Here is a 144,179-nt window from a genome sequence, read left to right as displayed (position 1 = left end):
AGGTTCCAGAACTTTAAGTGGACTAATAAAACTGTAATAAAACTTATACTTTTCTTTTGAAATTGTTACGTATTGAATGCCTAGTCTAGATTGTAATCAAAGATCATGCTTTATTAAACTAAAGTGTTATTGCATTTTCTTACCTGTGTGCCTACCATGAGTTTACGTTAGGTGAGCTCGCTAGCGAATACGTCAAAAAATTCTATGAAGATTTTATTTCTTGAAAGTAGCCGCTAGGGGCGCTGCACAATATGTCATACATTTAAATGTCATTTTTTTACGCAGTCGCTAGCGAGCACACCTAACGTAAACTCATGGTAGGCACACTGAACTTAATGGATTCTTTATAAGTCTTCGCACATTCATAATTGTTTTGCCACACACAAAGAGGATTTCACGAAAAAGAATCCATATTTCTGCAATAGACCTTTTACTTATCGGATGCTACGTTTGGCTCTTGCTGGCAGAGATAAAATCAGTTTTTGTACAAATCCTAATAGATTGCTTATCTCAAAAGAGCCTTAAGTGCAAGCTTCAAAAGGACCAGCCTTCAGCCAGCCAGACTTATTCTAAAGAGAGGTGCAAATAATAATAATTTAAAATAAATATAAAAATAGCATTTTACCGTTGATGTCAAATAGCATTGAAAATCGTCACTTGAATTTCCAATATTATTTTTCAGTTCCAAGTAAGCAGCTTACCAATTAATAAGACGGCGTTGAAAAGGAATAACTAGAAATGTTTGTCCTAAAATACTTTTAATGTTCACAAAGTAGTAAGTACTTTGAAAGTACGTACCTTCTTTTGAAGTAATTTACTCTTCTGATAAAAAATATAAATAGCCGCGATTTGATGGTCGTTTGATCGTATTACATTATCCTACCTTACAGCAGCCACTCGGCTTCAGAAGTATATCTACTTATTTTAAGTACTTACTCACAAAGAGAATGCCCGCCAGCAGTCATTGATTGTAGGTTCAGTTTTCTTATATTTTATTGACTTTGTACCTGTAATAAGTCAATTTGTCTTACGAATATATTTTTTTTATGTTTTCCGGTAATGTTAGGCAAAAGCTCTTTACTAAGTACAAAGAATAAACATCCAAAAAGAAGAGAACATATTTTTATTACCTCTTACAGTATGCTTTAGCTTACATAGGGTTGTAAGTTCAATCGTAAGTATCAGACTTAATAAGATAAGTCATCGTAGATGTCTAAGATACAGAATCATGACTATTTTATTCTTGGGACCAATCTGTAACTGTTTCACGAAAATTCAAACTCTGAAAGCTATATAGGTACATTACCTTGTTTCTCAAATCGTTCGTTCGCTCGTTCGTTCGCTTCAGCCGAAAGACGTCCACTGCTGGACAAAGGCCTCCCCCAAGGATTTCCACAAAGACCGGTCCTGCGCCGCTTGCATCCAGGTACTTCCCGCGACCTTCACCAGATCGTCGGTCCACCTAGTGGGAGGCCTGCCCACGCTACGTCTTCCAGCACGTCTCAAATCGTTCATTAAATGTATTTGGTCGAGTAACAACTTCACTTGCGCTGTTGATAAAGCAAATCAAGAACCATTTAGTTAGATTATAGTTTTCTTTTCTCACACGATAGAAACTAAGTCGAAACTTCTCCTGTCAGCTTTGGCAGTCGTCGAAACCGAAAACGGGAAGCAGTGGCTTAAGTTGTCAACGTTTGTCATCCCAAAGACTTAGGTTCGACGGTATTTGGCGAAGAATTGTCTCCAGGGTTTCTTACTACCGTGAATCAGGTCAACAGGAACCCGGCTGCAACTTTTCATTTTCGTTTTCGCTTTTACAGCTGCAATAATATAATGAGTTATTCTGTGAAATATAAATAGAGATGGCAACATTCAATCGCAGAAACTCCCATTAGCTAATGGAGGTAGAGGTACACTAGTATTTTTACAATAAAAAACGTATTTACGCCTTCAAATAAAATAATATTTGACAAACATAAAATATTGGTTTTTACATTTAAGGATCAATTCGTTTGTAAATATTACACAAGCAAAGGTAAACTATGTTTTCATTCCGATTTAAAGACAAACATCATCTTGTTGTATCAACCATAAAAATATTTTAAAACTTTGTAAATTATTTCAGATTAATGCTGTGATTTTAATTATTTACTATTGTGTGTAATTTTACCTTTTACCTTGTTGTTCACTTTCTTCACCAGAAACTTTTGTTCCACAATCTGCGTGTTGTATACTTGTGTCTAATAGGATGGTAATGAATTTCGCAAAAACAATCTTCAGTTCTGTTAAACTTTCTCCCCGTTAAACTGGCAATTGGAGTGAAACTGGGTTAAACTGTCCTACGTAATTCATTATTCTACGTTAATGGATAAGATGCTTATAAATAAGCAGATAAGGTACAGTTTTAACACTTAGATTTGTAAAGACAAGGTAAAATGGGATTATCCTTATTAGTCGCCACCTTAATATTTATACATCATAAAGGTAGCAGGGAAGCGCTGGACGCAGGCCGCTACCAATCGATCAACATGGAAAGCATTGGGGGAGGCCTATGTTCAGCAGTGGACGTCCTATCGCTGAAATCATGATGATGAATAGTGTATAAGGTCAAGTATCTCGAAGACGAAACAAAACTAAAAATTGTTCATATCTTCCGAGTGATCTTTCTACCCTAGTACGTTCCTATGTAATCTTAATGAGTCTCTGTATGATTGAAACGCGGTCGTTCAGTCGCAGCGGCTATGCAAAGTGCACGCGTCGCATTTGCCGGGAATGTGCTGTTATGATCCGGATAAATCTATGCGGGGTGCCTTCGGCTACATTGAACAGTCACATTCACTTTAAGGTCCCTTGCAATTTACAATGTGCAATTGAAAAAATATTTTTATTAGAGCGCAACAAGGTCTGTATGAAAACGATGCTCAAAGTTCAATTCAGCACTACATATTAAAATTACGCTGAAGTCTGTTGTTGGTTAGAACTCAGAATATTGAAAATCTCCCTATCGCAGGTTTCCTAAATTAATGCTCGAGTTTGAAATTAGCTTCCTCCTTCGTTTGTGCTTTACTACGATCACCTCCAATAAAACTAAAAAGTTAACCAAAATATGTAATTTCGTAAGGTTCAAAATAGGCTTCAGAGTGAAACTAAGTACATGCTAAGCTAAGCTGGTGATCAGTATAGGCCACTTGGTTGAAATACGGTCGCTCTGTCGCAGAGCCATGCAGAGTGCATACTGCATACGCCGCGCACATTTGCCGGGAATGTGCAATAACGGCCCAGATAAATCTAAGCGAGTTGCCTTCGGCGTGCGATTGGCATCGGCTCGATACCGCTTGGGCCCGACTTTCGGAAATATTTCATCACTGATGTGGCTGTCATTAAAATTTTAATATACATTCAGTGATTTCTATGGCCCTATGTCCAAAGTGACGATTTTGCTCGTATGGTTTTGTAGTTATTTTACTGATTCTATGATTTCTAAATTCTATGATTAAATCGCAATTTTCTTCGTTAGCTAAATTAAGTATTCTTAGAACGTGGGTAGGCTACGACGCTTTACTTTCAGTACAATTTAAAATAACCTGCTATTTAGTAGATACTTAATTAATCTGACCATTTAAAATAAAAAAAAAAACAGCAATTCATAACTGTTAACGATGGCCACCAGTAGTAGGTATAGTAGCCGATAGATTTACGTAAAATACTTATTTTTACTTGCAATTAAACTAATTTACAGATCTTACCTACTATATTTACTTGTGATTATAATGTGTATCTGATTTTACCTATTTTAAGCTAATTATTATTAAGTTCTAATAGGTACCTACCTACTTCTAGATTCGTTACTTACCTAGACACTTAATATAGATGAAGAATATTAAACTTCCACCTCCTTCATCCTTACAATTCAACAAACGACAGGGAGGAGCGAAGCGAGCAATCGAAACGCGCAAACTTTGAACTAATTTAACTTTAAAATGTCTTTTTACCTCACTCCGACGGAAGTGTATTGACAAATGTCTTTATTTGCGACTCAACGTGTTTGCGTTACGCTAAGTAGCTACAAACAGGTCTCGACGAATTGAAATGTATGTACTTTGTGAATGCGTGTGAATGTTAGCTATACAGGGTGTTACTCGTAGGTAAATGGTATATAAAGTCAATACTAGCCTATAAGACATTTATGCATATAAATATTATACTGAAGTCGGCAATATAGTAAGCATTATCATTTTGAAAAAATATTTTTATACAAATCTCATTCAAAAATATTGTTTTCTAAGTTTAAAAAATTAAATGATGATGTCAAATTTCTGACTTCACCATACTATTGCTAGTGTCGGTTCATACCATTTACTTAACACCCTGTATAGGCAGTAGGCAGCTGTTTTAGCTCAAAGAATCCAGTTCTGAATTAACTCTAAGCCTCACAACAAAGTTCAGTTCGCATTCCTGCCTCAAAAGGCGCAGTATTTTGCCGGGGCTTGCAAATAATCCCGTGCACGTGAATTTTTATATGGCAGACTGTTATATGGTTGCAATAGTAGGTACAAATATAGATCTGTATAAACCTTTATCAAGGTATCGCGGCGTGGGCTGTTGTTCAATGTAGGCAATTGGGCGTATTGTTGTTCGCTAAAGCGTTAATTAATAGTTAATTGGTTGGGAAGTCTATAATTTATGCTATAATAAAAAAGTTTCATTATTAACAATATTATAATTTTGTTATGTAAATCGAGATCAGAGATCGGGCCTATAAAATCATCTTTCTGTATCAATAGGTTAATGATAGAGTATTTATCCAGTGTAGGTATCAGAATGTTATTTAAAACTTCATCCAGAGCCGTCCCTCTGTTAACACATTTCTAAATATAATAAAATAACATTTTATTTAATAGCGATTAAAAATAGCGATTGATTAGTATTCATAAAGGTTGAACAATGGTATTATTGTAATAATAATATTGATATTTATGTTACATCACAGACTTGCTTTGAAATCCACGGTCGAGTTCGCGAGTCAATGTCAAAGTTTTAATAAAGAGCGCCTCGCTCGTTCCGGCCGATGCAGCAGTTGCATGCTGTTTACACGCCGCTCCAGCGCCGCGCCGAAACAATGCGCCGCGTGGACGTAACTAGTATGTACCTACTACTTAACCTTTCAGATGGCTAGATGGCTATGTTTTACGTGTATTCAATTGTCATTCACGCAGTTAAAATTACTTAACAAAACATTATACGCTTTATTTATTCGTAAAATACAAATATTCAATAATTTAAATGCTATCAGGAGTAAGTACCTACTACTTAACCTTCCAGACTGTTGACTGGACTATGTATTCGTATGTTATATCCACAGCTGGACTTAGGCCACTTGTACAACAACCGGTCCTGCGCTATCCACATCCAGGTGCTTCCCGCGACCGTCGATCCTAGTGGGAGGCCTACACGACGTATTCCCGTGCGTGGTCGTCACTCGAGACTATTTTGGAAGGAGGCCGGTGGATAATTTAAAGCTTGCTTAGTACTAGTCTACAAAATAAAAAAATAATAATGAAAAAGTGTGCTGAAATACCTTGTCCACCAGACCAATAACATCTAAATATATAAAAGGAGAAACTGACCGACTTAGTGACATATCAACGCACAGCCTAAACGGCTAAACATAGGCACTTGAAATTTGGAAGGGACGTAGCTTAGGTACCGTAGAGGTGCACTAAGAAAGAAATTCCCGAAATTCCCAAGGTAACGGGAATTAGCGGGAAAATCCTTTTATATGAAAAATCTAAACCGCTTAAGTTAGACGCTTGAAATTTGGCATGCAGGTACCTTAGTAAACTTAAAGCTTAGTTACAACAGGATATTGCAAAATGCCCACGAGAACGGGAGTTAGCGGGAAAAAACATTTGTATGAAAAAATCTAAGCCGCGTAAGATAGACGCTTGAAATTTGGCATGCAGGTACCTTAGTAGACTTAAAGCTCAGTTACAACAGGATATTGCAAAATTCCCACGGGAACGGGAGTTAGCGGGATGAAACATTTGTATGAAAAAATCTAAACCGCGTAAGATAGATGAAGGGGGTAAAACGGGATCTACGCAGTACGCGTACGAAGTCGCGGGCGGCCGCTAGTACAGTATATTCAGATAAACTCCTCAGCTTTCCTGTTCCGTCAGTTGATTAAAACTCATATAAGTAAATTGTTATATTCATTAAGTCCACTTTGTGAATAATTACGTTTTCAAAACTTCTAAACGAACTATTCGCACTGTCCGCTTTTAGCAAACGACATTGGTCACTATTATCAACTGACTAATGTCTGTTTTGTCTCGTAGATTCCAGGAACGTACGTGCTGATCTATAGGTAGTGATAACCAAATTAGAGCTCGAATGCGGCCCTGGAGACCCGGAGTATGGAGTCCGCATAATGGATGGAGTGCAATGACAAATTACACACAACACGACAGATTGTTTCCTAATCATACAAGCCGTTAGAGGGCAATGGTTGAATCATTTATCAAGAGGCAAAATAAATCAATCTTCATGGATTTCTTAATATTTACAAGTTTTGTCTTATTTTATAATAAGTCTCTGATAGCAGAGAGAGGTTGTATATTACAAAGATATTGGAAAGGTTTTTTACAATGTTATTCTATTAACAGAATTCATAAGTTTTTTCTTACTGTCATTTTGTAATTGCTAGATTGATCTATTCTTCTGAAGAAAATAAAAATAAAACTAAAATGTCCTTAAGTAAACAAAATTATATTAATTTAGCAGGCTGGCGTAGTCAGTTCATTCTGAATAAATACTAGGTATTTATACATTATTATTTATGTAAAGATATCAACAGTGAATAGAGATTCAAATGCGGCACTGGCGACATAGAATTCGCATAATGGATGGTGCGCAAGGACAAATTACACACAACCACACATCACCCAACCGCGACAGATTGTTTCCTGATAAAATAATACTGGCTGATATGTGCAATGTGCATTGTTGTGCTTACTGCACCTGTAAAGTTAAGCATTTAATAAGCAGGTTTGGGCTGACACTGTGTAGGTTTGTTGTCGACACGAAAAGAAGACGAACAGTGTGCTTACCATGAGTTTACGTTAGGTGTGCTCGCTAGCGACTGCGTAAAAAAATGACATTAATTGTATGACATATTGTGCAGCGCCCCTAGCGGCTACTTTCAAGAAACAAAATCTTCATAGAGATTTTTGACGTACTCGCTAGCGAGCACACCTAACGTAAACTCATGGTAGGTACACAGGTAACGCTCGGAGCCCAAACAGCTGAAGTTAGAGACACATTTTTGGATGAAAGGTGAGCAATAAGAAAGTGTGTTTAGGAAATATGCGACTCTACATTTTGATTTATTTTAACGGAAAAATAAAAAGCCTTTATTGTTCTAATTGCAGTAATGTGGTACTCGGCGTGCGGTTTTGCTTATAGGAAAATAGATTTTTCTTAGAAAACAATAGCTAGTCTGCCACCCACAGTATACACGATATTAAAAAATACTAAGCATCATGATACAAAAAGTATACGGTCTAATACCAAAGGTCAGGGGTACAGTTATGAAAATTATTTGCTTTTACGTACCAAAATATAATTTCCTGTGGTTATTGTACAAAATACCTACAATAGAGCGAGTTACCTGGCAAATTTAAAGAAAGGCGAAGTCAAGCTAACGGAGTCTTTGTTCGGGTGATTAATAGTTTGCAGGAGACACTTTCAAAACGGTGTTTGTGGCTTCAGCCAGAAACAAAGGTTTGAGGACAAAACATACCTACACATTGCTTAAATTAATAAACGGTAGCTTTTCCCAGAGCGGGTTTTTACCTACTTGTATTGTTGTTGTTGACTGGAAGGGGAGGAGAAGATCAGCCTTAACACTAGGGTTTTAATCAGAAAAATATTTTTTTGGATAATCTATGAATGGTATCGAAATTGTACTGTGCGTGTTTTGGATTATCCATGAATGGTATCGGAATTTTCCGGTAGATATAAAGCGAACCAAAAGTCTTGGGGTTTCCCGAGTACCGAGAAATTGTGTACCGTGAATTGAGGATTCCAATAAACTGGTCTCAATATTGAAATCCAACTAATCGGAGGTCTAAATCTATGTTTGAGAACGCGTGTAACCTCAATTTACTTGATCGGTGACAATGAGGTTTCAGAAGAAACACTCTGTCTCAGGAAATATTTAGCTACAAATTCTTGATTCTAGGTTAAATTCGGGAAAACATGCCTTCGCTGAAAGATAATATTTTACTTCAATTCAGTATACATAATATAGGTCTGACACAGTCCACGTCATATTGACCATAATTGAGAATGAGAGTAAAGGAGAATTTCATGAAAAACATGTAAAAAAGAATTCAAGATAGCTACAAACATTATGTTTACACATTTTGTGGCTTGGCATCGTTGTTAGAACTCGGTAGATGGTGTTTACTCGGCCAAGAATATCAACTTATCCCAACTTCCCAACTAATATTATAAATGCGAAAGTAACTCTGTCTGTCTGTCTGTCTGTCTGTCTGTCTGTCTGTCTGTCTGTCTGTCTGTCTGTCTGTTACGCTTTCCCGCTTAAACCTCGCAACCGATTTGGATGAAATTTGGCATAGAGATAGTTTGAGTCCCGGGAAAGAACATAGGATAGTTTTTATCCCGGTTTTTGAAACAGGGACGCGCGCGATAAAGTTTTTCTGTGACAGACAAAATTCCACGCGGGCGAAGCCGCGGGCGGAAAGCTAGTAAATAAATAAAAATATTACTTACCTGTTTTTCTTCTCTCTGGAGTTCTGATTAGCCACAATACTGTATCCATTTTATTTATCACTAGAGCACGTCTAAGGAAATTACATTGTGTTTCAGTGATCCCATTTCAGTAATTCTTTATATAAATAATAATTTCCTTCCATTATCGCGTTGTCTACATTGTGCCTTGATACATCTAATAGATTTTTATTTTATCGTTTACAATCATCATCCTAATTTCAGCCACAGGACGTCCACTGTTGATCATAGGCCTCCCCCAATGACTTCCACATCGTACGGTTGGTGGCCTTCTGCTACCTTTATCAGGTCGTCGGTCCACTTTGTGGGTCACTTACAATATGTATATTGGTTAAATTCTAATACATGTCAATTGCCTTTAAACCACAACACATTTAATGTACGAGTACGAGCATAAATGAGAACGGGATCAAGTCCATAAAAATGGCGATGGAAATAAAATTATCTACCTTATTTAACCTTCAATGATAAATTACAGTAGATATTCTTTAAAAAAAATCTTATGCGAATGTTTTGTTTAAATAAAACAGGAAAGCAAATGGGGTTTTACGTAAATAGTCACACATAATTTTATTCTAGGGGGATTCCCATAAAACATAGCCAACAGCACTACACCGTTCCCGTTTCGACACATCGTCGTATTTCAATGAAAAATTGCCCAATATTCAGCTGTATTCTATTCTAGTCTGACGCTATTTTTACGCTAACGTTTTTCTATTTCTCTTTTGTCTTCTACTTGGATTTAAATTTTAGATATCATTATTTACCCACTCAAAAAAACTGCTATCAAAATAGTAAATAATGGTTCTGAGTCTAGACTCGTAGACTAAGGGGATAAGGTAAGGTTAATATTATTGTCTCATTTAGAATGAAAAGGTATCAAAATGTATTCATATAACAAACACTTTTATATGCACCTCTAAGTATCATTAACCATTTCACTACTTTCAGAATGATATTATTATGGTTCAAAGTTAAGAAAAAGCAGTGTAAAAACTCAGCCATTTTTAGCCTCTTTTTAAGGAACACCAAGTTACCAATATTTATTTTATATTTATCTTAAATAAAGCATCCACTGCTACAAGTATATTTTAACGTGCTTTACTTGATTTATTTTAATTTTGGTAGATTTATACTAAAAGATTTGTTGAATCGGCGATAAAGGGTAAACCAAATATTTGTTCCTTGTCAGTAAATAAAGTTCAATGTTTATTAATAACCAAGAAACACAACATTTCATTAACAGATCCTGCAAACTACGTAGGTAAGTACCTATACTCCACTTATCAGAAACTTTTGCGCAGTGTTAGGTACAGGTGTTTGGTTTGAGGCACTTTGTATTGCAGGGACTTCAATTTATACACATATTATGTAGCCGATATTCATATTAATCCACCCAAAGACTCATTTACCCTACATTCAGCATTCACAAAGTGTAGGTACTTTATTAACCATTAATAAGCTTGAGATAATATGATTATTAATTATTATTGTTGTTGGCTTATTTAGGCTGGGTTGCACCATCTTACTTTAACTTTGACAAACGTCCAAAATCTGTCAAAATCCATACAAAAAGCACCGGTTATCGTCAAAGTTACGGTCAAAGTTAGGTGGTGCAACTCAGCCTTATTATGTTAAGTGTATATTATTATTGTAATTTAAATACAGGTTCGTTATTACTGTTCAGATAATTCTGCTATAAATTGACGTATTAATAGGAATTGAATGTCAGTGATTGGTTCAATTATTATGAAAGTTGTAGGGAATATACTTCGTTGAATCAGTTTAAATGTAATTAAATGCTGAATTTGCAACGTAATTATCATTGAATACGTCACGAATTACGTTACGGCCTTAACAAAAATATGAACAAAAGAAATTCAGTTCAAATTAGATAAAATTGTCAGGCCAAATTTTGGCAAACAAGAATTGGGACGCAGAAATGTTTACTTTTTGTTTGGGGACTTTGCAGAAAACACGAAACGGCAATCAGCATGGAGGCTCTTCTTCACTCCAGACGCGGGCTGAATAAAGTATCTTCAGTTGAAAAAAACAAAACATTTGAAACAAGCATTTAATGCTCCGATGAAAAGTCGGCGACGCTTCCAAAGACGAATTAAATAGTCGTCTATATGAGAATGCTTCCTTAAGCACCCATTTATTATGTTAATAGGACTAGGAACGGGCAATAAAATGCATAATTTTACATAATATGCAGCAGTAACTACTTAGCTCGTAGTGTCATGGAGTACGTTTTCTGAAAACATTCAGTAAATTACTGAGCAGTTTTCTCAACTCTTTATTCTTTTTTTTATGAAGGTTTTCAATACGCATATAGTACTCTATTTGTTCAATATAATTCTATGAATGAAATTAATACTACAATATGACTTGACTTTTGTTAAAGGCGGCGGTAAAAATGCAAGCATCATTACTGTCTATGCATTTTTAAGGTATAAAAGACAGGAATATCCCTACCATTATTTTATTTGGGGTATGTTTCGTTGAATACGTGACTGTTAGACGAAGCACTTAACATTCCGTTAACATTCCGACTCTTTGCAAAATAAGTACCATCAACAAGCAAAACATTCAAATATCATTCATTTTGATGGAGTTAAAACATACGATCGGTATAAATCCATGCACTCCTAACAGATGGATACAAAGTCCCGACTCGTATTGCGTCCGTGAGTTATTTCAGAACTTTTCAATCCTCAGCCTACTTATAACTTTTCCCATCATGCTTAAGACGATACAAATAAAGAGTCCAACGAAAATCCATACAAACTGGATAGGTACTTTGTAACATAATGGCGACGATGTGATAGGTACTTTTAAAAGTATATAGAAAGTATTTATTAAATTACTGATATCTTTCTCCGTCATCATATGCTCTAGGAACAACAACATTAATATGTATAAAAATGCATGAACCTTTGATTTTCATCAATTCAGAGGCCTATTTTTACTTTACTTTTAGCTGATAGTTCGCTTTATTTGTTTACTACTCATACATAACCAAAGCCTACTCTTACTTTTGTGCTAAACATAGTTACGAGGTGACAGACAATGGATTTATGTTAGGAGCTAACAGTCAGCTGGCAATCTAGCCATTTTAGAAAATATAGTTCTAATACAACAAACTACTTGTTATTTCGTCTGTTGAATGTATCTGTTAAACGATTGTTGTATCTGGCTTTTATTAGTTTGGTCGTTAAATTGTTGACGCCGATAAATAAATACATTATTTCCGATCCTGTTTGTTCGCGAGCTCACGTCTGAGATCGAGCTCAGGCAATTGTAATAAATTAAACAGCTCGAAACTTATTCCGGCCCGATTGTAATTTAGTGAGACCGTTAAAAGTTTTACGGGCAATCTTCGGTTCGCAGTAATCTGCTCTAGCCACCATCAAACGCCGGATTGTTCCCGTAATATCGGAGAATCTAATAGGATCTCATTTGGCTTTGATCTGGACAATTTTTTTAATGGACAGGTATTAAAAAGTTTTTATTTACTTCTTTAGGTTGAATCCAAATCCTACTAAGATACACTTTTTTTAATGGAATTTTGATTGAAATAAAAATTAAGCAAAGAAAAAGAGTTATTAAATAGGTGGGTGATCAGTCAGGCTCTTTACATCAAAAATACTTTTTCAAAGAAGGCGGTCTATATCTTTCTGTCTCTGCGTTCATCACCTTTTGTATAATACTCGTACATAGCTTTTATTTCCATTGTTACGAAAATATTATTATTTCTATAAACAATAGCCAGACTAGGTCTATCTATGAGTACTAAGATGCTGGTTGCAATATTGCCGTGATAATTTATTACGCAATCAAAAATTTAATCAATTAATTTTAAACTGTAATATAAATTCAAAACTAAAGTAGCCACTGTCTAAACTAGGTGTTTAAAATTTGGAAGGGCTTTGAGACTTATGAACGAAATTACTCAACCTACACAGCTTGAATTAAATTACCTTGTGAATTATTCAAAAACTTCGCTTTAACTTGAACGAAGAATTTTGTATAGCCTATGGAACTAGTTAGCTACTGAGGTACGAATCTAAATTAAGCAAGGCCTGCGTTTTATAACCAGTTGTTTTACCATCACACCTGCTAACTATTTAGTACCAATAAATTATCACAACAACAGTCCGTTAATTAGAATTTGTTGTTGTTGTCTGGCGTTAAGAGTTGCATCTCGATCTAAATATTTTTTTAAATTATTTTAAAAACAGTCCGTTAACATTAGAATATAGCCCTCTGGCCACGTCCATCAGGACGTATCAACGAACGTAGAAGGTAATCAACCTTTGTCGTACTAATTGGACCACATTAACTTTTTTCACTTTCTGAAAATGCTGATCACTAATGCGAATGCACATAACTTTTCAAGGCGAGAGTGAATAGGCACTTACAGGGCAGATATATACCACCCTAGACTGCATCTCACTTAACATCAGGTGCAATTGCGGTCAAATACCTGCCTTGTTGTGCATGAAAAAAACTCCAGCTTTCTTAACGCCATTGAATCTAACAAGATAAGTCTAGTTCGTATTACAATCCTGCCCTTTCTGCAAGAACAAATAATGAGATGAGACTAAAAGCAGTTTGGGAACACTTGGACGTTGTAAATAGAAAGGACGAAACCAATTACATTATAGCTCGTTTCGTCTTGTCTAATTATGTTTATGGAAGGACAACATGATTATTTTGTAATTAAATACGGCTCTGGTAGAGCTAGTTGGTAGTAAAGTTCCGAATTATGATCAAATTATGTGATTACTATGCCATGTGGTCGACATGTGGTGTATACGAGTAAATTATAGATATTCTATGGTAGTCTAGTCGTTCATATGGTTTTATTTTTTATCCAAAAGGTCAAGTTATGGATTGGGCTAATAAGTAGGTCCCCCCACACAGAGGATTAACGACTCACCCAAATATGTATAGTTTATTTATGTTGTAATTATATGATCTTAATCATATTAATTATTTCGTATTACAACGACCTAGTTCACATTACTTCGTTATTATAGATACCTACCTAATTTGGCTGTGATAAAAGAAAATAAATTATTATTGTTTCCACAATGTCATGCTGACAGTAAATTGATACAATCAAAACTCAATAATATTTAACCTTACCTCTTTGAATGTAGACACGGCGATTCAATTTGTAGTCGGATGCACTAGTTGATACGGAGAACGGATGTTTGGGCCCCGTTTGTCTGAAAGCCCTTCACAAAAGGATCGCCGACGTATACAACATCTATTGGCGCAATCCTGGGTAAATTCCCGTCGAACAAGGCTACCGATTTAGCCTCTCAATATTCGGTTTCTGCTAGATGAACGGTAGATAATCTGCTCATTAGCAAACCAAGCATCGCTTCCTAGGCCCCTCGCGGTTACGACCCTCATAATCGTCAGGGATTTCTGTAAAATACTGTAAATATTGTAACAAGTGGCTAGACTAAGAGAACAGAAGTGAATTATTCGCGAGCCGGATATTCAGTTCAATTTATGAGGGGTAGTGGGAAATAAAAAGTTACTCGTACGCCCGGCGGGGGAGGGAGGTCCTGTTCCGCGGTCCAAACGGCCTTTTCATGCTAATGGGACTAGTGCTTACAATGGGATTATTCGTATTAAACGTTAGGACTGCCCTATTCGCTTTTAATTTGAATTCAACAAACAGAGATAGCCGGAGCCGAGCGAATACGGCTGTTCATGACTATGTTTACTTATCTGATTCCTAGATATTATTCATTCCGACCTTCTCTTGTTTTGTTAAACAAGATTGAGTTTAAACCTATCCAAACTTTTGTAAATGGTTTCTGTGTGATTGCAGCGAAACGAAGCAATGTCTGGTGAAAAACAAATATTCATCATCATCATCAACAGCCCTTTACAGTCCACTGCTGGACTATGAGCCTCCTCCACTATAGTGGAGGGTTTTGCCATAATCTCCACGCTAGGCAGGCGGGTTGGAGATCGCAGTTTAAAAGATTGATGTTTTTCAGAGAGCGCTGCTGCCCATTCTCTGTTTGAGTGTAGTCCCTAAGTCGCCTCTTACGACACCCGCGGGAAGAGTAGGGGTTGGTGACATATGTATTCTACTCTGCCGTCACCACACGGCGGCACGGAAAAACAAATATTAGCTGCTACATATTAATTAAGGAATCTAAATAACTTGCTGGCGACGTGACACTATCAAAGCTGCGGCGGAAACTTCGGAACTTGCGGCGGCAAAACAGCCGTAGTTTTTAAGAGTCGTTCGTGTTTTGCGGTTCTCCGAAGAAACATAAATATTAACTGGGAAGTGCCATCTAAGAAATGAAGTTACTGCGTCGTTCTAGCTCTCTATTGATATTAATTTCAGTTTTATATCACGACGTCTGTGCTGCGAAAAGATTCCAATTTGTCATACAGCTGCTTTCGTGGAAAATCTATTATTTGTAGAAAGAAGCAAGTATTATTTCAGAAGAGGAATGTGTTTTATTTATGTATGTGGCATGCTTACTGTGATGGTTTGGTGACACAGTAATATAGGTACAATGCAACACTTTTTGTGAAAAATTTGTGTATTCGATGCCCAGTAAACTAGTTATTTCTTTTTCGGTGATTTCACAAATGATACTAGTCGATGTTTAAAAGTTTTACCAGGCCATTACGAAAAGGTGTTTATTTGTTTCTTTCTCTTGCTATATTTTGTAGAACATGGATGATGTTTCATGGTTTGTTTAATATTCGAAGTGAACACTATGACGTCACAAAAACTACCAACTATAAATATGCATAACGACGGATGAGCTACAAAACAAACGGGATACGTTGAATCACACTGAAAATATGTGTCTTTTTCGCTGATCACTAAAAAACGAAAAGAAACCATTGATAATTCTACAGCCAAAGCATAGACGTGCTTGTTTTTTGGCGATCGGTCCGATGATAACGTTAAAGTGAAATATGTTCGTACAATTCAGCTTCTCTGGTAAAGTTAAGCCGGATACAAGGATGTTTCTAAAAATAAGCGTATGCGACCTCTAAGCCTATTAAAGCAAGTGTGCTTTGTCCGAGATTGATACTTACGTTTTTTATTTATTGAAATGGAACGTAAACTATCGGTTAACTCTTTTAAAATAAAAAATGAGGTGAGCGCACAACACACACAAAATACACAATCGAATTGATCCTCTCCTACTGTAATTATTAAATGCGTTCACTTTTAACTATTTTAAAAAAACATTTCATAAAATTCATTGCATGCATGCTGTTTCATAGCCTACATTGTGTGTAATTACACAGAAACCATTTTTCAGATTGATTTTAAAACCTTTTTTTGCTGCTCGTGCGATGATAACGCGAATATAAATTGTGAAAGTTTCTAGTAGAGGTATCAAAAGACCCAACTAGCTCTCTGACCTATTTATTCTAGGGTATGGCAACTTTAAAGTTAACTTTGAAGTTAGGCTGTAAAAAATATTTTAGAACGAAGTACCTAATTGAAATAAAAACAATCTATAAAGAAGTTTATCAAAGCCTAGGCAGCCCTAGCTGAGCCTAATTTATGTGAGAGCGCGTCTGAATAAAAATGTTATAAGACCAAATCGTTTGCGAGACGTAGTAAGCGCAATACTAATGGCTGCCTAGATTACAAAGCGTTGCGCAGCGTGCGTAAAGAGGTTTGCTATAGTATAATATAACTATGCCTTTGTAATAAGAATAATACAACTATAATAATTTGTATGAAATTTAAAGTAGTAGAGTGACAAGACGTAGTGTGATCAGGCCCGACTAGGTAGACCGACGATCTGGTGAAGGTCGCGGGAGGTGCCTGGATGCGGGCGGCGCAGGATCGGTCATTGTGGAAATCCTAGGGGGAGGCCTTTGTCCAGCAGTGGACGTCATTTGGCTGAAACGAACGAATAGTAGTAGGTATAATATGGAGCATTCCACGCGAAGCGGACAGGTAAAAAAAGTCGATGTTTCCGATTTCAGTAATATTTGAGTATGTTCTACCTATACATATTATTGATACGTGTACCAAATATTTTTGTAATATAATGACTAGTTTAAGAGTTATGGGTCTTCGAAGTTTTCGACAACCGGTTGGCATGCAGTACTTCAAAGCCGATTATGGAGTCATAAAATTATATATTAAAATAATTAAACCACGGGATTTATTACTTCATTTACCGTGCTTTTTAACTGTATTTTTGGAAACGAAAAAAAAATTATTTTTTCCTAAAAAAAATGCAAATTAATTTTTTTTCCTTGATTTTCACAAAGTTCGACCCTTTCGATTTTTTTATAATTATGCCACTTTCTACAAAAAGAAGTGAAATCCCACCAAAAACATTCTGTAAAAAACTAGCCAAGTCTCGATAGAGCTGCTTGTTTATCTCTAAAAAGTAATGAAATCTAGACAAAGTCGTGCCAAGTCTATGGTTCCTTACTGCAATTTCTTTATTATTATAGTTAATGTTTTGTGACTTGGCCGTTGAACAATCTTTATAAGATAAGCCTACTTGACTGATTATTGAATCAACGTTTTCCAAGTGGCAATTTTCCATCGTCAATGGGTAGCGGTTCTGGCGACAGATTGGTGCAATGGTGTCATGGAGCACCTGGTTTTGTACCCTTCAACGGCCAAGTCACACAACACTAACTATAATAATAAAGAAATTGCAGTAAGGAACCATAGACTTGGCACGACTTTGTCTAGATTTCATTACTTTTTAGAGATAAACAAGCAGCTCTATCGAGACTTGGCTAGTTTTTTACAGAATGTTTTTGGTGGGATTTCACTTCTTTTTGTAGAAAGTGGCATAATTATAAAAAAATCGAAAGGGTCGAACTTTGTGAAAATCAAGGAAAAAAAATTAATTTGCATTTTTTTTAGGAAAAAATAATTTTTTTTTCATTTCCAAAAATACAGTTAAAAAGCACGGTAAATGAAGTAATAAATCCCGTGGTTTAATTATTTTAATATATAATTTTATGACTCCATAATCGGCTTTGAAGTACTGCATGCCAACCGGTTGTCGAAAACTTCGAAGACCCATAACTCTTAAACTGGTCATTATATTACAAAAATATTTGGTACACGTATCAATAATATGTATAGGTAGAACATACTCAAATATTACTGAAATCGGAAACATCGACTTTTTTTACCTGCCCGCTTCGCGTGGAATGCCCCATATGTAATGCTTAGATAGGTACGAATTACTTTTTCAGAGGTGACAGAGTGCCTGTGCTTTTTTTTTCAATTTTGAGGCAAAGTCGAAATTGATAAAGTAACTATCATCTAAATTATTTTAAATCCTCGCAAAACGTAACTCAATCTTATGTTTACCCTCGTCATTTAATCGATATTTTAAACAATTATAACGTCTAGTCTGCTCAAAAGATGAACTTAATGTCTCACAAATCCATTATGAATCATCGTCTAGTACAATCGAATTTCATGCTCCCAAATCGAACAAAGCTATATTATGACAAATGTATCCAGCACTATTGTTTCGTAAATGTAGCACAATGTTATTCAATAAACAATTCCCAGTACTTTATCTTTGTTAATAAATACAATCATAACCGTGATATTCGTATGAGACAAGTTTCGTAATATCAGCCATGTTTCAATGGAATAACTTCGCTCCGTCGTCTGGATTTTCCTTTGAGCGTTGTGCCAACATAAGCAATAGTTATTTATCACTGAAAGTTTGTTTTAAATTTTATTTTCAGTCTAAGTTAGTTATCGCAAAAAAAATCTTTAGAAGATGGTATGATTTTTATGTTTTAGCTATTTAAACTGTTTCTTGCGATTTAAAATAAATCCGAATTAGAGTGTTAAATTACAAATCAAGTTATAATTTACAAAAAAAAATATCAGACCTTTATATTTCTTTCTATAAGTCTTCATAATCAACACTTTCCAGGCATATTCTCGTTTTTTCTCCAATTACCTAACATCCTTCATAATCTTCATACAACCCTAAAGCCCGGTGTCCACCAAGGAGGGGCAGAGCGGAGAGAAGTGTTTTGAATAAGCAATTACATTTCATTATTTCCACTTCTCTCCGCTCCGCATAGCACCACTTCGCGCCGCTGTGAAATTCTATAGAAAAATCAGTTCGCCCGACATTTCTCCGCTCCGTTCTGCTTTGGTGGAAACTGGGCCTTATACCTCCGCCACGTTTGCCAAGTCATATCACGGTTCCACCGCATTGGTTTTCGGTTCTCCGAAAGCCAACATTGCCAAAGTTCAGTCACCTACTTTCTTCTAATTCACGTAAGTATACTATGAAACACGTAAGTTGCACTGCGCTTTCGGATTTCTCACACAAAGTTAGAGGTTCCATTACACCTCAATTAGACAAACTTTTAACTCCTCTTATCCGTTGGTAGGGTTGAATTTACGTTTGACGAATGACTCTCGTGTAGTTTGCGTTTCGAATCTCGTTAGGGCACATAATGGTAACCATAATATAACTTACCATCCCCATTTTTCTTTAGTTGAGCGTCCCTGAAACAATTTTATTAGAAACATTTAATGACGATACTTCACTAAATCAACTTATCGCTGCCATAAAATATGCTAAGTGCCACTTACAACTTGACTCACTATAATGATAGTAGCTGGTGGGTGTGTCAGAGCAATAAATTGTAGGCCAAGCATATGGTAAATTGATAATCAATAAGAATTTCGACCATATCTACTCCCATTCACCATACACGTGGTAAGCTGCAAGAACAACACCGTTCATTACTTGATAAGCCTTTAATGATGTTGTAAGTGGAAGATATGCTTCAAACCCCTTCGACATTAACCCCCTCACTAATAAAAAGTTACACACTCGTTGAACAGTAGTATAAAGTGACATTTCCTACTAAATGTCACTTTAAACAAGTGTTCAACGAGTGAATAACTTTTAATTAGTAAGGGGGAAGGTAAGTAACAAGGACAGGACAATGAATACAATTTGGCGTCAATATTACTTCATTTCTAAGCAGTTTTTCTGCCTGGGAGTGTATGTAAAAGATCTTATGGATGTTTAATTAGGGAGATAAGTAATTTGATCCCTTCGCAAAGGATAAGTAACGAAATATTTATTGTGTTATGTCTTTCAGATGGAGAGATATTTCTCTGTTCTTTGTCTTTTTTACTGATCAAGGTAATTACTAGTACCTATTTCAGAATAAAAGGCGTTATCTGTGTCCATTCCTCGCAAAGGTAATATAAATAAACGTAGCGCGAGCAGATGCTCCATCTAAAATGACAATAGCAGGTTGTTTCACAAGCAAACAAACAATGGCATAATAAAAAATGTCCTAACATGAAGGGCCCGTATCCGTGGATTACGCAATTTATTGTCGTGCGAATGTCAGGACCGAACAATATCTCTAGCTTTTCAACGCGAGCGATAGGGACGTCAACCTAGAGCGGATATATCTTTCATGGGGAATTATCAAAATGTCCGAGAGATAACAGGCGGTCAACATTTGCCCCTCAATAGGCAGCATGACAAATGACGTCCTGCGTGACTCCGCGAAACTAACGAAATAGATGTTCTTCCCCCAGGGGGACAGACGCGCACGTTGCCTCGTCCTATATCCCACGTATATGTCAACTTCGCGAGAGGAGTGTGTTTGTCAGATAGGCGCCTATTGTTTTGTCTCGCTTTGTTACATCAAAAGAATCGCCTACGTACAAGATATATTGAGTTCCAACAATACTTTATTAATACATTTGGATCATTACATCCATCATTTCCTGGAATAAGAAGGTAAGCTCCTTTGAGAGACGGGAATGGATGATGGATAGAATGAGGTAATTTACAATAATTATTACCGCAAAGGTTTCAGAATTATTATTTAAATTGTAGTTTAATTAATTTAACTGGCATTCAATGGTTAACACGAGTATAATTTTGTGTATTTTAATTTCAAAGTAATACAATGCGAAATTTAAGGTAGAGCCCGTAATAACATAAATATTTAGATTTCAAATAACGGACGCAAGAAGGTTTGTTACGACGTGATATCCGTACTTACGAAAATACCATCCTAAAAGAGTAAATGGTTTTCATTTATATGAAAGCCCGCGATAGATATAAGTGTTTACACAAAAGTTTGCTGTGAATTCAACCCGAAAGATTTTTCCAATTTGGCGAGAAAGGCTCCAATGTCGGGGAGGTCACAAAGCGAATAGTAAAAATACATTCCCAAAACGTGACCGTAACTTTCTCTACCCGAGGGAGAAGAGTGGCCGAACATGACATATAAACGAAAATTCCCGGCTAGAAAAATATACCGCCGACGAGTTTTACGCCAATCGCCAATATAAATTTGTCTTTTTAGCGTTTCAAATTTGGGTTTTGACCATTCGAACGCTCTAACGGGGAGCTATGAATCCATGATGCCCGTTTTACGTTTTCTTTATGAGCAGGTCTATTCATAGGTCGCCAGGCTTTCACTGCGAATAGTTGCTGTGAAATTAAAGCGAACCTCATGAAAATTTTAATTTTCAATGAATTCCATATTAATGAATAGTTCTATTGTTTGCACTAGGCTTGCGTGTTCATATTGTAAGTATAATAATCTGTTTTAAGCTCCAGAAGAGGATATTTTTCAAAAAATCTAGTCTAGCATTATTTTATAATAAAACCACGTACCTACATTAAAATGTTATTACATTTACAATGTTATGCAAATCATACGAGTAATTGCTTGTTTTACGTGTATAGTTTTCCATTATCAAGTTTATTATATTTTAATGAGGCTCGTTGGGTGCTTCGTCTGTGCTACTTTAATTTATTACGCAACGGCTTTCATTTATTTTCTCTCTTAGAACTGAACTCAACTTATAAACCTACCTATACTAGATTATACTTAGTTAATAATCAAAATGCTTAGGAATGCCTAAGGCCCGATTCGACCAAACTTTTATCCGAGAATAACTCCAGGTATAACTGGCACATTGACAGTTTCAGTATGGGAAATATGTCAAAATGTCGAATAACTGACGATTTATTCTGAGATTAATATTTAGTCTTGTTTGGTCGAATCCACCCTAAATATTTTATCTCATCGTACTACAGCTTATAAACTAAATAAAACAGTTCCCTCAACCCTTCACTCGCCGTTTTTACAAAGTTTGCTTTAAGGTAAAAGGGTAACCCACATGTCGATATTACCTAAATAAACGTGGTCTCTTTGCGTGTACCCTGTACACGAGTAAAATATTTACGTTTTCATCAATGGCCATCCTTTATATTTACTCTCGGAAATAAACCAGTGCCTTATTTATTATGTAGAGTTCTATTTAAGTGGTTTGTTTACTTTTGAAGACTGAATAGATGAAATAAGCAATCACGTGGCATTACTTTTTGTAACGAATTATTTTATGACGTGGATTGATCGAGTTGAAGATATTTTTATGTACCTATCTAGCCTAGACTGTAATTTAAAATTCCTTGGTGCTTTTTATTAAACTTAAACTCAATTTCAATTAAAAGTAAATACGTTATCCCTTGAGTTATTTAAGATGAAATAGTTAAATGAAATTAACGCTTTATTTAGATAATGTTACGAGTATTTGTGAGAGCACATTTCGTTAATTCAAGGTTAAATAGAAGCACAATTACGAGAAGATATTAGTAATTTCGTGTGGGTTACAAAATTTGAGCTTAAATTAAATTTAGGCTGAACTTTAAAAGCGAATATTGTGTAACGAACACCGTTAATCACGAGTACCTACTTAATATTATACTCGTAAAACAAATTAGATTACATGATTGAAGTCGTTGTTGAACATTTATTTTCTAAAACATGCCTTTTTCGTTTTATAAATCAGAATAGTATTTTGACAAAGTGACCCGGACGCGTAAAGTTCGCCATACATCAAGTTAAATGAATCCCTCATTCGAACAGGGTCGCTATCTCGCGAGATAGGCAGAAAATACAGTGCTTCCTCTCTTTTTCTTTCATTTTGATACGGTCGGTTGGTACCCTTTATCCGTCCCAATTCGACCTTCCTTTAACTCGTTTCCCAGACCACGTTACTTAACGCTATGCTTTTTCCAACTTTTATGTTCGCTTGACGAGGCCGTTCTCTGAGATTTCACCCCCACAATATTTTGCGACCGATAAGTCAAATGGGTTATGTAAACAATCTCAAGAGGTTAAATCATCCAACAATAAAACTCTCCAGTCCTTTCAATTATTTTATTACTATTCTGTATTCTTATAAATCGTTAAGTAACATACTGTTTAATACATCTACATTCTGATAGTTTATTACACAACCCTTTCGTTAACTACTTGCAAAGTGTAACCGTAGATTTACAAAATCATTACTGATGTTTAAATACATAAAATGTATTTGGCGTCCAAGGTAAACAAAAAATAAATAACTTATTTACATCGAAAAATATTTACACGTCTATTTTAATATTTACAGTAACTAAACTCTTCTTATGCCTACAAATTTTAGTTTGATATTAATTTAAATAACTTACTTATACATAAATATTTAAATATTCTAAAGAAAGAAGATAACATTATACAATTCAATTGTCTTTGACAAGGTCATAAATTTTTCTATAGTCTTTTAAGCGAAATTAAACAACGTTGAAAATATAGATCGTGTTTACGAACACTTCTATGAAACAGCCGACCAATCCTATGTTTACCCTTTTATCTTATATGTTTGCTTAGAAACTCATAAATTTGTTTTTGTGTCCTCACTCAGACATGAACACGGAAACAAGGCCGAATGGGACATAAAAACCAAACTAGCCGAGAGGAACGTTTAGTAATGATCCACCAGATTCCTGCAAATGGACTGGAATGATATTATGCTTAGGCTTCCTTAAATTCTTAAAGTTCAGCGATCATTGTAGGTAAGTCGTAAAAGCGACGTACGGACCAGTTAAATTTTCCAAGTAAATATTCAGGGTTTAGGGTGATGAATTTGCGAGATATAGTCGTTTTATTGCCGCCGGTAAAGCCCGCTCGATCACTAAACCGCACTTTGAAGGACCGTGGCACAACCTTGCCAGAAAATTTGGCTCGCGTGCTCAAACACGACTGACTGCTCGCACGGCCAGGCAGCGAGGCGGCGAGTCGCGGATTATCTCATCAACGCTTATACTCTTTTACTTTCCGCAAGCAAAATTCAACCTTACAACAAATAAATCACATTGACACCGAATAAAAAATAAATAATGTGAGGTCAAACGGAGATGATTTATTAGGCAGATTACGCAGCTCAACTCGACGTCGCAAAACTTTGTAAAGAAACGAGGTTTTTCCTTCCCCTGCGTTTCGCTCTGGGAACTGTGAATTCCATTAGATTGATGCGATGTTAACGTAAAGCAAATAATATATTTAAGTGAAGTACTTACTTATCTGCTTTGCTTCGAGGTTGTGTGCTTTATCACGCAGGTGGTAATGGAGGTGAGATGTTGAAAGATATTCGATTTCCACGCAAGATCCGGAGGTATTGGAACCTCACTCGGACGCCGTTGCACTGCCGCTTGGGGAGCTTGTTTGTACAGCTAGATGGAAAGCAAATAATGCGGTAAAGAGAGCAAGTGTAGGCTTAGACACATTACACAAAGGTAAACCTCTTGCACAGATTGAATATTGCTCCAGTCGTATAGTGTAACACTGACGAAATCGATTCGTCCGTAATCTCGGCACGGGATTAAGACGACGGGCGTAGTTAGCTGGAAAAACAAAGAGAAGTCAGTCACGGATAATCTTATAACAGCTTCTTGTAAACTAAATTCCTTTAAGTCGTTTATACTGACATCATCCTAAGATAAAAGGGTAAACAGATGTATTTTCTAGAACATAAACACCTAAAATTGACTGTACATTAATAATTTTGATCACCTTATTTACCTCACAGGAAACATTAGTATCTATCGTCGTTGTATTAAATACATCCATTAACGTAATCCATCGGATTGTTAAACTCATTCAATTACAAACGCTTCTTTTCAATGTACAATTTTTACAAGGATAAAAATGGCCGATAAATTATTGTGTTGAATTTGGTCATCTTGTAGAGAGGAGTGGTGTGGTGATGGTTTCGCTGATGGTGTTGGCGAAGATGATGATGATGAGTAGTGTTAGTAGGGAGATGTATTGTGCTATGAAGGGTAGGGTGATGAGCAGCCAGGGCTTGGGGCGGTTGATGGTTGAGATGGTGGCGACGGTGGCGAGGATGGCCCGGTCGAGGCGCGGCGGCGTTGATCCTGAGCTCTGCATCGCTGCTGGCCTCTCGCCGCTCAGCACGTGGACTATCACTGACGCTGATTCTGCGAAGGACAAGTTAAAATGTTGGTGGATACAAATAAAGTAGATGTAATTAGAAAGGGACATAGATAAAATAGTTTTGTTCACGCTGAAGCGTAAAGAATGAATTCTTTGGCAGATTTTTGAAAATTTTATTTTCAAAAATCTAAAGCAGCTAAAGTTAGTAGTGTTTGTTTATAATATTTAATGTAAAATTGTGTAAACCTCCGTCATCTTAAACACTTCTTTGTATGTACTTCAATTTAGTCAGTACGATTCATTCACACCACTGCAGCACTGTTTCAAATGAAAATCAATGCAGGTTTATACATATTATTTAAACCCTTGTTCCAAGATATTTGAAATATCATTTTCTATAATGTACTAATCAGTTAATATAGATCAAATAACATATTCGTGTAATTTAGTTCAAAATTAACAAAGTTTGCATTTACGTAAAATCAGAAATGTATTAATTTACGAATGAGCCCAGTAATATGATGGTTGTTTATTTCAGTAAATTTAATTTGTACAAAACGCTCGCTAACCAAGCTGCCAAATTTGTAAATGTAAATCATCCAACGTTTTGCATTTAAACTTATTATTGTGCACATTGAATATAGCAGCGTCAGTGTTTCATACTGTTGGTAATTGCGAATGAGATTTGTTATTGTAGCCGATAGTCGTAACGTTGATATATTTATCATTTGCTGACATTAATCGGCTATTAAATTAACGAGATCGTGCTTATTCTTCCTGACAGATGACTATGGTAACAAAGGATAAAATCAAATATGGTTGGGAGATCAAGTTGCAAAACTACAAATGGATAATTTAATATGATAAGTACTATTGTTTGATAATGGTAGAGTATTTGGGATTTCATAAACAGCTTTACATCTGTGTAAACGTTTAAATCAAAATCAGTAAACTGAAAGTTATTATTTACCTAATTATAATTTACCAAACTCATTCAACTCTTAATTGTTTTTATCAGAAATTGGGTTTCACAATTGGGCGGTACCTAACCTACTCAATAAGGGTGGTTGGTTCAACCCGTTATAAAAACTAAACAGCTGCCTGACTTACTTTATTAACGAAAGGTTAAAGCTGTAACTTTAATAAAATCTTTATTTGACCGTACAGTTTTATTGATTTCCACCCACGAACGGAACTAACATTTCACGTGCCGTAAAAAGTGATTTAGTACGATAGCCAATAATTAACATACAATGTTGCTACCATAATCCCCACGCTTGGCAGGCGGGTTGGAGATCGCAGTTTAAAAGATTGATGTTTTTCAGAGAGCGCTGCTGCCCGTTCTCTGTTTGATGTGTGGACCCTAAGTCGCCTCTTACGACACCCGCGGGAAGAGTAGGCGTTGGTGACAAATGTATTCTACTCTGCCATTATAGTGGAGGAGGCTCATAGTCCAGCAGTGGACTGTAAAGGGCTGTTGATGATGATGATGAATGTTGCTACATTTTAAATTGGGTCAAGGAATACGTAATTATTATATTATTACGTTACATTAAAATCTAGGGAATGGTAAAACAAACTCCTTAATTTCAAAATAATTAAACAAAAAAAAACCTTTTATTTTGTAATTGGTAACGTGTCCTTTTTCTAGCCTTGAATTTATATTGTTTTAAGGCGGCACGTGTCTCATTAGGCATGATTAGAAAAACATGTAGATGATCTAGCTAATTCCATGTACTGGCAAGGAATATTAATTAAATTCCTATGAAACGTATGAAACAGTTTTTAACTACAATAATATTATTTAAAAATACTCTTTTTCTCTCATTTTTTTCTTTCTTTCTTTCATGATTTAAATTGTGGTACCACAAACCATGTGTACTTCAATGTGCTCACCAGTGTGCCTACCATGAGTTTACGTTAGGTGAGCTCGCTAGCGAATACTGCGAATACGTCAAAAAATTATATGAAGATTTTATTTCTTGAAAGTAGCCACTAGGGGCGCTGCACAATATGTCATACATTTAAATGTCATTTTTTTACGCAATCGCTAGCGAGCACACCTAACGTAAACTCATGGTAGGCACACAGAACTACTAGGCGCCCATGCGCGTGCGTTTAGCAGCAGACTGGTTTGCGTCCGCTAGGGCTGATGCCGCCGCGCTGCGCGTGATTCACCACTCGCTCTTCTCGGTACCAGTAGCCACAAGTGTGGTTATAAGTACTTACCAGACCTACTAGGCGCGCACGTGTAGTTTCCTGAATCGTGCGGCGCTGCGCGTGCGATCAGTAATCGACTGGTTCGCATTCGTTGCTCCGTCTCCACGCTAATGCCGCCACGCTGCGCGTAGTTCACCACAGTGGCGGCGTAGCATGGGTTGGCACCCGGGGCGATCACCCCCCCGTCCCCCCGTCATAAGTCCTAAGGCACCCCCCAGGATTTTGGGGTTATCTACCGATTCGAAGACAATCGTACTCACCCGAACTACTAGGCGCGCACGTGTAGTTCCCTGAATCGTGCGGCGCTGCGCGTGCGATCAGTAATCGACTGGTTCGCGTTCGCTGCTCCGTCTCCACGCTGATGCCTCCACGCTGCGCGTAGTTCACCACTTGCTCTCCTCGATACCAGTAGATGAAGCTGCAAAGGAAAAATCATTCTCAGAATGAAATAAATATAAAAATGTATTTATTGTCTTTGAACCTTAACTGCACAGGAAGTGGAATCTTACAAAGTACAGCTTCTACAATGGAAAGCGAAAGTTTAAAATCTATAAAAATGGAAATAATCCTTTTGACAGAAAATATGTTCTGATAATAATGAACGTAACGACAGGAGCCTAGAAATACAAAAATATTGGATTATGAGTAAGGTTACTAGGTCCTACCTTTTTTCAGGCTGAAAAATGAATATCATTATTTAAATTTAAATAGTCACAAGGACAAAGGAATATACATATGTAGATGGTACCTATAAGCATTGTAATTACTCGTTTGTTATTGTAAAAGCTTGACGAACTGTTTAATTATTGACGGTAACTAAGTTAACAACTCAGAATTGGTTTCACGTTACACCATGTCAAGTAACAACCCTGATATGTATTGTACACATGATTGGCAATTGTGGTCCAAACACAACACTAATCCGGAGTATGCTATGCAATCGATACAGCTGCATTAATGTTCCGCGAAGTGCTGATCAACGGTAACAGATGTATCCGAATCCTTGTGTAACCCGCATTAGTATTCTACTGCCGTCCTTGGTAATGGCAAGAATGCTTTTAACACGGGCTGCGGCGCTGTATGAACTCCCGAATAATGCAGTGAAATCGAACACTAACTCTATCGCACGTACATTATGAACCGAATTCCGACGGCGTCTGCATGAACCTGCTAAATTCGGAATAGAACCGCAAGCGATTAAATAGCAAATGCCAACACATGGAATTAAAATGTGTTTGCGTCATAATTGCAAAATTACATGCATTTGTATTTATAATTTAATTAAACCGCACGTTTTAAAACACACTCTTTATGAATAAGCAAAATGCTAATTTAGCGTTTGCTGCTAACATAATTAATAATGAGAAGTCTACAAACCATAAGGAAGAAGCTGAATGGATCAAGCACGAACAACAAAGATTTGCCCATATAGAAGAGATGGAATTTGAATCAGTCTCATTTGACACCTTTAAGAACATTATAGATAAATCGCATAACTGGAAAGCTCCTGGCTCTGATCAGATCCACAATTACTGGTATAAAAAATTTACTCATATACAAAAATACCTACACAACTTTATCAATCAGTTTATTACAAACCCTAATAGCATGCCCGCATATATGACAACTGGAATAACTTACATGATACCAAAAGATAAAAATGATGTATTAAATCCGAGTAAATATAGAATAAGAATAAGAATAAGAATAAGAATAAGAATAAGAATAAGAATAAGAATAAGAATAAGAATAAGAATAAGAATAAGAATAAGAATAAGAATAAGAATAAGAAGATTGACATCACAATTGACATTGAATGAAGAATGAGGTTTCCGACTAATTAATATAGTTATCTGTGAATGACGACCACATGCATTGAAGACCGCGTGCTGCCACGCAATAAAAACGTGATTTCATCTTTGGAGTTGGATTTCACCATTTTGATTCCTGATTTTGATTGAAGAAAGTGATTTATAGCCACACACCACAAAGGTCAAGCCAGAGAACAATAAAGTAAAGTAAAGCAGGCCCAAGACGACGCTAAACGGAGTGCTTGGCGTTTTGATTCCCATCCATTGCCTTGGTTTTTCGGCATGAAGTGCAAATAACTTGGTGAGAAAGTTATCCATTTACTGTTTAGTTCGATACATTATTCAGTTTAATAAAGATAAATACTACTTTACTTTCCCTATAGGATGCACTCATGCGCAGGGAGGGCCCCGAGAATGAAAATGGGGAATTGGAATGGGAATGGTGGCAACTTTGTATGAACCCAGCGCTTCATGATCATGGCCTCCGTCCATCATTTCACTGCGGCATACCGGTGCCAGGACGCCCTGATAGGTCTCCTACGCTTGCCGCGCATGACCCGCTGGTAAGTAACCCATCATTGTCAGTCTTTTGCAATTCTATTAAATATTTTCTTAGGTGATGTTTANTGGACTTCACCACTTTGATTCCTGATTTTGATTTTGAAGAAAGTGATTTATAGCTACACACTACAAAGGTCAAGCCAGAGAACAGAATAAATAAAATAAAGCAGGCCCAAGACGACGCTAAACGGAGTGCCCGGCGTTTTGATTTCCACCCATTGCCTTGGTTCTTTGGCATGAAGTGCGAGTAACTTGGTGAGAAAGCTAACCATTTACATAAAGTTTAGTTCGTTACATCGAATTTAATAAAAATAATACTAATTAACTTTCCCCCATAGGATGCACTCATGCGCAGGGAGGGCCCCGAGAATGAAAATGGGGAATAGGAATGGGAATGGTGCAACCTTGGAAGAACCCAGCGCTCTATGATCATGATCACGGCCTCTGTCCATCATTTTACTGCGGCTTACCGGCGCCAGGACGCCCTGATAGGTCTCCTACGCTTGCCGCGCATGACCCGTTGGTAAGTAACCCATCATTGTCAATCTTTTGCAATTCCATTAAATATTTTCTCAGATGATGTTTAAAAGTGAATTTTGTTTTCAGGGCGCGCAGAGGAGGAGGCAGGTCGTTCCAGCACCGGGACGCCGCAAATCTGAATGATCCGCGAAAAGCTGCTGTGCGATGTTTGGGTGTAGCAAATATGTGAGTGCATAGCCTCTTTGGATATCTACTCTGAGCTTGGGCCCATTCCAGTTTGCTGAACAGATACTTAGGCCTCGCACTATCCAGTATGCCAAACAACATGGTGGCCAGGTGCAATCTTCGCCGAGCAGCCATCCTTAACATGTTTGATGAGTTTAGGAATGGAGTGATGTGTGATCTCGGAGGAACAGTGAAACAAAAGCGGGCGCATGCGTTTTGTACCCTTTGAATGAGACGTGACGATCTACCCAGCAGGCACGGGCCATACACTGTGTCACAGTAGTTAAGTTTGCTCAATACTAGTGACTCACATAAAGACATTCTAAGGCTTTCGCTTAAATAGGGCCTCAAGTTGTATAAAATCTTTAAGCGGTAAAAGCAGTTCTTTGTGCACTCGAGTATATGGCTTTCAAACTTTAGGTTTCCGTCTATGACCACTCCCAGGTTTCTTACCTCTGCCACTCTTTCCAAAGGTTCTCCATTTATTCCAACATTGAGTTGTATGGTTTTAAGAGTCTCCAAGCTTTTACGTGTTCCTGTTAGCATGAACTTTGATTTTCTAGGGTTGAGAACAAGGCAATTGGCAACACACCAGTCAAAAATCTTACCTAGTTGGTTGTTAACCTTTATTATTGCATTTTCATGATTAGATGGGGTGAATGATGTATATAGTTGTAGATCATCGGCATATAGGTGGTATTGACAGTCCGTGATGCAGTTGATTATGTCAGCACTGTACAAAATGTACAGTATTGGACCCAATATGGATCCCTGAGGAACTCCGCGAGTTACTGGTTTTTGTTCTGACAATAATGCCAACCCATCCACCCCTTTCAGCTCTACATACTGCTGTCGTTGAGTAAGATAGCTATGGAACCATCGAATGGAGGAGCTATCTAGACCATAATAACGCAGCTTGGAGAGAAGCAAAGGAATATTAATAGAGTCGAACGCGCGCGAGAAGTCCAGCAGCACAAGCATCGAAACCATCCCTCCATCCTGAGCAGCGAGAAGGTCATCAATAACATCCGAAAGAGCAGNTATAATTGTAGATCATCGGCATATAGGTGGTATTGACAGTCCTTGATACAGTTGATTATGTCAGCACTGTACAAAATGTACAGTATTGGACCCAATATGGATCCCTGAGGAACTCCGCGAGTTACTGGTTTTTGTTCTGACAATAATGCCGACCCATCCACCCCTTTCAGCTCCACGTACTGCTGTCTCAGAGAGAGATAGCTATGAAACCATCGTATGGAGGAATCATCAAGACCATAATAACGCAACTTGGAGAGAAGCAGAGGAATATTAATGGAGTCGAAGGCGCGCGAGAAGTCCAGCAGCACCAGCGTCGAAACCAACCCCCCATCCTGAGCAGCCAGAAGGTCATCAACCACATCCGAAAGAGCTGTAGCCGTCCCAAAACCCTTGCGGAATCCCGATTGACGGCGCGGGAGCAGCCCCTGCTCCTCAAGGTATTTAGTTAATTGATCACAAACTATACGCTCGAGGATTTTGGACAAACATGGTAGGATGCTGATAGGCCTCAAGTCCTGAACTGAAGCAGGATGACCAGTTTTTGGTAGTGGCCTTACGACTGCCACCTTCCAACAGTCTGGAAAGATCCCTTGCAGTATAGAACTGTTCACTATGTCGGTGAGTGCTTTGAGTGAGTAAGGCAATGTGAGCATCAGCATATCCAGTGTGATGCCGTCACTTCCCTGAGCATTCGATTTGAGCGCTGTGATGGTTCTTAAGACAACGTCTGAGCTAACAGTATGGAGTGAGAATGATATAAGGTTCCTATGTCTGTGATATTCGTAATAGGTTNGTCCAGCAGCACAAGCATCGAAACCATCCCTCCATCCTGAGCAGCGAGAAGGTCATCAATAACATCCGAAAGAGCAGTGGCCGTCCCATAGCCTTTGCGGAATCCCGATTGACGTCCCGGGAGCAACCCCTGCTCCTCAAGGTATTTAGTTAGTTGATTACAAACTATACGCTCGAGGATCTTGGACAAGCATGGTAGGATGCTGATAGGCCTTAGGTCCCCAACTGAAGCTGGGTGACTAGTCTTTGGTAGTGGCCTTACAACTGCCACCTTCCAACAGTCAGGNGGTGAGGAGGATGTTTAAATCTACGTGTCTTGATCGGGGCATGCAGATCCATCAACCCTAGAATACACCGTCCCAGATTCTCAACCTTAGAGTTCACATCCACAACTCCCTCGAGATTGGACCAATCGATTGCACTGAGATCAGCTTCAAGTTGTTCTGGTATAATATTTTTTAATGGTCTATAAGTAACCCAGCGTGGCCGAACTTTCTCCTTCCGGACCTTAAATTCAACCATGAGCATGGCATGGCCACCCAGATCCGGTGAGTGCTTTACGGTGACCTGAACAGCCCCCATATCAGTGCATATAATGTCAATGAGAGTACTGCTGTGATCTGTGTAGTGTGTCGGCTCCGATATCACCTGCTTCAGATTAAGACTGTCAATGCATTGCATTAGCTCTCTGCACTTACTGTTACTTTTGTCTAGTAAGTTGATATTAAAGTCGCCGAGAAGCACCAATCCGTCACATTCTGCACAGGAGGCAATCGATTCAGCTATGGCGTCCAGGAATACACTAACGTCCTGCCATGGAGGTCTGTAGGCTGTGCCAACAATTATCTTTTTATTATTTAGATGTAGAGAGATCCACATCTGTTCAAAAATTAAACTTGATATCTATTCGTACCCCCTTACTAATAAAACTTACACGCTCGTTGAACAGTGTTTTAAAGTGACGTTTAGTATGGAAATGTCATTTTAAAACAGTGTTCAACAACTGTGTAACTTTTTATTAGTAAGGGGGTTATATTATAAATGCGAAAGTAACTCTGTCTGTCTGTCTCGCTTTCACGCCTAAACCACTGAACCGATTTTGATGAAATTTGGCATAGATATAGTTTGAGTTCCGGGAAAGGACATAGGATAGTTTTTATCCCGGTTTTTGAAACAGGGAAGCCGCGATAAAGTTTTTCTGTGACAGGCAAAATTCCACGCGGCCGAAGCCCGGAAAGCTAGTAACAAAATAAATCAAACTTGCCGTTAGCAGATGTTGCATAACCCTATCCACATAATGGCGCGGTGTAAAGCCAAAGCCCCGGGGGATTGTTGCATTAGTATCGAATTTGGTTACTGCAGGTCGAACGCTAATGCATCGATGGATCAATTAATAATGATTATATCAATTTTGTTGATCAATTAGTAATAATCCTACTAATATTATAAATGCGAAAGTTTGGATGTCTGGATCTGGTTTGATACTCTTTCACGCAAAAACTATTTTTATGACAAACTAAATCCAGTTTTGCGGGATCCTGCATTACTGAATCCCACGAAACTGGATTTCCTTGGAAACGAGCTCAAAATGTTTTAATTTAAGCTAGATTTTAATATTATAACACTTTATAAAAATATGTTTTAAGTTAGTCTAGTTTGTCGACAAATACTCGTATAATACAGTGTGTCACGATAAAGTGCACATTATGAAATTAGGTGAAACTAAACCTATTTTTGTCGACAAAAAAGAGGTCAAAAATTTTTTGTTTTTTTTTTAAATTTTCTATAGAATTTTTTTTCTTCCAATTCCTTAAAAAAAACCTTAGAAATTTTTGAACCTCTTTTTTGTCTATAAAAATATGTCTAGTTTCACTTAATTGCATATGTACAGTGTACACTAAGTATCGTCCTATTAGCTCTTTTAAAAACTCTATAACACCGCTGCAAAAGCCAGCTAAATAAAAACTAAACCAATCAACTAGGAGCTTCACATGGGTGCATGGCGCGGTCCGCCGAGCAGGACCACGGCCCCGGGCGGTATCAAACCCGCTACCCTGACCTATATCGGAGTTGTTATCGCCCCGCAGTTTAATCTGCGATGGTTAATAGAGCATTCTCCAACTTAGTTACTTGCTCACTTTAAGTTTACTTAACTTATTATTTCAGGTCGGTAGCGATTACATTCTATTAAAAATGTTGTAGGTAGAAGAGTTTGTAATTTTATCTCAGTATTTTTGCCACGGCCCCCTGGTCTAGTCTAGTAGTTTGCTCACTGGACTACTATGCCTGGGGTCACGGATTCGATCTCCGCACAGTAAAAACAATTGTGTCGATGAACATGTTATCTGTTTTTGTTTGCTCTGAATATGTTTGTAATAATAGTATTTTAGTATATTTGTATTTTAGTATATTTTTACATCCGTTTCTGGTAGCCATAGTTACATGTTTTGCTTAGTTTGGGACTGGCGTAGCGGAAAATGTTACGTCATAGACCCATAGTGAAAAATTCTACGTAACATGTTACGCTGTAATCTTTTCTTTGTAATACCTTATAAGAAAATCATAACAAAATGTTGTTGTGCTTATAAGAAAATCATAACAAATGAAGTTATTAAAACCATCTCTCCATGTCAATGATAACTCTTCCAAATAACAAACTCCATGAGTGCCATAAAATATCTCGCTTGTACTGTCATATCTTATAATATCTCCCAAGAAAAAGATAAGTGTATTGTATGTACAGTACCCGAGATCTATAAGTAACACGCGTAAATACAACATTTGGTCGCAAAGCTTCTGAGATTTGGCACGGCCCCACGAAGTCAGCCAGTCATTTAGAAAACAAAGATTATAAAAAATATACAAATAGAGGTAACAAAGAACGAAATATGAAACGTGAATACCTACTTATACTTAATTATTTAGTTTGAACATTTTTATTATTTTAATTTTTAAAATAAATTAAATCTTTTTATTCCTAAATTACTACACATTAAGCAGCATTACCCAATTTCCAATAGATTTCTATCTACTTTCTTTCTATAGAAAAATTGTCAACCGTCATCGTCACGACTATGGCCGTTGGGGCAGAAAAGTTCTCGAGTGGCGACCACGGGCTGGAAGACGTAGCGTGGGCAGGCCTCCTACTAGGTGGACCGACGATCTGGTAAAGGTCGCGGGCAGAACCTGGATGCAGGCAGCGCAGGACCGTTCATTGTGGAAAACCTTGGGGGAGGCTTTTGTCCAGCAGTGGACATAATTTGGCTGAAATGAACGAAACGTCAAAATCCCGCCAGCAGAAACGCTCGCTCTGCTCGCGTTCGTTCTGCGCTCGCGGCAATCGCTCCACTTTCTCATGGCGTGTCTGTTTTGGCCAGGCTTGTTTATAAGAGCGGTGCGTCGGTAAATATTCAATAGAAATGGAAGCAAACACACGGTTTACTCAGCCAGGAGCGTGCGTCACTACAGCGACCTCGGGAACACGAGATTCATCGCCGACGGCTCCCGACTATCTCACGATGTTTTTATTGTTTGGGGAGGTATTGGAGTAAGCTGTGCTCTATAATGGGAAATAGATAGTTGGTAGATAGCGGTAAAGCAGCTTAGATAAGTAGGTTTGTTTACATTTACTTACGTTGTGAAACGCATCAGTAACGTCACCTGCTAGATCTCGAAAATAAACAAAGACCGCGCTTATCCCTTTTGGCGGTTATCACACTGCGCCGCGCTCCGCCGCGGTACGCGGGATGACAGATTTAATCATTGTATGCAAGTACCTCAGTTTGTATAGAAAACACGCGCGGCACAACACACTGACTACGCGTCTGCGCGCGGGATTTTTTATATAAAATGACGCGCTCCGCAGCGGAGCGCGGCGCAGTGTGATAACCGCCATAACCGCCTTTCTCCTAAAATATTTTTAGTTAAGTGCATCATAAAGATCAAGTCTGTCTACCTATCACTGTTGTGATTCATCTAAGATATTTCAGTAACCTTGTTTTCCATGCACAACAAAGAACTAAGAACTAACTTACTCTACAATTTATTCTTACAAATTTATGCCACTCGCGTACTGCACGTTGCATAAATGCAACTTTCTCACTCTCGTTTACTTCGTAAACTCTGTTTACGCCAGGCGTGGATACGAGACGCGGGCGTGGCGTGAACGTGACGCGGACGTGACGCGGGCGTGGCAGCCTGGCTTCTGGAACCGCGCCAGCCTCGCCTCCATTGAGAGCTGGATGGAGCCCGAATAGTGTCAATATCTTATTTGAATAAAGCCATTCTACTGAATAAATAAACTTAAAAATGTCGCCGCGAATCTGGAATAAGCGAATGCTTTCTGCAATCAAGATGTCGGTTAAATCTAGAGTTTAGAGATAGTGAAATAAAATATGTATAAACTAGTTCTTTTTGTTCTATTTGCGTGGCTTTTCCATTATCTAAGATTAGCATTTCTTTGGAACGTATCTTTTTTATCATTGCCTATTTCTTTCTAAGTTTTAACTTTTAAAAGTAATTTAGTTCTTCTCGGAATCGGAGTAATCCTTTTTTACTTAGGTAATTGTATGAGAACCGTAACGAAATTACTTACATAGTACCTACTTAAATTCCAAATTGCTTACTAAATAAATGATCATTCGACCTTTTATTCAGCTAATTAATTGATTAATCTGTCGATATGAAATAATTGTAGCTCGTAAATGTAAAACCTAGTGCATTGTGAAATCGAAAAAGGTAAATTAACTTGAACATTTTGTCAAGCCTAATTTTGCCTTCTAGCTCAGACAAACAACAAAGTGTGATCTAGAAAATTTAACCAGTGACTTTTACATATTTATCGCCTGTTCGCCCAAAGGCCAAGGCATAAAAACGTCAGCAAAGTAGTTCCAAACACGACGTCCGCGCAGAGCGGCGCTGGCGTCGCGCCAGGCGGCCATATTGAGCCCGGTTTATGCGCCCAGACATGCTCAATAGGCTGCTTCAACTTGTAGCAAAATGCGGAGTTAAACTATGTAAGATACATTGAAAAATACCTGTATTTGCCTGACGTTTCGACCGAGTTGCACCGGCCGTGGTCACAAGCGTTGAGTGCGCGATCCGTATGGTGGGTAGAATCATTTAATTCTAACCCCATATTATTATTTCTTCTCCAAGTAATTTCCTGTTTAAATCAATTCAAATATGCAACGCGAAAGTTTAAAATTAATCAAGTAAGTTAGTTCGGGGACGTAACAATGTGCCTGGTTGTAGCGAGATTAAAAAATATTATGACAAGAGAAATTGGTTTAATGAAAGAAAATAGACTCACTACCACTAAGGTTATTTCAACCAAAGGACAACCACTGTTGGACAAAGGCCTCCCCAAGAATTCCACATCGTAACACGTTGTTCTCACTGTTTTGACTTCTTACTCAGCTTTCGTAATGCCTCCTGACTGAGTATTTACAGAGTTGAACTATCGCGACTCGATTCTAGGGTTCGACAGACAGTTTATCAAAAAAAGAAGAATGGTATCGTGAAGCTGTATAAGTACATACGTGTAAACGTTAAAGCAAGGTTTTGATTTCGGCTGTTACAAACCATGCCATAGAATCGACCCGCACAGGGGNGAATTTTTACAAAATCCATCCTACAATTATACAATTTCTACAAAACATTATGCAAACATGGACAACACAGCTTAAAATGAATTCAGATATAGGTACCTTACACTCCGAACCAATACATATCAAACGCGGCATCTTCCAAGGGGACGCGCTGAGCCCACTCTGGTTCTGCCTCGCTCTCAACCCTTTGTCAAATAGCCTAAACTCTACAGATCTCGGATACTCACTAACACAGCAGACACACACAGAGACACTCACTGGCAAACTAAGTCATCTCATGTACATGGATGACATTAAATTGTTTGCGGCATCGGAAAATGATCTCGAAGTGCTTGCAAATATCACGGAGAAGTTTTCCCTTGATATTAATATGGAATTCGGGATAGACAAGTGCAAGATAAACTCCATTAAAAATGGTCAGAGATACCAACATTCCTATCAGCTAGACACAGGTGAGACAATAACGCCCTTAGATGAAACTGACACTTACAAATATTTAGGTTACAATCAATCCAACTTAATAGACTATAAACAAAGTAAAGAACACCTGAAGAAACAATTTAGAATCAGACTTAACGCTATTTTATCTACACAATTAAATGCTAGAAATTTGATCAAAGCTATTAACACATACGCAATACCTATCCTCACATATTCTTTTGGAATCATAAATTGGTCTAAATCCGAATTAAAGGCACTACAACGCACCATACACACAAGTATGACAAAACATCGAAAGCACCACCCGCGGTCATGTGTTCAGCGCCTGACATTGCCACGGATAGATGGAGGTAGGGGCCTTATAGATATAGCTAATTTATACGCAAAACAAATCACTAACCTACGTAGCTATTTCCACAATAAATCAGAAACATCATCGTTACATAGACTTATCTCACACAATGATTGCAAGCTCACACCTTTGAACCTAAAAGACCAAGAAGCACAAAACAGTGAAAAGCAGACCCACAGAGACACTAAACTACAGGAATGGATAAGGAAATCTCTCCATGGGAGGCATCTCCAAGATCTTCTCCACACTAACGTCGACTATAAAGCGTCGAACGAGTGGCTGAAGCGAGGAGAGCTATTTCCAGAGACGGAGGGATTTGCTCTAGCCATACAGGACCAAGTTATAGAAACTCGTAATTACCAAAGATACATCATGAAGGTGCCAAACTGACAAACTGATAGCTGCAGACGATGCAATAGTTCTCCGGAAACGATACAACATATCACAGGTGCATGTAAGGCCATAGTTCAAACAGATTATAAACACCGGCATGATCAGGTTGCAAACATAATTCATCAAGCAATAGCCCAGAAACATAAACTAATAACTTCACCACCCACCCCATATTACAAGTACAACCCTGAAACCGTTTTGGAGAACACTTCTCATAAACTATATTTTGACCGCGCGATTCTTACTGATAAAACAGTACATTTTAACAGGCCAGACATAACCCTCATCGATAAAATCAATAAAACTGCACACTTGATCGACATTGCTATCCCTAATACTCACAACCTACAAAAAACAATAGCGGAAAAAATTTCAAAGTATCCAGACCTTAAGGACGAGATAACTCGTATGTGGAGATTAAATAAAGTAAGTATCGTGCCTATAGTTCTGTCCACAACAGGAGTCATTCCAGTACAGCTTACCCCGTCATTCACTCAGAAGCCTGGACTTACCCGATTATATTTCCACACAACTACAAAAGGCCAGCATTCTAAACACATGCAGAATTGTCCGGAAATTTTTACAGTCAAATAATTAGATGTAATTAGACCTTAATACATTTTTATATTTAAGTTATATTGAATTGGTATTCACTTGGTTCAGGCCCGTGAATATCATTAAAAAACCGATGGCATTAGAAGACTCATCGTGATACACATAAGTAGGTATAAATAATAAATAATAATAATAAATATCTTTGGACAATCTCACACAGCGCCATCTAGCCCCAAAGTAAGCAATTAATATGCTTGTGTTATGGGTGCTAGCTTAACGGATATACTACTTATATACTTTTTTTTTAAATACATACATATTATACATAGTAACACCCAGACCCGTCACAGAAATTAAAATTCATCATTTCAATTTCTGCCCGGCCGGGAATCGAACCCGGGACCTCTCGGCATAGTAGTCCGTTCTGAACCACTACACCAAACGGCCGACTATTAATATATATAATTCCACATCACTAACGATATAGTACTGGTCTATGTAAATCAAAAAGACTAGGGATGATAAAAAATACTATATTAAAATCTTCACAGAAAACGTATTAAGGCTTGTGTTTTTATCACGCTATTCATACTTTCAAAACACCAATAAGTAATAAAATTGGATTTAGAGGCGCTATTGTAGGGACCTGATATAACATTATTTTATAACTTTTATACGCCTGGGGCTCGGTATACATAACTTATGGGTTGACCTGAATAAAAAATGTCATCTCTACACACGAAGCGTATCATCCTATCAATATTCAAATTGAAGGTCCCCAGCCAAGAGATCTCAGACACAGGGTCCCATTAAACGGTGATAGTCAAAGAATGCCTCACTTAGGGACCCCAGCCGACCCTTTTATCTGAAAATGAGCTTATCATGTTTATGGATGCGAAGACTAAATGTATAGGTGCGGGTGTGAAAGGTACGTACACGATAACACACTTCCATTATACAGCCGGAGCTGAAAGACGGGGCCGTCTATTCAAGTTACGATACCGCGTGCACCAGTAGGTATCTATCTATCTATCTATCTAAAATCTTAGATATTGAAAATTATAAATAACTTGAAAAAATCGAACTGCCTAAGGCGGGAATTCAGTTCGATTTTTTCAAGTTATTTATAATTTTCAAATTAGTTTGAGATGCGACTCTTAACGCTAAAAATTAAATAACTATCTTAGATATTATCAAGATCTATTTCGGTTTTGGGGTTTTACATATTAAAAGAAAAAGGTATTGGCTATAGTGAGACCTTTTTTCAAGTTTATGAAATACTCAAGTCTCATAGGTAAGTCATTTATATGTTCTCAGTTCGATGTGCAGTTTCAAGACTTCAGATAATGATTTCACCGTACCACGTTAGATGTCTTTCATCTTAAACTATTAAAATGTTTGGGTAGGACTAGATATGTATAATGTAGGTATTTAATTAGAACCTGTTTTTTTCAAATAGACTATAAAATTTTAAAGCAGAATTAGCGTCTTCAAGTTATTCATAATAATAACTACCAAGGAATTTACATTCAAAGTTCAGAAATAGTTACTTAAGTTTTGTTTAAATTATGAAACCTAAAGTCTACGGCTTTATATTTATTTAAGTAGACTAGACATTTATGTTTAAATATGCCATACAAATTAAGATTAAGTCAAGCTTATTCAAATTACTTATCTAGCAGAGGATTACATCAATTCAAGTTCAAAAAAATAGTGTTTAAAACGCGGCATTAAAGTTAAGAAACCACTCTACTCAGCCCTAGTAAATCAAAAGCGTTTCTTGTAAAGAACGCGAAGTGCTTTAAACAAGTTTACCATTTATAAGGTAGTGGCCACTGGCCAGCCCTAAGAGCGGTTTCAGACTAGCGTTTTGTTGTTTTTGTCGTTTTCAGCATACGCGTTTACACGCGCGCTGTATTTCGCGCTTCGTAAAACCAGACTTGCGTACATGGACCTCAGATCATAGGTACATGGACATTATACGGCGTGTGCTCTCGAACCGCTAGTAGACTAGTGGTGTCTTTACCGGCTCGCGCTTCTAAGAGCTTACTTGACAATTATTAAGCTCGTCAACATTCTTCCAAGTACTGCGTGTGGAAAAAGGTGAGCCTATACGCACCTACATGTGCTCCCAAAGACGAGCTTTTTTACGCTTGTAAAAAACGCTAGTCTGAAACCGCTCTATCAGAATGGTCTCATTACACTCACGTCACGTAGCGTGACCCAAATATGTCGCTAGGTCCACCCAATGTGAACAACCAGAGAAATGTTCTCCTTTATTTATAATCTTTGAAATTACATCGCGAAAACGTCTTGTTAAGTTTCATAATGAGATTTTGGAGTGGCCCATTCTTTTTCTCAAGTGATTGGAGAGCGTTATTTAACGGCGAAACGGGCGAATAAATAACGAGACAACTAGTCATTTGTTTAATTAATTAAATGGTTTCAGCGATTTGTCTTCATACCTCGAATCTTGACACATTTCTCTCATTTCAGCTGTCGTTTGTGTTGTTACGGAAATGTGAAATGTTTTTGGAAACGTATTAAGCATTTGTAATCACGTGTCGGGAATCTTATGATGTTTTAATACGTTTTACTATTAAGTAGGTTGTTATTTTATTTTATACTTACTTGTAAAAAACTCTATGCCGTATAACATCAAATACGGTCAGAATATAATTTATGCATTCACAAACCAAGCGGGGGCTGCTTCACTTTGATAATCATTAAAAGCACAGCCGCCACAAAGCTGTAGGCTGCAATATGGAAAGGAAAACGCTGAATAAGCTCACTATGGTAAAATGAATGTAAAGTAACATGTAGAATTCAAAAATTACATAAAGCGCCAGTTAAATACTCGTATTAACCACGTTAATCGGCTTTTTACCGCAGCCCGGTCCGCACTGACGCTGCAAATAAATGAACCCATCGCAGCATTTTAGTCAGCGGCCCTACTCCGAAAAGCACATCGATATATTCGGCTCTTTCACTCACCTTGGGGTGTCAGCGTGAATGAGAGAGACGGTCACAGAAATAAATAGTTATCGTTTTGCCGAGCAGACCCCGTGGCCACAGAACAAAGAGAAAAACCAGTTCAGCTCTCGAGTGCGGCTCATTAGACCTCAATTACTGAAAGCTCTATGGCGGCATAAAGGCGTCGAGTGTTTGAGCCGGGGTAATCTTGCTTAACAACACATAGCCCATAGAAATAGAATAGCCGTAGTATGGGGACGATAGTATTGCTAAGCTTTGTAACGACTTATCACTGCATTCACATTACCGTGTCTAATTAGTTCAAGACAAAGAGATGTCTTTAGGGCTAGTCTGTGACTTGAATATGGTACAAAGATCCATTTAGAGTTTCCATTAAGAACCACTTACCTACCTCAAAAGCTATTTTTATAAATAATCATAGAGTAAACAAATCCGAGTACCCTTTAGTAGTTTATTCTCTTTTGTCAATTTTGTTGTAGTACATCACGTTATTAAAGTTTAGTAAAATTAACAGGAAGCTCAGATCATTCGTTTTTCGGCCGTTCATTTGTCGGCCGTTTGGTGTAGTGGTTCAGAACGGACTACTATGCCGAGAGGTCCCGGGTTCGATTCCCGGCCGGGCAGAAATTGAAATGATGAATTTTAATTTCTGTGACGGGTCTGGGTGTGACTATGTATAATACTTATGTATTTAAAAAAAATAAAGTATATAAGTAGTATATCCGTTAAGCTAGCACCCATAACACAAGCATTAAGTTGCTTACTTTGGGGCTAGCTGGCGCTGTGTGAAATTGTCCAAAGATTTATTATTTATTTATTTATTTATTCTTCAAAGAATCATGTTCATTAACTGTGGAATCGAAACCAACTGCGTATGCCCTTAAACTAGATCGACCAGCGAATCGCTTCATCTGCTCAAAGCTTTGACGGCAATCCTAATGAACGAATAATCTGAGCTAGCCGTTCTCTTTGATCAGGTGATACTTCCATTTGATCGCATAATATTCTCACCTCGGTGGGTCCGGCGCGTGTTTGGCGACGCAAGTGAGATTGATGTCCGAACCAGCCCGGACGAACAACTCGGGCCCGGACAGGATTTCGGCCTTTGACACTGCGGGCAAAATAATCTGTTACAAAACACTGATAGGTTATCGTTATTGGGTATCGCGTGAATAATGGCGGGTCAACAATTTATTTATGTCGCTCATACGAGTTGGATGTCGAACAATGCAGTTTAACTAAAATTATAACATTGTAATTAGAGACTGAAAATAAACGATCATTCAGTGTTGTGAGTAAAAATGAATTGATATAATTATGTCGCTAAATATGTAGAGCGTTTTCATTATGTAGTAAAACATTACCTATACTTATAATAAATCTGTAGAGAGGTCAATTCTGTACATTAAATATATTTTCAAAATAACTATCAGGGGGTGATTAGTGATCGATACTGATGATAAAAATGCAATCAGTAAAATTTTTGTCTGTCTGTCTGTCTTTCTGTCTGTATGTTCCTTATAGAAACAAAAACTACTCGACGGATTTTAACGAAACTTGGTACAATTATTCTTCATACTCCTGGGCAGGTTACAGTATACTTAGGAATTCCCCCGGGAACGGGAATTAGCGGGAAAATCCTTTTGTATGAAAAATCTAAACCGCTTAAGTTAGACGCTTGAAATTTGGCATGCAGGTACCTTAGTTAACTTAAAGCTTAGTTACAATAGGATATTGCAAAATTCTAACGGGAACGGGAGTAAGCGGGAAAAAACATTTGTATGAAAAATCTAAACCGCTTAAGTTAGACGCTAGAAATTTGGCATGCAGGTCCCTTAGTAAATTTAAAGGTTAGTTACAACAGGATATTGCGAAATTCCCACGGGAACGGGAGTTAGCGGGAAAAAACCTTTGTATGAAAAAATCTAAACCGCTCAAGATAGATGAAGGGAGTAAAACGGGATCCACGCGTACGAAGTCGCGGCCGGCCGCTAGTTTTTCCTATATTTGCATTATATGACAATGCTTCATGCCAAATTTCAAGATTCTGAGTTTACGGGAAGTATCCTGTAGGTTTTGATTCCTTTGCGAGTGTCGAAAATTTGTTGAAAATATCGACATAATCGGCTGTATCTTTTGATTGGCTTGGTATAGAAGTTTGATATTTTCACAGCTTAAAGGGACAATAGATCTGAGTATTTCATGTGAATTTCAGCTTGATACGTCCACGCGTTCTTGAGATAAAGGGTCTTGACAGACAGACAGACGGACAACAAAGTGATCCTATAAGGGTTCCGTTTATTCCTTTTGAAGACGGAACCCTAATAGTCTGATGTGCAGTCGTCTGTACTATAAATCTATCTATATCTACAAAACCGAAAGGTCACTGATTGACTGACTCACTCATCACGAAATCTTGGAAACTGCAAGTGCAAGGAGTCTCAAATTTCGCATGGGGGTTCCTTTTAGAATGTAAGTGCTCACTAAGACGGGGTGCTCACTAAGACTTTGGAAGGGATTTTGCAAAATTCAACCCCTAAGGGGGTAAACGGGCTCCACACGTACGAAGTCGCGGGCGGCCGCTAGTACCTATTATAAATGAACTTCTCTCTACCGTATCGCCTTCAGAGACATACAAAGTAAAGACTGCTAAAATCATGACCCTTCCTTTTGGTTTCCCGCAGTTGGGTAAAAAGAAATATTAACGTGAAAGTTTGACATACGAGTCCATGTTTTGCCTTCAGATTTTAGTTTGAAACGACGACAGGCTGCATGCATCAACAATTTCGGCTCTAGTTGAGATTAAATATTCGGGACCCAAACTTTTACCAGATAGTTTATGCGGGGCGAGTGAGGGTAAGCCTTGTAAACAATATGTAGTTTTTTTGTCATTACACCAGCGACGGCCATTAATATACTGACCTACATAAGTTTTTGTAAGAATTTATTCCGTGTGGAAAGTGGGACATGCCGATCTCGCTCAATGAAATATGGTATAGCAGAGAGAACAATGCCAATCACAAATTAAAACATACTCGACTTCATTGCGGGCAGTTTCGTTTGAGACATGCATAACTTTGTAGTCGGTAGCCTAGTAAAGTTCATTGTGTATTTTAGGGAAACGGTATTCAACAGAAATCTTTGCTAATCGACCTAACCGAGGGCAGTCGCGTTCGTGTTATTACGTAAAGCTAAAATCAACATTTTCTTTTGCGTAAATCAAGTTAAATATTTGGGATAATTCTGCGGTTTTTAGACTTACTGCCGGATAAGCTTTTTAGAATGGCCGAACCATTATAAAGGGAGTGATAGGTTTGTATTATGAAATTAATTCTTTCCCAACCCGTCTGGCCAAAGCGTGGGGAGTGTAGGCCAACAAATCCCCTATTTAAGTCCCCTCCGGTAAGTCGGAGAGGGTTGTACTCCTGAAGTGGAGATTAAATGGTGGATGATGATGATGATGTTGAAATTAAGCTCAACGCTGAATTAATTTGAGCCTTTGATTGGTTGAATATAAATTTATTAGTAGCTAGTAACAGAACAGATAAATGTATTCTTGAATTTAAATTAAAGCTTCACCGTTTTAGGCATATTACGGAGCCAAGGAGCACGAAATTCTATTAGAAAATATAAAATACCGTGTCAATAGCACAGTGTTTGTAAATGGCCCTCAGCGCGTATCTATCATTTCCATATAATTTACTCCCGCTCGAGAGCTAGTTTTCCGAATGGCTATAGTTTTAGAGAGAGCTCTCTAGGGCTTAACTTCAAACAATTTATGAGAATACATTAAAACTCGGTCTTAGACTCAAGTAGGTGCTGTGTTTGCTTGATGGCTCGTGTATTGTTTTAGTATATTGTTTGTAAATACCAAGTTAATAGCATTAGCATATTGGAGTTATTGTTACCGGAGTTTACAATATTAAAATAAAGTTTGTTTGTTTTACGAGCAACGGATCTTAGAGGGTTTCTGAAGAAATGAAACCAATGTGAAGGGTAGGTTAGGGACTGTTGCTTATCTTGGACAAACTTTACCAACGTAAGCAAATTTTTAACAAATTTCGAACAAATTGAGTAAAATGATATCCTTTTTTCAGCAGGCAACCCCCACTATCAAACATTTTTTTATCAAGTCCCAGCTCTTCGAATTTATCAATTTTAAGTAACTTAGCGCACTCACCAACAATGTTAGTCGAAACGACACAACGGAATGATCGTAGGCTCAGTGGGCATATAGTACTCGTACATCTCTATCAAACTTTTCTCTCACACAAATCATATTTCCCACTACTTTGCTAGATTATAATAACTTTAATTGAGTGTACTTAAAACCAACTGTCATCCGAAACGAAAGACTGATCCTTGGCTCAGTAGACACATAGTAAGTACCTACTCTTTTCAAATGGGTACTTGAAGCCTTGAAATTATATTATTTATGATTAAGTAATGCACTTACCAACAACTGTTAGGCGAAAAGACAAGCTGATCTTTGGCTCAGTGGACACCTGGCACTCGTACGCGCCGGAGTCCCTCGGCTGCGCCGGCGCAACCCTCAGCGTCCACTCGTCCGAGCCGTCCGCGTGTAGCGCCGCGAACCGCGCGTCGCTGCTATACGTATGTACACCCACTGTTAGGATGTGCAGATCCCGTTTTCGTATCCAGGATACCTGAAACAAAATAATCTTAAGTCAAATGGTCATTAAATAAAAACATAGTAATATTATAAGTTGTTGGAACAGTTCTTATTTAAATAGTGCTTCAACCACATCAACGCGCGCAGATCGCCATCGCCGGCGCGATCACGGTGCGATCATAGGCCAATGACAGGTCGCGCGACCTGTCATTGGCCTATGATCACGCCAGCGATGGCGATGCGTTGGTGTGGATGAAGCTTAAAAATTAAAGACTGAATGAAGTCATAATAAAGCCTTGAACACTATGGGATGAATGGAGCGACGTTATCTTAAGCTTATGAAATATAATTTCTAACTATAATCTCTCAGCAAATTTAATCTGTGATAACTCCAAGGACAGACGATAACTAATTAACTGTGATTGTAAAAGCGACAGAGCTCTTAGTACTCCTGAAGGAGCCTAGCAACGGATCGCCATTGGCTAATTGATGATTGTTAAATAAGTTGGATAAGAATATTCATAAAACAAATATTTGTAGTCTGGAATGAAAATAATTCTTAGTACTGATGAATATTTCAGCACTATTGGAGCAGACAGAATAATTTTGCAACTTGAAGTGTTTATTGTTTAATCACACTTAAAATGTTTATTTTCTGATGCTTGAATGAATAATTATTGATAAGTTGAAGACTAAATTAGTCTAAAGAACAGTCAAATGCACTAAATACTAAGGCTGGGTTGCACCATCTTACTTTCTTAAACATACGTCAAAAATGTTTCAAACTCCACAGAAAAAACATCGGTTATCATTATAATTACGGTTAAAGTTCGTTGGTGCAATTCAGCATAAGTATCAATAGTACCTATACAGGTATGTTATCAGATTATACAATCTGATATCATCCTACTAATATTATAAATGTGAAAGTTTGGATGTCTGGATGTCTGGATGTTTGTTACTCTTTCACGCAAAAACTGTTGAACGAATTTCAATGAAACTTTACAGTATTATTGTTTATAACCCAGATTAACATATAGGCTATAATTTATGATGATCTGTGACAAACGAAATTTCACGCGGGTGAAGCCGCAGGCAAAAGCTAGTTAATCATAATTCAGCGACTTCCAAAACCACACTACATTTTGTGAGTAGGTATGTTTTCGGATTGTAACTAGTAACACAATGTGTGCAAAGTTGCAAGTTCGGTAGAGTTCCGTATTCGAACACGAACAATCAGGCTCTACCGGGAAGTTAAGCCGCTCCCCCGCTGCTAATGTATCTTCATTGTCGGCTTAAGCATACACACGCCGTGAATCAATATTAGCTTATTCATCAATCAGCATCGGACCTGATTGTGTTGTGCAATACGGCCAAATACAACTGCTTTTGCAATAGAATTATGGAATATCTCAAGATTAGTTTAATGCAATCTTAATGTGAATAAGCCGTTGCAATGGTTTGAGTAATTTCTTACTCAAACCACTGCAATATTGTGACATTATGTAGCCATAATAAAAAGGCATTAAAATCGAGAAGCGAAAATAAATCGCTGTCTGGAACCAACTTTCTAACCCTGTTCATAGATAACAAAAACAACCTTACGTGAATTATGTATAAAGTTCACTAGTCTACTTTAAAGCAGATAATCTTAATTATGGATATTTTAATTATGTAATTGAAAACCTAAAAAATGTTAGTTAAACAAAAGGCAACTTACCTAGACTCTACTACAGACATTATAATCAAAGAAGGACCTCAAAAAAGTACTATGATAGCAAAAAATAATATGAAAAAGATAATGAAAGACAATAGTTAACAAAGATCAAACAAAACCGTAATGCTCTTAGTCAAAGATTAATCTCTACCTGACTAGAGTAGAGCTTACAGATAATTTTGGTATAAAACAATTGAAGTTTCGAATAAAAACGGAATAATTTACTAGCGAATTGTTCAAACAGTACAAAGTGATTACGGAGAATTTCAGTCTTGCATTTAATAGGACCGCATTGGATGAGTTTCATTCGGAATTTGTATTCGGCACGATTCGCCGAGGGTTTAAAAACTTTCTTCGTAGCACGGTTTAAGCGTGGCGGAGACAGAACTAACTGGATATAACTGGATATCCCCCAAACCATTCTTTCTCCCGCCGAAGTTTTTATGGGTCAAACCTAGATCAAGCCGGATTGGACTCATTGCGGCGCAACGGAATGGCATTGACACTACTTACTCTAGATTGCGTTATGTAAATTACTCTACTAAGACTGAGCCATTCTTTGTAAGCACTTGGCTTATTGTTATCGCTTTAGATATTGCTTGACCACATCATAGCATGTTTTTGTTTCTTCTGCTAAAGTAAATATTTTCTTCGCATTTTAGATGAATACGTATTGACGTATTACGAGTTCGTAAGTGGTGTGAATAGATAGAATGTACGTTTTGTAATTAGTAGTAAAAACATAACCCTCCTTCTGGCGCGGGTAAAAACCAAATTTTAACGTTATCAAATTCAATACACTCTATAACTCCAGTTAAGTGAGGTGTCAAACGTTTATTCTACTCAATAAAACGAATAACGTAAATGTTTGCGTTAGTTTTTAAGATTAATAAACTTGAAAGTACACTTTTCTGTTTCGTTAAATATTTTACAAACTGGACCGTGCGCGTAATTATACTGTAAATAATTAAATGTGTTCAGGGTCTGTGGGTTTACCCGAATCAGGAATAATCAACAAATTGGTTAATCGAATAATAAATTAAACATTTTTACCCGTGAACATGCGTCTATGTTGGTGATATAAATAAGTTGTTACGTGAAAAGCTGTGTTTATTGTCAATATTTGTAAATTATTTTAATTAATATTTGGATTAACAGTTTAATCAATAGTTTTAATGTTATTGATCTATCATTCCATTTTTCTAGTGCGCAACATAACAATACGTTAGTTTACTAAGCTGTGGTATCTCCTAAACCAAATAAATAAAACATTTTGATTTATTTCTTTCTTTTTAACCTAAATTAACGCGTACTATTTGCTTAAGTGACAATAAATATATTCAAAGCTTGAGTTGCACCATCTTAATTTAACCGTAACTATAACAAGGTTTATGTATGAAGTATGTCAGACTTTTGACATTTGTTAAAGTTAAAGTAAGATGGTGCAACTCAGTCAAAGAATATAAAAATATTTACACAGACTCAGAATATTATGATATTATAATTATTGTGCCTTTTCAGCAGAACTGAGCCTAACCCCATGAGTTTAATTGTTTTTTCTACGACTAAATATTGCTAAATTCTTTTGAAGATCTGAGTACCTAATAAAAGAGCGCGTGACAATAGGTACCATTTTTGTTCAGTCATTTAGCGAGGCATTGCGTGTCTGTCCTACACCTTTGTACTGTCTATTTGAACTAGACAGTGTCTGGCTACTTATTTTTACTTTTATTAATATAAATATGAATAATAATAAATAAAATAAAAAGTATTTGACGAGAAAGCCAAGCTAAGATATAGAAATTCTTGCTGAAAAGTATATCACATATATCACAACTAGCAACCTGACATGTAGCTTGATGAAATAATTCTAAGTATAGAGGAAAGACAGTTTCATCAAAGAAGCTCTTAAAACCAATTAGAAGAACATCAACTGGTTGCAGAATTCCATTATCAATAAGTAGAATCAACAAAGCGGCCTGTAGGAAAAGTGAAGCTTGATTTGACTAAGCGAAGGCCAGTTATAAAGGCGTGTTTCTGAAGTGGCCTTAGAGTTAAACCGCAACCGCACTAAGTAGGAACTGGTATACGGAATTACAGAAATCGCACTTATTACAATCAACATAAGGTGCAATACATAGAGCCAACTCCCAAGAGTGAAAAAATGGAGCGATAGCATTTTGTGTAAGCTTCTTAATGGTTTGCCACTTTCTTCTTATCAAAATTGTTGGGAAAGATAAAACAGGTTTTCTATAAACGGTTCTCAAAGTTGCACAGCGTGCTATAGTACGAGAACCCACGACCAAAATTTTTGTCTCATAGCAATACGGCCAAAACCGCATCAAATTGATAGATACGATTATCCTGAACTCGAAAATACCAATATCAGACATTTTCCGCGTAGCGTTTGATCTGACCGAATTTTCAAAATTGTCAAAGAATTTTACCGAACTGCATCATAGCAATATGCCTGATTTGCAGACTGTAGTTGAATGATAGTTCTGAGATACCGGAAACATTATTTTCAGACGTTAGTGGTGTAGCGCAAACCCAAAATGTCTCATAGCAATACGTCTGAAAATCTTTTTTATTAGTAAATTTTGGTTATTTGATGCGAACAAAACAATTTTCAGACGGAAATGTGAACGCATTAAATTTTGAGACCGTTTTGAAAATGTTAACAAATTTTACCGATCGGTATCATAGCAATATGTCTGAAAATTGTTGGACATGATAAAATAAGTTGTCCACATGTGCAAAAAATTTATATCAGACAAATTAAGTGTAGCACCTTCTCTATCATACAACTTTTTGATACACTTAAAGTGTCTGAAAACAGGTTTTTGGTAATCATGGCAGCAATACAAAAAGTTGAAAAAAAAAATTATCCGTATTGCTATGATACAGGTCGGCTAAATTTGTTGACATTTTCAAAAATGCGCACAGGCTATATGCTACGCGCAAAATGTCTGAAAACAAACTTTTTCGTAATACAATTATAAAATCTATGTATATTTTCACTATCAGACGTATTGCTATAATACCGACTGTCTTTTTTTTTGACACAGCAGAAATGGCCTCCCACGCAGTTGCTACACTTTCGACCGTTACTACACATCTAGTCGGGTTCAGAATCATACAATCTAACGATTTTATAGGGTTTTTGCCGTATTACTATGAGACATGGTTTTGGTCGTGGGCTCTCGTACTACTATGGAGAGGGCTATGCTTGGTGTTTCTTTGCGAGATCGAATCAGAAATGAGGAAATCCGTAAACGAACTAAAGTCGCTGACATAGCCCGACGGATTAGCAAGCTGAAGTGGCAATGGGCAGGGCACATAGTACGCAGAACTGACGGCCGATGGGGCAGCAAGGTTCTGGAATGGAGGCCGCCTACCGGAAAATGCAGCGTGGGACGTCCACCTACAAGGTGGACCGATGACATCGTAAAGGTAGCAGGGAAGCGCTGGACGCAAGCCGCTACCAATCGATCAACGTGGAAAGCATTAGGGGAGGCCTATGTTCAGCAGTGGATGTCCTATGGCTGAAATGATGATGATGATGATAAACGGTGTCGCATTTAACTAAGAGTTATCATGTAATTATCGCTAAGTTACCTATGGTAATTTTCAGCCACAGACAGCAAGATAAGAATTTGATTATTCTCTGATAGAGTTCCAAAAGTAATAATAATATGTTAAAATCTACTCGTAGATTTATCGTAGACTGCTCTCGTAACCTAAATACAACAATACTACGCCTCATTCTTTACAAAAAAAGGCAACAACATTTATCCATGCTAGTGTAACTTATGAATGTTAATCAGTGATATAGTCAAAATTATATTGTAGCCAGTTAAAGTTAAAAACCAAAACTCATGTCTTCATCGCAACATATTTTGTACAAATAAAAACTGGGTTAACCCGTATTCGCAATATTGCCGCGACACTGTGCATCGTATCGAAATTGCTCAGTAAAACGTAAGTGAACTTACGGCAAGTGAAGTGAATCGGAGCAATCTACGGAATGAGTCAACCCTTCAGTGCAATTTGGGCACTATTCACTCGCGGTCCCATCGGAAACCGCATAAAAGGTCTCCGTGAATAGTGTTCAGCTAAAAGGCCGTAAAGGTTGGCTTTACGGCTTTTTTCGTATCTCAAAATATGCCTATCATGCTTTATATCTTAATCCCATTGTGTTGTGGTAACGAGCTTTGTTAAAACATTTCAATGGATTGAAATTATTCTATGTAATACGAAGCTTCTTTTTGTGGATAAAAGAAACAAATCACCCACGAGTAATTTTGATTGACTTGCTAATAACTACTAGAATTACGTTATAGAAAACATTCTCTTACGTAAAAGATTACAAGACATAAAACTTTATGGATACTCTATTATGTAATTCATTACTTACATTGTTGCTGTATGACTACTTACAGTACTTATCTATGTAATAGCTTCTACTTTCGAAGTATGACTCATTTTAGTCTTTATTACATGTCTTATTAAGTTGAACTGTGGCATTTTAACACAAGTAAAATGACAAAAGTACTATAGGTATTTTTATCAACATTTACAATGACTAATTTAGTAAAACAGTCAAGGTAATTTAATAGAAAAAGTTATAGTTAGTGTTTTATTGATGCTAATAAAATAGTTCATTAGTTTATAGTGTGCTTGTGTAATCATGTTGTTGGCAGTTCATAAATGTCCATTCGTTTGTAAAACGCTCGGCATGTTTTAAGGCGGTTATCACACTGCGCCGCGCTCCGCCGCGGAGCGCGGGGCGACAGATTTAATTATTGTATGCAAGTACCTCAGTTTGTATAGAAAACACGCGCGGCACTTCACACTGACAACGCGTCCGCGCGCGTGATTTTTTATATGAAAATCACGCGCTCCGCGGCGGAGCGCGGCGCAGTGAATATTCAACGTATTTTCGTCGTTTCAGCCAAAATATGACGTCCACTGCTGGACAAAGGCCTCCCCCAAGGTTTTCCACAATGAACGGTCCTGCGCTGCCCGCATCCAGGTTCTTCACGCGACCTTTACCAGATCGTCGGTCCACCTAGTAGGAGGCCTGCCCACGCTACGTCTTCCAGCCCGTGGTCGCCACTCGAGAACTTTCCTGCCCCAACGTATTTTACTTTGAGGTTAAACCTTAAAATCACAAATAATGAAACTTTATTTTACCGATTTTTGCTTTTAAAATGTTGCTCTGCTGCCTTTTACACGACTTTTTTTCAATAACGCTTTTCGTATGAATTTTGTGCTTGAGGCGGGCTATTAACAGTTAATTTGACGGCCCAATGGCGCAGTCGTCCATTGTTTAACTTCAGTCACAATTATTTTCACGTTTATTTTGGTGAACACGCACTCTTTTGTTTTGATTAGTACCGCCACGTGCGGCAAGACATGGAACTAATTTGTTGAATTTTGAATACGCGTTCGAATTTCAAAATAAAAAAATAAACATGAAATCTTGCTGTCTTTAACTCGACACTGGGAAGAGGCATAGCATAGCATACCTAGCCAACCTAGCCATAAAAAAATCTAGCTGTCGGCTTCTTGGCGGGAATCTTAAAGCATCATGTTAGCGGTTTTGTTTTATTTCCTCAAATTCGTGTGTGGGCGACTATTAAGGCGATTAGTGTCCTCAATCCGCGCCAAATGGGCATTTTGTAAAGCCTACTCCTCTTTTACTGCTGGACAGAAATAGTTGAAAAAAATATATGTTATATAACAGTTTGAATCGAAAGACATATTCAATTTTATCAATATCAAAATATTCAAGTTTAATAATAAAATAAATATTATTTACTACCACCTATGAAATGTTCTAAAAATTGCCTGGAGCGCTCCCCCAATCCTGGGTTTTCCCTTTCCAAGCTGAGAGGATATCATTTTGGTTCTATTGATACATTATAAAGGTACTTAATATTTGAAATGTATTACCAATTATTGTTATAAGCATTTTGACCGAATAAAACTTTCAATTCTATTAGAACTTTAGACATTTCTCTCACTTTAAGCGGCATTGGATTTTTCATCGAATTTTGAAACTGTAACAGATATATTAAAGATGATCCCATATTGTTGTCATTGTCTATATCAGTGTTATGATCACACATTAGATAGCTTCTTGTAGTATCGTGCAATATACACTCGCGAGCAAAACTATGGAATCACTTACATGAAGTTGTTTCCACGCGATCTTGTGTACTAACGAATTTGTTAGTAACAAAACAAGTGGCACCATTTTAAAGATTAAACTTTTAACTTTAAATTGATACCAAATTTATTTAAATCACATCAGTATTTAAAAAGATATCCCGGTTAATGTGACGAAGTAAGGAAAAAGACATATGTATCTACTCTTTGATACGTCGCGAGTTGCGGCCTATTTACCCCCTATAAAAGCACGTGTTTTCGGATTTTGCTTTTACACGTTGATCCTTACACATCTCCGCTTCTTTTGACACTTTACCTGGGATTCTACACCTTCAGAGGCAGCACAAATCGTTGCACTATTGCAAGAAGAGCTCAGCCAGCGGGCTGTCGCACGTCAGCTCCACATAAGCCAGTCCTGGGTTTCGAAAGTTTTAAGAGGATTTCGGGAGACTAGTGGCTTTATCCCGAGACCAAGTTCTGAACAGCACCGGTGCACATCGCAGAGGGATGACCGTTTTTTCATGTCAACCTCTCTATAAAATCGTCATTTGACTGGTATCGACGTCCAGCAAGAGCTCAGAAATGTTCGTAGGATAGCTGTTAGCAAGTGGACAGTTCGTCTAAGATATAAGCAATAGAATTTGACTCCGAAAAGGCCTGCCACGGGCTCGAAACTGACGGAGACATGTAGATTTTTGGACGTCAATATCTAAAGAACCGTTTGAGGTATATTTATGAAATTTGAAACTGATGTATATCTTGCAAGTCTCAACACATGAGCCAAATTTGAAGTGTTAATGCACAGTAGTTTTTGAGTGATGAGGAGTCAAAAGTAGCTCAAAGTGGTTCGTCTAAATATACGCACGGTGCAGTCCCCTCCCTGGAACTAGGCTTAACATGCTCCCGCATGTCTAGGATGATTGCTCAATGTTGATTTAGTCGATTTTCTCCTGATGGAAACATGTAAGACAAAAATAAAATTTCCAATATTACAGACCTTCTAGAGCAGATGCCGCGAAAACTATACAATTTATAGAAAAACTTGTCTACCTCACCTGTAGCAAATTGAATAAGCTTTTTTTGGTTCATAGTAGTCATGTCACTAGGACGCATAGTTTCCGAGGATTAAGCGAAAAACCGAAAAGTGGTACCTTTAAACCCCCCTGTCCCCGCCGGCTCAAGGGCTATGGGCGGGGACTTTTGCTATGTTCACCTCCTAACTAGTCTAAATAAAGTCCTGAAGTCAGAAATTGTGTTCTACAGTTTTCCATCTATAATGCTTTATTGACTGGACTATCAGTGCAAAATGCAATGATGACATTGACCAATTGACAATAGTTTTTTTTTTATTTAAAAGAAATAATAATGGCATTTGAACCAACAAGAAGGTTTTAGTTTATCAATCATAATAATCTTCTTGACAAGATAAATCGTCAAACAACTTTGATCTGAATAATTTTGAACTTTACTATCGAACAGTTAAAGATTGTTTTCTCTAACTCGAGATTATTCTGTAACATAGTTTCAAAAGGTAATATGTGCTCGCGATACGTTGAAGGAATCAATTTGAAAACTGACGAACCTTTTCATTCCGTGACTGTACATAGTTGACATTTAGCTTTGTATCGTAAATAAACCTGTCTTAAGATTAAATCACTAAGGTAGTGTGCAATAAGTTATTTTTATAACAACTAAAGCGTTGGTATCCTCCTGGCCTATATTTCAAGTGCCTCTCATGAATAACCAGCTGTAAGCCTATGAACCTTCCAAGATCATTCCTCACATAGGATCAGCTGGCTGTTCCCGGGATTCCCCCAGAATGAAACGCAGTGAAATTATACTGCTCTCACCACCTGTTACGTCTGACGTAGTGCTACTGCTTATTTTTGCTTTCATCTCAAATCACGAATAAAGGTATATCCACATTAGATTATGCTGAGTTCGGGGCGAGGGTCGTGCGAGAGATATGGTCATACCAGAATAGTTGCTGACGTTGTCTTCTTTACGACATTTAGGCTGAGTTGCACCACCTAACTTTAACGGTAATTATGACGATAAGAGTAGGCGCACACCGTTGATTTTTAGTTGGCCGATAGTTGTGCCCGATTTCAAATTGTATGAAGAATCGGCCAAATCGAATCGGCGTAGTGTGCGCACTCCCATACATGCCCATACTGATCAACCGCCCGACTAAACTATCGGCCGACGAAAAATCTACGGTGTGCGCTTACTCTAACCGGTGCTTTTTGTATGGAATTTGACAGATTTTTGACGTTTGTCAAAGTCAAAGTAAGATGGTGCAATCCAGTCTTAGTTATAAGTAGTTACTTTGTGACTTAGGTAAGTATAGTCAGCGTCAAATAGTTCGTGACACCCAAAGTAGCCAAACAGTTCGAAACACTTTTTTTGTTACTTTTAATGGAATTAGGTGGTGTTATAAACTTTTTCACCACTTTGGGTGTCACGAACTATTTGACGTTGACTGTATCCGAGGCTCTACATACCTATTGTTATGTAAATATTCTAAGCGATTAATCGGTTATCACACTGCGCCGCGCTCCGCCGCGGAGGGCGGGGCTACAGCTTTAATCATTGTATGCAAGTACCTCAGTTTGTATAGAAAACACGCGCGGCACTTCACACTGACAACGCGTCCGCGCGCGTGATTTTTTATATGACAATCACGCGCTCCGCGGCGGAGCGCAGCGCAGTGTGATAACCGCCTTAACGTAGCGTCCTATCTGAATATAGGAGAGCGCTATAGAAATAAATAAAATTGGACCACACATTTCGGAACAAGGCTTTCTTGGAATAAGATGAGTAATTACTCCGTTCTTCTTGATAAAATAATATTATTATACATTACAATTTCCCTTTATTTATTATTCCATTATGTAATATCAATTTGGAATTTCACTAATTCTAATTAGAAAGTAAAACAAAGAAGTAAAGCAACTCCGTCCTAAAGGATAACATTACGCGAAACTCGGCAACAATAATCCCGCCTCCGCCGGCTTCGCTCCAACTTTAATCATTCATTATTCCGGCAATCGTACTTCAAGTTCGCGTTCATGCCATCTTTTATCATTGTTTAATATTTGCCAGCGATTGTCTTAACATTAAACATGGAAATATTCATTTGCGCCAAGATTAGAGACGTCCGAAACGAAATACGGGCTAAATCCCGCACTAATGCCTGGTATCTGTTTTTACAATTAAATTATTTATAATTTAAGGGTCTCCTTAATTATTTTATCAGCAATTAGGTAATACATACTATGTAAACATTTCAAGCGTCTACATATTACGGTTCATTCAATTAAGACATAAGGTTTGAGCAGATACCTAAGATTTAGTAATTGGGTCTTTGCTTTGGGCAGGATCTCTAAAATATCAATTTTATGTACACTTATGTAATCATTAATTTAAAGAAATATTATAACAATAGTTACTACGATTCTGTCTATAAATATATTTTTTTTTTAATTTTAAAGGGCATGCTAAGTTGCTGATCAGTGAACAAATGAAAGTTTTTATTAAATCTGAGGAAGTACATAAATTATGCGATCTTATCATTATTTTAGTACCAGCACAGATAATATACCAGTTAGTTACCTTCAGCCAACACAAACGTTGAAAAAGTTTGATTGTCGTTATTTTAGCTCTGTATTCCAATTTCCCTGTTGTTTCGCTGAGTGTGAATTCTAGTTGGCAATCCAAAACAGTGAGGTGCAAAGACAAACATCACCTCAAAACGCCAGGAAAGCAATTTCACACAACTCAGGGGGAACATTTCAGTGCAACTAACTGCACCGACGAACTAACCCGCTGGAGTACAGTTAGATGTATAAATATAATTAACAATTTGAAACTGTGCTTTTAGTGATAATTGAACAAAAACTATGTATTTCTGATGCAACGTTATAACTCTATGGTTTATACATTAGCTTGAAACTTTTGCTATAGTTGTATGAGTAGGTATTAAAATACCACACATCATGGTATCGCAGTAAAATCTTGTAAGATTTCAACAGACTGGCAATGCTTTATATTTTTAACGTTAACTAAATCGCTAAAACTATCAGTAACCTGTTGTATGGATTTACGTAGCTGACTATACTTACTTCATTTGGGGCTTATTGGCCGTTTTTGGCGACAGTTTTGTTCATTTCCTCTTCGCTTTCGTTACAGAGACTGCAAATTGACTAAAAACAGGTGGCTTTGTGGCTCGATATCTCAATAAACAACTTTCTACAGTAAAACAATCTATTTATTTTGGATAATAAATAGAAGACCGGTCGATTTTGAGTCGTTCTTGTGGTTTCATTCACTGGTATATATAAAACAAAAAAAAAAAGAAAAGTAGTAATGTATGTAAACAAATGATACTCACTTACGAGGTGTACGTCTGTATTCACAAACGATGATTGCTTAAGTGAAGCAGAAAATCGAACGCACAGCGTTGAATAGAGCTCTGTGATTGGTTCGTGTGTCACCCAGTTCGCCCACGGCGACCACGCTCACTGTGAGACCTCTTAGTGTCTGTAAATACGGGCGTTAGTCGTCTTCAACAATCACAGTCTAGACATAATCGTAGATTCGTGTCATGATTTTTTCGACTAAGTTGTATTTGATGGACTGACAGGTGATTGGAAGTCAAGTAAAGATTGAACCCTAAAACTACAAAAATATTCATGAAAGATATTCTTCATCTATCTTCATTCACCTTTGGGCGCTTCTAGACCTACCAAAAGTACCTAGATGTACGTAATATCAGTGTAACTTTTGGAATATATTCAACAAATCATCTAAAAAGTACCAAAATGCTGAATCTGAAAATCTCGTGGAAACAGTTTTCACCCGAACTTGAGCAATAAAAACAAAAAACTAGAAGAAAAAGAGTTTAAAGTTTCCAGACGACAGAGGTCGTGAACAAAAGAACCGCAACAGTTGTATGTAATGTTGTGGTGCAAAACGAAAGTAGGAATTATGATAAAATTCCTAAAAAAATAATCTGTAGTTATTCAAAACCTAAGTAAGTTATTTTCATGCATAATCTACACAAGAAAACTTTCCTCGTATGCTTAAAAAAATAATTTTTTGCATTCAAAAGTGGGTAATCTCTATTTAAAATTGGGCATTACGGAAAAATATTAAAGGCTAATTTCATCGATTCTTAATAAAATTTCAGATAGAAAATATCTGAAATTTTATCTTATTAGCTACTAGCTTTCCGCCCGCGGCTTCGCCCGCGTGGAATTTTGTCTGTCACAGATAAACTTTGTCGCGCACGTCCCTGATTCAAAAACTGGGATAAAAACTATCCTATGTCTTTTCCCGGGACTCAAACTATCTCTATGCTAAATTACATCAAAATCGGTTCAGTGGTTTAGGCGTGAAAGCAACACAGACAGACAGAAAAAGTTACTTTCGCATTAATAATTTATTTGTATAGATAAAGATAGCTAAGTATCTTACAAATAAACGTTACGACCTCGTACCGGTGCCTCTATTTGCTATCTTCTTCGACTTCTGTTTTGTTTCAAGTTTAGGTTTCTAATTGTATTTAGTCTACGTGGTAATGTAGGCTATCAAGTTATAATAGCAAAACTTTGAATTGAATACTTTTGGGTTTATGATCGAAACACGAACTTCTTAATATAACTGCGACTCGCGCGGTGATAATATCGTATAAACACGATATGAGCTAGCGCTCATGTTGTAGATTGCGACTTGTACTAAGAAACAATGTCTGTTTTGATACAACTAAGATTGTATTTTTAAAGCAAGACTGTTGGCTTTTTTATTAAAAGTTGTTGGTTCGTGTATAATTTTCTTTGATTCTTTTTTATTTACAATTCTTGTGAAACGAGTGTAGTTTTTATAATAAAGCTCTTTTTTTACTGAATAACTTATTAACTTTGATTTTTCTATATAAAATGTTTGGAATTATTCATAAATAAAACTGCCAGAGAATGTTACCAGTAATGGAGCGAACGAATTGTGAGAATAATAATACCACACATGTATTATTATTCTCACACTTCGTTCGCTCCACTGAAATACAGATAACCGCTATACGGAATATTATGAATAAGTATTATCTTTTACAATGAATATCAAACAGTTATTTACTACATAGAACCCTGGTTATTGAATTAACCAAAACAATTGTAGTAGACCTTTCCGTTTCGTTTGTCAACTAAGTTAGTTAGTAGTTAGGCCTTATAAATCATGGTAAATGGTAAAAATAAAATCCGTTAAAGACAAGTGAAACTACAGACAAAAGCTAGTATAATTTGAGTAAAATCACTAACTTTATCTTAAAACCAATTTTAGACATTCTAGTATCCCTTTTGAGCAATAATTGGTCAACCTCTCCACATTGGGAATATTTCGGCGTACTATTACGGGGTCCAGCCGACGAGAAACCCCGTCTGCTGCCGGGAGCCCTCAGAAATGTGGTTGAAACCAAATATCATGATTGCCGACTATTTCTGGGTGGCTGCCCGGGCGGCTGTTCAAGCCGGATAGGTACTATTGCCGGGTTATGATTACGCCTCGTCAGGTATCTTTACCTACCTACCTAGGTATTAATTGACGATCGCGGTTTTTCGGTTTGGGTGAAACTGTTTTTCAAAGGAATGTTGATAGCTCTATTTTATTTGATTTTATTTATTACTAGGTATCGGTCTAACTAAGGTCCGCAACAGAAAATTAGTTCCTCAAATCGAAGCATAAGATTACGTGATTGGTTGAATTTTTATATTTAGACTAATCTTGCTTGAAACTGTTTCAAGGTGTCAATTTAAGCGTAATTTCAGTATACTCTATTTATAGGTATACTGACATTATAAACAATTACAGACTTGAATCTATGGTTAAGTCTGGATTGAGTAACTATTTCCTTGCTTCATTTTGTTACACCTACAGATGTTAACTCTTGGTCACAGATAAATCTATGCGTATAAATCTGCGTCCTCCTCTCCTCTATTTTTGCTGTGCCCGACAAGTCCATACTGTCCTGTATTATTTTGAAAGAAAGAAAGAAAAACATTTATTTTGGTTCCAACTTAAAAAAAAATAACACAGTATGATTATATACAAGGTAGTTGGAACCAAAAATGGCCACCGCTCAGCATGTGTCATACTCTAGTAAAACCCAGAACATGACGCTGTTATTTTGCGGAAGCCATTGAACATCCTATTTAACGTGTGGAATAATAGCAATAAAGAATTGGAATGCCACTGAAAACAGAGCAAAAAGTAACAAATGCAGCTCAAAACTACATTACTCATACTCGTATATCGCAAGATGAGAAGTTAACGCAAGTCCTCGGTGATGGCCAGCGGGCCGGGGGCGTGGGGGCGCCCCCGCCTGCATTGCACAGGCCACCACCACCGTCGGACGGGAACAGCTGTGTGCTTCCAGCTGTTCCTGTCGCCCCCCGTCCTGGGGGGCTTGTAGGGCCCGCCGTGTAGGCGGGCAATCGCCGGGAGGGGCTGTGGTAGAGAAGGCTTTGTCCGGAAACCCACAGTTTCCTCCCACTTATGGCGAGTGACGGAGCACCGGGGTCTTTTTAGTGGGTATGCCTCGTCCTTCTGACTTGGTGAGCCCCACATAACCTACCCTGTCCCCGCAGGGTAGGTATGCGATTCAACGCATTTTTTCCCCGCAAAAAAAAAAAGTCCCATATTTAAAAAAATTCCGTATTCATACTCGGACGGGCTGGGGCCGTGATACGGCGGCCATTGCCCGCACGCGCGCCGGCTAACTGCGCGCGCTGGCGTTATTTACGCGCCGCTGCGTGCCCGCTGCGAGGTTGAGTTTACATGCACGATGAGAAATAAACAGGTACTTACTTTCGCAATAATATGTGTCAAGTTTCATTCGCCAAATGGCTAAAGCCTGGTCCGTGAGCACGTAGAATTTTGTCTAATGACCCCAAGCTACCCATCCTTATCGCTCGCGCGTAATTATAATGCTGTCGCGATTGTGCGACGCGCGCCCGCAGTGAGTGTGCAAAGTTGTAGGATACACTTTGGTGTTCCGTGCGATCTGGGAAAGATGCACTTTTATTGGGCAACGTTTCCAAACTTGTTGAGCGACAGTTAATTGTGCTATCGTCACATGGGCGTAAGGTGAATTCATTCAGCGTTCATAAAGAGTTCTTGTACTTTGTAGTAACGGAAACACCCAAGCCACATTTTGTCATACGGTGTAGTTTGCGAAGTTACGGCTTGTAGAGTTAGGGCATGTAGTTAGAGGCTACATGAGATCTAATATTTTTCACTTTTTCACAGTGCAAGTCTGGCCTTTTCTTGGCAAAATTTTGCATTTTAATGTTTTTGGCGGGATATAGCTATTAGTAATGAATATAATCGTGTGTGGCTACAGCCTTATAACGGGGCTGCGTTATGAGCGGCCGGTGCGACCAAACGACACGCTGTTGCATATTAGCGCCGTTGCGCGGATTTATCGCCGTATCTTACGGGAACTACGGTTTAATTTACCATATTGTTTTTGTACGAGTAGTTACTACCGGGTGAATGCTTCCTTTATTTGCTTGCTTTATAAACGTAGCCTCAGAGGCAATATTAACCCTACGATTAAAACTAACTTCTGCCCGCGTGGGTTTTGATATTTACTAAAAGTTCTTATTCTATTTTGACGTCCGTCCAGTACCTACTTTTTACGCGAAAGAATAATAAGTTTTAACTGCTCTTACAACGTTTGTAAAGAAAAGCAAAACATGCAAATTTTTAGTGTTTCAACGCTCGTTCCTGACTTTTAGTTGGCATCTTTTTAACTCTTATTATTATGTAAGCTGTTTTACTAAATAGATCAGCACTACTTTGTATACAAACAAAAGTGCAGCCAACAGAATTTCTAGAAGTGGTGGCATACTATTTAATAGTAATTTCGCTGAATACCAAATTCCGTCATTCGAAGGAATGTTCGGAGAAATATTGTATTCTACGGATTTCAGATTTGTGCAAATGATCGCATATAAGAGGAACAGGTGTAATATTTTTAGCTTTTCAAGTTATATGCGTATTTTTTCGAAAAAAGAAATTCGAATGGAACAAATAAGTAGAAGGTTAATATTTTTATGATGTGAACCGTCTAAATTTATTAGAATAAAATGCCAATGTTTTCTTTTATCTGACTTGATGATCATCCCATAAAGCTATCGTATTCGCAAGACAACCCCAAAATACGGTTTTCTCGAACGTTCGCGTCGGTTCGAATGCTCGTTAAATAACAACCGTCGGTCTGTCGTAATGTGATCCGAGTCGCAGTTACACTGGCTTTCATTACGGGCCGAGTTGGTTAATCCGCACTCGCACGCAGCCAGGGGAAAGCAGCCAGCTCATTGCAAATGGTTCGGCGGTACCTACAGTAGGAGACTATAGTATACTCCTGCGTTTTTCTGCAACCACTGAAACTCATAGGTAGCCAGGTTTTGCTGCTTAGTTGCCAATATACGGAAATATTCCCACCTCCCTTTCCCACCGCTGCAACTTCTGTGCAGCAAGGATCTACAGTTAATTGCCAATTTAGCAAAACAACGGGGTAGTAAGGCTAAATAAATTTCATGCAGTATCAATGCTTTATAAAGAGCCTTTTACGCTTTCATCATCATCATCATCATTTCAGCCATAGGACGTCCACTTCCGAACATAGGCCTCCCCCAATGCTTTCCATGTTGATCGCTTTTTTTACGCTTTACTTGAATAAATTTGCCCTTACCTATTGCATTAGTAATCCTACCTTACCTATTGCATTAGTCAAATATTTCCTGGGTGTGTGGTGATATAATATTGAGATATTAACGTGCTGTTAAGATAATTAAATTAATAGAAGACAGTTTCGAAGAAAAAAATGATTCAAGGAAACCAATAATTTTATTGTGAGACATTTCTATTATGCTTGAGAGCGAATTCTATCTGTTGTTTATTTGAAGGAAAGTTCTGGCGTTCTAAAACTGGCTCAATGATCCAGGCTGTGCCCAAGGCCGCGCTAATTCCCAACCCGTTTCCATTCAGCTCCGTTCTCCGCTCACTCATTCACCGACCGAACGGCTGAATGCGGCGGAATGAGTCTTGCGCCTAATTCCGCCCGCCCAATAAGATTCCGCCGGCGTCGGGTTATGTGGGCGGTTAAAAGAACGCGTTAACGCGCGGGATGGGGTTTTAGTGTAGTTCTTTAGGATCTTTCAATGGATTGTAAAGAGCTAAGGTCCAAGGTTCGCTTTTAAAGAAAACATGTGTAGATTAACAAAAATTTGGTTCGAAAAATATACTGCCTGTTAATCCGAAAGCCTCCGTCACATATCTTTTTATTCCATCATTATTGTATTACAAAAATTCTATATGCGAATAATATAGAAATTTGAAAATGTATAAAACAGACATTGAATAGGGTATTAAATAATTTAAATTACTGGGCTTGTTTAGAATCCAATCATAGAATCAATCGCACACAAGTTAAAAACTTACTTATTTCTTGTATGTCTTTAAAAGAATTTAAAACCTACTTAGTTTACTCCTTATTTTATAACTTATCGAAAATGGGACCGTGTCGTTCATTTTATTGAACCGTAAAATGTATTTTATTAAAATGTCAGCTTTGTGACTTTTTGATACACTTGAGGCAAAAGGAAAATCTCTTAAAATTTTATAATAAACGAGGTACATACATCTGTCACAGTTCAGTCTTAAGCACAAACTAACTTACTTACACAAAAACAGTTTTAAAAGCCTTCATTTGAAAAAGTCTCAGCAAGAGAATTGAGCTACTGGTTATTTAAAGTAGCCGTACAAAGCCAGTGCAGGTCGGTTGTTCTATGTAAAAAGAACTTGCTGAATAGCGATCGTATTTATCAAGTAGGTACCTTTTTCCGAAACCGAATAATGCAAATGGCAGGATATAATAAAGTGGCAGGACACTGGGCTTTATTGGCCGTGCAGCCATAATCATGTTGCGGCATGCCCAATTAAACTACGGACAATGTTACGAATGGTCGGCTTCCAAATTCGGCCCTCCGTTGCTCTATTATATTGATTTTATTGGATTATTACGTATGTGAGGAATGCTCGGGGGTTACTTAGGTAGTTATTATTATTGTATACTACCTATGTGCGCGTTACATTAATTTAACACAATTGTAGAGTCGCACGATTTGAAATCGTTATTTAGATAATCGGTGCACTTTAATTAATTTTGAGATTTATAATAGGAGTGCCTGCCAAATGTAATGTCGTGACGTAATGTCCTTTAGAGAACAAAAAGGAACAGTCTCATTTTATTTCCTGCTTTTATTATGAAGAATAATATACAAATACTTCCAACATGCTTTAAAGTTTCAGTTTATTCAGAACGAGATGTATATGAGATCAGATGTTTTCGGCAGTTACTTCTGTCCTCGCTCCCAAAGCTTCCCGACTTGTCGATTTCAATCCCGCGTGGAGGCAACCCTTGAACTGACGTCGATATCCGAAAGCGGAGAAGAGGTACATCCGCGTTATTCGGCGCGATTGGCAGAATAAGATATTCATAAACTGTGCTAGGGTTGGAACTATAAGTTGGAAATCTTGAAGAACAGATATAAAAAATAGTAAACATAGTTTAAATAATCCTTTTCGAAGTTTACTGAGCTTGGGACTTGAAGCTTTATCAATAATCCATTTAAGCGTTTTCTAAACATTTCAGGCCTTACCACAAAAGTTTATTATACTACATAGTTTGAAATGATAGTTCCAAACTAAAATAATAATTTAGTGTTCAACGCGCGTTTCAAGGTAAGGGGCTAAATAATTATTTATTTGCATATTAAAATGTCAATTTAACGCGCGTTTAACTTTCAAATTCAAATTCAAATTGTTTATTACATGAAACACGGTACATAGGATGGAACACAAAATTGATGATACAGTTCAACATGTCTCGCCAAATTATGGCGTGTAACAATTGAATTAATCCAGTCATAATTTTAAGGGGCTAAATTATTTATTCGCACAACTCGGATCAAGCATCATCATCATCTCAGCCATAGGACGTCCACTGCTGAAGGGTATATGGATCAAGCATAGTGTAGTGGTAGCACAAATGGTGCGAAGCTATAACGCTCTTAGACTAGGCGCAGACCACCGATTTTTAGTTGGCCGATAGTTGTGTCCGATTTTAAATTGTATGAAATCGAATCGAATGGCTAAATCAAATCGGTGTAATGTGCGCACTTCCATACATGCCCATACTGATCAACTGCCCGACTAAACTATCGGCCGACGAAAAATCGATGGTCTGCGCCTAGGCTTACACTCGCTAGGAACGTTCTCCTTGGCGGAGGCTTAAACATTGATCCTAACCCACTTACAAAAAACGAGGCCCTTTCAAAGGGTGTTCCCCAGAGCCCGGACAGAACTACAGTAATATTGGCCGCCTTTCGACCCATTTCATACTTAGCTACAGAATCTACCTCATTCCAGACGTCGTATTCCTTTAATTTGGTTTGTGACAATTTACAAGAATACGGTTATAAAAAACGGAAAGTCAACTTTACGATCAATGATAGCTTAAAAAAACATTAACGGTGATAATGATATTTTTACTTGAATTGAAGAGCAATTCTTCATGTTACTGAAGTATACTTTAAAATACGGAAATTCTTATGTTGCATAACATTCCATCGTAAAATAAAATCATAATTGTATTTTATCAAAATAATGTTCTTGTTCATGAATTCTAGGAAACCATCATTCGCAAATTGAACATTTTCATAATGAGCACGTAATTTATTCTGAAACAAAATACAACAACGGAAATAACAATAAACTTAACCTTTAATTTTATAGCAAACATTATGTATACTCGTGGCTTATTTTAAGTTTGAATTCCATAAATAACTACCGCTCGTGTATTTCAGAAGTTATTTTAAACAATTTCCCAAGAACTAATGTAAGTTCTTTTGTTTAACTTTTAAATGAATTAGTGGGCTGAACTCATACTTGAAGACTAGGGCCCACGCATATCATTTATTTATATCATCTATCAGGCACCGTCGATGCCTCACAGTGGATTGAAATGGCAGAATAATGGTCATAGGGATTTTTGTAGAAATAGGAAAATCGATTTTCCACAAAAAACCCTATGTCCACTTTTTTGCCGTTTCGATCCATTGTGAGCCTGTGCATTTTACGATCGCGCGTTTGCTGAGCTTTAAATTAATTTTTGTTAGTTACATTGATTGCGATAACATCGCGTACACAGCGCGTTCCAATGTATAAAATGAGCGTCGACTGTGCTTGAAAAAAAAAACACGCTGATGCATGGGCCCTAGAGTTGAGTGACAGCCCTGAAGCCTCACTAAAGTTGCCTCCCGGCAGCACGTGCGAACGGGACAAGACTCGATGCACGTCAAACTTCACCTAAATTATTCCGCGACTACACTTTCTGTGCGCTTTGGAGTGTTTCTCGCTTTGTTATCCGTTTTGACAGCCCTGACTTGAGTTGTACGGTCGACAGCACATCAGCTTATCACAATTTTGTTGCAACATCGCACCTATTACAAGTTATTAAGGTAGTCATCATCATCATGTCAGCCATAGGACGTCCACTGCTGAACATAGGCCTCCCCTAATTATGCTTTCTACATTAAGGTAGTAATAGAGTTAAATTGACGTGCCGTTAATCGTTTTGACAGGGATGAAGCGTGACCTAGTTCTAGCAATAAAGATTCGGCAAATAAGTTAATATTCTACGGTTTCCATTTAGAATAAGAATAAGAATATTCATAATTATAATTTCATCACCAATGGTGATTCTTGCAGTTGCAGTACCTGTTGATCCTTATTTTATATGCTCAGACAAGATATTCTGTAAAAATTTTACATAATACAGACAACGCATAGGCTCTTTTGGTATATAGGTGGACTCCGATTGTTCCTCTGATTAAAAATGTATTTTAACAAGAAAATCACTAACTAACGCAGTGCCCAATTAATTAATATTAGTTTTAGTTTAGAAAACCCGAAAATAGTTTCTAAGAAACATCTTTCATCCAGCGCTAAGTGATTGATTAGAGCTTACTTCAAAAGTTTAAAGTTTAATCTCGAGACTATTATCTGAACTTGAGGGTAGTTGGAAAGAAGTTCACGAAACTAAAGCAGGTTAGGGGTAGACTTTAAGTTGAGTTATTAGGGTCAACAATATTAAACAGGCGATCTATTGAAGATTCGATCGTACATAGTTTCTTCGTACCACAGTCTTTGATCAAACAGTACTTGTTATTTGTCAGTCAGTACAGTCATAAGTACCTCTACATTATACTTGTACACAATATTCTATTGGAAAGCTTATCTCTTAACACAAAATAAACATGCTTATGAGGAATTACGGGGTTAAAGCAGTTTGTTAAACGTATATTTCACAGAAATTCGGTAAACAAATTAATATATTTTCAGAAAAAAGCGTTACCTTTTAACGCATTATTAATTTGAGAGAATTAAAATATAAATTGAGCGACAAGTCTGATGTAGGTATTTCAATTCAATTTATTTTATCGGATTGCATGCCAATTTTATGCATCTTTGAACAATATATACAAAAAGGATTGTCATTTACAAAAACAACTATCAAAATGAATGAGCTGTGTGCAATAGGGGTGAAATTCCGCGTACAAAAATATAATTTACTTTTGTGGCGAGGGTTGGCTGCAGAGGAATTAAAATAAAATTTCATAGCGCCGTTATCAAAATTCATTAGCAGTTACTGTGACCGGGATCGACGATAGGGATGTGTTGTTAATCGCGGGCTTTTGCGGGATTTGATAAATACTTAATTCAGCTTCAGTAAAAAGCTTCAGAAAGCTTCAGTTTGAGTTCCCCGATGGTTTAAGTTAAAACTGGGTTTAGATTTCTATTCTTTACAAGAAAATTATTATTTAAAAACCCTAAAGACTTATTTGTTAGCACAAATTCTGAAAACTTTTAGTTTGTGTTTTGTTATAAGAATATTAGTTGAATTCCCAAACTATGTAATGCTTTAAAGAACGAAAAAAAGGTATTACGAGGGTAAAGTAGAAGGTAATTATCATATTTAATTAAAATACCCGAGACAAATAATTCTTCTCTGCACCAGTAGTATCTACTTCATTTTTTCAGGCATTACGACTATTTAAAAAGGATCGTCCTAAAGCTTAGCTGTTTGTCTTACATTTTGACAAAATCGTATCAAACAGAACAGCTAGAAAACCTATTTGTAAAACTGCAGATAAAGTTAATAAGTACTTTGCTTGAAATTTCAAATAATTTCTCCTGACAATATCTTGTAGGTTCACTGACAGTAAAATTTTCGTCTGCGATTAATTTTGGTTTCGCTGTTTGATTTTTATTGGAGGCCACGCTTGCAAACAGAAGCTATGATTACTCTTTATAATAAGTACTACGCAAGTCGAGCTATAGTAAGTAACAAAGAGGAGGTCGGTTTAACTAGCTCACGTCATGTTAAGTATATACTAAGGCTGAGTTGCACCACCTAACTTTGACCGTAGCTATAACGATAACCGGTGTATTTGTATGGAGTTTGACAGATTTTTGACGTTTGTCAAAGTTAAAGTATGATGGTGCAACCCAGCCTTAGATGACAAAAGATGGTTGTGATGTGTAGGTTCTTATCATATATTGCACACACACACACACACACACACATACACACACAAACACAAACACACACACGCACAGGCAAACACGGTAACAGTGATGCATAGTTTTTATGTCAGCTAGCACCATTTCGAATTGCTCCAACTGTCACCTTCAGAGAGCTGGGCAAGGTTGAAAAACAGCGCAGCCCGGGACTTGCTCTCGAGGCAGCTTGAGCTGAACCTCATGGCCTTTTGTTTCCTGTATTTAATTTAAGTACTCTAGTTTTAATTTTAATTGTAACTTTTAAATTTTGGTTGAGGGAAACAATAAATGATTTTTATTATTTATTTATTATTATTATCTGTGAAACGATGATGTGAAGAGTGTTTCTCTTCGCTTATCGTAATACGAACCACTGTTGTTATTGAAAGTATTTAAATGAGTATTCCCATTGAACTGGCTAACCTATTTGTGCTTATGAAGGTGGCTGGTATGATTTCTTGATAAACATACTTTGTTACCCTTTCATTCTTTGTAAAGGGTTTGGTTTGCTTGTTTGAGAATAACCTTGAATCATTTATTCTTTAACAAGATTAACGCCACATCGAGTTCTTAAAATATTGTTAGTAAGATGTTAACATTTTTAGGAGTTACAAGCAATTCTTGCATGCATAGAGTTCGGTTAATTTTCATCCCATTAAATAATTTCTATATGTTAATTAATGAAGAGCATACAACAGACCTTTCCAAACAACGTTAAATTGTAATAACTAAAATTGGTTGTCTATTAGAATCTCGGTAAATTTAACCGCGTCATTTAACGTTTTGTTATTATTAACTCGTCCTTCTCAGTAACAATAAATTAATTTGAAACACCTAATTTCTAGGAAAGCTTACAGACATCGCACTAAAGTATACATTTTCGTTCCAAAATCAACCTAATTACAACTGCATAAAACATTAATATTCACTTTGATATGCGTTCGTCTGTAGTAAGTAAAATTTAAAGTGTTCCAATAATAATTATTTTGAGTGTGAACGAGAGGTTTCGGGGAATAGTATTGTCTAAGAACCGATGAAGTAACCTTTTAATATCTTCTAGGAAAATTGTTCAATTGACACGTTTGGATAGTCATTACTAATAATTATTTTGCGTTTTTTGAATTATGCATTTATATTATTACAACACTTTTAGAAATGTTATATTTGACATAACTCTGTTTCTGTACCTATGTTATAAAAGAAACGACTTACTCACATAATATTTTTTTAAACTCGCTGTGGGAATTTATTCTGATTAAAAGCTCGTAGATATCTGTTGCAGAGAAATATATTTTGTATTTTCCAAAACTGTAGATCATAAAGAATTTTTAGAGCATAAAAATTGAATACACAACAACGAACACGTGCTAAAAGATTTATGTGAAGTTTTTATCGGAAGCAAACGGGCCATAGTATCAATTCCGCGGATTCTTTCATAAGCTTCAATGAATTTTTATAACACTATCGGTGGACGGTGAAAACTAGTGGCCGATGGAATACAAATCCCGGACTAGCCCCGCCACTACGGGATTTATTTAACCGTCCGGGATGCGGCTCGAATACTGCCCTAAAACTTTTACGAATAAAGGTTATAAATAAAATCCTTACATTGTAACTAGGTAATTTATCCGTGTCCCGAACCAAAAAAACAGGCTTTTGTACTTCCCAGTATCTGACAACGAAAAATAGAAACATACCTTTTTTGTAAATGCTTAATTCAATGCGATCTGCAGGACAGAGTACAGTAACTTAATTTATATTGTTTTTTAAAGCAGTGATCGAACCCACGACATGTAGTTCCCAGTAATCCGGCACCAGGTCAGCTGGTCTTATTACAACAAACAACACCAAGTCCTTTCAGTACAAAGAACTGAAGTACAACTTGCATATTAACTTTGTCAAAGGAGTTTGAAGCGGGGCGCTCGCAGCAGCTGACTTGGATCGGTTTATAGGCGAGCACTTTGCGACCCACTGCTGCATAGATTATGCCAATGTTTCCACTATACTGCTTAGCGACTGATTTATTGACTGAAGATTATGTGAATTTGATTTTGTACGTCATACAAGAGTTTGATTTCACACTAGTTCAGAACCCTTATGGGCCTTTTTTAAGCTAGTTACTTCTTATTCGAAAATAATAATATCTCTATTTGGCTCTCTTTACCTTTAAAGTTATACTTATACTTACTTATGTTTTAAGTGACAGAAAAGATTTTCAAATATTTTTTCGGTCTGCTAACGAAATAAATATTAAATTGCACAATTAATCTTGTCAATATTTTGAACAACAAAAGCTTTTGGAAAATCCATACTCCGACAACTTGAGTCGTTTCCGGACTGCACGTCAATAAGGATTTGGAAATCCGTGGGTTGCCCTCAGTTCATTATTAATAATCAATTTTATTATTCCATCTCCGCGTTCTATTGCTATTATCATTATATCTCGCCTCTTATTATTTCTTGATCAAAATCATTATTCTCCGCGCGGTTTTCACTCGGCGGACTTTGGTGATCCAATTTGCTGTGCCTGCCAATCAAATTTAAGCTTTTACGTAGCACAAAGAGAACAAACAGCATATTTTTTGGCTGAAATGAAAATATATCCACAATAAACTTAAAATAAAATTGATTATTAAGTTTCATCCGCCACTTCTTGGCACCAGCCGAAACGTTGTCCCGACCCGAAGTGGCGGTAGACTAATAATTACATACGTGGCCTACTCATATTTGGGACGTTTACAATAAGTGCCCATCGGCCGTTTGGTGTAGTGGTTCGAAGCGGACTACTATTCCGGAGGTAGCGGGTTCGATTCCCGCACAGTACAAACATTTGTGTGCATGAACATATTTGTTTGTATTGGACTGGGTGTTTTCTATGTATAATATGTATGTATTTACAAAAAAAAAAAAAAAATTAAGTATGTTTATATCCGTTGTCTAGTACCCATAGTACAAGCTTTGCTTAGTTTGGGACTAGAAGCGCAGTGTAAAATGTCCAAGGATATATATACATACAGTAATAGAGACTTTGAATGTAAGGTTTAAATTGAACGATCACATAACAAGTAAATAGGTTTTTAATTTTGTTATTTTATTTACAATAAACAATATTGATTAACTTTTGAATTTGGACTGTGGTTGTGGGGGGATGGTGTTATAAATGGGGGGTAAGCCAACTGTTTCACGGCGAAGTGGCTCGCCTGAGAATAAAATTGTTGTCGAATAAATATATTTTATAACATTTTTGGCTATTTCAAAATATATCTTTACCTATAAACATTCGTCTTCACTGAACCGGCGATTTTTATTTAAGTATCATTTACTGCAGAAGTTTTTTATAATTTCTCTAAAGAATTCAAAGATCTTTGTTTTACTACTACACCCTTATCAAGTCACTTGGGTTCAAAACAACAAACTTATAACTAACTGGCTGCCAAAAACTAAAGCAGCGAGATTTTCTGGTACTTAAATGATTTTATCAAATCACATACCACTGAAGTTTCTTCCAATACGACTTTCGGATTAGTTTTCGTTTCGTGGGTTCCCGGGGGAAGGGCCTGCGATATGGGACCCCGACTTACCTAAATCTGTACTTAATATCCAGGCCAAGTTCATAATATGACGGTGGAACTATTGTGAAGGATGAGAAATGAAATACGAATTCGTTTCGTGGTTCGATGGAGGGTAGTTATTTGTTCGGGATATTAAACTATTTTTAGCCATCAGTTGCTGAGAATATAAAGATAGATATGGGCTGTATTTTATGTTGGGTTTCATTTTATTTACTCTTAGGGATACCTATTTTTGGCGGTTGTTCAATAAAAGTTCACCGCTCCTCAGGATAATATTTACTGAATCAAATAATCATAGATTTTATTTAATACTAGCTTTTGCCCGTGGCTTCCACCCGCGTGAAATTATGTTTGTCACAGATCGTCATAAATTATAGCCTATATGTTATTCAGGGTTATAAACAATAATACTGTAAAGTTTCATCAAAATCCGTTCAGTAGTTTTTGCGTGAAAGAGTAACAAACATGTTGACATCCAGACATCCATACAAACTTTCGCATTTATATATTATTAGTATTAGTAAGATAGGTAATGGAGGTAGGTAGGTATGTAACTCCTTATTATGAATATTCTGTACGTGCCTTTAGTATTAGTAAAATGAGCTTTTCAATTCGAAACCCAAAGCTTGTGTAATGAAACAGTTCCAAGTCAAACAGTGTTCAAACAAAACCTAGCACATGCGAGTGCAATTAATGCAATAGCAAATGCAATAGAAACAATACGTGGAGTTGTTTGTGATCACGCCGCCCGCATAACTCGCGCGGCTGCCGATGGGTGGCGCTGGTAGCTAATACAGTTAAACAATACCAGCCTGCCCACTTTGCAAGTAGACAGCCCCCTGGACAAGTTGCACTTTTTGATCGAATCGAAAATCGAATCCGTCATAATTCTATACTAAAAAAGGCCTTTTTTTCGATTGGTTTATGATTATAATGTGAACTTTGTCTAGACCCACTGACCTCACTGATAATAACTTATAAGGACGATTGTTAAAACACGATTTTCCTTATTGTGTCGTGTGGTTTAGGATCATCTTCATTTTTCTCGTCCAAGGGGCTAAGGGACTTTAATGTGCAATATCAGGCCTCCCCAAGCCGTGTTACTAGCGTGGGAAGTTATGCCAAATCTGAAACACCAAAGATTAAATTACCTGATGATGTTTTTCAGTCCCATAATTAGACCAAAAATCTTGGATTTTTAGCTAGCAAATGATTACATAAGCTGGGTTGCACCATTCTTCTTTGGACTTTAATAAACGTCAAAAATATGTCAAACTCCATACAAAAAGCACCGGTTATTATTATTGTTACGGTTAAAATAAGGTGGTGCAACTCAGCCTTAGCCTAGGCGCAGACCACCGACTTTTAGTTTTGGGCCCGATTTCAATTTGTATGAAGAATCGGCCGATAGCAAATCGGTGTAATGTGCGCACTGTCATACATCTCCATACTGATTAACAGCCCGATCCAACTATCGGCTAACTAAATATCGGTGGTCTACGCCTAACAATCACCGCTATCTACAAAAAATTAAAACACAAGTGGGTGGTGCAGGGCTGTTTTCCCTTTGCTGCCCGAACTGTTACAACTTACTGCCTGTACTGGCCATTAAAAGGCCAAGACTCGCCCAGCGCCGCCCTCGGTCGGTAATTTATACAAAGTGCAATTGAAATTCAGTAACACTAACACGTCTTGTATTTATTAGGTATACTTTTCAAATTCAAATTCAAACGTTTATTGCATGTCACATTACAATTTATATGTTGTTGCAAAATAGAGGTATACATGTGACGCCCTGCAAGGGCACAGCAAAACATCAGAGAGTAGGGTACTTTGCTAGGACTCTGTTTAGTTCAAAGTCCTATAATAGTACTAATAATAATATAATAACCACAGAACATTGTTAAAATGGCCATTTTGAGACGAATTCATCATCATCACCAGGACAATTGGTCTCAACTGCAGGAGTAAGTCAAAGTCAAAGTCAAAATTTCTTTATTTGTTTGGACTAATAAATAGTTCTTACAAATCGTCATTTTGCTCTTAAGGAGCCTCTACATGTCTCATAATCTTTTTACTCTACCAGCGCTTCGAGACCAACATTTGGCAAGTGCTGAGAAGAAGCGCCGCAACAAACTCAGTCACCACTGTCTGCCGGTTAATATAAATAAATAAAAAGTAGGTATAACTGTCTACCTAATTTATCATGGACAGGATTTGGCAGGCTACACTCTCCACGCTGGCCAGACAGGTTGGAAAGGCTTCATATTCACATATCTCTCCCTTAGTCACCTCTTACAACATCCCCAGGAACAGTGGTAGTAATCCTGTGGTCCTGGTCTCTATCAGTCAGCTGCTAAAACCAAAAATTACTTATTGTCTACTTATACTTAGCACCACATTAGCACATTTTCGGGAAACATCTGCATCCGTACATAATTTCATTCAGCGGATTTAGCGCTTCAAAAATGCAAGGCGGTTTAATAAGTTACGTGACTTGGCCCGGCGCCGCGCGCATTATTTAGGCGCCCCGGCCCTGCCTGTGACGCTCAAGTCTGATTGCCAGTTGAAAATATGTATTTTTTTAAGTAATCCTATGAAGAAAGCTTCACTAAATAAGCCATTTTTATCACTTTAGTTTTTTATCACTTTTATCATGAAAGTATGAAACATGTTACTTGTGTAAAGCGACTATTCTTCATTATGTCGAGAAAAGAATACAAAATAAGAATCTTTAACCTTTAACTGGTGACCTGAAGTCAACAGTGCATATTTGGTGAGGTGACGTTTAAGAGACGTGAAAGAAAAACTTATGTACAAAAAAATTGGCTAACGTAAAATAAGTTTGAGGCCAAGAATTTAGTAACTTATATAGTTGTCCAAATAATATAAAAACATGGTTTAAAAAAACATTAGTTTTTGGTACAAAATCAGTCTTTATTTGAGCAAGGTACTTTTCATTAAAAAAAAAAGTTAGACACCTAAAATGGGCATACTAGCCCCCAGAAATACACTTTGGGACCTTCCTAATCATCATTTTTAGATAGTTTAGATACTAATCAACAAAACTCAGCAGGTAAAGCTATCCTAAGATTAGAAATTAAAAAAACTACAATCATCAAACATCACTTACTAGAAACGTTCACGTCTACAGACATCACAATTTTGCTTGCAGCAATTTAGGCACATAGGTTTATCATAATAAGTTCTAGTGAACCTAGTACATTTTATTACATGGCTAAGACAAATGGCACTTGCTCTTTTAACCCCAGGATGGTTTTGGAACGAGGCAGAAGTCGGTCTAGGTGGTAATTCATCAACACCAACTGAACGCAGCTCGCGGGGTAGGGTAGTCATTATAAGCCACGTATTTCAATTGAGGTATAACTAAAGAGCTATCCAATGATAATAAGAAGCTGCCCCTAGTTACCTTGTTAGTATTGTCGCAATCACTGTTTAAGATGTAAGAATTTATTCCTGAAAAATATCGACTGAGCTAAGCTATAGAATATGATTAAACATATGCCAATAAGGATGTTGAATAGTTGAAACACTTTGTTCCACCTCATCCGTCAACCCCTTCTATTTCGTCAGGACACTGTTATTCAATGGTGGAGGTGTTGATTTCATCTCCAGATTGCTCAGATTTGGTAACATGCAGACTTTCTACAACGAAGTCAGGATCGCCTATATCGTCGTCAAAACTACTACACTCGTCGTCGTTCTCTGTTAGAAGCTCCTGTATTATACCTCGCTGACTAAGAACCCTTCTTCTTTTGGCAGACCTCTTTTGTTTATCGTGAGACATTCTATAAAAGATAATAACAATACATTACCACCGCTGTGACGTCCCTCAAACACTATGAAGTTGTGTAAACTAACTGTGAGGTGACGAACAACAGACACATAGGTAAAATACACATTAGCACTGACCTGACGTCTGTGAGACGGCAAAAGCTCCAGACAGGCAACACAGGAGACCCTGAGCTCGTGCGCCTCCTACTGAGCGAAGGTGTATGGCAAACGCGGAAGGTACCAGAACGCACGGGGAGAAGCGACAAAAAGGCGGAGAGATAAATAAAAAAAACGAAACGCGGTGTCTGAGAGACGGGCAGGTCACCAGTTAAAGGTTAAATAACTAAGATTTTGCCAAACAAATTCACTATTTACCGACTGACATATAAATAAAAGTAATGAAAACTGTGCTATTACAAAACGTCGTGAACCTGAAAATGAATGCGCACATAGTGAATTACCTAAATATTTCAGCTTTACCATCCCTTTCACCCTTGTGAACAATGAAGCGTATGAAAAAGAGATGAACAGAGAAGAAATAGCCCACATTGTTTAGCAGAATAAGGCCCCAGATGCGAGCTGCCCGCGCGAGGTCGCAGAAATTCGGCTTTATTTGCTAACCGAATTTGCAAGTGCTGAAATTTAGTTTGGCACTCGTAGAATCGGCATTAACTTCGCTAAGCCGATTACTGAACGATGTGTTAATTTCAGTTAAGTTACGTATGCATGTGGCTGCTAACTAGCTGGAGCTACTCAACGATATATTTTTAACTAGCTTTTGCCCGCGGCTTCACCCGCGTGAAATTTTAATTGTCACAGATCGTCATAAATTATAGCCTATATGTTATTCTGGGTTATAAACAATAATGCTGTAAAGTTTCATCGAAATCCGTTCCAATAGTTTTTGCGTGAAAGAGTAACCAACATCCAGACATCCATACAAACTTTCGCATTTATAATATTAGTAAGATAAGATAGTAGGATTTACTTTAAAGTTTAAACGTAAAGAAAATTACATTGTGTTAACTCTATCATCATCATGAAATCTTAGACGAATTTTTACAATAACTATGATGGGAATACCTATACGGTCACTGAATCGTATTGTGGCTAGCAATGTTCTAAAAATGGAATAGAAGCATTAAATAAGTGAAATAAAACGTGTAATTGAATCTTTGAAGTAAGTAATTTACCTTATCAATTATAACAATCTTGACATTAAAATAGCGAATTGAGGCATATTCTTGTGCTAAATTACATAATTATTTTACAAAACAGTATCTCTGTGACTCCCTGAAATAGGAAATTAATTTATTCAGACGGAAACTTCTACGTAATCTAGACATGGCTGGGAAATTATTAGGCGCTCGTTATGTTTGATCAATAGCCTGTAAGGCGGAGGCATTATTTTGTGTATTCGAGGCTCATTCTATAAATGGAATTATCGGGCAAATTGACAAAGTAAATTTTCCAAGAAAAACAGATTTGAAAAGTTGTTTGGTTGTAAGTGAAATGTTTTGACAGGAAATTTTAGATTGACCCCGAATGCGACTGTTTGCAATAGTTAGGGCCGCTTCTAAAAAGGTACATACAACATAATGTAGAGAATCCAAAAAAATGCCACTAAGAGGAAGCTTATTTTTTTACTAATGACTGTGAACATCCATTAATATTGTTTTTTTTTTGTATTATTTGAATGAAATGACTAGTACCTGTTAATAATTTAGATACTTAGATGCATACTATAAGGAATTTTTCTAGTCAAACACAGGAAAATACGTACTTTTCCTATAGAGACGTTTTCTAAGAAAAGTTTGGCCATATCGGACAACCTGTATGTATTCATACAAATATTCTTTTGGGGCTGTCCATGTACGGAATGTTTTGTATAATGTATTTAATTAACCTTTCCCTTAATTAGAATGTTCCCAGAAGAAATACGTTGAAATCACAGAATGTTTGCCAAAGAGAACCTATTTTTATTTGATTTGTATATTTCTCTTCAGCTTCGTTCCTGAATGAAATCTTATTCATACAATGTACAAGGAATTAGTTGTTAGTTTAATGGATTTGAATAATTTACTCTTATAACATCTGTTTAGTTTAGTAATAGCTTGTTTACTACGTATCATTCATTGAATGAGCCCCGAAAGAGATTGTCACTAACTTCGAATAGGTATTAAAGCTTTTTCAGCAGCACAATGAATATTATTTCTATGTTAAAACTATAATTAATGACCGGGCTGTCGCGCGCAACTCCCGACGCCGCCATAACGGCTTTATTTAATGAAATCATTCCACGAAAAGGCTTTTGGGAATATTTACTGGGACACAATATAACTTTAGATAATGAAACGTGTGCTGGATGTACATTTTATTTATATTTTTTGACCTTTGGTTATTATTCAAAAAGCTGGTATCAGTACCACAATACGAGTAAACACAATACACAGGCTTATTTAACCAAATAGCTATTTATCTCTACATGGACCTTTTAGAAGGATATTAGGCAACTTTCTAACATTAAAATAAACCTTAAAGGAATTAAAAATGAGAATGAAAGTTTGTGTGGGTCACCTTTCATTTCTCGCTTAAGCGAACGAAAATTCATTTTTTACTTTTATTGGGAGACTAGCGGCCGCCCGCCACTTCGTACGCGTAGATCACGTTTTACCCCTTTAGGGGTAGAGTTTCGTAAAATTTTTCTTAGCGGATGCCTACGTCATAACATCTACCTCCGCCCGATCCGTCCAGTGGTTTGGGCTGTACGTTGATAGATCACTATGTCAGTCAGTCAGTCAGTCACCTTTGAGCTATATATGTATATGTTACGGCTAAAGATAGTTGTGAACATAAACTTAAGATTAGCCGGCTAAACTTAAGTTTATCTTCGACGAGGTGTTAATGTTAGTTTCTTCTATCTTTAGCCGGCTAAACTTAAGTGTAACCGCAGGCCCTTGGCTAAAAATGTAGAAGGAAATGGAAAAGAAAACAATGTTCACTATTTTGACACGAAAACTTTATTAACACGTTCCGACGCTATACTCCAGTCCACTATGACACTAACAATCTTCACATAAATGTTTCATACACCTATTAACCCGTACTGTTTCACAATTCACAATATTTTGCAACAACAAGTCTGCTCTCTATGAAACTCTAATGTAAAATCGACGGTTGTTGCCGTAGTGATTTTTAGATTGATTTTCGTGAAAATGGCGAGACCCGTACTGCCATAATATGAATGAATTCCACCTTTACTGTCTATGTGCCGTTACCGCGGCGGAACGTGTTAAAAAATAATCACTTTCATTACACATACTTTTATGTACCTATGTAGGTATTCAAAATTACAATTATTACAATAACAAAATATTAATCACTTAAAACAATGTCTACCTAATCATTAAAGTAAAATAATAAGGAACCATTTGGTCATTACAATTGAATCTTCTGTAGGTATTTAAAATTACAAAATAAAACTGCGCGCGCGTTGTCTCCCCACCGCCCCCTCAAGCCCTCCGCCGGCCTGGCGCGCCCATCGAATACATTTTTAGCCGTTTCGTTTTGGCTAATGTGCACATTAGCCGGCTAAAGATGGAATATCACGACGCAAACTAACATGCTATCGAACTTTAGCTGCTTTTCGAAGATAAACTTAAGTTTAGCCGGCTAATCTTAAGTTTATGTTCACAACTATCTTTAGCCGTAACATATATAATAAGGGGGTTTGTGTCAGACCAAAAATCACGATCAGAAACTAGTTCTCTATCTCACACATGTTCCATCTTCTTAGAGTCCCTAGTCGGGCCCTCACCAGGCCTTATTTGTATGCGGGCCGCCCGCGGAGTGGATCCGACGGGCCTGTATCGGTCCCCACTACGATTGCGTTCGGATTTCATACGCTCCGGGTGTACTTAGCGGGATTGGATTTGAAGTGCAGGGCGGCGGTAGATTATATTATGTGTTAGAGATTATTTAAACTGTTATAGATGGAAAAATTGCTCCTTTGTTTATGCATCTGACGATAAATTTAAAGATATAGAGATAGCTAAAACTTTAAGGTTCCAAATGGGAAAAATTTCAAATCATATTGTATTTGCTTTATTTCGCACTGTGCATTATTATTATTAACATTAATACTGAGGGCTGGATAGATTGATCCTACTAATATTATAAATGCGAAAGTTTGAATGTCTGGATGTTTTTACTCTTTCACGCAAAAACTACAGAATAACATTTATAGGCTATAATTTATGACGATATGTGACAAACTAAAATTCACGCGGGTGAAACCGCGGGCAAAAGTTAGTACATCATAATTTAATATTTGCCTGTTACGTATATTGGTATTACTACATATTAAAAAAATATAAACGTATTCATCTATGAGTCATCATAACACGAGGCATTTGACACAATCTGCCAACAAAGCTGATCGAGGAACGCCCGATCCATCTCTGCGTGGCGTAGATACATATTATCTTGTATTGTAATCTGTTCCATCGGATATTTGTATGCAGACCAGGCCCGCCGAGTGGATCCGATCAGGACAGACGGATATCGCTAGAATACCGTTAACGACAACTGAGTCCTTTAGTATTCACACGCTGCTGTATAGGCGTATATTGGTATATTGGATGTTGGGCATGGTAATGGTGATATGACATCGGCGTATCTTCGGGAGTCGAGCCAGAAAGTTTTCAATGTAAAAGGAAGATATTAAAAGGCAATGTTTTATTGTTTTGAACGACTGTAACTGCTATCACTACGACCGCTATAGAATACTTAGTCATGCATCCAGAATAAACAAATAAATGAGTTTTAAAATAGCTGTCTTTCCCGAACATTATAATTCGGGTCTTTTCAACTGAATAGGCACTTAGAGAGATCCTAAATATCTTAGGTACTTAACATCAGGTGATATTGCGGTCAAATACCTGCCTTGTTTTGCACAAAAAACATTCGATAAGTTAAAATTTACGTAAGATACCTTATCTTCTAGCTAAGTTTGTCTAACACATTTTAATAGCTGAAATATCAAATAAAGACTAGTCAGAAAATAGCTTGCCTGTAGCGTTTTACTTGTGAAAAATCATATTTAATACTTTCCTGGAAATTGTGTATGCTAAGGGAATAAAGAAACTTAAGCCCCTTGAAAAATAAAGAGGCTTTATTTATATCAGTGAAAGATTTCTCGGAATCTGTTCGGTTCAGATTACTAGAATGACTTTGCGCCGACCTTTAAAAGAACTTTACCTTCAACGCATAAGACGCCCCAACTTGTAGTTTTTTCATCAGATTAAACAGCACTAGTTTTATTTCATTTAGAACTAGCTGGTACTTCTCGTGTTTTCTACGAGACCATCGTTCCTTGTTCAATCTCGCCAAATAATGCTCCAACATTTTCGATCTTGCTTTTATTTCCCCGCCTGAGCCAACCAGATTGATCGCTAAATTATACGTCACACCAATTCAGCTTTTTCAGCTCTTTCAGCTTTCCAAGCTGTCTCCAATTCAACGATCGAGCGATTGGAACCGGATCAAATCAGTCTCCGGGTGTTTCTGACATTATCTGGAGTTCTAGATCTCTGGGAGGAATTTGATCGGATCGGTTTATCGTACATAGATAGGATACTCTTTAGATTGGTAAACACACAATTTGACCGGTTTTTCTTTATGACATTCTGTGAGAATGGAAACGTATACAGGGTGTTAGGTAAATGGGTATATGAGGCGACACTAGCCCATGTTAACATATGCATATAAATGGTATGGTGAAGTCAGAAATTTGATATCATCATTTTAATTATTTTAATTTTCATACAAATCTGATTTTATAGATAAATTTTATTTTGTATGAACATTAAAAAATTAAAATTATGATATCAAATTTCTGACTTCACCATACAATTTATATGCATATGTTAACATGGGCTAGTGTCGGCTTATATACCCATTTACCTAACACCCTGTATATTTTTTTCGTTTTTCTAAGTCGATGTATTTCTTTGCTCTGGTTAGTTTCGTCTAAATCTTCCTTTCTTTTATTCATAAACTCGCAGAATAAACATTTATAAGCTCACATGGTATAGGCCCGCCAGACCAGTGTGAGTACCAATAAAAACTATTTCTAATAAACGGAATCATGAGCAGATACGAGTAGATACGTATTACATTGTGCCCTTACGTACTCGTAGCAGGAATTTTCATTACTATCAAGGCGCAAGAACTATTTCTAACATGGTCATCAGATGTTATGTATTAGTGATTGTAGCAACACATAATAACTTGTAAACAATAACATGGTATTTACACCTCGTCAAAGAGTCAGTTAATAACTCGTCCCAGCAAACACGTAGCTCGGGAGTTGGCAACGAGCCGGCCGCGGTAATTGCTTCGCCGAGGTGAAGTTTGCGACCAAGTTGCGTTGTTTGATCGACGCCGCCATTGTCCAGCGGTTGGTTTCACACGCCTGACAAACTATAGAGCGGTTCTCGACGCGTAACTTTGGAGAACAAGCCAATAACTGGCTCATATTGGTTTGAGCGTCCCTAAGGGTCTTGTATTCCAACGATAGAGTACGCTGGAGCAGAAAGACCACTGGAAGTTGGTAAAGGTTACTCAGCAGTTCAATTTTGTGGTGGCGCTCATTTTTATCCGACTGCGCCAGGAGGAGGGTTATGTTTTTGTTCCATGAGCGCTCTACGTATACAGATAGATCTAAAAATGCGTGCTATAATTGCTGCATGGTATTTTGTCCAAATAAAGGTAGAGAAGCCATTTTAACAGTAGGTACAAACTCACCTGCTAGAATTACAGAGAGATACAGGTCAAGAGCTTCCTCGTTGTGGAAAAAAAAATATGTAGGTAGTTCTCACTAATCATTAGACAGCAATTATGGTTCATCCATTGGAAGTACCAATGGCTCAAAATAATACAATCATCTTAACTTGTGTCATAATAAAAGTAAAAATTTCTTGTATATTTCGTACCTACTGATAAATCAAATATTGTTATTTGAAATCTTTTCAAAGCAACCTTATAATAAATCCATGCTGTGATGAAATTTACATTCGCCTGCAAAGAGAGCATGGAATTGCAAAACCTGGCAACATCGAATGCCTCGATTTCCCCAGTTTATTATGACGGTCTCGTCGGAGCAGGAATTATGTTTCGTTTGATTCGTTCCGGCTTCAGCTCGTGCTGGCTTCATAATGAGGACACATACAGAAGACACATTACCTAACGCCCTTATTCACAAACGTTACTATGAGCTCTCACAGTGCGCGTGGACGCACAGGGTGACACACGAACCAATCACAGAGCTGGAATAGAGCTCAAACTCTATTCAACGCTGTCCGTTCGATTTGCTGCTTCACATTTTGTGAATACGGGCGTAAGACTTTTGAAATCTGAATGATTTGAAAATTTCAATACGCAATACGCTATGCTAGGTATCGTATAGAAATGGATTGTCGTCTGCAGTATTTCCGGACTAATACGACCTAGAAACTTTCAAGAAGAAAGCGTTCTGAGCAAAAGAGAGGCCGGCAACGAACCTATATCATCCCGGGGCTGCGGGTATCTATGGGTGGCAATTAATGCTCTCATACCAACATCCGTTGGCTCATTTGTCCCCTGTACCATAAAAAATCTACCTTATCTACGAGTACCTACACACATATTTTATTCTTTTTATACTATTTTTCTTGCAAAGACGTCTAAACATGAGAGACCAAAACTTGACTCTACCTTTTCTATCATGAAATGACTTTAAATGTACTGATAACTGCTAGAAATAAGTTGCTTTAAAAATCGATTACACACTGAATTAAAAGGCTAGTCTACCCTCCAGTGCAGACCTCAAACAACTGCGACCCTTCTGTCTTCCCTTCCATTACTGCTTCGGTAATAACCTCACTTGAGATTTCTATCACGCGGCTGATAAGCAACTCGGGCCCGGGTCGAACCGTATGTACAGTTAAACATATTGAGAGGGACAACATTTTTTACTGCCTCAAAGGTTCTGGCTAAAGATTCTGCAGTAAATAGGTTTTGATAAAGTTAGCTTCTGCCAACCACTAGGTAAGCCGCGTGAAGTTCAATAAGACACAGCCTGTGACCTATCCTACTAATATTATTAATGCGAAAGTTTGGATGTCTGGATGGATGTTTGTTACTCTTTCACGCCAAAACTACTGAACGGATGTTGATAAAACTTTACAGTATTATTCTTTATTTATTTATTTATTTAAGGATAGTACACAACCCAGAATAACATATAGGCTATAATTTATGTCGATCTGTGACATGCAAAATTTCACGCGGGTGAAGCCGCGGGCAAAAGCTTTGTCAATCAAACATTATAAAGTTTTATCAATCTTATAGTTTTTGCGTGAGAGTGAAAAACATCCATCCTTTCATAAATCGTTACAAATCATACCATTTGTATCATTAGTTAGTATACTTAAGTTTTTTTTTATGCAGAACAAGGCAGGTATTTGACCTAAATAGCACCTGATGTAGGTAGTGTGATGAGATAAGTTTGAAATACATTGAACTGACTTAATCAATCCTAAGTGTTCTAGTAATCAAATGTCGTAATATCAAATCTATTCTTATCTTACTTAGTGTATCCAAGAAGCGACTAACGTGAGGTAGAGTGAACTAGATATTTCCACTCATCGCCTTAACTCTATGTATATGACATCGAGTGGTAAACAGCTATATTGGCGTTAATCTTCCCGTGCACTCCTTTCGTGCTTGCTGATCGAAGTATACGGCTGAGAAGGATTAAGAACTAAAGTTTTATTCCACAGTTACGTATGATAACTTGATGTGACTAAGTATCAGATGAATTTGTTTAAATTCCGTCTTCTCTCACTAACACTCCTGTCATCACTTCCACCTTCAGCCTGATCTTCACTCTTTTCATCACCTGAGATGCATGCCAAGAGCTTACCCGTTGTGGTAAAAATAAGTATTGGTGAGGGGTAATTTAAATTCCACACCTTTTTATCTTATTTAAATACCTTACTAGCGGCCGCCCGCGACTTCGTACGCGTGGATCCCGTTTTACCCCCTTAGTTTCGTAAAATCTGTTCTTAGTGAGCATCTACGTTCTAAAAAGAACGGGTTATTCCGTATTCGACCCATGACAACTCGACCCATTTCTTCACTCATCCCAAATTAGTATTCCTAGCTCAACCCATTACATAATTTCGTTATTGCCCATGCAAAATTACCTCTTATTTCCACCGCTGCAACTCCTGTGTATACCTAGCTAAGATCTGTAGCTTGACCACCAATAAAAAAATATCCTATTAAGGCCGTATTAATATCCCGGGAGAAAGTTCCATTTTGCTCCGTATTCGTCATAACCGTGTGTCAGCATGCCTAGAAGCATTAACCTAAGGCATTAGCTCGATCGTATCGCCAATGTGAGTCAACAGCACGCAGCAGAATTGATTTACTTAGTCGATAATCTCAGGCTGGTGACTCAGTGAACGTTTGCGTATATCGTCGTAGTACTTAATTGAGTAAATATCATAAATAATGTACATTTTCCCAAATTACACCAATTGCCAAGCGCCAAGTAAGCAGCGCTGATACTACGGCAAGTTAGTAGTAAATAAATTTACATACACGCTCGTTAAATAAGTGTAAATGCTCGTCACGCCAACACACTGATATTTATTGCGGTCAATAGATTTGGGAAACTTGTAAGCAATGTTCCTGATTATTATTACTAATGGATTGTCTATGCTTTCCAATTAATGGGGCTAAACTTAGCTTTGATTGTTTAGTGTAGTGTTTTGATGTCACTGAGACCATTAATTTAGTCTGGGTTTATTAAGGCAGAGTTGCACCATCTTATTTTCACTTTGACAAACGTCAAAAATCTGTCAAACTCCATACAAAAAGTACCGGTTAATGTTATTGTTACGGTTAAAATAAGATGGTGCAGCTCAGCCTAAAATTATTTTGTTAGAATTTCGGTTTTGCGCTTTTCTATATCACTATGTAAGTAAGGTAAATACTGAAGACGTAGAAAGTTGCATTACGATATTGTTTACAGGGAATGAGATTATTTTGTAAACAAGATTCCTCCCGTCTACAACCACTCTAATTACAGAACGATGGAACGTCTCTAATTACCAATGATATAATTTAAAGCACTTGTAATCCACTTGAGATACTCGTCCTGCGGTCTAAAGTTCGATTTCCACTTAAGGCTCGAGTCGGGAGTCATTACGAGTAGACCAAGAGCTAGTAAACACCAGACTTACGTCATGTTATAAGCTGAAAGTTTGTCAGCGTATGCTCCCAATACCTAGGTTAGAATGTTGGTGCATCATGAAGTTTGGGTTATAGTGGCTTTGGCAGCTACCCTCAAAAGATTGTCTGTCTGACTGATGAGGAAACAGTTTCTAATCATTGCCCAAATACTATACATAAATCAGCTTTTATGGTACAACGTAAGTAGAATTACAGTCCAATGAACATACAGCAAAGGTCACCGTAAAAGTTAGGCTTTTTAGGGTTGCTACCAAAGCCACGATGACCCAAACTTCATGATGCACCAACATTCTTACCTATATTGGGAGCAGACGCTGACAAGTTGTCAGCTTTTATAAAATGACGTAGGTCTGGCGTTCACTAGCTCTTAGTCTAAAGCACTCGACTACAGACGCGACCTTAAACCGAGTCTTATTGTCTTAGGTACAATGATTTTCCTTCAGTCAATAGTTAATTAATATTTCCCAGATTTTGATCTTGGGCTCTTTGTTGTGGAGTTCACTTAATTACCCGATGTTTACCAGCCATTGTGTCGATGTTAATAATATCGTGTCAAAATACAAAAAGTAAAGATGCAGCAGTCAATTTATTAACACATTTTATGGTGTTTATTACTTTTTCAACGCCTACTTAAATAGGGACAGGACAAGGACAGGACACCAATGACTGGACGCGCAACCAATGACAGGACGCGCATCCTGTCACTGGCCTATTCACGTAAAGTGATCGCCATCGCCGCCGCGATCTGCACGCGTTGGTTTGACCGAACCTTTACTCACGATTGGAGAAAAGATAACCATGTACCTATCTAGATAAGTTATGTGTTCAAAAGAAAAGACGTTTAAAAATGCACTTCTTTGTAGTTTACAAGATAAACGGTTATGATTAGTTAGTGATCGCTTCGTATTTATCGGCAGGATGACATTGTGGATATTATGGGGGTCTGGTGGAGAAAATATGCAGGGGGTTTTTCTCCCACTAGTCCCTATTTAAGATGACTCTATCCCAGAGAAAAGGTTCATAATAACATAAAAAGTAACGGTTGCGGTTCGTCCTTTCGATCTTACTATTTAAAGTCGCGTTACTATTCTTATTTTACTATTTTGTATAACCTAAAAAAATCCAGGGTTCGACCAACAAAGACGCGCGCCTCGTCACCTATTATCGGGTGGTCGAGTGCCTTTGATTCCGGTGATATATCGCACGTAACAGGTGGCCGCCTTTCTGTCTTATTTTCATGTGGCCCTTTGAATAAATATCGAGGGTTAATATCTGTATTCAATGTCTGACCGCTGGGTTTGCTATAAGTTGAAGAACATTAAATAAAATACTTGAGTGTCAATACCATCCATTGAAGTATATTATTATCTTTCAGTTTTAAATATTTCTAAGTTAGCTCATGGCTCCGGTTTCAATATTCTTTTCAGTCTGTTGTTTCGAAGCCATTATTATTCGCTCCCAACAAAAAGTCGGCCATTCTATTCTATTTTAAATTACATTGATTTCTAACTGACTTGAATTCGAAATGACTTTGATTGTCAGAAAATCTTATCTTTAATTTTCTTTTTAAAACGCACGATCCACGAACTAATAAATCAGCAAAATCACTGCACATCGCAGCAGCTGCACGTATTTTAATAAAAGCGAACGCACGCGTCGCCATCTTGCGCATTTTCATTCAAAGTTTCATATGCGCTGCCTTCAAATGCTCAAGCTGGTAAACGAAATAAGCATAAATAAAGAAATATTAAGACTTCCTGTGAGAAGTACCGAATAACCCTTTCACCTTGAATGTTCGAATGAAGTAGCAAATATACCTATTATACTCATATTCATATTTTAAACCATACTCACATCCTTCAAGTTCGAATAGTAAGAAAATCGCTAAATCTATGTAGGTATTGAAAATACTGTGACAGCAACTAGAGACGTTAGGTCAAATGAAATTTTTAGTTAATAGTTTTATTTAAGTTCTTAACTTTATAGACGATTATCTGAAATTGCTGCTTTTATTTCTGAATCTCTTCCAATAAAATTCGTCTGCACTAAAAATGAATTTAATGCGGTATACCACATATCCCTCGTGTGTTTACGTAGAGTTGATTTATGAACGTCCGATTGAACTGACTTGACCTGAATGAATAAAAATTCATTTGGGATTTGGATGCGACTGTAACTGTAATATTATTTAAATAACTTTTTACATGTATAGATATACATACGTTAGTTACGTTAGATATACCTACGTTGTGAACACTAGCTGACCCGGCGAACTTTGTTCCGCCTTAATGGCAATAAATAAGCAAACTTTTTTTTTATTTCGAACGGGATAAAAAGTATCCTATGTCCTTCTCCTGGCTCTAAACTACCTCCCTGACAATTTTTAGCTAAATCGGTTCAGCCGTTCTTGAGTTATAAGTGGAGTAACTAACACGACTTTCTTTTATATATATAGATAAATACTCTCACTTTGTTGAGCACAAAAAGTGATACATACAATGACACAAATCAATTAAAAAGTGACAAACCTTAATTGATTTTCAACTTTTCTGATATATATTTTTATTTCCAGAGAATTCGTTGATTTGTTTCAAATTAAATGTTTCTCTCTCTCTCTGAGTTTATTCCGATTATTTTTCGTTAACCCCTTAATAAGTACAAGCATTTATTTTCCTTTTCCTGCTCAAAGAGGAGTCATAAAATATCAAGAAAAATAAAAACGACAGTTATTAATAATAATTTAAGTAAGTCTGGGTTGCACCATCTTACTTTAACTTTGACAAACGTCAATCTCCATACAAAAAACAGCGTTTATCGTTATAGTTATACTTAGTAAAATTTAGGTAGTGCAACTCAGCCTAAGAGTTAGTGGCTTATAATATAATCTATGCACATTCTTATTTGTCAGACGCTTTATACTAATTGCATGCATAATTATTATTAACTTTAACCCTACAAAATGTTCAAAACTGACGTAGTAACTTTACTAAATAGCTTGGCACATTTTTTATGAGAGAAGTATTTATTTCCAAAGGTAGGTTTCTGAAACTAAACTATTTCCACCGTAACCTGTTTCCATCTTTATTTACCGCAAAGTGAAGGTAACAAAACGCAATTTTTCATCATTAGCTGAGCAGGAGTGGAACAGAAGGTCGGTCCGAATCGATCCGTCATCGGACCAACTTCGGAACGCAAAGTTAAATATAGCTGCACGATCAGAAATTAATCCTCTCAAAAACACAATGTTTTAATTACTTCCAACTGTGTTCGCCGAAATTCCTTAATTATTTGTTCTTCTTTCCCAAATTCAATTTCAACGGTATCGAGCTTTACGTTCGCGGAACGAGTTTTTAAGTGTGCTGTAAAGTTTCGCGTTTTGATTGTGTAATTACATCAAAAAATTACCTAATAAAAGCCAAGATAACCAATTATAACGATTTTCATTAGTCAAAAAATCATAAAGAAAAAAAAGCATAAAGTAAAGAATATTAACATCTAGAAAGAAAAAAACCCTAGACTGCTAGACACTACTTAGACCGTATCGAAACATCGTTCGTTCGTTCGTTCGTTTCAGCCAAATGACGTCCACTGCTGGACAAAGGCCTCCTCCAAGGTTTTCCACAATGCACCTATTATAAAATTCGAAACATACCTATTATAAAATTCGAAAGTATGAAACTTATTAACGTTAATAGTCCAAAAATAAAACAATAAGACATCATGCTAGTTTAAAAATTAGTACTTCAGTAAACTAACATCAGGCGGCAGCAACTTACCTATTGTTCAGGTGAAGTCGCGATAGTTCCCGCCTAGCGCACTTTATCATTTACTTGGCCGGGCAATCCGGAGTTGGTCGATAGCTGTTCGGACTTTGAGCGATGGGTCAGTAGAAATATAATAAACTGGTACCTAGTCCTTTTAAAATAAATATTGATTTTATAAAAAAAATTGATTACAGTTCCTAAACCAGATTACATTTAAAAAATGAATGAAGTATGGTTATTGCATTTGAAGTTTGAAGGTACTTCAGCTCTCATTGAGTTATCAATGGTTGGTTAAGAAGTCTGATGAACAGGCTTATGATTATTATGCAGGAGGAATTATAATAATAATATTAAATGAAGGAGAATGTAACTATGCAAAATCACATAAAATTCTTACACCGTCGCTGTCTAGCCTTAAAACCATGTAGAGTTCCTTTCTTCCTTTCAATTTATAAATATGAAAAATATGACAGAAAGCCATTGTTTACTAAACAACGGGCGAACTCCTTCTGTGAACACGAAGTTTAGATCCTGAAGTGCAAACTGCCATCAATTTTGGGACTTCCAAACTATACTGGATTGGTTTGATTGGGGCAAACTAATAAATCCAGGATGGACTACAGGATTTGCAACTGTTGGTACCATTGCAACTGGGAACACAATAGGATGAATAATGAACAAGTCTAGGTCTTCTGAAAGATACAAAACACAAATCGTACGTGTAAGGTAACTCAGATAAAAGAAACTTTAATTTTTTTAATTAATTTTGTAAGTTTTTGAACGTATCAAGTCAGTTATGAAAACGTTGATGTAGGAAAAAATGTAGAGAGAATGTTCACAATTTTACAGTACAAGAGAGTGAATTTAGATAATAATGTTGTTAGAAGAAAACAAATCTTAATTACGTTTCTACGTGGGTAACAGCTGCCTTATTTAATTGCCTTCTTTTATTTTTATTCGGCCTGAAAGTTTTTTGATCGTCAAGAAATCTAATACCTCAAAACTAAATGAAATGGACAATACGCAAACAAACTTCTGGCTCATCAACCACGAAAATTATCTCGTTTCAACTCTTTGACAGGCTCTGATTGATCGGCTCATTAAGCGATGTTCCTTTGGTTTTAATTAATGTCAAAACTTAGGCTTGTTTGCAGCCGGATCAGCTTTGAACTTATTGAGGGCTCGATATTGATGTCTTTCTTTGTTGAAGGCAAGATAAGGGCGGTGATGTTTCAAAAGATAAATTGGCTTTTTTAATCTGAAGTTTTGCCACGCGGGCGCACCTATCTGAGGATAAGTGGTTGGTTATTGTCATCCTTTTGCTGAGCTTTCGAAAAGTTTTCAAGTAGGTGGTAAATGTTGCAGAAACATTTCAAGATTTATTCGACTTACCAATAACACACCAACTGGCTACGTTGTTTGTTTTAAAATAGCTTTCAGTTTTAAGTTTCTTTACAACTAAGTATAGTCTAGTCACTACTATCGTTCAATTTCCTTTCTATACCTCATGGAAGAAAACCTATGTTTCACTTATCTTTACTATAAGATATAAATAAGCCTCACCTTCGAAGATAAAAACGCCTATTCACTCTGGTTTACTTTATAGGTTTTATTATGTTTTGAAAAATATGTATCATAAGAAGTGTTATCAGACCTTAAAGCCCGCCTTATATTTTGCCTTTTATAACAAATTTTCCGCCTAAGATAAACAAGGATATTCTTTATTGTATGTGCTCTACTCAAAGTAAACAGATTCAAAAATAACTAGCTTACTTCCCCCGGCGTTGACCGCGTAGGTTTAAGTTTGTAACGGGATAACTTACTTGCGTCAAAAAAGTCATAAAATATACCTAAACGATTTTGGAACATTATTTATTTCTTCTTTATACAAACTTTCAGACCCCTTTTTAAAATTGATTCAGCGGCTATATGCATGAAAATGACAGAAAGAAAGACTGACTGACTTACTTTCGCAATCATACGTAAAATATTAGTTTGCTTACGTTTTTTGCAATTCTACTCTGATTATAAGAACATGTTTTATCTGATAGTACACGTCTTTTTAAAGCTTATACTAAAATAAAGCAAATGTGTACCCAATAACAGTACCTAAACATAATTATTATAAAATATGGACTACTAGACTTTACATTTGGGGATTATATTTTAGGCAATTGATTATATAAGTTAAGGCAGTCATCTCATGCTTGCCTGAATTGTAGTGGAAATTCACATCAATATTTTAAAATATAAAGAGCGGATTTTGTAAGTTTTTCTTTCATTGGAAAGTACTCTAACCTCCTAGAAAAGGAATTCCCGATTGCCGAGCTTATCGGGCTATTATTTTGGTTACTTATTTATTAAGTAAATCCAAGCAGGCGAAGATGCTTTTAACTATAAAAGTTGTTAAGAAACAAGTACAGTACTAATTTCTTAATTTGCCTTCGAAAATTTGTGCATTTTTGTAGCAATCTCATTAGAATAAAATTAGGAAAGGCTGCTGCTGGCTCTCCTCAAAGACTGTGGAGCCAACAGCAAACAGCGCGGGCATAATTATGCACGAATTTACATCAACACAGACTGCGTTTTTGTGCTGCAAAATAAACTGGCCAGCTTTTGAACTGGCCTAATTTTTAAACTTTAGAGTTAGTTTGTAATGAAAACTTTATCCATAATATTATAAAACTGAAGAGTTTATTTGGACGCTCTAATCTCAGGAACTACTGGACCAATTTCGAAAAATGTTTCACCGTTGGATATCTACGTGATCCCAAAGTTATAATATAGGCCATAGGCTATAATGTACCACGGGTAAAACCGGAGCGGACCGCTAGTAATATTATATTATATTATAACTAAACATTCTTTAGTTTGAAGTTAGCGTGTTTGCACGCAGATTTGAGTAACCTGGAACATATTGAGATTTTTTAGTCATTCAGATGTTTTTCCCAGGAATATCATACAACGTCGTCTCTAAAATTCTTGACTATCAAACACACGATTTTGGTAGAAGATGAAATTTTTGTTGGGATGTTGTTCCAGCTTTAATATTTATTCCTGAACTGAATCATCAACTAAGCCACTTGGCATCTGTCAAAATCTTTTCAAACGTCATTAACGCCCGTATTCACAAACGATGCTTAAGTGAAGCAGAAAATCGAAAGTACAGCGTTGAATAGAGCTCTGTGATTGTTTCGTGTGTCACGCACACTGGGAGACCTCATAGTAATGTTTGTGAATACGGGCGTCAGCCTCTAACTTGTATCGCGTCTGCTACATTATTCGTTTCCACTTGCGCTAATGCAGCGCAGTTTTTTCACCCGCCGCAAATGTGACGTCACACGCACACATTAGTTTAATTCAATCTGTTTCAGGATATTCCTCTAGTGTAGGCAAAATGCAAATATGATTTTTTATTGATTTTTTGACTGTAGCTTGCTCTTAATTACATTCCCACAACTCTTGAGTAATATAGGTGCCTACTTTCTGAGACTGACTTACCAGAATAATAGCTTTTCGTTAATACGTTTTCCTTATCATCATCTCAGCCATAGACCGTCCACTGCTGGCCTATGTTCCCTAATGCTTTCCATGTTGCCCGGTTGGTAGCGGCCTGCGTCCAGTGCCTTCCTGCTACCTTTATGATGTCGTCGGTCCACCTTGTGTAAGGGAGAGTCCGCTAATTTGGACCAGTTTTTTTCAATCCCATTTTACACATAGTTTTCTTTTGTTTTTGCTAATGATAAAAGATACATTATTCAACTTACTATTTCATAAGTATTAATTAACATGATTGTTGTATATTTAGCACAAATCAACAAAGTACGAGTTCAGAGCTTCGGTCCAATTTAGCCAACCGGTTCGATAATTTGTACCACAGGGTTACTAAATTGGATTTCAATAAATTTCAAGCCTTTAAAAAAACTATGGCAAAATATTATACGATACATTCTTAACAAATTGGGAAACGAAGAGGAACAGTAGTTAATAACATAGACAATCGATATTGTTTTACACGTTATCACGATTTTGAGTACAAGTTTTGTAATTCCAATTATCGTAACGAACACTTGTACCTAATCTACTTTGCCAGTCTTTTGCTTTCATTTATTGTTAGTCAAACATAACTACGCTATTATAACTTCAAAATATGATTTACTAAAAAAAAAAACTAAAATCCTTTAGTAAAGTTCCATACAACTTGATGTGGTACAATTTAGCCGACTAGGTGATAGTGCTTTTAAAAAATCGGTAAAAAATATAGCTTATAAATATCGAAAAATGTTCCAAATAATTGTAATCCACACTAATTTACGCTTCTAAATAATATATTAGAAACACCCTGTGATTAAATTTAACAAAATTACAATCCAAACATGTATTGTCAAAAGCTACTTGAAAACAATGAAAAAATACTTTTCAAAATAAAACCCACGTGTTTGTTGTCACGGCAAAAACCACATGGCCGATATTAATTGATTTTAGTTGTGTATCGCTGAGTGTTGCATTTACAGACATTCAATAAATACTTTACGAAATATGAGGGTGGTACAATTTACCCGGCGGTACAATATACCGAACTCTCCCCTAATACGTTTTAATAATAATTAATATGATACGGTATCATTCCATTATGATAATACATAATAGAGTAGGTACAGTGAAGATTATCTCTCTTATCTTCTAGTATAACTTCTCTTAATGACTTGACAAAGCATAAAGTCGCACCCACAGTTGGTCACATTCATGCACCAATAAAGTCGCGAGAATTCTCGCAGTCGTAAACGGATTCTTTACAACCTGCCCGAAATTGATATCTAGACCGCGAGCCTTAACGGTTTATACCGGGCGTCGTAAAGGAGCCGGCCTTCGATGAAAAGTTTGTAGCCGTCGTTTTGTCGTTTTTTCCAGCATTTCCGAGTTGCCGGGTCAAAAAGTAACCTATTTCTAGGAGACGACGTAGTTTTAAAATAAGATGGAATAAGGGAGATTAGTCATACTGTTTGTTCACCGACATTACTTATATTGAAGTGAGGGTTTCCCAAACTTAACCAGACTTTTGTGAGTCGAAAGTCATCATTAGCCACGGCCACGGCATTCTACTGCTGCCAAATTTATAACGTTTTTGTTTTGGGACAAAATAACATTGAAATTATAATGAGATTTAAATAAAACAAGCTCGAGAATTCTATCTGAAAACATCTTGGCTTATGAAATAATTATGAAAATTGAGCTACAATTATTTGTGAATGGTTTTAATACAACTTGAGTTGTTTTGAATTTATATTTGTCTTTACTTTGTGCACTATTTTTAAACAACCCTACCTCAAACGTAAATAAAAATGTGCATGTCATCAGTGTTTCTCAATGCGCCAACAAAGTCGATGTGAACTTTCCCATTAAAAATAAAAGGGCAATGCGTTATGACGTCGTTCGCTGTCGGCGACAATATTTCAGCACAAACATTGCAGGCCATGGGAACAACGTCACAAATGATCCTGCTTTAATATTCGCAGTGAATTGAATTTTTTATTATCGTTAATAAGTAGCCTATATCGTATATAACATTGCTGCACTACAAAGTCTTTGTAAAGCGCTGAACTTGTTTACAGAGTAAAATTTTTTGAATAGTAAAAATATTGGCAAGTACTGTTAATATTTTGTGAGTACACTTTTTACGTATCCTAACTAATTATTTTGTACTAAGTACCTACATACTTATCCATTGAGTGACTAAAAATGTTTGTTCATATTTTACGTTATAACTAATCACCTTTAAAACAACTGTTCTCTTCCTGGGTTGTCTAGAAAAGATCGTTTTCTAGAATTAAAACCAAAAATTTGACGTTTTTAACTTTTATTTCTTTTATTTGTCAGTTTTGGGTGGTGTGCCATAAAAAGTATCTATTGATACTATAAGGATATTAACAAGAACATTTTTGGATAAAATATAGTATTTCCCACTTATGGTGCCTACGCCTTAAGTAATTATTTACCCAGAAACTCTGCTGCTGTAGCCCACACAAGCAGGTAGCGCGGGCTACGCCAACGCTAAGTAGTTAGTTCCGAACTAGCGCAAAGTTCGCCGCAAAGCCGAATGTTTGCCGACGTGTCTCGCGCGTTTAGCTAAATATGTTCTGAAGTGTGTGGAACAGGAATAAATCTGAAGCCTTGCTTGGGAATACGAGATGAGACTTAGGCTGCATATCTAGTAAGGCTAGACCTAAATAATTGTTAGCTGAAGGGATTATGTTTTGTGGGCGTATACAGTGTGAGTCACGTTAAAGTGTACATATGAAAATAGATGAAACTAGACCTATTTTTATCGACAAAAAAGAGGTCAAAATTTTTTTGAGATTTTTTTTTAATTTTTTATAGAATTTTTTTTCTTCCAATTACTTATTGTAAAGAAAACGTAATAACTTTTAAACTAAGCGGTATATCCTGATAAAATAAAAACAGTAATAATGCTAAATAACAGGCAATACTAAAAAAATACATAAAATACACAAAAAATGCCAACAAATAATAAAAAATGATACTTTTTGAAAAAAATCTGCTTAAAAATTCGTGTTTTTTTGGTTATTTGATAAATTTCTCCAAAAAATGCCCCTATAACAGGTGGTTTTTATTGTTTTGTATTATTCTCTATCGTATTACCTTTGTAAAACCAAAAATTGCATGTCTCTATCCCTATCACAACATTTGCTATGATAGTTTGAACAAAGGCCTATCACAACATTATTCTCCTCTACAGGTAGGGACAATTTTAATTTTAACTAAAATGCTTATTTTACTTCGAAATCTTTTGTTTTTACTTGAAATCTAACTTGTCTTTATCAAAATTACAAATCTAGAGCCATTTTCAGTTTCGTTGTTAACGAAGCGTTGAATGGCGCGCCCGGAGAGGCTTAGTTCAAACGATCATAGCAAATGTTGTGATAGGGATAGAGACACGCGATTTTTGGTTTTACAAAGGTAATACGATAGAAAATAATTCAAAGTAATAAAAACCACCTTTTATAGGGGCATTTTTTGGAGAAATTTATCAAATAACCAAAAAAACACGAATTTTTAAGCAGATTTTTTTCAAAAAGTATCATTTTTTATTATTTGTTGCCATTTTCTGAGTATTTTATGTATTTTTTTAGTATCGTCTGTTATTTAGCATTATTAGTGTTTTTATTTTATCAGGATATACCTCTTAGTTTAAAAGTTATTACGTTTTCTTTACAATAAGTACTTGAAAGAAAAAAAATTCTATAAAAAATTTAAAAAAAATCTCAAAAAAATTTTGACCACTTTTTTGTCGATAAAAATAGGTCTAGTTTCATCTATTTTCATATGTACACTTTAACGTGACTCACACTGTATAAATTACTAGCGGTCCGCCCCGCTTTCATTCAAACTAAAATCATTAATTCAGTACTAAGGCTCTTTCCAGGGCACTTGCACTCGTCCCATATACGAACAAATCGAAAAACTCTATTTTATTTACTCACTTGTCCCTGGTAAACAACATTGACACAAAATTTTCAACAAAATTCACAAAATAACACTTTATATCACTTCACAGACATTCTTATTCATCATAGAGTGTCCTCCATTCCGTCTGCGTTCCAAACAGCTTTATTACGTTACAGTATCAGAAGATATTCAAATAAAAGCACCAAACTCCACTCCAAAGCTACTGAATCGCAAAATTCGTACAGTTTCACGAAACTCTCGGATATTCTTCAAAGTTATGGCGACATAAACCGCGTTCAGCAACACAAGTTTAAAGTTAACGGAATAAAATCCTGTCTGGCACAGCGGCCATTGCGATGTATGCAAACGACACAGGCTGGGCAGTACAGTTGGACTAGTAGGAACTGTGGTTCAATGTTATAAAATGTAATGTTGAACTGACCGTGGACAAGATATTGCGATGTTTGTTTTTATTTAAACGAAGGGGAAGTATGCATGAAGTAAAGGTAAATTGAATGCAGTAAAGTTAATTTAGTAATTCATATTTTACTTTAGGTTTCAAAATGGAGTTTTGAAGTGTATACTATTAGAGGCCGGTGGATCTATTCTCATAAATAAAACACTGGATACTCAACTTTCACATTATACTTATTGCTTTATTTAAGATACAATTCATCACTTAGCACAAAAGCGCGCGGAGTCGTCTCCGCGCGTCCCTCTACTCTGACGTTTGATCCTAGTGTGACATTGACGTATTTTCAATGTCACACTATGACAACAGCTCATTGGCCACAACGATACCGTTATTTTAACGTTTTAAATTTTTCATAATTAACAATACATAGCATTTCTGTTATTAATAAGGAAATCTTGCAGAAGGAGGAGTTCTCAATTCGATTTTTTTAATAGAAAACCCATGTTTGCTTGCAAAACAGACAAATGTAGACATCTCTTGGCAGTCCAGTTAGTTTGCGTCAATGTACTAAATTGCCAGAATCGATCTACAGGCGCGGATTATTACAGTTCAAAGTTACTTACTGCACCTAACATCTGTATTTTGTAGACTACGGCGTCATAGGTCAAGGATCCTACAGGTCCGGTCACTCATGCCTTATTCAGGCGCCGAGCAGCGACAGTGTGACCTGCTCCGTGATGCGTTGCTCCAGTTTTGAAGCTCCTAGTGATGAATCAATCACGAGAGTTTGGTGCCTTGCTTTTACAAAGGAACTTCACTAACCAAAATAAGCAAATGAATGTCTTTGAAACTTCGTTTTAAATTGAAAAAGATGATTGACACTACAATTAAATACTCAGTCATAAGACCTCAGTCAACTAAGCGCCCTTGTGTATTGGGCGATTTGCGTACAATGATTATTTACACCATTATTTTAAGGTGTTCAGTCCTACGCAAAGTGACTTTAATTTAGTTTTAATCTCTAACCGTTCCACTTGCTCTTGATAGCATCCCAAATTGAGTGAGTGAGATAGATAATGCAGAACGTTCCACAGTGGGGCACCCGGCTATCACAATAAACATACGAGTGATGTGTTTTGTGTTCGGGGCGATTTGCCTTGGCGGGAAATTGGCCCGGGAAATGGGGTAAAAGGCAAGTGTAAGGCTCTACATAAGGATAAACGAACCGTGGTGTCTGCTTAATTGTATTTTTCTTGTGTGCGTATCGACTTTTGTTACCTTGTTAATCTTTACAAAACAAAGTCGTGTTAGTTACGCCATTTGTAACCCATAAACAACTGGACGGTTTTGATGAAATCTAGTAAGCTGGAAGCTTGAAATAACTTATAGGATACTTTTACCAGACTATTCTAAAATTAGTGTCCAGTCTAATAAAGTGCGGGTAGGCCATCTCCATGACAATCAGGAAGAAGACGAAGTTCGCCGGACCAACTAGAAGTTTTGACGTTTAAAGCTCTATCAAATACGAATTTATACCTAAAATACGACTTAGGAGTAGCCTAGCCTTATCCTTGAATTAAAATCGTCATAAAAATACATTAAGTCAATAAAATTTGAATAGGATACCTAAACAACCATCGAAACCTTTCTCATTTCCGCTCCGTCCCGAAAGATGATTAACTGTACGAAACCGCTCCGTCACCTTTATTAACAAACAGGCACGATTCAATAAAATACGTGATTTATCGCACGAAAACAGACCAAATCTGATTTTAATTAATTCTCGAGTGACAACACGAGGTCAGATTCTTACAGTCATTTAGTCGTAGATTACAAGATAGGCACTATTTTCATTCCACTGTCAGTAATTTTAACTGCTTACTTATGGATTGGGCCATTCAATCATATTCTTGGCAAAATGAACTGATCCTTGGAAATTCTATCAAATCGCTATAGCTGCTTGGAATATACATTTAACGTACGATATTGATTTTCTCTATGTTTCTGTGAAATGAAAAGTCCTGTTCATGCACTCTTTAGCGATACGAGCACGACACGGTTGCGCTGGAAAACTACTGTAGAGCTTCACACTTCGTTGCTACTAAAGTTGAGCATTTTCTCATGCGATGTGTACATTGTACAGTGACTTAAATAAATAAAAGAAGTCAGAGAAAGTATCTTAAGCATTAATTTAGGAAGTTAATTTATTTCTTTTTCACCACAAAGTAATAAGGTTGTCTCCAGAACCATCTGTCTGAGATTCTAAGTCCCCAGTCAGGGAGGTCAGTGAACTTTGGACAGGAGCCAGGAGTTGGCGGGGAGCCAGGTTCATAAGGAGCCTGATATAACGCCCGTGTCGGACGTGTAGCAAAGACATTGGCACCAGTTGAATAGTGGGTCAAATAATGGCTGGACAGCTGGAAATACAGATGTTAGTAATGTTTGACAAGCATTTGGGGAATGTCACCTGTCAACCGAGAAGTCAAAGAAATAAGGGTGCCAAGATCACTGGAATACAAAAGAATATCACTAGAGATTTTCAGAATGCTTAGAGAGCTGACAGACAAGCGACATTATGTCGGCGACTTCTAGCTGTTGTGATAGGCCCGCCTTTCACTGTCATAAAGGGTAACATTAATAATACTCTGCTGCATGTTGATGACTGCCTGTCTTCGAGATTCGCGATGCATCGGCGACCGTTGTCTAATTGGAATATCTGTCGTCGGCGACTGTCGCCGACTTAAGTCGCAAGCAGTCGCCGATATACTGTCGCTAGTCTGTGAGCTGTGTGAGCTCCTTTACTGAAGACATGACGACAGATATCACTAAGTCGGTTAATTGATACTAATCACATAATAATTAGAGTTCTAATATTCAAAAAGGTATAGAAACCCAGATAACTTTGTTGTCGGTCTGTCTGCCCTTCTAAGCCCTTTTTCCTAGACTCCCTCGAGGAATCAAGTTATGATTAAAGCCAAATACTCAGGTCTACAATCAGTTAAAATTTCTAGTCTACGTAATGAAAAGATACTTAGTTACGATTTCATAATTTCAATACGTTACCTAACTAATTTGATGTTCTCAAATCACTAACGGCGAGTAGCTTAGCTGTTAAACTAAAATAGTAAGACACGGGTCTTAACGCGACTTTTATTAATGAGTCACATTATGTACTCACGGCTTGACGTTTCGGCTTCTATGCTGCAGCCGTGATCACAAGCAGACTGTGGCGGCTCGCGGCGCCGTCCTTTCGGGCGGGCTTGAAAATTTGAACGGACGACGCCGCGAGCCGCCAGTCTGCTTGTGACCAATGACGTCAAGCCGTGAGTACATATAACTCATTAATAAACGTCGCGTTAAGACCCGTGTCTTACTATTTTAGTTGAAATGGAAGGCGAAAGTTTAAAATCTTACTCATATACAGAGTGTTAGGTAAATGGGTATATGAGCCGACACTAGCCCATGTTAACATGGTCATCTAAATGGTATGGTGAAGTCAGAAATTTGATATCATGATTTTAATTTTAAAAATGTTCATACAAAATAAATTTTATAAAATCCGATTTGTATGAAAATTAAAATAATTAAAATGAAGATATCAATTTTCTGACTTCACCATACCATTTATATGACCATGTTAACATGGGCTAGTGTCGGCTCGTATACCCATTTACCTAACACCCTGTATAGCTTAGCTGTTCTTTAGCTGTTGGAAAACAAATCCTTTCTTTTCCTTAAATGTATAACCAGGTTTCGAAGACCACGTCGGCAAAGAGAAGAAGGCTGAGTAAACTGGCGCGACGCCAGCGCACGACCTGAAGTCTTGCTGGTAGAATGCAAGCGGAGTGCACTTTGTAGCAATGATGCTGAAGTATCGATGTTTCTGGCGGCGATACTTTGATGTCGATACTCTACGATATTCTTTTGATCGGACATTAATTGGCATCAATTGCCAAATAAGAGTTGTTACATGGTACGGTCCACAACTCTAAGGCTGGGTTGCACCATCTTACTTTAACTTTGACAAACGTCAAAAATCTGTCAAACTCCATACAAAAAACACTGGTTATCGTCATAGTTACGGTCAAAGTTAGGTGGTGCAACTCAGCTTTAATTTTCGAATTCATCTGACCGTCACAGCATAATCGGTAGAACTATACGGGTTACGACTATATTCGCTGGGTGCGAAGTACTAGGTGGGGGTAACATAATCTATCGCAGCGCTCATGGTGGTCAAAAGTAGAAATAATGTAAGCTCTGTCATCAGATGTATCTGTCAATGGCAAAGCGATTCTACTTATTACATTTTAATATCATTAATTAATCGCATGAAAAGGGTCCTACTGGGAACTTAAATAAAAGAGTGGACTGTATTTCGATAGGGATGGTTTAATAGCAGTTTACAATTTGGAAATAAATAGACTATACAACGTGGTAGTACAAAAATGAGTCACAGTAGTTGTTGTGCACAGATGTTTGCCTTATGATGAGAGCGTGAATTATTGAACTCTGCCCTTGTTTTGTTCTCAATTCTTCTACATCTCGGACTTGTCCAACCAATACCAACAACTTTCCTTTAAATACGGTTTGTGGTTGGAATTTGATATTGTAACACTCACAAACCCGGTCTTCAAAACAATACTCATTTCGATCTGAAAACGATATTTAATTTATTACTAGCGATACAGGAACATTTAAATATATTTACTGTTATATAATGAAACCGTTAAAGTAGCTTTTTCTTTTTGTTTTACTGTAAAACTACAACTATAAATGAGGTAAACAAACCCTGACACAATCAAAATTAATTTTAAATCGTTTTCACAGTATTTTTATAAAAATTTCAGCTTGTAAACTGACGCTAAAGTGGAAATTTACAAAACCTGTGTGGACTTATCTTGATAGAATTCTTAAATACTAAACTAATCGCAATATTTTCTCAATTAACTATTTAGACGACGAAATTGCCTAACTATTTATGCCTATAACATATTTGTAGTATTACTGGTTAATGATTGTAACGAGTTGAAAAAGTACTGTTTTTGCGCCAAACGGCGTAAACGCTCTTAAGTTCGCCTTATGTACTGTGATTTATGTGCATATAAGTTTTAAACAATAAATAAATGCTTAGCCTGGTTAAGAGTCTCGAACGCTTCATAATCTCTAGCGCTCCCTGTCTGCCTGCATCGACATTATTATCTTATTATCTCCGACGCTCAGAACGGTTTTACCCAAATATGGTTAGTCCAAAGTCTAAATATGGTTATCTTGCTCAAAAAATAATTTACCTACTCTATAACTGAAAACAGTGTGGAATCGTAGTGTCTGGGGATGTCAAAGTGTAGTAAATAAAGTACGTACGATAAGGTCTCCAATTTATAGATTAAACAACTTCAAGTTTTCCAAAATGTAATAGTATCGATAACCAATGAAGACTCGCGCGCATTCTCACCAAATAGCTGTGAATTTAGCCTAGACATGTTTGAATCTAAATTTCAGTGTGTTTATTCGGTGGATCAGAGCTTTATGATCCTGGCGCTATGCCTGACCAGTAAACATTGAAGCAACGCTTTCTCTACACAGTCAAACTGTTTGTCAAACGTTCAGAACTGAAGTAGACTTCAAATATTCGTATTTTTTCATATTTCCACTCCACAAAGAAAACATAAATGATACAACTCATAGAATATGTAAATTAAATATGAGTTAGCATATTAGGTACCTTATACTCGTACTATGTAGAGCCTATTGGGATTCCTACGAAGGATACTAAACATAACAATAATAAGAACATTTTGTTATTCCTTTTCTTGATCCTTTTTTTATATTAATTTATTTGTCCACACAACACGAGTACCTACCTAACAGTAACAGGAAAAACTAGTAAGACTTTAGAACACGATCTAATATTTTTAACTACGCTAGAATAGACGCGCCATATAGAACGCAAAAAAGGGATTTTTAAGTTTGTGCAGAATTTTTATTTTCTTCTTTAAATTACTTCTTCTTTTAATTACTTCATCTTCTTCTTTTCGTGTCGACAACAAACCTACACAGTGTCAGCCCAAAACTCCGCCACAAGAGTAAAATATATTATGAAAGAAATATTACGTTGCTACAGAGTAAATGAAATTAGTTCGATGCAGTCAGTAAGTATTCATTAGAATATTTGCTTTGAGGACAAGTTTAAGTGATGTCCCGTTTAATGAACCGGCTGCATTCAAACCCCTGCCTAACGAGGCTTGCTTCTAATCACCTCTCGCTGCCAAAACCTTTCCATTACTGATCATCTATTAACTAAGGAGTTGGGAAATGAGTGGAAGGACTCACCAACAACTACTGTTATTGTTAATTTGTTGTGTTGGCCATAATTGTCGGTCAAACTTGAAACACTCACCTGATATTTAAATAGCTAGCTCAAAAACTTAGGCCCAGTTTTTTGACTCATAGTTAAAATAACCAATAGTTAAGTTTGACATATGTCAAATGACAAGTGGTTAAATATCAGAAAAAAATGTTTTTCGAACAATGGTTAGCTTGACTTTTAGTACATTTTTTAACTATTCGTTAACATTTTGTTAATATTTAACCATTAGTAGCAAAATTTAACAATTAGTTATTTTAACTATGAATCAAAAAACTGGGCCTTAGTAAAACATTAATATTGATCGAAATGCAGATTAAAAACAAAATAAAAACGAAAATTTTCACAGCAAAAAGTTGAACCATAACAGTAATTTCGGAAATTACCACAAAAGCAAAAACTATAACGAAACTGCAAGGAAACGAGCAACGGAAGAAAGCCATAAAGATCCGTCAAAACACTGGTGTATTTCATAATACTTTCATACTTTTATGCGCGGAGTTTTAAATTATGCACGAAATGTGAGCAAGGATTCTGGGATACATGCGCAATCGTTTTAGAGGTATTTGTTACTTGCGAGGGGCAGGCATATTGGAGTCATTTAGCATGGCCGAAGCAGAATTACGAACAAAGATGTCGAATAAAGCTCAAAACTAACTTATAGAGCTGTCATGGCCTTTCGCGAGCTGTCATGGCCTTTCGCGAGCTGTCATGGCCTTTCGCGAGCTGTCATGACCTTTCGCTAGCTGTCATCGCCAATAGCGCGCTGTCAATTTACGAGGCGAGGATTTTGCGTTACGGTGCCGATAAGTGAGCGTTGCAGTATGGAGTTTCATACAAAGAAACTGACCGCCTCGACTTGAAACGGTTACGATCCCTTTCCGTATTGAATAATGTGCGACGTCCTTAACAGCAATTAAGGCTGTAAGTAAACAATGAACATGTAGCCCTGCATACTTTATAACATGTGCTAAATCTGAAAGTAGCGGTCTACTTTTCTTGTCTTATAGTGGTGGTAACCACTGTATCGAGAACCTTAGCGTCAAACTTTATAAGCTTCTTGAGCTTTTAAAAGCTTGACATGACTCAATCGGTGCGAGAGATTAATGTGCTCCGCGAAGCACTTCATGAAAGACAAAAAGGTTAATTCGAGCATATAATTATGCTATACATTTTAAATCACCTTCTGAAGTACCTGTTGTTGCTTAAATTTGCTAATCTAATTACTGATCAAAATGACAACCTGCACGATTACCACGCTGTGTGTTCTATTTTAAAACCTCACCCAGAACGCTCTAGGTAATTATATGCTATAACATTTTAACTAAAGGACAATGTTCGTTCTCCATACATTGTTCGCCGTTAGATCAACAGTGCCGAAATAATACTTTCTAGGTTCTAAATGACACAAATCTTTATGTAAGAACAATTATTCCTGGCGGACCAATTCTATAAACTTATTGATAGCAATATTGTTATCATAACCTCTTACTTACTAGTATTGTATTATATTATTTTATGCACATCGATTTGGGAGATGTTCTGTATTGTAGTTGTCGCAGCCAAATTGTATTATAATATTGGACGGGTTTTGGAAATAGCTCGGCGTTCCACTTTTATGATTTACTTACTTACATTTTGCACGTAAATAAATAACATGAATCCTATGTTTACTTTCCACTCTTGACATTTAACACGTGACTTACCAAACTAACTATCTCCATGGTTACCGTCTTAGTCTATGCATGACTAGGGATTGAACAACTTTTAATTGAATATTATTAACAATTCTCGATAATTATTATCGATTGAAAAATATTCGGTATTTGAATCGAAAGATATATTCAATTTTATCAATATCAAAATATTCAATTTTAATAATAAAATAAATATTATTTACTACCACCTATGAAATGTTCTAAAAATTGCCTGGAGCGCTCCCCCAATCCTGGGTTTTCCCTTTCCAAGCTGAGAGGATATCATTTTGGTTCTATCGATACATTATAAAGGTACTTAATATTTGAAATGTATTACCAATTATTGTTATAAGCATTTTGAGCGAATAAAACTTTCAATTCTATTAGAACTTTAGACATTTCTCTCACTTTAAGCGGCATTGGATTTTTCATCGAATTTTGAAACTGTAACAGATATATTAAAGATGATCCCATATTGTTGTCATTGTCTATATCAGTGTTATGATCACAATTCTTTTTATTTTATTCATGACCTTCGACCAGTTGGACACATTAGATAGCTTCTTGTAGTATCGTGCAATATATTTTTAACTTTTAATTAAAATCTAGTCATACTGTAGCAATTTGGACGATTTATTTTATTTACAAGATCGGTATCTTATTGTCTATGATGACCGCAGTCAACATCACTATTACATGGATTCCTAACAATGAAGTACGGCATTGCCTTGTGCCGATTTTACATAGATTTTATCGACACAAATTATGGAACTTCATAGGATATGGAGCAGGCCACGCCCTAAAATGTCCGGATGTCGTCATAGTATTATGGAATACATATAAAATACTTTTATTATTTCATTTTTTAATCCTCAAGTGTCCGTTACAATCTAATTAATATTTAAGTATTCAAAAAGTAAGAGATTAATTTTGATACTTTACTGCTGTGCCCAGGAATCTAAGGCGGTTTCTGACAATGTCCTTTATGAAGCACCTGTTGTTTCTTAAATTTGCTAATTACTGATCAAAATGGAAGCCTGCACGATTACCACCACGTTGTGTTCTACCTGAAAACCTCACCCAGAACGCTCTAGGTTTAGTATAGAATAATATTTAGCAAACAAAAATGTTTCTCATATTGTTTCCACTATTGTTAATGCCTTCACATAAAACATGTTAATGTATCTCCATTACCAATACCAATATACACTTATATCAGATCCGAGTAAAATTTTTATTGTTCAAGTTACAATGGGCCTCACAAATAGTACTTGTGAAGTTTTTATGTCATCGTAGGTGCAGTTTATGGCCGCAGCTATTCCAAGTCCGGGCAATAAATCCGATATAGCAAAGTGGTTTAGGGTTTTTTCCGCAGTTAAATTGAAAGGAATCTCTCCTGTTAAGTTTCAGTCAGATGTGAAAATAAACACGTTCCAGTTAAACGGAAATAAAACTTTCAAAAACCCTCGAAATAATTACATCTATGCTTTACTTACATCTCATTAATCTTATAAAATAATAATTATTCTAGACCCACTTTGAATTATAATATCTTGTGAGGATACACGACATAATAATATCTGTTTACATAACAGGTATGTACAATATTTGAGTTGATAGCTGCCAACTCCAATTAGGTAAATTGACAATTTCGTATATTTTATCTTTCATATCGTAAACGAATCCACCCGAGCCGTTGCCAACACAACGGAAATGAAATAAAACAAAAAGGATCAGGTCAAATTCCAATTGAAAAGACAAAAAAAGTCTACAAGTGTAATTGTATTAAAGGCGGGATAACACGAAAACTTTGATAAAAGAGTTAAACCGAATAACGTGGGGCGTGGGACGACTTTAACTTAAATGTTAACTTGCTTCTTTGTCGACGAAAGTTACTTCCGAATCGCAGAATCTCTTAAAAGTCACTTTCTTCTTGTCAAAAAATAAATTTCGCTAGAAGAAGTCAAAGTATCAAGGACACTCTCGGAAAATTAATACTTCGGACTCCCTTTTTTGAATGCCGTTCGTGTTTCTTTATATCTTCACAAAGGTTTATCAGATTTCAGAGTGACCTGCAGTTTTTTAATGAAAAGGTTGTGAAAAGAAACGACGTTTTATCAAACGGGTAAATGTTTATGTAAAGGATGGCCCTTTGGATTAATTTTGCTGTTCATTTTTTGGGGGAACAAAATATGGTTATTTTTAGGGTACCAAGTATGATGGCTTCGATTTTTGGGAAATAGAGCTATAGTTCTATTAAATGCCTTACGAAAATGATTGGAGGAATGCCTCCAGGCATTTAGTATACAAATACGATTCAAAAAGATCTTAAGTACGAGTAGGTACTTACCTACTTGAACATCGAACACACGTGGCATAGCGTCGATTTGTCCGCACTCGGCGGGACAGGCTCGGGTGTCCCCGCGGGACGCATTAGCTACGCGTGAGCGATGTGTGGGACGCACGTGCTAAATGCGTGCTTAAGAACACCTTTATGGCTCTGCTGCTTGTAAACTACGTGGCTAACGGCTTTGGAGATGGTACTTGGAGTCAACCACGTTCATTTTGTAAACAGATTTCAAACTAGCTTCTGTGAACAGTTTCAGCCGCGTGGAATTCGAATAAGTACGATACATGATACGAGTATCTGATTTACTTCTTAACACTAATCATCGAAACTTCTGCGGTACCTAGTTCTTGCACCAACATCAAAATCTTTTACATTTGTGATATGTATAGGATAGCTTGATATTTATAGATAAATTAACACTAGAGTACACGCGCCCCTTTTTTTACACCAATACACGCGCGGCCTACCCTGGTAAGCCAATTTAAAATCACCGTAAATCAGTTTGTAAGCAATTTATGGATAAAATTACCTACTATGTAAATGATAAAAGTGTTTATTAAAGTTCTTTTATAATCAAAGTTTCTTTATATAACTCTTTGGGATCAAACATTATAAACAGATTAAGAAGTTCTCAATTATTTGGACCAGAACTTCACTCTGAGATCCATGTTAGCAAAAATAAAATTACTGAAAAAATATGATTTGTATATCTGTCATACTATTCAAGCCTTTCTACTGCCTGGTACATGGGGTAAATCCATTTTTTGCAAGTTTTCCATATTTTTTTTGTTGAGTGATTTCGGGCTTTTGAGTAGACCCGCAGTTTTGACGGCCAATTTTAGAAAAGTGCGCAGACGCTAGTGACCCAAGCTTTACTGGCTTATTGACAAATTTAATAAACGAGGCTTTCCTGGAATGCCAGCTCTCTGGCGCAAGTTTTTAAAAAGTTATAGCGTAAAATGTTACCCTGGTCTACTCTAGTAGGCCGCGCGTGTACTCTAGTGTTAATCTTGCTCTACCTACCTACTCATAATATTCTTTGACTAGGTATTGACAAAGTTGTAAATACGTAATGAAAAAAAAATATCCCGTGATTTAGCGACGTTTTTTGAAGTTTTTTGTTTTTTATCAACACCGTATGTTTTAGTACTACTACAAGACTATTCACCGAGACTGGCTTCACATGGTAGGAACCGGGCAGTAATGCATACAGCATGTTCACTATCAGGCCGTAACTCAAAAACTATCTCAACAAATCCCAACCGCTCCATCTCGTGGCTGAAGCCGCCTCATTACGGGGACATCCGACAGCGACTCCTGCTCATGATTGATAGTTGCTTTCATATAATTCCGCAATTTATAGCCTTTCCCGAATTGATTGAATGGCGCCCGAGCGGGCTGTCTCGAGCGAGGTTGGTCGAAATGGTGACATTTTGTTAGCGAAAGAGATATTTGCTCATAGAAAGGTATGATAGTCTCTACTTCAAGCAGAGATTGTGATATGCTTGATGTACCTAATTGAGTATACGTTTGCTGATCAATTATTAAGATTTTTCTCACGTCTTTATTTATTTATTTAACTAATTAACTAAACAATCATCATCAGTCGGCCGTTTGGTGTAGTGGTTCAGAACGGACTACTATGCCGAGAGGTCCCGGGTTCGATTCCCGGCCGGGCAGAAATTGAAATGATGAATTTTAATTTCTGTGACGGGTCTGGGTGTTACTATGTATAATATATGTATTAAAAAAAAGTATTATAAGTAGTATATCCGTTAAGCTAGCACCCATAACACAAGCATATTAATTGCTTACTTTGGGGCTACATGGCGCTGTGTGAGATTGTCCAAAGATATTTATTATTTATTTATTTATTTATCATATGATTCTATAACATTACAGGTTTATGTAAAAAAGTAGTTAATCTTAGCTATTCGGCTGATACCTAATACATGAATCCTGTACTATTTTAATAAGGCGCTTTATCTGAAGCTAAAATCATATCTACCTATTTGCTTGTTGAAAAAGTATTTTGCGCTGAGTAAATTCTATCACTCTTCTGCCGCTTACATTTAGATTCGGTTACATTGTTTGTGTTGCCACTGATTCGGTTGTAGCTGTAGGATACATCATTCCTTTCTTTGAGAACAAAGCCTGTCTATTTTAGCAACAGCTTAGTTTCACACAGATTCTGATAGTTGTTACAACTATACCAGCTGCTTCGTGTGCTAAACTATGCTAGTTGAATTTAATCTTCTCTTGGGCAAGCGAGTATTTTCCCAAAATGGGCATAAGTATGAAGCGGGAAGAATAACCTTCGCACGAGTGAATAATTCATGCGGCGCCATTAGCGGCGAGTGTATCGGGTGCGAGTTAGCACAACATTGAATATCAAGTGGAGATCGCGGTCGGTACACATAAATTATGTCGCGGACTTGTAAGCGGGGCCGCTGTGTTTTTTCTTCTTTAACCCAACATACTGCTTCTGTTTTACCATTCAAATTGGCCTATTGTTTTCTATTCATATCGTTAAATTTCTTGAGAGCCTTTAATTACACCTTTCTTGAGAGATAAAAGCTATGTCTGTCTCTAGGTCAAAATGAAGTTCAATTTCTGTTATCTTAGTTTCTTGAATATTGTTTTATCTTTGGGTTGTCTTAGCGACTCTCTTCACAACAAGGCTAAATACTAATCTTTGTATTTCCGTCATTTCTAGTCTGAATTATTTCAAAATCATCATCATCATCATTTCATTCATAAGACGTCCACTGCTGAACATAGGCCTCCCCAATGCTTTCCATGGTTGATCAATTGGTAGCGTTTATTTCAAAATATCCATCTACAAATCTAGTTGACAACTTCGACTTTAAATGGAAATATTGGTCACGTAATGCTACACGAGAATTTTCTGCTTTAGACATTGGAAATAAGAGGAGCTCCTAGTTACCCTCCACAAGCGGGACCGGCTTCCAGCTGGGAATCTAATCACGGTAATAGACTTGTCCAACGAATGCCGTTTCTCTCTCTAGCTAGTGTATCATCATCGTCTGCTTTGATGAGACAGAAATAGTTTGACTGAAACAGAAACAGTAATTCTGTTTCTGTGTAACAGTTCGGATAGGGATAATTTTAGGCTGAGTTACTTCAACTTTAACAAACATCAAAAATCGGTCAAACTCTATTACAATAAACACCGGTTAACGTTATAGTACTGTTAAAGTTTGGTGGTGCGACTCAGCCTTAGAGGCATAAGATGCTGAAACCTATCGAATCTGTTAAACAAAATATGTTTTCGGAACAGCTCTTTAAGGCATTATGCTAATTGTTTACTATTTTAAATAAGAAAATACCTGTTAAAAAGGAGAATTTAGATTAACCTATTCAAAAGAATATATTTTTTAATGCAGCACAGGTAGATATTTGACCGCAATCGCACCTGATGTTAAGTAAGATGATGCCTAGGATGGTACATATCTAGCCAGTAAGTGCTTATTCACTCTCGCCTTGAAAAGGCGATACTCAATACTCAATACTCAATACTCAAATCTTTATTTATAAATATTTATCAACTTAATATTTGACAAAAAATCTGACTCCATCCCCATAACACCAGGTCTAATATTTTATGCACACCATACAAATTCATTTCGGCGCAGAGCGAGCAATCAGAATTTAAAATCAGCGTCGGGGCTCATCTAAATTAATATAACCAAAATGAATATTTCTAAACCGACGACACACGACACAATAATAAATAACATCGTTTGAATAATACTGTATCAACTCAGAATTTTAAACTTTATAATTCTGAGTTGATACAGCATACATTATTATTATTCTGTGGTTTAGATTAAAATAATTTGAATCACTGGCTATGAAGAACAGTTTTTTTTATCCACAACGAGGAAGCTCTTGGCCTGTTATCTCACCTGATGGTAAGTGACGATCAGGCCGAAGGTGGAAGCGAGCTTCACTCGGACTCCTCAACCACTGAGGAATTGGCTATCTTACCTCTAACTGCCGGAACAGAACAATGCTGTAAACATTGTTGTTATGGCGACATACTTAGGTAAGATGGTGGTGGTTAGCCAGGCGGACTTAGAACAAGCCCTACCACCAACCAAACCGAACAGAAAAATCTGCCCCCACTGGGAATTGAACCCGGGACCTCTGCGTCTGAAGCAGGTGGTCTTACCACTAGACCACAGAGGCGGTTAAAAACTTATAGTTCCTAGTTCAAGATTACAGTTTGTGGCTGTAACAACTGAAGCTGGAAGCAAACTTTACAATATTGGCGTCGTAGTCATTCAGTTCTGACTAACAAGTTTCAGTTAAAGTAGGTAAATGACCGATAAGAAAGTGGTAATTCTACTTCGTCAACTAAGTATAGTCAATTTCTTCTTTTAGTGATGTAGTTGTAATGAAGTTTTTAATACAAAAATGAAACGAAGGAAACGGACAATAAAAAAGAATAAGTAAGAAAATCTTTATTCAGCATAACAATGTAGCGGACAAAGCAAGAGTAGACATAATTAAAGCACATTAATTTATAGACATAATTAAAGCACATTAAGTTATAGAAAACTGCGCAAAATTAATAAAAAATTAAATTGACACATTTCTCGCTTACTTAGTGTAGGTACTTTACGCAGAACGTTTGAACGTCCGGAAAATGTTAATCTTAGCTTAGGGGGTCTTAAATTATTTAAATATTTGTCTTCCTACACCACTAATCTCACGTTGTCTTAAGTAAAAACCATGGATATAAAAATAAGGAATTTTCAATACGGCATTTAGAGCCGTGAATAATAGAAACATCGAATCAAGTGACTTCAGCTCCGGGATTAAAAAGTTGCTCCGTATTGGATTCACGCAATTTCTCGGAAGGGTAGCGGGCGCTCGCTGCGGCAACAACTTCGCTTTTTCATTTGATTTATAACACAACTGGTGGCGGGTATTGTCGATTTGTGTTCTGATATTTCAAAATATTTGAAATTTTTGGGCCATAATGTTTTGTGTAAAATTTCTTAAGTGAAGCAGCAAAACGAACGCACATCGTTGAATAGAGCTCTGTGATTGGTTCGTATACTCATCCTGTGCGTCCACGCGCACTGTGAGACCTCATAGTAATGTTTGTGAATAGGTCCGGGCGTTAATATCCTATGACGTAGCTTTTTGTGTAAGAAGGAACTTCACTGTGTTTACTTTCGAAGCCTAGGCTTATTGCTGTTCTGGAGATGAGTGTCTAGAGTGCTATTCTGGTCGCATAAATCAATATTTTCTATGACAAAGTTTCCTGCTACAAGTTGCATAGGAAGCAGCAGCTGGTAAATTTGCAATTTGCATATTCTATTACCTTAAACCAGCTTGTAGTGCCCCAATTCGTGATCACGACGATAGTGCTGTCTGTTACGTTTGGGTTGTACTCCTCAAAGTCTTCGATACACTCCAGTAACAATATCAAGGTACGAGTTAACGTACACACACCTGCTAATGTACATTGAGCATGTTCGCGAGCGCTAAGATGATGGTATTGTTACTATGTTTGTGTTCGGTTGAGATATTCTGTGCTGATGTGGATCTAATGCTCACTACCGACCTTAAGATATCGTCTGCGCCATTGTCGAGCGTTGTTTAGGCTTCATAAGTAAATATTAATATAGCTACCAAATAACCTTGAACATTTACATTCCAATATTATCTATCTATACTACCTACCTAAACTAATATTTAGCATAAATATAGGTACCATCGGCAACAGTGTTAACTATCCATTGCCTGTCATGTCGTCTCGTTCTATCGCAAAGAATCACAATTTGATGAGAGCGAGAGCAAAAATGGAAATGGATTTAACAGTGTGGCCGTGTGTACATCAAGATTTTTTTAAAATCTATTATGTGATACCAGGCCTGTTCATCTCCGCGAGTTTACATGGAAAACAAAACACGCACGATGGCCCACCTACAGGATACTATTCGACAAGGCCTCACATACGAGCGAACATTGACTCACGCACGCTTAATCTTGTGTATGATGGAAGAAAATAAGAAAATGGTGTACTAAATACTGTGCAGTATTTAACTGCCTAAATAATAATAAAAACAGAGAATATACTTTATTAAGTTGCCTCAAGACACTGACAGGTAAATAAGTAGTTAATATTATTCATGATAATTCATGCTAAATCATGTACTTCCTCCGCCATTTTCCGCAGTTTGGCACCTCACGTCACATCATTTTACCGAAGTCAGCACTATATAGATGACCCACGCTGAACTGTCCCGCCAAACTCAATGACAGGGGGGCGCTACCATCGTTCAACTATATGGTTTCCAACATGGCAAAAATCTGAACCAGCGATCCGGTATTGACGGTGGCGCCCCACTGTCAATGTCATCGACAGGACAGTCCAGTATTTTGGAACTATAGCTTCGGCGCAGTGCCGATCACTGACGTTTGTCAACAAAATGGTGCTTGACTCTTGAGACAGGCTAAATTACACCATATTGTTAATGACATTGAGCATACATTTTTTTAAATACCTTCGCGAAGTAAAACTTCTGTACGTAGTACTTATTATTATTCTGTGGTGATACCAAAACAAATGTGTGGTTTGAAACTTTGAGCCCCACTTCAAAGTAAAAAGATGGCGGCCACAGAGGGTCGAACAAATTTCCGTGCAAACCGTCGACAGAAAATAATAGTACTACATTTAAATAAGCAGGCACTTAATTTACAACGTTACGTCCCTTAACTTTGATCCAATTTTACGTCGCCCTTTTATGAGGTCGCTGAGGGACCGTTGAGTCTCTTTGAGTCGCCACAGAGGGCCGCTGCCTCTATTAATTCTGTCTACTTTTCAAAATTTTACATAATATGTATATCCATAATACGAGTGATATTTTCCTGTTACGCTATACTGTATAAAAAATACTCGTAGCAATATCTTAAGGTTACGTTCTCGTGAGCGGCTTATTTTTCTCATAAGTAGGTACACGCGCGAGCGAGAGAAAAATCTTTTCTTTGAAGTCTCTTAAAAATGAGGTTGTCCCAGATACAAAAAGCAGCGCCAATAAAGCCCGCGACGGATTACCGGAGCAGCGTGCATCGCCGGCCTACGGAGCGGCGCCGTTCGACGGAGCCCTAATTACGCGCGATCCCGCGTAATCCCGCCTAATTCTAATATAACACCGGGAATGCCCAGTCTCCTTCGCTACCCTGGAATTTTTTTATTAATGAATTCTATTTTTTGAAGGAATTTAATTAATTAGAACCGCCCAAAAAGGATTGCGACAAACGAGTGCCGGATTTTTGAGCCGCTTAATTTGGGCGGGTGTATTAATTAAATACAAATACCGCGTTTGCAATTGTGGTCTCGGAAAAAGATTCCTGGGATACGGTAACGTTGTGTGCATACCCGGACCTTATTCGTTGGCCAGTTTTAATGAACCCCGTTGTACTGTTGTTTTGGGGGTTTTATGTAGGAAATGTAAGCAAATGCTGGAAAAATTGTATTCTTTAATTTCATGCATGTGTAGTTTTTTAATCTTTTATTTGATACTAGCTGACCCGGCGAACTTTGTTCCGCCTTAATCGCAATAAATAAGCAGACTTTTTATTTCGAACGGGATAAAAAGTATCCTATGTCCTTCTCCTGGCTCTAAACTACCTCCCTGACAATGGAGTAACTAACACGACTTTCTTCTATATAGGTATACTTATAAAAGAAAGTCGTGTTAGTTACCTACTCCACTTATAACTCAAGAACGGCTGAACCGATTTAGCTGAAAATTGTCAGGGAGGTAGTTTAGAGCCAGGAGAAGGACATAGGATACTTTTTATCCCGTTCGAAATTAAAAAAAAGTCTGCTTATTTATTGCCAATAAGGCGGAACAAAGTTCGCCGGGTCAGCTAGTTTATATGTATATATAGATTGATAATCTCTCTTTGTTAGCATTTTCATTAGCCCAAAAACAGACATTACGTACGAAGACGTACGTATAAAGAACACTTTTACTTTTATAAAAATGGCATGCATTTATGTATTTAAGTTTAAATTCTACTTATAGGTTGCCTAAGAGCCTTTGCAAAGCAAGACGTAAAGTTCGCCTCATACTTTTGCATGAATAATAAAGCATTTAGCCCAAAACAAAAAACACACAATGTACTCTCTTGACAAACAAGCCTCAATAAAGTTATCTTTTTACTTCGGATAACAACTAAATTGCTTTTAAAAGAAATAAGGCACATTATTATTTGATTTTGAGATCTTTTGTGGACTTAATGAGATTTCACAAAGTATTCCTATAAAACATTAATAAAGGAGTCTAAAGTATAAATAAATGAAAACGTCTGAAAGAAATAATTACATAATCGTGGTCAAAATACATCCTACTTACTACTTTGGATACTTCTAATTAAAGCTTCTGAAGATTTTCTAGTTATCTTCTTTATCTTAAAGTGATTGGAGAGTTTTTCTTTATAAATACTTCAAGATAGCATTTGATAACACTTTATTTTTAGACTTTCTTCTTATCTTGAAAGTGTCAAAACATGTTTTTGGATGGGAAAAAGTTGACTTAATCACAAAACCCATCGCCGGGGAACGAATACCCGGCTGGCTTTGAATGCGGGAAAATCTAAGAAGTTATTTACCCGTGAAATAATCCGGCCCCACCGCTGATAACCGGTTTTTATTTACCGGGCGCGTGCCGGGTACGCCGGGTGTAGGTTCACTTTCCGCATGGCCGCACCTTTGTGCCACTATGTTCTTGCACTGTACTTAATGATGCGGACTCTCGCCAGGGCTGCACTTATCGATTGGGCCCCGTGTTTAATTTGGTATTTATTGTTCCAGTCTAGATTTTTAAAAGGAATTGCCTATGTAACGAGCTGAGAGTCATAAACGCCAACCTGGAACTGGATAAGCATCTTTTATTACATGATTACAATGGATTTGAAACCGGAATATATTCAGAAACACCTAAAATACCGTAAAAGGACTAGAAAGGTCTAAATTATTATTAACTAAAATTTATTAGGAAGGTCTATTTTTGGAAAGTGGAAAAAACAGATAAAAGCTATTAAAATTTCTTAGCAATTAGAGTCGCTTCTAAAACTAAAGGTCGTGGGTTCCATTCCCGCCTAAGGCAGTTTGATTTTCATGTTATTTGTAATTTATTTGTAAAAAATAAAAGATAAAGTGGAAGGACGAAGTCTAACAAAATAATTAATCGTTATTTCTAACACTTAAAAACGCTCTCAACTTTATCAATCCCTTCTCTTAGTCGATCATTGTATAAAATTCCAGAGAATGTCGGAATGTTCGATAAGTTCCTTGGTTTTCCATGACCTTTAGAACTTTGCCCAACATCCGACGACATTCCACAACTTAAGAAATTTTGACGGGTCTCACGCACAGACGCGAAACGATGCGAAAATATATCTGTGAATATATTCATTGTGAAATCATTTCCTATAAGGGCTTATAGGAAGATTTATACTCCTATATTGAATATTATTTGATAATATAAATAACAAAATAATGATTAATAGTGCATTATTTAATATATTTTCTGGGAAAGTTTCATTTCGGGCCCCAGAAACATCCAGAGCCACCTCTGTCGTCGCGAGTCGCTGCCGCGCTGCCTCGAATTCTAATGTTTTTTTTAAGTCACTGTTTTGTTTCCGAGCACACTTATCAGCTTTTTCAGGTTATTTCCACCGTTTGTTTTTTCTTGGAATATTGTCACTGGTTTGATATTTTTGAGGAAAATGTAGTAGGAAGTAAGTACCTACTGAATTATTTCTATAACTTGAGAGCGCTTTCTGGGATTCGAATCCAGAACTTCTGATCAACAAGAGAAAATTGACTCTTCTGACCATTAAAGTCTGAAATACTGGCAGTTCAAAACAAAAGCGGTTCTGTTTATACGACCAAGTAAGTACATATTCGGTATTATAGTACGTACGTATGTGCGTAGTTCACTTGTATCGACATGTACACATGTTTTTGCCTCACCGTATGAAATAGACGTTCGCAAGGGTTCAAATTTGGGCCCGGCATCAAACCCGGGCAAAAACGGTACATTTGCAGGCTCCAGATGACGCGCGTGTATCGCACTACCCCCGACTAGTCCGCCCATCACAGTTTTTTACCTTTTGTGTATAAATTTGGGTTTGCAGTGCAAATATTCCATCGGTTTTTGGTCAGCAAAAAATTTTTCAGTTGTGGAATCACGGGAATTCTTGCGCCACACAATGTTTTTGAATTTTATTTAATCGTCTGCTAGTCTCCTAGGAATAGTGGTTGGATAGGGTCCTTGATTAAATTCCCGGGACTTCTTTGAATTTAAAGTAATTTTCTGGTGCTTAGTTTGTTTAGGGCTGTGGTTAAGCTTTAAGCATTGCAAAAAGCATTTTTGGTTTTTCAAAGGACACGTTTTCTTGTTAGTCTCATCGGTCGATCTTATTACTTTACTCGATAAGGGTCATAGCTACTGGAGTTACAAAAAATGTATTTTATTTAAGCTGGATAGCCCCAATTGTAAGAATTTTATCCTGCCGCTAGAAACAAATCTGCTTGGGTTTCTCCAAGAGCCTAATTAGCGGCCATAGTACTTAATTATAAGGAAAACTTCTCGTTTGTGTGTTTATTATTTCTGATGCCATTCAAACGGCGGAGGTTGTTAATGTACAAGTGAATAGGCTCCTTCTTTTTGACCAGTTTTCTTCATTAATCTCATTTGTATAATATTAAAGCTAATATACTATCTGGGAACTTTGTTTTTTACTGTAATAGTTGAATTTTGGACAGTCTGTTGGACCCTTAATTAATTTTACACGATTTATCAAAGTAAGTAGATTTATTAGTCATTTCAACCCTCGTAAGAAGCTACTAACACTCGTTAGTAGTTTCTAAAATAGAAACTAACACCGCTTAATCCCTGAATCCTGTTTATGTATGTATCTGTAGCTAGCTTATCCTGGAGATAAGCGCAATTGAAATTAAAAAATCGGTTAAAAAATGGGTCAAAAGTTTGACCTTGTCCCATCATTATCTCAAGTCGCGGCGTCCAGGGATTAATCCCGTTCTCTTCCGGTTAAGATAAACATCTGCGTCATGCAAATGTCGCCCGGAATTAGGTGGCGCGTCGTTACTTTTTTACGGCACGCAATCTGATGGAGCGGTTAGGGCCAGGCCACACCACGCGGCCTCAAGGCGAGGTCACACTACGTGGCTTATAGTGAGGTTGTGAGGTAGCGCAAACGGGTGGCCGTACATTAGAGTGGACATCCAAAGACATAGGAGTTTAACATATCTAGTACCCATAAGTACAAGGTTTGCTTAGTTTGGGACTAGAGGTGCAGTGTACAATTTTTTTTTAAATTTCTTCAAATTAATTTGGTGATTCCAGATATTCCTTAGAACTCGAGCACAAATATATGCCCCTGATAATGTATCAATAATAATAATACAATGTACTGTAACTGAACAAAATAACATACTTAATTTGACTCCAGATATACTCGTAACTTGAAAACAAAGCGTAAGATCATTTTTACTGAGAATTATCGAAGTTTGGACACAAAAGTTGCGGGTCCAATGACAGTTTAACTTTCCCTGGGACTAACTTAGCATTTTATTGGCTGCCAAACCGTAGATTCTGGGAAAAAACGTGCAGTAACAACGTGAGAATGGGAACAGTCCTGTAAGTTTTGACTTTAAAATAACAATATTAAACGGAGTTTATTATTAGGAGTAATTACTTTCCTAAATCCTGGTTTCCACCGAGGCGGAGCGGAGCAGAGAAGTGTTTTGAATAACCAATCAGATTTCATTTGTTCCACGTCTCTCCGCTCCGCAAGTTCCGCTCCATGCCTTGCCGCTACCGCTGTCAAATTCTATTGAAAAATACGTCCGCATGACTAGTGATGTACAAGACTCGAGGCTTCAAACATGTATGTATTTTATTGTAGGTATCAGAATTCCTGCAGTTTTATTCAATAGAACGATCTTAGCACAAAAGTTAACTGGACTTTCAAAAAGGATCGAGCTTTCAAAAAGGCTCGAGCTTTCTAAAAGGCTCTAGCTTTCGAAAAGGCTCGAGCTTTCAAAAAGGCTCGAGCTCTCAAAAAGGTTCGAGCTCTGCCAAAGACTCCAAGCTTCATACAAACGAGGTGAGCCCCGAAAAAGGCTCGAACTCTAAAAAAGACTTCCGAGTCGTCGAGCTTCATACAAACGAGGCGAGCCCTGTAAACGACTCTGAGCTCTCGGCAAAAGGAATCGTAAGCCTCGAGCCTTGTACATCACTACGCCCGACCCATCTCCTCGACTCTTCTCCGTTCCGCTCCGCTTTGGTGGAAACCGGGCCAAAGCCTCGAAACCACGAGTGATTGTCTCTTCTATTGTATCAAAGCTTTCAAACTATTCAGACCTAATAAGACCCCAAAGTGGCTTCCGAACTAAGCCCCGATAGTAACGAGTCTAAAAGAGTGCAGCGAACCACCTTCCCGCGCTAATCGGTGCAGTAATATTCTCTACCAGTACCGCTCAACCAGGCAATTTCCGACTTTAAGTCAAGGAAATAAGGAAGCCACAGAGTGCACAAAAAGTTATTGGCGCCATGCAGGCGATTGTCAACCTTATGCCAAAGCAGTAAGCTAGGTGTTAATCCACTGGCGGATGGCCAGCGCCAATTGATGGTGCAAACTGCGCGTTTGTTTCGGACGCCATTATGTTGTTACGCAAAACGCACTTAAGGTCAGTAAGCTTGCTTTACTTTATTTTAATGCACCTAATAAAATGATCGCCATTTTTTCATGCGCTGATTCTTTTTAGCTTTATTTAGCCTACGTTATTCCTATGAACTCTACCACTTAAAAATGCTCTTTAAAAGCCAAATTAGTTATTCATCATCATTATGGCATTTCAGCCATGAAAGGACGTCCACTGCTGAATATCGGCAATCTAAAACTGTTTATGCGATAAAAAGAGAATACAGAACCGAACATAGAACTACCTTTTTTTAAGTCGGTTAAAAAACCTCCTCCTTTTTTAAGTCAGTTAAAAATCTAATTATAATCGTAATTATTACACTTACGAGTATGACCAGTCATGCATGGGTCTTCTACATGTTTATGTTTTGTGAAAATATAAAGTGAACTACTCACATAGGCTAAAACTCGGTCTAATATCCGTGAAAATAATGTCCAAAATCGACAGATTAGTGCCGATGAGATTGCCTATTAGTGTCCGATCTAGTTATGAATCCATCAGTAACGTGGCAGTTGAATAAATAAACTGAATCCGGTATGAAATGAGGAAAACAGTATTCAAAAACATTTTCATGTAAAATATTACCAGATGAGACTGAAAAAGTTATCAGATCTCATGTAGAGCCATGTTTCTAATTCTAGACGCCCTAACTTTAGTTCTATGTTAGTCAAAATATGTGGCATGGTTGTTACCCTGACGTCACATGGGCGTAAGGTGAAAAAAATATTCACTGTTCATATTTAGACTAAGGTGTGCAGTGTTAGAAGCTTCGGGTTCAAAAATATGACAAAACACTTCTAGAATAGGAAAGTAGTGCCTTTGCTCTTTCCTTAGCATATTCCCATGCCCCCAGATGTAGGAAAACAATACTTTTAATGGCATTTTGATGGAATTCCGCTTGATGTGCTCTCTGAAGCACGGACACAATATTTTGGTATCGTACAATCTTAAACAAGATAGCTCCAAGCCCGCGATGTCCTAATCAAACGACCAATAATTAGATTACACGGTTCTAATTGCACGCGAGATTCCATTATCACTGTAATGACGCCACAGATTCAATTAGGCGACTATAATGCACGCATAAACAGATTTGAGGAAACGCCAACACTGACTTGGCGTGCTAAGAGACAGTTTCAGCGGCTCCCGTTTTCAGTTTCAGATAGTTGTTTGATATAATGCCATAAAGTGTATAGTTATCTGACATAATACCATAATAAAGTTTTAGTTTATTTGCTAGCTAAGTCCCTAATCTTATTCTTAACTAGCGGCCGCCCGCAACTCCGTACGCGTGGATCCCGTTTTACCCCCTTTTCCCGAATTTTCTTTGCTATAAACCTCACGGAGCCCGAGACCTTTCCAACGAATGCAAAACCGTGGAAATCGGTTCGTGCGTTCTGGAGTTATAGCGCCAGGGAGGAAAACCCGACTTATTTTTATATAGTAGATAACCGCTAGTAACTTATAAATAAAACATCACACTGATTGATAAACGACATAGGTACAATAATAACACACAACTCTGAAATAATCTTTCTCATACTACTCGTACGAGTCGTGAATCGTCGAACTAGTTCGGAAATTTCGCCGCTCTCCTCACCGGGGGCGTAGCTCAGATGGTAGAGCGCTCGCTTAGCATGCGAGAGGTACCGGGATCGATACCCGGCGCCTCCAATGTAGTGCCCTAACAAGATGTTTTTGTATTTAGTAAATTAACATTTTAGATTATTTTTATTTTTATTTATTTATTTTTTCTATAAGGTTTCTTTTTTTGTTCTTTTATGTATGTATTATCTTGCATTGTGCCTGTACCTTGTATTGTGTATTGTGCTAAATTAACAATATTCTATTCTATTATATTATCTAAAGGAAAAACAAAAATAATGATCAAACATTAAACTAACATATTATCGTTATACAAAATTATCATCATCATTATTAATAGTACAATCCATTTTTAATAATTTATGTAATTTGAAGATACTTTATAGGTTGAAACAGGGACACGCGCTATAAAATATGTGTAACAAATTTTCACGCGGGCGAGGCCGTGGGCAAAGGCTATATAAGTTAAATTGTCCCATTTTTTTTTTTTTTTTTTTCTATTTATTAATTTAGGGACTTTTACATAGTATGTCAGTCCCATCATAACCTAATCGTAAACTAAATAACCAAAAAATTAAAAATAACTAAACAAAAAGAACGAGTAGCTGTCACTGGAGAATCACGGAAACCATGTCGCAAATAAGTTTAGCAGCATCTGATGAAGGGTTGGCTAAAATGCTTTGAAATACTCCAACATCGAGCGTTTTAAGATTTAGTTGACTCACCAATGACAGCCGCTCTCTTTGGTTCTTGACACATTCCGTCAACAAGTGCTGTACATCATCCGTTTTATCACAACACCTATCACAGTTTGGAGAGCTGGATTTTTTCATTAAGTAAGCGAACTTGTTAGACGGAATGTGACCAGAACGAAGTCTATGTAATAAAACAATATACTTTCGGCTTAAATTAACATTTGAAAACCACGGTAAGCGAGGAGGTTCACACGACATAGTTTTGTACCAAATGCCTTTTTCTAAAGAGATTTCATTATAATGCTCTTTCCAAATATTGTAAACTTTATTTTTAAATTTTCCTAATAATTCCGAATAATATGGTTTAATTTCAAATTGAGTGCCATCTATTATAGCTAGTTTAGCCAGTCGGTCTGCCTCCTCGTTACCTTGCAGCCCTATATGCGAAGGGATCCATTGTAGGTACAACTGGTTGCCATTTTTACTGCTCTCGTGAATTAGTTCCAGGATTTTATATGCTATCGGTACACCTCTCAATCCAGAGGCGCATCGAGCAATATGTTGCAAGGCGCTCTTGCTGTCAGTGAAAATTAAAGTTTTTGTGAAGTTATGCTTTTTGGAATAATCGAGTGCATTAAAAATCGCAACCAACTCGGTAGACATTATAGATACATCAGTAGGTATTTTAAATCTTCCCACGTCCCTCCTATCCACATTACAATACGCTGCACCTATCCCTCGCTTATCTTTCGAGCCGTCTGTGAAGATTTTAGTCCAACTTGCGTCATACTTTTCCCAAAGTTCTTTAATGATTTCATTTTTCAAAGCATTCGGTTCAAAAGATTTTTTCGATTTTTTAATACAATCTAGATTTAGCCTAATAATATTCAAAGTATCAATTTGAGTGACCCATGTATTGAGAGAATACATTTCTAACGGATACGTAGAACCAACTTCGTAGTTTTTGGTTTCTCTATAAATAGTACTGAGCAAAGGTTTATTTTTCTTCTCCCAATACCTATTCTGAGTAGCATTGTCTAATTGATCAAGTAAGCCAGTAGTCACTTCATAAGTTTTTGCTTTCAAACAATATTTATAGGCCAAATACCTCCTCCTAACAAAAAGTGGAGGAATACAAAGCTCTGTTTCCATGACATGTATTGGAGAACTTTTAATAAAGCCACCAATAATTCGTAAGGCTTGATTCTGAATTCTGTCCATCTTAGTTATGTGAGTTTTTGCACTGTTATCATACAAAAAGCAACCGAAATCCAGTCGGCTTCTAAGTAGCGCTATATAAAGTCTTCTCAAATGTTTAGGGTGAATTCCCCAACTAGCTCCAGCCAATATTTTCAATACATTTAAAAATTTAGATACTTTTTCAACTATTTCATTTATATGTTTCGTCCAAAGTAAGGACCTATCTAGCCACATTCCCAAATATTTTATGCATTGTGTAGATGATAACGATTGTCCGTTTATTTTAAGATCTAATTCTTGACTTTTTCTGCCTCTACTAAATATGCAATATTTTGATTTAATAGCAGATAAATCTAATCCTAGAGTTTCCAACTGACTAACCATTTCACATAGAGCTATTTGCAAATATCTTTCACTGGTTTTAATATTTTTATGACCAATGTAAAAAATAAAATCGTCAGCATATTGACATATGAATATATTTTCAATATTTTGAGCTAGTTTAGATGTAATTATATTAAAAATCAGTGGAGATATCGGGTCTCCTTGCGCTAAGCCTTTATCAGTCCATCTTATTAAATCCTTATCTCCTTTTTGGTTTTTAATTTTAAGATGTCTTTCATTTAGGAAAGACCAAAGATAAACACAGATTTTCTTCCCTATTTTTAGTTCATCTAACAAGGTAATTGCTTGTGATATAGCTACATTATTATATGCATTTTCGATATCCAGGAAACATGCCGCAGTTGGGATATTATGTGTAAAATTAAGTTGAATGTATGTGATTACACGCACCAAACAATCCAAACATGATTGATCCCGCCTAAATCCGGTAGAATATAGAGGAAGAATTTTATTTTTCTCTACAAACCACTCCAATCTCTTAGCAACCATAGAGTGAAAGATTTTGCATAAACAAGACATGAGTGATATGGGTCTCAGCTTAGGAATAGAGTTAGGATCACCACCTGCTTTAGGTATTGGAACAATTAAGATATTTCGCCATTGGGTAGGCACATAACTAAATTTCAAAATGGCATTATATAAAATGAGAAGAAATAATTTTCCTTCCTCAGGCAAGTTATAAATCATAGAATGAGAGATGTTGTCTTCACCAGGTGCTGTATCCTTTCTTTTTAAACAGTGAATCAACTCTTGCAAAGTGAAATCTGACTCTAAAAGTTCATTTCTAGAATTGAAATGTGGCGCTGGATAAGATGCAGAATCAGGAGTTAGATCTGTCAGGAGTTCATTTCTTTTTTCATCTGGCGCGTAGAATGTTGAGTTTTTAAGACCTTTTACCCATCTCATATGTTGCCAGACCTCTTTAACAGAAGTTGACTCATCAATTTTGCTACAAAAATGACGCCAACTTTGAGCCTTAGCCTGCCCTATTAAAAGTCGAGCTTCGTTAACTTTATCTTCCAGTTTTTTTAGGTTTTCAGGAGTTGGGTTACGTCTAAACTGTTTTAAACATAATCTACGCTGCGCTACAACATGAGACAAAGAGGGATTCCAGTAAGGTTGAGGTTTGAATTTTGATTCTGGATTACTGTTGAATTTTGTATAGGGGATGCTTTTGTCAGCTGCTTTCATGAGGTGATCTTGAAATTTATCATATTCAGATTGTATATTATCTGCTTGAATGTTAGCTGTACAAAACAATCCCTCTAAACATTGTCCCATTTTCGTCATAACTATTTACCCAAGATCTTTCTGACTGGAGTCCAAATCTAGGGCAGTAAGTATTAACACTGTAACACTACGTATACAATCCACGGCACATAGTCGGGCCAGGCCAGGGTGTGTGATGAGAACCGGGCGGACACCGCTCGGGGGCACGGAACAATGTCACCATTGTCTCTGTGACTGCTGGTGCAAACCATGACGTCACAGCGGAACATTAGAGACAGCATAATTTTGGATTTTTTTTTTTTTTTTTTTTATCCACAACGAGGAAGCTCTTGACCTGTATCTCACCAAATCTATACTAATATTATAAATGCGAAAGTAACTCTGTCAGTCTGTCTTGCTTTCACGCCTAAACCACTGAATCGATTTTAATGAAATTTGGCATAGAGATACTTAGTTTGAGTCCCGGGAAAGGACATAGGATAGTTTTTATCTCGGTTTTTGAAACGGGCGCGCGCGATAAAGTTTTTAAGTGACAGACAAAATTCGACGCGGGCGAAGCCGCGGGCCCTAATTTGGATCTTGGTGCAAATCTAAAACTTTCTGCCTTGCTCACACCAGTATACAGTGTGACAGTTTTTTGGGCAGTTATTTTCAGAATCAATAATATTGTCCCGAACATGGAAGGGTTAAAGGAAAAAATATACCGAGATGTGAAACATCAGTACAGTGTGTGACAGTTTCTTGGGCAGCACCATTATTATTTTCCCGAGACATTGGAAGTGTTAAAACAAAAAATATACTGAGATGTGAAAAAGCGTTCTTTATAAGTCTACTTATAGAATAATTCTACATTTTATTGCAGTCGGCAAATTTTCAATATGGCATTGCCTTACGCTTCATACAGAAAACTAAGGCTGAGTTGCACCATCTTACTTTAACTTTGACAAACGTCAAAAATCTGTCAAACTCTATACAAAAAGCACTGGTTATTGTTATTGTTACTGTTGAAATAAGGTGGTGCAACTCAGCCTAACAGTAAAACTGTTTTACACAAAACGTCAATCAGCATTAAGATGACCCACGCTGAACTGTCCCACCAAACTCAATGACAGGGGGGCGCTACCATCGTTCAACTATATGGTTTCCAACTTGGCAAAAATCGGAACCAGCGATTCGGTATTGACGGTGGCGCCCCGCTGTCAATGTCATGGATAGGACAGTTCAGTATTTTGGAACTATATTTGTGAATTTGCCTGCCCGCTGCGTCGCATCACCCGAGCTGTGCTGCACCGACACGTCACAAAAACACGAAAAATGGCATTCACCTGCGTCGGGGCGTCATTGTGCTCGAATCGTTTAATGTACGATCAACACTCTTTGTTCGAAGAGCGCTCAAATTTCCGCGAGGGTAGTCTGAGAAATGTATCGCTGTCTTCATGCTGCGAGTAAATACATGCCGGCTACATCCATCTTGGAAAATCGTTAGGTTAAACGCACACTACGTGAGAACAATGGGAGGGAAAGATCATTACTCATTAGTGTAAGACTCTCCCGATGCAATCATGTACGCAAGCAGTAAAAGCTACATACATAGATATAGTTTTCGATTCAAAATATCATAGGAACTGTTTTGTTTCACTGCCACTGTTTTATAAAGTGTTTTCAAGTGTTAAAATTGGATTTTAGCTCATAAACATACGTAAGTAGGTAATAATCGCGACGAGGTACATTTTTGTGATTCTTCCTTATTTTCTTCATGGTCATATTTTGTAGGAAATATTAAAATCCTGTGATATGGTGCGTACACCATAAGATGCGTAACGTATTGTATTCTGAAGGAAGCCATGAAAAATGAAGATGTGTTTCCGGTTTTCCTTATACAAACTGATTGACACTCCGGCACTGTTCTATTACAATACGTAAGACGACTAGGTATGTAGGTAAAAACGCTTTCGCTTGGAAATTGTAATAGAAGAGGACGTATGAGCTTAACACCCGTATTCACAAACATTACTATGAGGTCTCACAGTGCACGTGGACGCACAGGGTGACACACGAACCAATCACAGAGCTCTATTTAACGCTGTACGTTCGATTTGCTGCTTCACTTAAGCGAGCATCGTTTGTAAATACGGGCGTAAGTCAAAGGAGTAGCTTAGAATCGAATACAGTTATTATTATAGAATGTCATATTGTATAGTCGTGTGTCCGCAGCCTAACTTGCCCTTTACCATCAATCTTCGAAAACCGTTAGAAAAACGTCTGTAATGCAACGGGATATGGGATACGTGCTCAGCCTGCGGCATTCTTATGATGATTCTGCAACTCCTGCCTGTAAATAATGCTGGCGACGTACCCACTCGAGCAATATTGGTGATTTTACGTATTCTTTACAATATTGACAGGGACATTATCCTTTGCTTCCGAATATATTAAATATCGTGCACAAATGACACAATACTCAATTGAAACGCGAGTTGAATGTATTAGCTTACAATAGTGACTGAGTTTCTTGCGCTGCTTCTTCTCAGCACTGGTCCATTTATTGTCCCGAAGCAGTGGTAGGAATAACACTGGGACGGTAAAACTGCTTTTAAAAGTCTATTTGCAAAAATAAATGAGTTTTTTATAAGTTTTAATAAATCATGAATATTATTATTTCAAATCAAATCACATAGGTACTTCAGCATCGTCGTCCCAAGAAATGAAGTGTTATCTCCGGCGATCTTCCACTAAATTTCCAAGCAACTAGTGGTAGTTATGACGATATCGTGACCGATGTCATTGCTACATAATAATATAAGCCATCGAGAAATGAATGAATTAGCTGAAAACGAATAAGTTTATTTAAACCCGTGATTCTACTATCTGTATTCTTATTGGTTCTTGTAATATTTGAAAGCAAATCTATACAATGCTCTTTGTAAAGTGGGATTTCTTTCACTTTAATTCTACGGCCTTTGTTTCGACCAGCTAGATATCGGATTCAAACAAAATATCGGATGACGAAGCCATATAATGTCAATACTTATTCTTTATTTCTGAGAAATTTTAACATGAGACTGCTCAAAATATAATTTTTCTTTTTATTTATTATTCAATAGAAAGTAGTTACCTTTTTTTAAATTTTTTGACAGCGCAACCGTAACAAAATTACTAACCAATATAATTTGAAATCGTTGATTCGGTTTACCAGAATAAAACAAACCCTGAAGTTCCCAGATCTTCCTTTTCATGAAAAAATTTGTATTAAGTGAATTATTTGTTAATAGTGATGATGACTGGGTAATGAAATAGTAATTCTATTTAGTCCGTCAGACAGATAATTAGAAAATATTAGACTCATTTTTTTTTTCATAATCGAATAATTACAGTATTAGGTATATTGAGTTGAAGTGTCGCGTGACGTCACTTTTGAGTAAAAATTCTACTCAAGCGTGACGTATCGCGCCATTTCAACTCGATGTAGCACTGTTATTATTTAATTATGAAGGAAAATAAAAAAAATTACTCTAATATTTTCTAATTATCTGTCTGACGGACAAATAATTGAAATTTTGTCATCTATCCTATTGCATAAAATATTGAGTCGAGTACCTACTTATTTTTTTAACTTTCAGAGTAAGTACATTTAGAAGTAGGTATGTAATATCATTCTAAATTACAATGTACTTAAATTTTAATTTAAAAGTTTAAAACAAAGACTATCATCATTCCCAATTCAATTTAAAAAATCAAAAACGCTGTCTACCCTATGGCCAGTCCGATAGTCGCGCTTGATCGAGATTGTTTCATTACGAGCTGCGATTAATCGCCAAAGCCGATTCGACCCACATCAAGCGAGTGCGAGAAAAAATACCCGACCGAGTCGTGAAGTTTGTTATAAGTACCGAAAATTACGCGTCTGACGCTGGCACATGACAAGTAGAACAGTCTATCCAAACTACGTACCTCTGACTTTGGGCTGGAGACTCTTGACTCACAAATACCTCAATGGTTAATCAAAGAGAGTTAAGATTGGATCAAAGTCTCAATGTAAAAAACATAACCTTCCTTCTGGCGCAGTCGGACATTTATAAAGTTAGCTCAGTTTTGTAGTCTTAAGACGATAATGTAGTATGCATTTCATTTTAGGTATACGAGTGGGTAGTATTCATTTTTAGCTGTGATATTTACGCTGTTGTTATTATTACACTCTGTGTGAAAGTATCAAGCACTTACTAACCACGACTCAAAGATATTAGGTACTGTGTCTGTCTAACGGACGAGGGAAGCTTTAAAATTCCAGTCTCCAGCTCTCTCTACAGAAATAAACGTAACTTTACTGACCTGTCCCAGCTGTGCCGCACTCCCGGCCCGACAGGTCACGTCTCCGGCGCTATGGGCACATCTATTACTATAGGAAATCACCTTCGTGACTCTTAACTCCCGAACATAAGGCCGCTATTCCGTCAAAAGGCATAAAGTGGCCGTTTTTAAGAGATTCCTCTCGCGTACCACGCCAGTCTAAACTTATTAACTTTACATGTACGAATGGAGCTGGAAAATCGATCGGAATGGAAGTAGGTGTTCCTTTGTCGTGTTAATTATGAGAACAATGAGCAGCGCAATTTGAAGGTACCGACGCTGATACAAAGCGAAACATCCGATACAACTCGAAATGTACAATTTAAGTTAATTTACGATTTACTTTGAGTTATTTTATAACAAACATATAAAGTAAAAGTCAGTCGATTGTAGTGACTGTCTTTATATTAGACATAGCCCTCCCCTCACTATATCATCTGCGTAGTCTGGAATGAGAATAATCGCTCGATCGTCAGTAAAATCTATCGTTGTCTCAAACTTTATTCTCATATGCCTCACTGAGCTCAATCATTGTCGATTAGTGTCTATTTATAGATGAGACATTCAGCTAATCTAGTCCATCCTTTTTAACCTATTAGTACCTACCAATTAAAATAGTAAGACACGGGTATTAACGCGACGTTTATTAATGAGTTACATTATGTATTCACGGCTTGACGTTGGAATCCGGTGATTAATAAATGCAAACCGCGAATTTTGCCGTCAAGTACGAATACGGATACTGTGAGTGTTTTGTGTCGGGGTAACATCACTAGTGGTAGTGTTGTAACAAATGACAATATGAGGGTAGTTGAAAATCTTCAAGCCCGCCCGAACGGACGACGCCGCGAACCCCAGTCTGCCTGTGACCACGGCTGCAGCATCGCAGCCGAAACGTCAAGCCGTGAGTACATAATGTAACTCATTTATAAACGTCGCGTTAAGACCCGTGTCTTACTATTTTAATTGAAATGGAACGCGAAAGTTTAAAATCTAGTACCTACCGTCCACTGCTGGAAAAAGGATCCCCGAGCACTTCCACAACAATCGGTCCTGCGCTGCCCACATCTAGGTGCTTCCCGCCACCTTCACCAGATCGACGGTCCACCGAGCTATAGTGGACTGTTTTAATCTCTCTACTATTACAAAGCGACATTATTTATCTATTAGACTAATGCCTTGATCACACGTACCGAGCAAACGGGCGAGACAGTGTTCTCGGCCGAATACTCGGTGTGTATGAACATTACGACGAGTGCTCGGCCGAGCGCTCGAGTATGTGACGAGCTCACCCAACTGTCTCGACCGAGTAAACATTTTACTGTCTCGCATGTTTACTCGGTAAGTGTGATCAAGGCTTAAGAGCTAGTGAACGCCAGACCTACGTCATTTTAAAAAAGCTGAAAGTTTGTCAGCTTATGCTACCAATATAGAATAGAATGTTGGTGAATCATGAAGTTTGGGTCATCGTGGCTTTGGCAGCCATCCTAAAAAAAACTGTCTGGCAAGGAGTTTGAACTGTCAAAACTGTCTGGCTGATGAGGAAACTACTTCTAATTATTGCCCTAATATTTTATATTTTATAAAAATCAGCTTTTATGGTATAACGTAGGACTTAGTCTATATTATAAGTAAGTGGGAGTNTCTAAACACTCTCTATACAATGTCCAGTCAGCTTTCTTATAGTTACGCCGTTTTACTGATTGTATATTACCATGGTAGTTCATAGTTAATTTTATAATCAAGTGGTCACTACCCAAGTTTTCTTGAGTGACCTGCCATTCAAAATTTATAGCAATATCTGATGATGCAAATGTAATATCCGGCGAACTATTTTGCATGATACCCCTAACTAATTTAATACGTGTATGCTGACCGTTATTAAGGTAACTAAAACCATTTTCGAGAGCCGAATCTGATAACTGTATCCCTCTCGTCTCCGTCCTGTATGACCAGTTTAGATGATGCGCGTTAAAATCTCCAGCTATTAAGGATTTTCTTGGACATAACATAAATAACTCATCCCAGTCAGATTGAGAGGTTCTAATCGACGACGGACAATACACTGAAACTATGTATTCTAGATCGCTACAATTTAGTAATTTTATTTTAATTATTTCAATACCCGAATTATTTAAAGTAGTAGGACATACCTGAACCTNAATAGTCCCGTATATTATAAGTAACTGGGGACTGTCCAGTGGCCAGCAGGTGTACTACAAATTGAGCTTTTAAGCAACGCTCCGAGTCCCGCCGTCCGGGCGAGCGCCTTCAATATTGAACCCCGCCCGGAGATAAACGATTTAGGCACACGGATAGTACTACTTAAAACCACTTTCCAGTCAGAAGAGGAATTTATTCAAGTTCAATGGGTAGTTTTTGTATAACCCTTCAAAATATAAATTGAATAAATAGTTTCCGTCACGATTTTCATCCGAGATGGCAATTTTATAGTAAGAACCTATGTAAGGCATGGGCCTGAACTTCAGGACTTGAAGTCCCCGGTGCTCAAACGGCGCGCACAAGAGGCTCTCTCAATAGTGCCGCCAAAGCCTCTAAGTCGCGCTGCGAACTTTGCGCGTGTCATAACTCGCAGTGTGCGCTGTGTGCTTTTATACTTACAGCGCAACTTTAATCTTACAAAGGCGCCTTTTTAAGATACTTTGTAAACACGTTTTATAAACTATGTTGGGAATTATCCTGCTTTCGCCTCCGAGATTNCTGCAGGCTGCAGTCATGGGCGCGCGGATGGCGAGCTGCGTCATAGAAGAGCACAACAGGAAGCCGAAGTCAAGGACGTTCTGGACGGACAGCCGAACGGTTCTCACGTGGCTGCGAACGGGCGCACTTTCTTACAAACCGTTTGTGGCGCACCGAATAGCGGAAATAGAAGAAACCACAAAAATAGAAGAATACTGCCAACCAAGATAAACGTCGCGGACGACGGAACGCGCGACGTGCCCAGGGACTTCGATGGAGAGCATCGGTGGTTCAACGGGCCCAGTTTTCTGCGGGACGACCCAGCGACCTGGCCAACAGAAGAAAAGAGAACTCAGCCAGCGACCGGAGAGGAAAGGACGAACCTCATAGACAGGAGAGCCACGAAGCTTCAGGAAGTGATCCCACAGTGGAGTGGAGCATGGAGGTCTGTGAACTCTGTGAGAACTAGCGAGTGATGTAGAATTCTTGTTGATCAGCGCTCTATTTGAAAAAGCCACTACATTAGAACATACAAGAGGAGCTATGACAATTTATCCTGACCCTAGAGAAGGAAGGGAGATTAGGATATACAATTAAAAGCTGATACCTAGAGTAATTAAAATGGGGAATCAAGTAGTTAACTTCAAGTATTACACCGCTATAACCAACGAGTATCTTGCCGGCTTTTCTCGGTGGTTGAGACTTACGAACCGGTGTAAATTCACGCGTCGCGACTATCACAACATCTCCGGGTTCAAAGCCCACATACGAGCCAAGTCCCTAGCGAGTTTCGTTTACGAGGAGCCTGATTCCCTATCAAGCCCAGAGAACGCCCAGTGCGATCCTAACTCCGCCCCGCTACCGATTACTCTATCACCTTAGAACACCAAACCCATGCTCCCAGTAGGGACATGGAGTGAGTTTCCCGCAGTCTCGGACGCCGACAACGGTGGCTGTCAGTCATTTTAACTAAGAGGACCCGCAAATCCGCGGCCTCTCCCCCTCCTTCCCCATCAGCAAAGGCGCAAGGCTAACTCGGGTCTCTCCCAGCCCTTCGACTCACAGTCGAGTACTGGGCTGACTGTCGGAGTCATGGAACACACTCGAAAAGCACCATATCAACCTTTTACACGCAAAATCGAGCACCGAGCCCTGACACGGTTTCTCGACGAGAACCGTATAGGTTATCACGGTTTCTCGACGAGAACCGTAGGTTATCACACTTTCCCGCGCGAGGAGGAAAGGGAGCTGCGGTTTATTGTCCGTGGCATCCCCGAAGCCCAAAAACTCACGTCCCTCCTCAAGGCCGTCAAGCACATTGGTCCAATCTGAGCCGGATATCGGCAGACGGGAGTAGGAAATTCTTCACTAGGAAATTGAAGAGAGAAAATGCCAGTCATCCGTAGGCAGGGGGCAAGATCGAGGCGGCGGAGCGCCCAGAAGAGGGCGCCACCGCGACAACGTGGTTCCGCGGAAGCGTCATAGACCCTCTGTCCGACTACTACCCGCGCGCGAACCGATCCACTAAGATACCCTTCGTCACCTTCGCCCTAGCAACCCAGTCGTGTGCCGTAGTACGTCTTCGGCGTAGGCGTTGAGAGTCCCGCCGTCGCGAGTGTGAGTACTTGTGTGTCGAGAGCGATATCGCCATCCCTCTCCCGCGAAACTGGACGCCATCTATCGATATTGAAGCTTTTAGTGTTGTGAGTGTATATCGCGTATTAGTGAGGGTAGTCGGACAACAGAGTACCCACCGCATATTTGAAAAATATCACCTTTACCCAAAACTCATTTAACCGTCTACCCGCGAGTACATACATCGTTTATCGGAATACCGCAAATCCCGGCAAAATGTCGGATGATGAAAACTCGGCGCGTTCACAACGCCAGCCGGCTTACAGACACCTAGTGGCCTGCACAACACACAGCCGCCGCCACTAGCGGCAAGCCCAGGCAGTATTCAGCCGCGGGCCCGTTGCCACCCCGAAATCTCAGAGGGATCAATATCGGAAAAGAAAAGGCCCAGAGTCGGGCCTTCACCCAAACAGAGCTCATCGACGCCGGAACCACAAATTTCACCGGTGAGCAGGTACGTTCCCGAGTACCGCGGTGACGTAGACCTAAGGACTGATCACGTATAGTGCAAAAACTCATAGTGCGAGTACAAACAATATACTATAGGATAGACAAGGATAGCCTACGACGTTAACACTCAGCACTTCCCATCCCTACTACCCCGCCAGGCACCAACTAAGATCAATAGGGAGACCTGAAGGGCAGAGCTGACAGATCTCACCCCCAACTGGCGACTAAAAAACGCGGAGGAGGTTGAGGTTATCTACAAAAATGTAGACTACATTAGGTAGATCTTTATATTGAGATTGAAGCGGCAGTCGAACACTTGCGCAAAAAGCGCCAACTACGCCACTTGTGGGCAACAACCCGGTGCCCAAGAGTCGAGGCCGACTAAAATCATTTCACACATGTGCTGTCAGAAGCTGTGAAGAAACGGCGCAGTGCTTGCAGGGAGAGTCGAATTTAGGGAATTGATTCTTTACGGTTTCCTGGATGTATTTTGAAGTTTTTGTTTATACTTAGCAAATTGCAATAATACGTCATGTTCCCCCTTTTCTTTCTTTTCTTATTATAATTTCTTTATTGAAGTCCTAATGAACTTCAAGGCGGGGAGCATGGTTGGGCCTATGTCCAACTTTCTTCTCTTCCTTTTCTTCGGTGGCTCCAACTCTCAAATTATCTAGCTGCATGAGATGGTTTCCCACTAATCTGTTTATCGGATTCGGGGCCAGCACCTTCGCAGGAGCCAACCTTCGCGAAAAACCTCTATGGAAAATTAAGAAAAAACTCTGTTGTCTTGAAACGTCTGTCAACTAAGTCAAATATGAAAAATCCGCTGAATATTTGCTGAAGATATTGAAATAATCAAAACCGCAAGAAATATCGACGGGTCGACCCTCGAAGCCTGGTCTCCGTCTTCTGATCCGCAGGTTGGTGGTTTCCGTTTTATGCAGCTGTATTTTTGAGTTGTTTGGAGTCACCAGCCGACCCCCGCATCATCTTTCTTCCCCGCAATTTTTTTTATTCCTGGTGTGGCTATTTACACGCCACATCATAGATCATGTGACAGACAGCACGGATGATCTCTTTACACTCTCATCAAGAGAAGCAAAGGAGATTTGCTGCCTTGAGAATTCCCTTCTGAAGGAAGGAGAAGCCACTGGAAAAATCTAGCCGACTGAAGAAGATCGACGTTTACCTGGATCAACGCCGGATCCTGAAGCTGAGGACGCGCACCAAGAAGAGAGGTTCGGGAGAAGGATGGACCAACCCGATAATACTCGACGGGAAAAGTCAGATTGCCTGCTCGTCATAGGGTATTATTACAAGAAGTTCTACCATTGCAACTCTTCGACGGTGATCAACGAAGTGACGCAGAAATTATTTGGAGACTACTGGTGAGCTGTAAGATATTGGAATTTTTGGTAATGATGGATCACACATGGGTGTCAATGGTGCGAAGTCCACAAAGGGGAGCCTCAAGTACCACCTACCGGAGACTTGCCGGCCGAACGTTTGCAGCATCCCTCCGAAAAATGGCTGCACGCAAGAGGGAGGCTAAAGAATATTCAGCGATAATGGAACCAACTTCGTGGGGGCCAACAGGGAATTAAAAGAGACTGCCTCACAAAGAAGGGAATCACATGGAGATTCATCCAACCTGGATATCCAAACATGGGAGCCTAAGGAGAGATCACCACCAGGAGAAGTCCAGCACACACTCCTCCTCGAAGTGGAGCATATTATAAACTCGCGTCCACCTACCCACATCACCGCAGATCCCAATATGAAGAAAGCCTGACGGCGAACCACTTTCTAATCGGAAGCGATAGCGCCGGAGCATTGCCACTACGTTGTTGAAACCTCTTCTTTACGTGGTTGAGGCGTTCCACTTGGGAGTTGGCAAAAAGGATTCCTGGCTCAACAATCTCCATCGGAGAAGAAAAGAAAGCAAAGATAACAAATAATATGGAGAGCACAAGAATGGACAGGAGTTGCAGCTTTCAGCAGCCAAGGGACTGAAGACGCAACTAAGTGGAATGAGAGTTTGGCCCTCAACAATTTGCCCTCATGCACCATTCTATGTTTCACTCTATGCACAGATTAAGTTTGAATTGTATGAGTACTCCGAAGATAGCTTCTGTCTTTTTGTCAAAAGCTTGGAAATGCCATTTGTTTTTCAAGCATGGAAGCAAGTACAGTTAGGGTCAGGTGTGCTTATTTATAATAAGCAATGACATTTTTTTCTTAAGGATACGATACGGCAAGCTTTGCTTCAGGGAATCGTACCCGAGAGACCCGCCTGGTACTCCGATCTCGTCTCCTCGGAGGCTGCGTGAATTCGCGGCTGGCATAGGAGGAGGACCGCTAGCGCTGCACGTGGTGTGTTGTACAGGCCCCAGAAGGGGGAGAACTGCACAGAAGGGACAAGGACGTAGATTAAATAACTTGTAGCGAGTCAAGAAGTGTGTCGCGGTGGAGTGCAATCTGCCTTTGGCAGCTGCAATTCCGCGATTCGGCCAGTATAACCGCAAGGTTTGGTGAACCGTCGTCGTCGTGACGGTTTAAGAAAAAGTCAGGCTTATGTCGTCGGACTGGTTTTATTGACGTAAAACCAATTATCTGGACGCCGCGACAGTTGGTATGGGCATGGGTGGTGGTGGGTTACTTGTCCCTATCTGAGTTGTTACTAGCGCATGAAATTCGTCGAGGAGCTGAAGCGAGCCGGTCGCATCACGTACACCGTGGAAGCCTGAGGCACGCCGTCGTCCACCATGTGTATCGACTTAATGAAACAGACCGCCTGGAAGAGGCGATGAAGAAGCACTTCGCCATCGAGTCATTGGGTTGGGAGTGCTGCTGAGGAAGACGCGCGCCGCCCCGGAGGAGTGCATTCTTCCAATATTAACAGAAAAAATAAAGAAGCTGCCGACAGCAGGCTACGAGACAGCCCTATTATGGAATGCCGACCGCCTTGAACTTCCCAACAACTACGATCACGCGTTAACGCGTCTGCACAGCACTGAGAAGAAGTTGACATATTTTCGAAAGTGACAGGTGGATTTACAGTTTTTGTCAATGTTGCCAGTGGTATTGAACATTTCAAGCTTATATTGTTCATACTGGGTGATGATGTCGATTGAATATTTTTAACAGATACCTTAGATTGCAGCACATTGTTATTGGAAGAATTGATCAGTATTTGTGTTGATTTTTATTCATTTTAGTTTTCTTTGAAACTACCAAAGATTTTCTTTATTGGATCTAGATCGAAGGTTCACAAACTAATCCCCGAACGGATAGTTACCAAGGTGACATACTCTGCTACTCGCCCGAACCGGCCAGAAAGGTCGAGGAACTATTTATCTTTCCAGTGTTCTCGACAATCGCTGAGTTTAACTACAAAAAAGTAGACAAGCTCCTTATACATCCAGGAATCGTCCGTTCGCTGGGCTTCTCNCCCGGAGGAGCGCATTCTTCCAATATTAACAGAAAAAATAAAGAAGCTGCCGACAGCAGGCTACGAGACAGCCCTATTATGGAATGCCGACCGCCTTGAACTTCCCAACAACTACGATCACGCGTTAACGCGTCTGCACAGCACTGAGAAGAAGTTGACATATTTTCGAAAGTGACAGGTGGATTTACAGTTTTTGTCAATGTTGCCAGTGGTATTGAACATTTCAAGCTTATATTGTTCATACTGGGTGTTCGCGATCGCGAGTGATATAAAACCTATTTGGATATTGTGACAGTGAAAAATCATACGGCATTCTTTTGTTTTACTCTCGGTCCGTTNGGACCACCGGCCTAGGGGGATCTCCTAGTCGAGCCTGACCGTCTCCCTCCCGCCCCTTCCCTCTCCTTCTATCCCATTCCTCGGGTGTTGTTTGGGCGCTAAAGGCTCCGGCTGGAAGCTACCCTCTACATTCGAGGCTGTTAGGGCCCCTCTTGCACATTAAGATCGGCAAGAGGCTTACAAGCTTAGGGCTCACCTTAGGACACACCCTTCCCGCTACCCCGCGGGAAGGCATTCAAAGCACTCACCCCCGGGTAATCCCACCCGGGGACCGAAGTAGGCCAAAAGTAGGCACGACCGCCGCACAGTTTCTTCCTGGTTCTTCTGTGCAGAACGTGACACGAGAGAACCAGAGTAAGTTCGTTTATAAATTACACAGCTGTTGGTCGGGCGAGCGATGGCGCCGTCCGACCTTGTGGTCAGGCTCATCGGAGCGCTGGCCTGAAGATTCCCGGGGGTGATTGAATCACTCTCGGAAGAGATCGCCGAGCTTCGGGAAGCCCATCCGGCTGACCCAGCTCGCCCCCGCTCTCCCCTCACTAACGAGGACTCGCCCCCCACCCCCCTTGTTCATACAGGACAAGGACAAGTGGGTCGACGTCTCTAAAAGGTGCGCCGCTACCGGCGTTAACCTCTCCGCCCGCACCACGCCTCAGGGTATCAAGGTGCAGGTTCAAACCTCCCGAGATCATAGATCTCTTACCACCATGTTGAAAAGCATGAAGGTAGGTTTTCAAACCTACGCGCTCCCAGAGGAGCGACTTCTGCGCGTGATCATACGCGGTATCCCTCGCGAGCTTCAAACCTCGCAGATCTTGGCTGATCTAAAAAGCCAAAACCTTCCCGCCCTCGAGGTACATCGAATGTACCGGGGCCGCCATGCTGAACCATACGACATGGTTCTAGCCATTCTCGAACGGACGGACGCCGGAAAGGCAGTGTTTAGTATAAAAACTCTGTGCCAACTTTCCGGCATTCGTGTGGAGAGGTCCCACACAAGCGGCATGCCCAGGTGCGTCAAGTGCCTGGGTGTAATGTAAAATGCAGGCCCCTAAGGCACCGGTTTCGGTCCCACATCCAACCCTCCCCCTCTAGCGACGGTTTCAAAATCGACTGTTCAAAAATGTTAAGTAGATTTTTCAATGAGATCGACTTCGACGAAGTAGAAAGAGTAGTGGAGACACTGACAGGCGGTCGAGGTTAACTAACACCGCAATGGCAATGCTGCAGGTCGCCTGCTCTTCCCGCACTTTGTGTAGAGCCCTCAAATATTTCCGAGTAAACCTATAATGGATTTAAGAAATAAGAGCGAAGTCAAACTGATTGCCTTGAAAATTGGCTATTTTAACGCTAATGGGTACAAATCCTAGAGAATGGAACAAAATCAGGGAGATCCTTTTCAAGACCTATTACAGCACAATTTTACCAGAATATTACCAATCAGCGATGAAGATTTAAAATTTCTTCAGGCTAAGCCCCAGCCTTCACATTCACCTGCAGCTGACATTAAATTGGTCAGAGACTTGTTTGGCCAAATTAATGTCGGCGAGATGTTTGTGATCGCCGCAAAACTGCTCGCGACTAATGGCGAAGGCAACATCATGGATAGGTTATCTATCCTCGCCGAACACGTAGACTTTTGCTACGCTATCTTTTCTTTCCACGCTCCGTAATGGCTAATCCCACCGCTAGGATCAAACCCCGGTCAATCACCTTAGCCTTTTTCAACGCTAACGGTCTTAGACAGCAGAAGGACGAGGTTACTCAGTTCCTTACCGAGCACCAGGTCGACATCTTTCTGGTTCAAGAGACCCTCCTAACACCCTCTATTTGCAATCCTAGGATAGCGAACTACAATATCATTAGACACGATAGGCCCACACGTGGCGGCAGCACGCTTATTAACTATAAGCGTTCTCTGCACTGTGCTTTAGTCGATCCCCCCCTTCTCTCTCTAACCTAGAAGTCTCACTCTGTCGGCTAGCCATGACTGGACACGAGCCCATCCTCATCGGCTCGGTTTACCTCTCCCCGAACAAGACTCCCTTAAGGAGCGACTTTAGCTACGCAGACTGCTCTATCAGCAAGCTAACACGCTTTCAACGCATTGAGCAATTACGCCAGCACTTTAGGACGAGATGGAGCAAAGAGTACATTGCAGAACTTCAGCAAAGAGCCAAATGGCATTCATGCAAGTACTCCCTAGAAGTCGACACGCTTGTTCTGCTGAAAGAAGATGGACTTCCACCTCTAAAATGGAAACTTGGGCGTATTGTCAAAGTCTTTCCTGGAGCCAGTGATGGTATATGTCGCGTCGCTGACATACGGACTGCGAACGGCGTCGTACGGCGTAGCTTCAGCAAGATTGTTCCGTTGCTCCCAGAAGAAGACGTTTCGGTTGAAGGACGAGCCTTCAACGCGCGGGGGCATGTTCGCGATCGCGAGTGATATAAAACCTATTTGGATATTGTGACAGTGAAAAATCATACGGCATTCTTTTGTTTTACTCTCGGTCTGTTGGATTCGATCAGTACACACGTCTGTTGAAATTATTTCGCATTTTTACTTTAAAATATACCTGATTCCCTTCACTGGGTGATGATGTCGATTGAATATTTTCAACAGATACCTTAGATTGCAGCACATTGTTATTGGAAGAATTGATCAGTATTTGTGTTGATTTTTATTCATTTTAGTTTTCTTTGAAACTACCAAAGATTTTCTTTATTGGATCTAGATCGAAGGTTCACAAACTAATCCCCGAACGGATAGTTACCAAGGTGACATACTCTGCTACTCGCCCGAACCGGCCAGAAAGGTCGAGGA

The 144,179-nt window shown here is 37.9% G+C and overlaps 1 protein-coding gene and 1 non-coding gene across 2 annotated transcripts; one reads left to right on the top strand and one right to left on the bottom strand.

The window, feature by feature from the left end:
* Positions 1 to 24,675: 24,675 nt before the first annotated feature.
* On the bottom strand, positions 24,676 to 134,025 carry LOC114352291 (neurotrimin). Its single transcript, XM_028303827.1, has 5 exons — positions 133,972 to 134,025; positions 47,038 to 47,248; positions 43,593 to 43,692; positions 27,588 to 27,745; positions 24,676 to 25,151 (listed from the first exon to the last, which is right to left on the bottom strand). Exons 1-5 carry the CDS (start codon positions 134,023 to 134,025, stop codon positions 24,889 to 24,891), a joined length of 786 nt encoding a protein of 261 aa, XP_028159628.1. The 3' UTR covers positions 24,676 to 24,888.
* On the top strand, positions 124,898 to 124,970 carry TRNAA-AGC (transfer RNA alanine (anticodon AGC)). The gene has a single exon. It is a non-coding gene; the product is annotated as a tRNA-Ala (tRNA).
* Positions 134,026 to 144,179: the final 10,154 nt, after the last annotated feature.

This window comes from Ostrinia furnacalis, unplaced genomic scaffold, assembly GCF_004193835.3.
Source record: "Ostrinia furnacalis isolate ACB-3 unplaced genomic scaffold, ASM419383v2 OfSCF1306, whole genome shotgun sequence".
Classification (NCBI taxonomy): domain Eukaryota; kingdom Metazoa; phylum Arthropoda; class Insecta; order Lepidoptera; family Crambidae; genus Ostrinia; species Ostrinia furnacalis.
The sequence above is the reverse complement of the archived record's forward strand: the minus strand, read 5'-3'. Positions and strand labels throughout refer to the sequence as shown.

What these genes read in the sequence shown, in the direction of transcription:
- LOC114352291 (XM_028303827.1), bottom strand. Translation starts at nt 134,025, where the DNA reads ATGTTCATACACACCGAGTATTCGGCCGAGAACACTGTCTCGCCCGTT. An exon ending in CTGTCTCGCCCGTTTGCTCG is followed by an intron (nt 47,249 to 133,971) that starts GTACGTGTGATC and finishes ATTTTGTTTCAG; the next exon opens with GTATCCTGGATACGAAAACG. An exon ending in GTGCGCGCCTAGTAGTTCGG is followed by an intron (nt 25,152 to 27,587) that starts GTGAGTACGATT and finishes TGTCCTTCGCAG; the next exon opens with AATCAGCGTCAGTGATAGTC.